Genomic DNA, 144,179 nt, shown 5'->3' on the forward strand with positions numbered 1-144,179 from the left:
ACGTTGCTTAGCTTGCTAAGCCGAGCTGGCTGTATATGCAACATGCTAATCTTGCCTGCTCATGGAGTGAACAGTAGCATATTCAACCGGTTTACTTGTGAAGATAACAGTAATATTTGCACTTGGCTTATTCTTGAATTTGTGGCTTCTTTGGCATGTATAATTGGTGCAGGGTGTGTGGTACACATAGGCCCAAGTGGACCCACACAGCACACCCTGCACCCATTATTAATAGTTACCTCTCCAGAGTCCTGCGTCGGCGCTGCAGTAGCAACAGAAATCACCGGGTAAATGGTGCGGTGGCCATTTTCTTGGAGATTTATGCATGCGCAGTAGAAGTGTCTCCGGGGCCATGGCATGGAAGCAAATGAGACACTAGTGGGTGACACCAAAATTCTGCACGGAGTAGCCCTCTCCTCTCTTAAACCTCCCCTGTGTAGCATTAGAGTACTGAAATGACAGTACACAGGGAACGTGGTCTTGCTAATAATGGAGTATGATGTCAGTCTGAAGCTTTCCTGCTGGGGAGGCAGTTGCCACGTCGACAATCATAATGTCAGCACTGCAATGCATGTGAAATGTCGACTTTCTGCAGGAAACTGAGGGTTTCTTGCACAATCTCCAAAATGTTAGAAATAGAGTGAGAGAGGCTGAACAACAAATTTCTTACCTTGTAAATGTGACGACTCCCATATAAAGCAATATCTCCAAGCTTACCTCTCCCATCCTGATGCAAGCAGAAGATGTCTGATCTGGAGGGTAGACTACACCACAACCATCTAAGATTTGTTTGGCTCTATGAGTGTGCTAAAGGTTCCTCTCCAGAAACTTTTCTAGAAACTTGGATGATATGTGATATCTATAGGGCTGCCTTTTCTCCACATTTTGCAGTTGAAAGGGCCCATCTGTCACATCTTCCTCAACCTGGGGCTTCTTCCCAAACGTTTATTGATAATCTGCATTTGAAATTCTATTTATTGAATAATTTATATTTTAATATCCTTGTCATGGAGGTAGTACCCCAAATACAGTAGGCAGACAGTATCAGTAACTATTACTGCGTTTAAAATTAACAAAACACCAAAAACTTCACGGTATGATAATATTAATCGTAGCAATTGAAAAACAAAATACATACACTTAAAACAATAAGAAATTAAACAAAAATAAAACAATAATTTAAAATCAGTAATTTAACTGTGGGTGATCCAAAAGCAATGTGTTTCGGCACTGAGGCGTCTTATAAATGTCATGAGATACCCTGCTGTTATACTGTAGCCTTTTGTGTATTCAAGTCTCTTTGCTTTTCTTTATTGTTTTTTCTCTTTTCTTGCTCCTCTTTCCCTTGACTACTAGCAAGTGTATAATGGCATCCTGGCTCCTGGGTAGACAGGTATGAGCGGATTTTATATTTTTATGGCTGTTGGGACACATTTTTGGGAGTCAGGTATTTCCTTTTAGAATGTGGGTATATAAGGTGGGTAAGGTTTGCATTTTTTTTGGGGGGGGGGTTCTTACATTGTTTGTAGACTTTTGGAATAAATCCTATTGTGTGAAGGGAGATTTCTTCTGCTCCTATAATTTCTGATATTGGCTACTTACCCAGGAACATATCTAGCCACCCACCTGTCCTAACGGTGTTGAAACTTTAAGAGCGAGGAATTAATTTCTAGAAACTGAACCCATGCTTGCTGCAGCGTCTGATCTCACTGTGGATTGTGTCTAGCTTATTTGGTAGTGACCCAGTAGCCAACAATCTTTCAATAACATGGGACGTCTGTTAAGGCCTTCCTTATGGAGACTTTAACAGAATTTCCCATATTAATACTTTGAACAGACAGAGGGAGGTGGAATTGGAGCAGAGATACTGTGATCTAGAGTTTATATACGTTCCCGCTGATTCAGGAACCATTATTGACAACACAATGGGAGTGGTCTGATTACCTCTTTGTCAAGTTTAGGTGGTGGCTGATTTTTTATTTTTTTTTAGGCATATTCTTTATTCTCAAGGTGATAACGTTGCTTGCTTTGCTAGGGAGGACATGCAATTCCTGCTACACCTGATGCTAATGGGTCAGGTCACAGTGTCCCAGATAGCTCAGATCTTTTATCTATATTACCAAGACCTATATACCCTTAGATTGTTATATACTGCTGCTGATTTGTGAACATATTTGGATTGGATAGTGTTGCCAAGACTTTCTCAGGATGCTCCCTTTACAGAGGAGGATCTTGACTTTTCTATTACAAAATTCCCAAATAATAAAGCTCCAGAGGTTTACAGGATTGCCATTGAAGTATTTCTTTTTTTTTTTTTTACTTCCTCTGCTATTGTTGTTATTTAACAGTATGAAGAACGGGACTAGCACACCCCATTCAAGGACACACTTTTATTGCTGTGTTGCTTAAACCTGTGCATATTCAAACTGCCTGATTTCTCTGTTACCTCAGATGTAAAAATACTGGCTAAATCATTAGTTATTCATTTAAACACTGTGATCCTGCATAATTAACCCTCATCAGAAGGGCTTTATGTCTCGTATGTCAAGAGCCACAAACCTTAAGCGATTGCTTACCCATATTCAGAGAGCTAGCTCTGGCACGGTCATAACAGCAGTTGGGAGGGCGGGGGTGGCCAGAGCAGAAGGTGGAACAGAGAATAAGGTTACTTGGCATATACTGTATACTTTTCTTATATAAAAATAAATGTCCTGACTCACTGACTAATCAATGCCCAGCCCAAACCCCTGGACCTAGAAGCATGAAATTAGGGAGTATATTCCTTCCGTGACCTAAGCACCCACTGAGCAGGGATTTTTTCAAAATTTTACTCCTAAGGGGTTGAAAAGGGGTACAATGTTTCCTCCCCCTGTGCACTGTCCTGCCCTAGCCAATGTGGTGCTCTAGGCAAGATTTTGGCTGGTGCCCCCTAGTTGATAATCCCACCACCAATCTTAGGGGTCTATTCATAAAGCAGTGAAAAGTCCTGTTTAGCTTAAAACAGGACTTTTAACTGCTTTCGTCAGTTCATACCATGGAGAAGAGTATTCCTTCTACAGCGACACCCCCGCTTCGTGTATGAATCGCATCACCATACTTTTGTATGGTGAGTGCAATTCATTATCCGCTGCATACAGATTCGCCACCTGATGATGGCGTAATCTGTACCGCAAGCCAAACAGAGCAGGGAAGTTGCATACTTCCCTGCTGTCTGCCCGACACCCGGCACTGGCCCTGCCCCCTTTTGCCCAGCGTCCTTTGCAGCAGGTCAGACCTGACCTGCTGCTCGAGGACACCGGCGCATGCACAGTTAGAATGCAGACATTTCACACTCCCTATATTTCTGTATTCTCACTACACCCAGGAGGCCTGATACCGCAGGAAGACATCAGACAGGTAAGTCTATATGAACATCACTCTATATCACATCAATGTGATGTAATATATAGTGAGATTCTTCAGTAGCCACTTCATGTTCTACATGAATAGACCCCTTAGTGTTTATACACAGACTCCAAAAGATATATCAAATCCAGAGGTATATAAATGATGCCAGAAAGTTTAATGTCCACGAGACTGCATGAAAAGCATTCCAATGTTTCGGACCCTCCAGGGCCCTTTGGCAAGGAGATGTGTGATATAAAAACAAACAATAGGCAGCCAGATATACAATACACACACTCTCTCCCAGACTCCTACATATATAATCAAAAGAGCCGCGCTGAACTGATGACATCACTTCAGTACACCACCGCGAACCAGAAGTCATGACATACGGAACAAACATCTAATTGCAAAAACCTCATCAGGACACAATCTAAGGCCAAGCATGTGTGGCCCATGCACATAGTCAAGAGACAAGGCAGCACAAAGGTCCACAGCAAATCTACCGTCAGAAATCAACACCAGGTTACTGCGCATGTGCACCACAGTGTGTCACGCATACCAATGGAGCCTGCGCAGGGCTTCTAAATATACACTACAAGCACTACACGGTCATTGCGCTCACAGCCAGGAATGCCCTGCGTCCATTATGAATGCAATATGTATGTGTGTATATTACACTCACACACATTTTATATATATATATATATTTATATATATATATAAATATATAGTCCATAATGGGCGGCACTATTCTGTGTTTCCACAATCTATAGAATAAAGGCATGGACGTCAGCATGATGTAGATCAACGTTTCAATTCTATTCCAGAATTTTCCTCAGGAAATAGAATTGAAACGTTGATCTATATCATGCTGGCGTCCGTGCCTTTATTCTATTGATTGTGGAAAGACCGAAGAATGCCGCCCATTATGGACTATATATTCGTATGCCATAGGGATGGCACCAGGGCGATTCATATTAGGATAGGGCGTGCCAATCACCGGGACTTTTTATATATAAAAACAGTAGAGCTGTGAAATGCCCCTAGGCAAACCAGATGCCATAGGCATTTGCTTAGAATGCCTATGCCTAGGGCCGGTTCTGTTCCTGCCTGATTGACTCATCAATGCCCAGCCCAAAGCCCTTGACATAGAAACATGAAATTCAGGTGGTATATTTTTTCCATAACCTAAGCACCCACTAAGCAGGGCTTTTTCTAAATTCGATTCCTAATGGGGTGAAAAGGGGTCAAATGTTTCCTCCCCCTGTGCAGTGTCCTGACTGATTGACTCTTCAACGTCCAGCCCAAACCCCTGGACCTAGAAACATGAAATTTGGGAAGTATATTCCTTCCATGACCTAAGCACCCACTAAGCAAGGATTTTTCAGAATTTGTCTCCTAAGGGGGCTGAAAAGGGGTAAAGTGTTCCTCTTGACCGAGGTGATTGGGTGACAAAGAAACATGGTCCAAGTGCTGCGGGACTGTAAGCTCATAGTCTGAGATAAGAGTACTATGGCACATAAGGGGGTTTTTACAGCACTGAGCAGAACCCTCAAAGACATCAGGGGCAAAAATGGAGTGATGGCGGGTGTCGCCATGCAGCTAGCTGGAGACTTCGGTTAGACTCTGCCAGTAATACCGAGGGGGACTCGAGCTGATCTGTGGCCTCTCAGGAAGAACATGAGGGTCCACTTGAGTGGTGATGTCTCCACTGGCAGTTCTCTAAACTCCTAGTCAAAATAGGGGACAGAGAGTATCCTGAGTCCAAGGGAAAGGTGAATATCCCTGCAGGCCTAGGCTCAGTAGTGAAGACTACAAAAATATACTGGTAGGTTAATTGGCTCCAAAACATAAAATTAACCCTAGTGTGTATGTGTGTGAGCATGTGATAGGGAACATTGGCCCTCATTCAGACCCACTCGCGAGCGGCTGTCCACTCGCAAGTGGGTCGATGGTCCGCACTGCGCATGCGCACGACGGAGGGAGCTCCGTCATGCGCATGCGTGAGACGCGACGAGCGAAGGACTTTCCTTCGCTCAGAGTGTCTCATCAAAGGGGGCGTGCTGTCGATGTTGACCAAGGGAACGCCTACCGTCTGAAGCCGGCCCCACTGACATCACTAGTGATGTCAGTGGGAGCCAAAATCACTCCTGGCCTTGCGGTTGAAAAACTCAACCGCAGGCTTTTGCTCGCAGTTTCGATGGTCGCGATGGTCAAGACCATCGCGACCATCATCCTGCACGCTCGTATATGCTGTGGGTGGTAACCCACAGCTATACGAGCGTCCAGGAGGATGCTCCATATTAATGGAGGTGGGCCCTGATTCAGAGCGAGCACTCTGGTCAGAGCGTCCGGCTCTGAATCAGGGCCATAGATTGTAAGCTCCACTGGGGCAGGGAATGATGTGAATAGCCAACTATTCTCTGTAAAGCGCCGCGGAATATGTGTGCGCTATATAAATAACTGGTAATAATAATAATAATAATAATAATAAATAAAGACTCTAGCAGACCTCACAGCCAGGATATACCCTGTTTTTTGCGATATCCCAAAAAAAAGTCCATGGACTGGCTGGGTGAGCATGCCATTTTGACCCTCAAGAACGACACAGCTACCCTCATTAATGACACTCTACTTCAGACATTTGATAGGGCATAAATGGAGTACAGGTCTGTGGACTCAGTAGTGCAAATGGATGACACACTCCACTACCCTGTGGAGCTCCTCAACCTCTTCAACCCTCTTCTCCTGCCTCGGGCTTGGTAACAAATTGAATGCCTCTAGCCAGGGGCAGGGTATATATAGAGGAGGACCCAGTGCATCCTGGGAGCTAAAGCTTGTAACTGGTGCCTAGATCACTCCAACCACACACCCCAAGGTAATTCCTGTGGACCCTATGGACCTTGAAGAAAAAGAGTTAACAAAGGTATGTTATACCATAACTCTTATTTTTATTGCTGCAGATTGATAGCAGCTATCATTGTAATAAGGTGAATAGCTTGCAGCAGCTTTTACTAAAATATTAATAAACGTGGGAGGAATTCAGACGCATTCAGCCATTCAGAAGTGAACGTTGGATGTCATCATCATCAGTTCACAATTTGAACCACTAGTCGAGCACCTGCAAGTTTCCGTCTCCTAAAATATAAATATAGAAAGATAACACTGTAGTTGTGAAATATATTTAGTTGACAACAGAGAAGATCGATTCCAATGTTTCTATAAACAAGAGTCGTGTAGACACGAGATAAATGTGAGACAGTCTGAGTTAAATTATTGTGGTCTATATGTATGAGACTATAAAGTTAGATATGTTATACAAGGCAACTATTTTTGGATGATGATTAGCTTTATAATATGAATTATATGGTATGTGTCTTATTATTTACATGGAAAAATAATTATGTATAACTATTTTTTTAGATTTAATAGTTTTTCTTTTTTAATAATCTTGTTGTTCGATATCCATATTGAGTATTATCGCTTTATTTATTTGATTTGCTATATTGATCGTCTACACTGATATTTAGTGAGCAAACGGCCACTTTTTATTATTATTTTTATTTATAAAGTATCACCGTACATAGGCAAATAACATACAGTACAGGAGTACATGGTTATACAGTGAACAGTAATATATTGTTACAGACAATAGACAAATTGACATAGATACATATAAACAACACTCAAAATGCTTTGTTTTGTTTATGATTGCCAGCAGGGCCGGCTCTTGGGGTGTTCGACCAGTGCGGTCGAACAGGGGCGCCACACCATAGAGGGCGCACCCCTTCCCAACATCCCGATCCTTCTGTTCCACCCATGGGCCGAAGTGGTCTGCGGGTGGTCAAATTGGGAGGTTGGGGAACCCCACTGCTGCAGCTGTGCGGCGGTGCCGAACCCCAGAGTAGCAGAATGGATGCTGTGTGCATGCACGTGGCATCCATTCAGTGCCGGGAGAGGGCTGAGGGAAGCCCAGCTAGTGATGGAGTGCTGGGCTTACCCCCAGCCTGACATTATTTGGAGGCGTGCCATGCGGGCACGCCTCAAAAAAAAAAACACACTTAGGGGGCGTGGCCTATAGTAATTAGGCCATGCCCCCATTTCCAGTCACGCATGAGTATTGGGTGCTATTAACTGAGCCGGCACAGAGTGCTCCAACCCCTGGAGCCGGTCATGATTGCCAGACAGCACCAGTCTGTGCCGGGCCGCACTAGGGGTATATTTATCAAAGTTTGATTTTACATTCGATTTTATGTTCGATTTAGCTCACCTCAAATTGAATCCAATCGAATGTAAATATCCCTCATCAAATCCCACATTTACTAAAATTTAATTTTAGAACCGTTTCTAAATCGAATTCGATTTGGTTTGATTTTGAATAGTGATTTGATGTTCGATTTTGCATGCACATGTACAAATCGAACACCAAATCCCACTCAAATCGAACTTCAAATCCCCAAAGGTATAGACCTGCTTCATGCTTTCAATTTTAGCATGAGCAGATCTGATTGACACAGATGCATGCACAGATCAGTGAGAAACATGCATGCATCTGTGTGTAAAATGCTTGTAAAGTGTTAAATTTAAAAAAAAAATTATGTGGGGCCCCGTCCCCCCCTTAAAGCACAACCAGCCGCAGACGTTTCAGAGTCAGTCCTGGTTGTGACAATACAGGGGACAAAAAACTTAGAGGTCCCTTGTATTTTGTACAACCAACACTGGGCTCAGCAAGCCTGTCCTAGTTTTCGAAATACAGGGGACAAAATGAGTAGGGGTCCCCTGTATTTGCCATAACCAGCACTGGACTCTTTCTAGTGGGGGTGTAATGCCACTGCCAGGGGAACTCTTTCACCGGGTCCCCCAGTTATAGCATTATGTCTGACCGCTAGTCAGCCCAGGCCGATGATCCCTGGGAAGGTGGGGACCCCCCCAATAAAGGGGTCCCCCTCTCCATGGCACCTCAGGCCTGGGCTGATAGCCCGGGGCTATCCCTTGCACCCCTGGGTGGTGGGTGCCGGGTTGAAAGTGTAAAGGGTGGAATGGAACTGTGTAAAATAAAGACAACACACACCGTGAAAGTTTAATACACACATACGCACTCACACATGCTCACCTACAATACCTGGACAGGTCCTATTTTCCAAGTAGGCATCCAGCATCTTCTTAAAACAAAAAAAACGAGGAGCCCTAAGGACAGTACTACCCAAATGACCGCTCAGACGCGTCATTTCTCTTAGAAATGCTGGGGCTGAGCGTTCATTGGCTGAGAGGTGAGCCTCCACCTCTCTCAATAATTGAATGTTCCCACCATTGACTTCAATGGTGAGAACCACTATATAACCTTTAGTAACCTAGTGGCTCTCACCATTGAAGTCAATGGTGGGAACTGTTCTTTGGCTGAGAGAGGCAGAGGCTCAATGAATGCTCAGCTCTGGTATTTCTAAGTGAAATGCCACATCTGAGCGGTAAGTCGGATAGTCATGTCCGTAGAGGACGGGACTAAGTTCGTGAGTCGGGCTCCTGTTTTTTTTGCTTTAAGAAGATGCTGGATGCCTACTTGGAGAAGAGGACCTGTCCAGGTATTGTAAGTGAGTATGTGTGAGTGTGTATGTGTGTAATAAACTTATACATTCACGGTGTGTGTATTGTCTTTATTTTAATTTTTCTTTACAGGGCAGGATTCAGGCCTGACCTATTCATCTTCCGACTGAATATTTTTGGGGCCGGTGATAATGTTATGATGCTACAGTGTGATCTTCCGCCTATAACACCAACATGTTGTTCCCTTAGTGACTTAATATACACACCCGTACTTAGGCTGGTGCCAGGACTTACTCTCGGCACAGTGTGGGCTTATCTTACTAACACCTGAAGGTTGGAGATGGTACGCAGTTGGGACGTACCTGAGCTGGCAATCTTGATCTACGTAGAGGCTGAATATGAATACCCAGCGATGTACTTGGCGAGGACTGATACGCCAGCAGGTGGACAACAGGTAAGACAGTTCCCAGTTGCCAGCAGAGATGGTAATTCCGCAGATATGATTGCACACCGGGTGTGAGTGGGCCATAGATAGTGATGGAGATATGCTGCTGTAGGACTGCACTAGATGGTAAGAGTCGCAGGTATGAATGGGAACCGCTGACTTGTATGCAACTGGGCCGCAGGAAGGAGCAGCAACTGGCTACAGATAGTGCAGCTGAACTGTAGACTGATGTGGATGATTGATAACGCAGCTAGGCCGCAGGCTGGTAACATGGCTGGACCGCAGGCTGGTAACACGATCACAGCAGACTGGGAGATACTCGACCAGCAACACAGATGAACTAGCACAGGTAAATGGCTCTGACGAGACAAGAGACCGGGAGCAGGATGGAACCAAACAGACTGGACTCTAGGAACAGACTATCACTGGCAGGGAATGCTAGGGCTGACTGCAATTTAACAGCAAGAGGAGCCAATGCAAGCCAGCTTCCTTGATTGGACATTAATTTGCAGCTGAGCTGCACACACATTGAGGACTTGATTACAGACTGGCTGCAGCTGAATGCTTCCACAATATTGACAGCTTCCCTGCTGCCTAGTAACAGCCAGGACTGGAAATTGCTAAGGCTGTCAGAAATCTCTGCAGCGGATGGGAACAGCAGGTCTATTCATTTGAGGATTTTCAGTCTGATTTGGTGTTCGATTTCAAATCGAATATTAGTAAATAAGGGATTTGTGTGTTGGTCTACATAAAAGGTCCGATGTTTTTCCAATGTTCGATTTTGAGTGAAATTGAGTTTTATGTTCGATTTGACATTTGATTTTGCCTTTAGTAAATCTCCAAATGCAAAATCTAATGAAAATCGAATGTCAAATCACACTAAAATCAAAATCGAACATTAGTAAATATACCCCTAAATATTCGTCGGACATGTACTATGGTAAATTTCTCTAGATACTTTATGCTGTATGATCATATTGGTTTGCATGTTAACGTTTTAATGTTTTATACAGTATTCTAATTAATTATGTATTTTGGAGTCTATTTCAATATTTAATTTTGTTTGATTGTTTATGAGATCTTTTTACAGTATATTAATGGGAATTTGAAGCCCATGACAGTATCATCTAGTTCAGTGGTTCCCAACTCCAGCCCCCAAGAACCTCCTACAGGTCATGTTCTAAGGATATCTGTCTCTGGAAACCGGTGCAATAATTATTGACAAAATCGAGTACAGTAACTCACCTGTGCTTGCTTAAAGATATCCACAAAACATGACCTGTTGGGGGTACTTGAGCACTGGAGTTTGGAACCACTGGTCTTCAATTTTTATTTATAGTATTGATTGATAAAATATTGCTGGTTTCTACCAATATGGCTTTCTCTTCAATCACAAATTATTAATATGTTTTATTCATTTTTTTCTAAGTTTGCGAATTAAAAAATGAACAGCTTCTGCTAATATTATAATTGATTAAACCCCCTTATATATTGGTGTCTGCAGGATGGAAATACACTCACTTAAAGTGTTCAATCTAGCTTCTTGATCGTGCAGGGAGCTGATCAAGAATGGGGGCACAACTGTGCATACCAAAAAGCTGGCACTCTCTGGGGAGGGCGTGGCTTCATGAAACTCCTTGCCATCATTCCAGGGGGTGATGCTGTGCACATTCACACGGCATCTATTCAACCTCTGCTTACTGCGCCCCCCACTACCTCCAGGGGAACATTGTGGCCCACTGGGGGGGGGGAGCAACTGGGAGAGGCGCACCAGCAAAGCGGGAGGCAGGGTGCCGCAGGCCCATCGTCAGCAGGGCGCCTCCATGAGGGCAAAGTGTGATTTCAGCCTTTTCAAATCGAACAGATTGTTGAAGCAGCCTAGCTAACTTATTAAAAGCATATTAGGCCATTTGTGAGGCATAAGGGTTTATTATTTATTCTGATGATCTACACTTGTTCTCCTTATGAAAACCGTTGATTCAATAAATGTTAAGCTGGGTACACACTAGATGATATTTTAGCGATTTGTCCAATATCAGCTGGCCGGTACACATTAGACGATCTGGTGCCCGACTGACCGCATGATATGTCAGCTTGTCGGTGGGGAGGGGTCGTCCATTGGATCACTGGGTACACACATCAGTTAGTGTGTACCCAGCTTTAGATTTAACATAATTTAATTGATCCTTTGTGAGTCTCAATGTGATAGTGTAAATTTTAATGTAATATTTACCTGCAATGAATATTTATTTGGTGTACTTCGTTTTAGAATATTGGAATACTATTGCGTTCAATGGTCATTTTAGGAACATGTTTAAAGTTAAAATGCCCACGTAGTTAGATGCTGCAAGTAGCATTTTAACAATGTCGGGATTTGGCGCCAGGTTCTTCGTGTCTACACAGTCACTTTAGACATGCCATACCAAACCTATACACTTGTACTACCTCATATATAAGTTCTGGGATAAAGTGAGTACAGGTGAGAATATAGCGCTGAATGGGAAAGGGGGCTGCTAGAGATGAAGAATGGATGCTCATACTGTCATTACAGTAACTTATTTATGTAAATTGTTGTGCTTCACAGACTGAACTATATACTAGTATAGTATTTTTTTGATGCTGGACACAGGGCCTGATTCAGAGCCGGACGCTATTTGCGCTCGCTCGTTCAGAAAAAGGGGCCAGCTATTTAAATTGAGCGCTCGCTCTTTGCGGTCTGTTAACGCCTCTATGTCTGAGCGAGCGAACGAAACATGCGCTCGCTATTTTGTAAAGGCGCCCACTGGCCGCTCGCATCCTACGTCATCACCGCTATTTATTAGATTAATCGAGTACATCGAAAGGCGTCTGAACTGCTCGCAGTGCTTGTGGTTGGATTTTCCTACCGCAATCATGTGAACAGTTCAGGCTAAGAAACAACCAAGTGACGTGGTCGATGACGCTGCTTTGTTAAATATGCACACCCTTAAAACGCCCATTTTGACTGTTTGGCACGCCTGCGTTCGGATCACCACTCCCCGTTTTCAAGCACCTTCCCCTGTTACCACCCACAAACGCCTCATCCTGTCACTCAAATTAGCAGGCACTCGCTATTTAGCGAGCACTCGATTTCCGACCGCAATGACTGGTTGGCGCATGCACATTACTACCCATACGCATGCGCAGATGTGCGAACATCGCTCGGAGCGAACGAGCAGCCGCTTATGAGCGGCTCTGAATCAGGCCCACAGTCAGTTGAAGGTACTGTACTGCCTTCAGTTTTTTTTTTATTATATATGTTATATATATGTTTGTGTTATATATATATTATTGCCACCTCCAGACAGCTGCTTTAATATTTGGAGGAATAATACATAGTTATAAATCTTTTATTTTTCAATTAAGCACCACAAAGGGTATCTTAACTCACTGCCTGTGTAGCTTCCCCTTAAGTCCTTTAAGGGAAAATTATTAATCCCTGTTTCTTTCCTTTCAACTGTGTAGGATGTAGGAAGTAGAATAAAATGATGCAAGGGCTTTTTTATTAATGATGAAAAGTAAATAACTCTCATTGGCACACAGGTCTTGTAGTCATGAACGTCAGGTTATATTGGCACTTAACCGACACCTACATTTCATGATTAACTATATTGAGTGTGTACAACTGTACATATTTATTTAAATGCCAATGCTGTTGTGCCAGTAGATTCTGCCAATTATATTGCAGTTCTTACAGGTAGCCAGAGTAACTTGCACAGAAAGTTAGGCAACTAGACAACACTAAAGATTACATTGCCTCTCTATATACATTACTCTTATATGAGAAAAGGCATGAATGTAGGCAGCCTGAGCATGCTTGGTGTTTTGCATGTGTGGGCAGGGGTGGTGTATTAATTTGGGAACTGAGGGGGTGAGTCTTTGCTGTGACTGGGTCTGGCTTTTCACTGTGGGAATTCCTCTGCTACAGTAGCTCCATCCCCTATTTATTCAGCTTTTCTAAGGAACCTGTGACATCAGATGTGGGAACAAAGACAATTTACAGGTAGAGACTGGATTACGTTATGTTTAAAAAACAATACAGAGTAGATAGAGGCTATAAAATAGATGAGTAGATCATTGAGTCTTGCCGCTTAGTCAGTATTAGACAGGTATGCACCACCATTAGAATACAGTACTGCTTTTCTTATAATTAGTAGGTTGCGTATGCAAAGTACTGAATTTGACATGTATTTCTGGAGCTTGGAAATCAAGATCAAATTAGAATATAGCATGTGCTAAGAGACAGGGTGGCCATGTAATATTTATTATGTCAACTAGGTAATAAAATGTACAATATCATCACATCATCAACTAGGCAATGAAATGTACTATATATATATATATATTTGCATGCTGCAATATTGTTTGGTCAGTCGTGCCACCCCCAAAGCGTTGGCAGTGTGGTGAGCATCACAGGCTTAGCGAAGACTCTTATATTGATATTGAAACCATTAATTTATTATTTAACTAATTAATAAAAGCCTATGTTAAGCAGCAGAGTGTGTGTGTGTGTGTGTGTGTGTGTGTGTGTGTGTGTGTGTGTGTGTGTGTGTGTGTGTGTGTGTGTGTGTGTGTGTGTGTGTGTGTGCCGACTGAATGATTGGAAACCTCTGATTTAAGATCTCATGTCCAACGTCATCAATTTTGTGCTCTGAAATTATTTCCTTTTCTTCAAAGAAGAAGCTAATAGATACATTATTATACTGTGTGTAACTCACAAGATGAAACATGTACAAAATCTGTGGGTTTGCAGTTATTACTGACACAATTCCCAGCACTGTACAGTGAAGAAATAAAGCAAAGTACAAAAATATAGGTGCCCAACAAGCAAAAATTCAGTTTTTCAAATTAACCTCCCTTTTGAGGTCTGTGAAAACTTCATTGCAAATGTTGTACCTAAATTTTACATCTTTCTCCTAAAATACTGCTTGGTTTTATGTTAATTGTTGTGCAATAATTAACCATGATGATGAGGACTGTCTTTTACAGGTGTCACATTTGACATGTTTGAATATTTTTATCACATTGATTAAAATGAACCTAGAAATGCGCTTTCTTGCAGAAGTGCAACCGAGAATATGCCATGTGGCTTTATTAGAAGAATAGGGACAAGACTGAATATGTTATGTCTGAGGTGGCTCAGAATTCAAGTCCTTTTGCGGGAAGGAAAAGGCGCACCCTCCCTCAAAGTAGAGGACAAAGTTGTAATGTGCTTTGTACTCCCCTTTATCTAATTTATGTAATCCTGTCCCACAAAATTGTATCTCGTTTCTTCAGCGGAAAGCAGTCCACACTTACTGTAGGAATGACCTTTATCCAGCTAACTCCTCCGTCAACCGATGTAAACCCAAAGACACTGGCATCTTGGTCTGCACATTCATGTGTTTTATGCAAAATCAGGCTCACCTGTGTAAATGTAGGGATGTAACATCACAAATTAATATTTGCACTGCGGTCTTACACTTTTGTAAATCACCTATTGTGAGATAAATGATTAGTACATATTACTTATGTTTGTGGTACAGCAGAGGTAATCAAGAGGGATTTCTGGGTTGAATCTCATTTGCAGAGAAGTTTTAAATGGTTCTTAAGTCCCTGCTGAGTGGGAATATATATATGCATTTGAGGTGTTTTAAACTAGTAACATCTTTGTAAAAAAAGATAAAAAGAGTAAATGATTATTTATGTAACCATGAATAAACTACCAAGTTAATTTTTTGCATTGCCTGGTGAATGTTTCCTGATTACATCGTGTGTATTATCCATTTTATTACATTACAACATTATTTCTACATCAATATAAAGAAGAATAATTGCCAAAGAGCAGAAGGATTTGAAACAATAGCATATTCAAACCATAGTTTACTTTAATGACTATTCACAACAGAAAAATAACTTACAATATAATAACATACAATCTCCACATAGTTACAATAACAATAATGTGTTTGTGTTGTTATTCATAATTTACAATGTATCAAACTCTCCTCAAGTGAGGAGACTACAGGGACCCATTTAACGACAATCGCATGTGCAATATGATCTGGGTGCGTTGATCTGCGTGATTAGCGCCATTGATCGCATTGCAAGATGCGATCTTAGCTCCGACATTTTGTCAAATAGCCCCGCAGGGACAGGAGCCCTTCCCTGCGAGGTGCTCAGGGTGACGAGACCGTCTCTTCAGTCCTGTGCCGGGCTCCTGCGCATGCATGGTCTACAGACCTCTGGAACCCTCTCACGGTTAGTTTTACGATATTTAGCCCAGAGGCTATAGCAGCAGCAGCACAACACCATCTTTAGGTGGTGTTAGCTGCCGGGGCCAAGCTCCGGAATGCTTTACTTTGCATTCCAGAGCTTGGTAAACCTGACAGCATTGCATCCCCTATTAAAATCTATGGGGGCTGCAGCTGGTGTCGGAAATAGAGGGACAGCAGCAGATATTGGAGATATCTGCTGCGGTCCTTCCATAATACATTGCAGGGATTAGGGATGTGCAGGCTCGGATTTACTCGGTTCTTATCGCCACTTTACCGCAAGTTCAGATTTATTATATTGGCTATCCAAAACACATGACAGGCGATAGCCAATAAAATGCTGTTCTGAGATCCGAGTAAATCCGAGTAAATCCGAGCCTGCACATCCCTAGCAGGGATACTAAATGTTTGCGGATATCCCCGAAAACTGATGTTTTTCAGGGAATATGCAGTAAATAGTTAAAGACAAATGGGCCCCTAAATGTTATTGTGGGACTGCTGTTGCTGGGTCACTCATTTATACATGTAGTACCATGTCATCCGTTGTGTTAATGTGAAATACGTCTGTAAACAGTAAAAGAGAGCATTGCTTTAGAATAGGGGTTCAGTGAATTAACTAACAAAGAAAAAATCATCTATGAGTCTTTTGAAACTTAAATACTCATTTTAATTTTAGTCCAATTAATTATGACAAACTGTTAAATTTTGCAGTCTGTGTACTAATTGATCCTGTCCATGGGATTTTGGATGAATTAATTGCTATTTCATCTTTAAGTGCAACACTGATAGTGTCTGCATATGAACCCTAGCATTGTAAAATAGAGCACCGCACATAAATATTGCGAGGCATACTGTATACAGCTGTATACAATCTTAACCCAGAATTCGCAAAAATATTTTTGTTGGTCTACATTTACAGCTGTTTTATCTGGGAACTTGTCTTTGGCACTACAATATATATATATATAGAATATGTAGGCAAAAGCAAAATTATATTATTTTATGTCCAGGGCCGGATTAACGCTTGTGGAGGGCCCAAGGCAACTAAATTGTAAGGGCCCCTTTCAAGCCACATGGAGCCTACCAACTCCCAGCCACACCGAACCTACCATCCCCCCTCTCCACCACGCCACACGGAGTCTACCACCTCTCCCCCAACCTGATTACTCACCTCATGATTCTGGATGCCGGCAGAGCGGCTCCCGAGTCCCTCATCAGTGTCATGGATGTGATGTGTCACGTAACACTGATGAGGGGACTCAGGAGCCGCTCTGTGCTGCATGCCTTAGAACTCAGAGCATTTGCAGCTGAGCTCCCACCTAGACACCTATTCTCGACAGGGTCACACTGACCTGTGTGATTTGATATTGTTCATTGCGTCCAATATCGTCCAGTGTGTACGTGGTCAACGACCAATGATGAGCGCTCACGCAGGTCGTTGAAGATGTCGTTCATCGCCTGAACATGCAGGCCACCCTGACGATATCATCAGGTTGTGCTTGTTCAGGGATAAGGGAGGGTGCCGTCACTGAACGATATCATTAATGATATCGTTCAGTGTGTGTACTCTTTATCATTAACGACATTGAGCCCGGCACTGCAGGGCAAACACTAGACGATATCGGTCATTGAGCATATCGTCTAGTGTGTATGAGCCTTTAGTGTCCAGAGACCCTTTGGCTTCTGGACAGGTAACTAAGTCCATCAGTGATACAGTTTATGCAGACCTTGGTGCTCTATAATTCTCATCATGTATAGTAAAGTTGGTTAAATAAATTATATTTTCTTTGTCCTTTAAATACCCCATCTCAATTACTGCACTAGTTTATATAAGAATGTTAAGAACTGGATTTATTTTTCAGAATAATTAGCATTGTACAGTGCTGTTGAAAAATCGGGACATTTCCTAGGCTGAAATTTTTCAGGAACAATTTGATGAAAAACTCTGGACTGTCTCTTGAAATTAGGGGTAACTCTACTGACAGAGTCCTTTTCCTTTGAAGTCCTAGGGTGTGTACCATTCAAAGATTTGTCACAGGTTTTTCACTACACCGATATTACAAGTTAATCCTATTTGGATGCATACTTTAAAAGCTATCCACCCTAGGCATTCCCTTCCTGGGCAGGTCTCACCACAAATCCCCCCCCCCCTTCCACCCTCCTTCCCCTTCTGGGACCCTCACCTCACACTTTGTTACTTGATAGACCCCACAAAGTTGAATCTTTCACATGCAGAGCAAAGCTGCATTATATTACTTATGCTGTTCAGCATTTGTTGAAAGAATCCAGACATTAGCCAAATGCTGTGTGTTAATACATTTTAACAGGTTATGACTAGTAATATCCACTTTCTGTAAAGGAACAGTTGTCTGTGAGTAGAGCTGTCAGATGTGATACTGTATAGAGGGTATAGAGTATGTGTGCCTATTCCAGTGGAACTAAATTTCTAAAACTGTTATCGGTACTCATGCCTCAGAAAAACTGCTATTAAATGTGTACTGATGTTTATACTTTGGGAGATCATGTCATCATCCAGCCATTAATAATGATGACTGATATTGTACAGATGATATACAGTATATAATACAACTGTTTATCCCCTTCACCTGTGAAATGGTTGTCTCATACATGGAGTTCTAAAATAAATGCTTACTGTGGGCTAATATACACCATAAATATTCTTGTTTTTATTTGTTTGACCAGCAAACTCATTTTACAACTTTTCCATATCAGTTCAACAAGAAAAAAATCAGCATTTTAAAGTAAAAGTGTGATAATTATCAAATGGCTTTCATATTTGAATAGATCACAGCCACAGAGTAGGCACGTTGTGACTTTCTGATCTTAACTACAGGTTCCAGCATGCTCTGCCAGCCTCTTGTTCAACAACAGCTGGAAAGGCCGCATGCTTTCCGGTAAGACAAATTTATCTATCCCATTACATATACAAAAACATTCTCTGCAATATACTGGAAGTATTTCTGGTATGTGGCGGAGACAATGTGTCATTCAGTCGTCAGCTAAATGTAGTAATGTGTATGATAGATAGTTCTGTGGGATTTCTATCAGGTGTGAACCTGAGGGTTACATGTAATGAGCTAGAAGTATCCATATAAAGTCTTTCTGTCACATATAATAATTGTTTATTAAGGTGTACGTACCAGGTGATAAATGACTGTCTGTGATGCTAAAAATTTGACCCAATCATGGCCTTTTCAATATTGTACTGTCGGCATTAAACTTTTTATGCAGGTACTTGCAGGCTACAGCAGAGTCCAATACCTAAATTAATTTCAGAAACATGTATAATGCCAATTCAGATAAACAGTGTTTCCCACAGCTCTCACAAAGGTTTGGGTGAAGTTATGGATAATGACAACAGTTCTCAACATTTTTGTTTTATTCAGTTTAATATGTATTAAATTATTATTATTTTTGGTTTTGGTATGCAGCAAGTCCCATTTTGGCATTTCCATTTGTATTCATTGTTTCTTGCAGTCCAGGCCTAGCCAAGATGTTTTAGATCCATGTCTTGCGTATGTTTGTCTACAGCCTTGGTCTTATGCATGATTCTTTCTTTTTGTCCTATTAGTGTCGTGGAAGCTATTTTTCCTACTTACACACGCTCACCCATTCTGTGATGCGGCACTCTTCACACACCACATAACAACACCAGTGGAATTTGCAGTTGCACCTCTCGGTGCGTGTCTGTCTGAGAATGTTATGACCACGGCCGCAGCACAGACTCTCACAGTTGTCCATTCCTGGGCTAGTTTTGTTACATATCCTGCCTTGTGTTCCTGCTGAGTCCAAATTCAGCTCCTGTTCACAGAAGTCAGGAGATTTCTCAAAATATACCAAGTCAGTGATACCGGTTCGCCTCCGGTAAGGAGCCTGCGTCTGCTCCAACTGCCCCAGCTGTCCATTATTTCTGTTGTGAGGCCTGATCAAAGTGGCCACTGAGAATCTCTCCTTCAGGAGGGAACCAATCATACGAAACTCCGGAGTTACCTGCCAACAGGTCTTGAGCTGGCAACTTCCAGATGTACCATGGCATTTACATTTTCTTTTCATGTTGTCCATCACAATCTGAGGAGAATATAAAGAAAAATAAGTGTTACATTACTTTTGTATTACTTTCTGTCTAACCAGTGTTTTGACCAGCTGTTAGCCTCTTATGCTTGTTGCTTATTATGTTTGACATTGCATGTTTGAGGCTGGTTACAATAGACATAGACAAGATGTGGCTCTCCAGGCTTTGGCTGGAATCCTGTAATGGGACTTGAAGTTCTACAGCAAAGCTTGCAACAGAGTGTGCAGCAAGATGTAAAGCATGATAAAGCAATTGTACATTAGTTCCAGCTATTACCGTGCTGCACCACCAGGTTTTGTGTCCTATTGTAATTAGGTGGTTTGTAATCACATGTCAATCCTACAATATTGCTGAGTATTTTAAAGGAATGCTAAATCGAAAAGCAGATTTCTTTATATGAAAGAACTATAAGTAATGCTGACGAATCATATATATTTATATATTTCAAAATTTCTTATGAACTATGAACTAAAGGTTTTTGTTATAGAGTCATGTAGGAGGCATTTTATCTGAGCACATCATACTTCCTGTCTGTAAGCCTACTAAACAAAATACAAGTAACCCTTCAGTAATGAAGACATTGGGCTTAATGCTGAGGTGCAGTAAATTGGGGGTTCTTTGTGCAAAATAAGAGAGCATGGGGAAAAATGTATATCCTCTCTGGTTTACTACTAATCATTATCAGTGTGCACTTGCATACACCCTATACTGGGTACAAAAGCTATTCCTCCAATCAAAACAAGAAAAAAGTGACTTACAATACATAACATTTCAGGACATGGACAAGGGCCCTCATTCAGAGCCGTACGCTCTGAGCAGAGCGCACGCTCTGAATGAGGGCCGGGCTCCATTTTCATGGAGCGTCCTCCTGGACGCTCGTATAGCTGTGGGTCACCACCCACAGGCTATACGAGCGTGCATTTTGATGGCCGCGATGGTCGTGACCATCGCGACCATCGAAATTGCGAGCCGGAGCCTGCGGTTGAGGTTTTCAACCGCAAGCTCCGGAGTGATTTTGGCTCTATCAGAGCCAAAATCACTCCCACTGACATCACTAGTGATGTCAGTGGGCCGGCTTCTGACGGGAGGCGTTCCCGTGGGAACGCCCCCGTCAGGGAGGCACGCCCCCGGCACGCCCACCAAAGGGGGCGTGCTGTCAATCAACATTGACAGCACGCCCCCTTTGATCGGACACAACGAGCGAAGGAAAGTCCTTCGCTCGTCGTGTCTGGCGCATGCGCACGACGGAGCTCCCTCCGTCGTGCGCATGCTCAGTGCAGACCATCGACCCACTTGCGAGCGGACAGCCGCTCGCGAGTGGGTCTGAATCAGGCCCAAGGTTTCTAAACATTGCTGCAACAGCAGTCATAGTACCCAAATAAGCAGCACCAGCCAAACCTAAAGGTTTGGTGCCATTGTTGGCAGTGGCGATAGATTATGGTATAAGTGAGGGAAGGAAAAGCACATGAGCGAAGAGACAGAGCCGTAACTAGACTTTTTGGTGCCCTGTGCTAGAAATAGCATTGATACCTCCCCATTTTTCAAATAGGGACATAATGCACCCTAAAAAGGGGAATGGCCTCATGGGGAAGGGCCAGGGAAGAGATAGGGGAGGCTAAGAGATGCCGGGGATGAAATAAGTGATTGAGAATGATAATAAACAGCGCCCCTTGTCCTGCGGTGCCTTGTGCCATGGCACTGCTCGCAGTACCCTAGTTATGGCCCTGCGAAGAGAGCCTTGTTCGTGAAAGCTCGCAATCTAAAAAGTATGTACATTGTGTAAGCCACTGAATGCCTTTTCACCTTGGATTGCTTTTTATTATACATTATGAAAAGGGATACTGTTGTCATCATCATAAATCTATATGTACATTTCACCATACTGGTAAAAAATGTAAGATGTCTGAAATCGTTTGTAGACTTGTTATTTATCTGTGTGAAACCCATTGTCTCCATCACTGAATAATGTATTCTATTACAATAGGCTTAAAAACAGGGAGCATGATGTGCATGTTGATCCTTCCATGATACACTTCTATATGTTTATTAAGCAAAAAAGAACTCTTAAGTGAGGATTAAATATTGTATTTTATTTATGCTACAGGTTACTAGGATTCAAGCTTACCAGTTCTTAGCTTCATTTTGTGAACTAGCTCCCTGGAGTGTAGGGTAATATGTTTTTTTCCTACAACTGTCAATATAAGACCTGGCGAATAAAGGGAAGGCTTAAAGATTTATGGAAACAAGCCTGGAGCAAATTGGTATAAGAGCCAAAGCTCCTCTGACAAGTTGTTTTCTGACAAGATGTACGTGCCCCGCAGGTGACGGTACAGGTCACAGGTAGGTCAAATAGGAGAAGGGTTAGGGGTCAGAGTTGAGTTATGCAATGTCGGTAGCTTTCAGGCTGGATTTAACAGTAAGATACCAAAAGTTGTATTTATTGGTATACATTTTTTATCACAATTTAATAATAAGTACCTTTAGATAATGTTTGCTGTTGTCCTGCTGTGTGTCTGTTATTACCCACACTGCTCAATTTAGTAGATATAAATCAAAAGTTTTTATGTAGAGAAAACAATGTAATGTAGGTTATAAGATAACAGTGGAATAATGTAAGAAATCAGTAGTGGTTTTACACAGGTGGATATGGCAAAGTGACTCTGACAAAGTGTGGGAGTATGCTGCTACAGAGAACAGAAAGGAGTCAAAGCCTTGTAAAATATATTCAGCTCTGGATGGTATGCAATCGGGTTCGGACACTGTAGATTGTATATAACAGTGAGGCCCAGTCAGGCCAAATATAAACCTGGAAGAGCCTATAAATGGCTTTGGGTCACTTTAAATTACTTTAGAGCCCTGATCTGTCTATCTGGCATATTTAAAAATAACAGTACTTTGGCTTCCAGATACAAGTTAGTATAAATGTCACCATGGCTAAAAACTTTATTTTCAACAATTCTTTAACTAAAATCTAACATTTTACATTAAGACAAATGTAATTAAATTCATTAACTAAGTTATGTCTCTTCTTTACAAGTTAAAAAGTTACTTTGAATATTCTGTAAGATTTTATGACATACCTTAACAATAGAATAATACCCTTTTCCACTAGTTTGCCGGGTCGCACCCGGGATGATGTTCACACGCCCATCCTGGGAGTGACCTGGCTGAGACCCCTGTCAGACAGGCCGCCCGACCCAGCACTGATGCCGGGTCGATGACTCCATCGGCGTCACATGATGAGCCGGCGCTTGGAGATGGTCTCATCTCCAAGCGCCGGCTCTTCCTATGCAGTGAACAGGACCCGGGTTGCATAGACCCGGGTTACCCGTTCACACTGCTTCACGAGCCAGGTTGAACTCGCATCCAACCCTGCTCGTGACCAGGGTTGAAATGCCGGGTCAGCTTATTTCAACCCTGCCCTTTCACACACCAAAATATCCCAGGATGCTGCGCGCTCACGTGCACAAACCCGGGTTATATCTGGCAGTGGAAAAGGGGTATTATAGACTCTTGCTCCTAAGTGCCCCTAGTGTTTAAATGTTCATGGAATGGTAGAATATCTGCTTGGCCTTAGACCAGAGGTTTCCAAACTATCGGCCTGATTCATTACAGATTGCAATAGCGATTACGCACGCAGTCTCACTGTGATAGTATGCTAGTCCATTGCGATCATTATGCCATCACAGCAACCCCACTTTACCTTACATCTGTAATGTTTAGCAAGACTGCGAAACCATCGGTACCATCGCAGCCACACACACTAGCACAAGCTCTGATCTCACTCAAGAATTACTAACTTCATCACACACTATGAGTACTCATGCTGCGTACGGCATTGCAGTGTTATGCCCATGCAACGGCGTTCAAATGTCCTGGTACACCTGCCTTTTGTCAACCCCCCCCTCTCATCACCACCCCTGACGGTACTTCCTGTCAATCACTCTCACAAGGGTTATCTATAAAGATTCCATGTTGTTGGTTCAAATAGTTTCAAAATGTTATTTTGTATTATGCTGTTTTTAAATATTTTTTTCACATTGGAGATACAAGTGCCAAAGGGCAGGCAGGCAGGCTGGCACATGTAGTATGGAAAAGCAATATTATTACATGCACCCACCAGCTAGGGGTGCACCCACCAGCTAGGGGTGCAGCATGGAAGAGCCCAGGGCTGGTGTATACTCGGGAGGGTGACCCCATTTTTTCCAGGGATAGCCAGCCCTGAGCTGACTAGTTTTAATTCTTTGGCAGGAGGATCCAACTCTGTGTGTCCTCCTGCTGTGGAATTACATCCTTGTGCTGGTTCATGGAAAATAGGGGGAACCCCACGTCGCAATTTCCATGACCAGACTAAAATATTCAACACTGGTTATGGATTTAGGGGAGGACCCCACGCCATTTTTTTCTTAATTGTTTGCTTTTAACATTTTTTGACACCTAAGAAGCATGCACAGATCATAGTGCATCAGGCAGGGGCATTGTTTAGGTGCATTTAAAGTCCGTTTTGAAGTTTGATTTTGAGTCTACTTTCAAAACGACTGTTAGTAAATGGGCGCTTTGTATAGGCGTCTATTTAAAAGTAACAATATTTGGGTCGATGGTCTATTGTAGTCTAAAATCGTTTTTTCAGTCGGTTTTGCCTTTAGTAAATCTTCGATTTTCAAAATACAAAATCGACCCAAAAGCCAAATCTACCTTTAGTAAACTTATCCCTGATATTCAGCAAGGTAATAAATATAAAAAAAAATGGATAATGTTCCTGCATAATGTTTCACACAATTTTACAAATAGTAATCTGCATAGACTTTATTATATGCATGAATTAAATGCCAGATCACCTAAATATGTACATGCATCTTTTACCAAATTATTAACATTATGATTAACATTTACTTACATAGCGCCAGCATTTTCCATTGTGCTTTATAATTGTGAACAAATGGATTGTATTATGGCTTCTTTCAATGGTTTTTAGTAAATTCTTTAGATCACAGGTTCTCAAACTCGGTCCTCAGGACCCCACATAGTGCATGTATTCCAGGTCTCCTCACAGAATCACTAGTGAAATAATTAGCTCTATCTGTGAATCTTTTTAAATATGTCAGTGAGTAATGAATACACATGTGCACCTGCAATGTGACCTGAAAAACAAGAACTATTTTTGTTTACTTGCCAATGCACAATATATAGCTTTGCTATTGGCATATGGTACAATGTCATCAAGAAAGCAGCACTGTACCATACTGGTTGGGTATGAAATACAGGCAGCGGAATCCCGATGGATGAAGATCCCGACAGGGGTGGTAAGTATGCCTACCCCTCTCCCCTCTAACCCTAACCATCCCTTAGTGGTGCCCTAACCTCCCCCCCCCTAGTGCCTAACCCTAACCTCCCCCCCGGTAGTACCTAACCCTGACCCCCCCCTTCCCGCACCCTAGACCTAACCCTCCCGAGGGGGTGCCTAACCCTAACCCCCCTCCCCCCCAGGTGGTGCCTAACCCTAACCCTCCCTCTCCATAGCCTAACCCTCCTCGGGGGGATACCTAACCCTAATCTACCCTTGGGGCATCCTAAATCTTCCCCCCCCATGAGCTAAGACCTAACAGGTCCCGCTTACCTTCGTTCTGGATTCCAGTTGTCGGGGTTGTGGCTTCGGGATGAAGATAGATGTCGGGATTGCAAAGCCTATCTTTAGTCCCCCATTTACTAATGAGTTTTATCACCAAGACGAGTGATAAATTTAACTGTGTATGATAAATGGTGCTCCAGCCAATCAGCTCCAAACCATAATTTTTCTAACAGTTGACAGTTGGGAGCTGATTGGCTGGAGAACCATTTATCATACACAGTGACATTTATCACTTGTTTTGGTGATAAAACTTGTTAGTAAATGAGGCCCTACGTATGTAACTCAAGACAGAATCAGGTTTAAAACGAAAATAACAGTTTGTATGGTGAATAAATCTACTTGGCATATCCAGACCTTCTCCTTTTTCGTGTGGGAAATTTGATGCACCTCCCCAAATAACATACCCAAACAAAATGTTCTTATTTGTGCAAACAAATCCAGGATGTCTCTATTGTCCGAAACAATTCATACTGTATATAAACAGAGAAATGTGTACACCAACCATGACATTGTAGAATTGTTCATATAAAGCTACAAAAACAAAATATGTGCTTCCAAAGCTACTGTCTCAGAGCTGACTCTTTGCACACACAAACACCCACTTCCTCTGGATACACCCTGAACACAATGGCAAAGCATTGTTCACCATGATTCCACAACAATGGACACACTTTTCATGTGATTTATACTGTTTACAAGATCAAAGGAACTTTATATGTTTTCAAACTGTTGTTTGACATGATTAGACATTGTCATTTTGTTATCATGGGAACTAATTTAGGCAGTTAAGGGCTTATGCTGAGTTGGGAGCAAAGCAAAAAAGAGTAACTTTGCAACTTGGTACAGTATAACTATGCTGCACTATAGTTGGGGCAGATGTAAAATGAGGGATTATATCGACCATCGATGATTCATAATCATCGTTGGTTTATAGCTGATGTTGAATACTTTTACCATCGATGGGGAGAACCAGATGGTTTTCCTCCATCGATGGTACAGCATAACCTAATGGCATTTATTTATTTTTTTAACAAGTTGCCGGGATAGAATATCTCCACCCCCAACATCCGCGAAGCCCCGCCAGCAGGTTCTGATTGGCCCACGGGCTAGTCAGTCAAAGTACAGGGATGACCATCGGTTGGTGAAACCATCGATGGTCATCTGTTGCATAGTTGGTAGCCATCGATGGTCACTTGTTTTATTGCCATCGATGGTAATCATGCCGATGGCCATACCTAATTAAAATGTGCAGAGTTTTAGATTTCGGAGGGGTGTGTCCAAACTCAGATCTAAATTGCAGTGTAAAAACAAAGCTGTCTAGTATTTGTGGACTACATGTAAAAGCAGCCAGTATTTACCCTGTATGCAAAATAAATAACTATAGTTGTATCCCTTGGATAGCAAAATGGTTTGTTAAAGGTACAAAGTTTACTTGCTTTTGTGCTTTGTTCCCGCCTCAGAATCAGCCCCTTAATATTAAGCCAAACTTATGTTATTTTCACGTTTTTATTTTTGAAGAGAAGAAATACGATTTGCAAAACTGAGAGATGACTGTTGCAGTCTCCTCGCTCCTGTCGGCTCTGAGTATAATGAGAGGTTAGTAGTTTATGATCCAATCATACACGCTGCAATGCTTTCTTAAAGTATAACCACAGAGTCACTGTGCATGCTCGTGGCTTGCCAAATTGGATGACACCCTATGCTGACTGCACATACAGTCTGATAATTATCTTCCAGTCTAATTCATGGGCATGCCCAGTAATGACCCTGCACAATTAAATGCATGACGCAGTGACGTCCCTCCCCATGGTGAGTGCGGGGATGGTTGAAGCGTGCCTGTAAAATGGGGCGTGGCATTGCAGGCAGGGAGCATGGCCTCACGGGTAGGGGTGTGGCCTTGCAGCCCGGACCCTCATTTTAGTCACTCCAAGGGTTTCGGAGATGCTGACTGTCCCCGGGGACCAGTCTGTGTCGAGTGCCGTTGTGGGGAGTTAGGAGTAAATTATACTATAAGTAGGGGGAGGAGAAGCACATGAGGGACGAGGACCCTGCTTGTGAGAGCTTGCATTCTAAAGGGGAGGGGCAGACAGACAGGGGCGACACAGATGGAGTAGGACTAAAGTATTCACTACTGTATCAGGATGGCATGACATTCCCATAATAGCTGCATTTTTATCAGGATGTATTTAGATGCTAAAATGTAACACACAATAATTAAAGCGCTACTACTTTATTTTGTACATCTCTCATGTAAATAACACATAATTAAAATCTATTTTCTGTCATAGAGATAGATGAATGAAGCACATAATTTTGACATAACATCAGGTCATCATATACACACACATTCCGCAGCACATATCCTAACCCACTGCTCCATGCTCCTTCCTCACTATCTACTCCATCTGTGTCGCCCCTGTCTGTCTACCCCTCCCTTTAGAATGTAAGCTCCCACGAGCAGGGCCCTTGTCCCTCATGTGCTTCTCCTCCCCCTACTTATAGTATAATTTACTCCTAACTCCACACAATGGCACCTAACACCTGGTTGCTCATGTCCTGCTGCTTGTGTTATGCAGCTATGTTTATAAATCATGTCCTTGTCCTGTATTGTTTTGTATTACTATTAACTTACTATTACTATTAACTTACTATTACTATTAGGCGCTGCGAAACCTTTGTGGTGCCACATAAATAAAGGATAATAATAATAATAATAATAATAATAATAATAATAATAATACTGGAGATGAGCTTTAAACATTGCTATTCCGCGTCGGATCCAAGATGGGTTTTCCCGCGTGACTTGGATGTCAAAACGAGGAAAAACATCATCCTCACGCTGTCGGATTCTTATCTGTGGCTGCTGCTGTTTTTTTGTCTTGTCCATCAGGCTAGGGCCTTAAAGGGGTGCTGTGTTGTCCGGGGGGAGGTGCTCTGTCAATTAGGGTTGCTCCTCCCCAGTGTAAAAAAAAAAGTACTTTGGTGTTCGGTGACACTGCTGCAGTTTATCATCCACGTATTTGTGACTCTGCAGGTGGTCTCTGTCCACCCTCGGCAGGGTTGCTTTGTTAAGTGTAAATAAAAATAGTCACCTAAGCACACAAGAATACAGATAAACAATTGAGGTAAACAAAGTCTTGTGTAGTTATTATTACCAATGTACTTAAACGTCCAAAATGTTGGAAAATGTTGCTTTGTTGTCCATAAAGAAGGGGTGCTCTCTGTGTTCATCAAGGGGCCGCTGCCACGTTCAGGGGTGCTCTTGCCCAGTGTTAAAAAAAAATATTGTTTGGTGACACTGCCAGTCAGACCACAGTGTAAGTTTGTTGATATGGAGGACGATCAAATGAGAGGAGAGCAGGAACCACATACCAGTCTTGCAGCTGCTGCCAGCAGTCATGATGATGATGCAAGGCCGTCAACGTCATCTACGAAGGCCGATGCACAAGGACTTAATTCAGGGAATTTAAAATCAAACCAGCAATGTTTTACAGTGTTAAAGAAAAATAAATTAAAAGCTAAGGCCCTCATTCAGAGCCGTACGCTCTGAGCAGAGCGCACGCTCTGCATGAGGGCCGGGCTCCATTTTCATGGAGCGTCCTCCTGGACGCTCGTATAGCTGTGGGTCACCACCCACAGGCTATACGAGCGTGCATTTTGATGGCCGCGATGGTCGTGACCATCGCGACCATCGAAATTGCGAGCCGGAGCCTGCGGTTGAGGTTTTCAACCGCAAGCTCCGGAGTGATTTTGGCTCTATCAGAGCCAAAATCACTCCCACTGACATCACTAGTGATGTCAGTGGGCCGGCTTCTGACGGGAGGCGTTCCCGTGGGAACGCCCCCGTCAGGGAGGCACGCCCCCGGCACGCCCACCAAAGGGGGCGTGCTGTCAATCAACATTGACAGCACGCCCCCTTTGATCGGACACAACGAGCGAAGGAAAGTCCTTCGCTCGTCGTGTCTGGCGCATGCGCACGACGGAGCTCCCTCCGTCGTGCGCATGCTCAGTGCAGACCATCGACCCACTTGCGAGCGGACAGCCGCTCGCGAGTGGGTCTGAATCAGGCCCTAAGTTAGCTGCAGAGAAGCAAAAATGGCAATATGCCATTTACTACATGAACTGGCAAGGAAAGGTTAAGGCCTTTATTTATGACTGGTGGCTTTGCATCTTATGATGATGTAAGCCCTTCTTCCTGTAGAAGTGTCAAAGAAATAAAAATCGCTAAGGCACATGAACCAACTGTGTGCTCAAAAAAGTCACAGATCCCTGAGGAGAGTCCAAGTGTGTCCGTGGTTGCCATGTGTGAGCCTGACCTTTCTAATACTGTACTTGAAGAGGATCCCCCTTCCACCATTTGTTTGCCATCTGCAAATGTGGGGATGAGCAGCACAAGTCAACATGCTGACGCAGACATCGAGGATGCTTCTGTGGAATTGCACCAGGAGGATGAAGAGGATATTTCTGTAGTTGGCGCTAACAAGGAGGATGAGGATGTTGATGATAATGAGGATGTTGATGCCGAGGATGTTGTTTGTGTAAATCAGTCAACAGTTGTTGCCCATGGTAGGAAATAGGCAAAGCCCATTGCTGTCATGCCGGGGCAAAAGACAAAATAATCCACTTCTCGTGTGTAATTATTTCCACAAAAATCCAGACAACAGTTGTCAAGCCATCTGTAACATTTGCCAAGCAAGATAGAGTAGAGGTAAGGACCTTAACCATCTTGGAACCTCCTCCCTGTTACGTCACTTGCAGCGCATTCATCAAATTGAAAAGTGTTTACATAATTCAGAAACTTTGGCTAAAAACGTAACAATCAATCCAGCGTCACCTAGCTGCTGCCTTCTCTCTGTTAGATCCATGCGCCTGCAATCTCCACCACCAACACCTGCATCATCAACATCGTAAATCGTGATCGATAGTAGTCCTGCTGCATCTAATTTCATAAGTATGACTGACTCCTCTCCTATCTGTGATTCCTCAGAAGGATCCTTGAGTGCTACGACTGTTGCTACTGCTGCTGGGGGTGGATTTTCATCCCAGAAAAGTACCAACAAGACTGCTACTAGTAGTAATTTAAAAAAAACAATTGCCTATTAAACAATGCTTTGATAGAGGAAGTAAGTATAACAACTGTCACCCAGTTGCACAGCGGATCACTGACGCCAAGACGGCTGTGCTAGTATTAGATGGTGAAACAATAGAAAATCAGGATGATAGTGTGGAGGAAGTGCAAAAGGAGGTTGAGGGGAAAGTTTGAGTCCTATCTGATGCTAATGAGGCTGTTGATGATGAGGATGTTGTTTGCGTAAATCAGCCACCAGTGGCACTAGTTCTTGCTTGTGATTAAAAGAAAGCCACGTCTTGGGTTTGGAATTATTTTAATCTAAATTCTGACAACAGTTGTGAAGGCATCTGTTCCATTTGTAAAGCCAAAGTTAACAGAGGAAGGGATGTTAACCATCTAGGCACCTCCTTCCTGGTTACCTCATTTGCAGCGAGTTCATGCAATTTATTTAACAAAATTATAATAATTTGTAAATTAATAACAAGCAGTCCAGTATTAGCTATCAGCTGCAACCTCCTCCTTAATAATTGATGGTAGTCCTTCCAAAAAATGTTATGTGAGGGCCCAAACAAACCAAGGGCTTCAGCCACAAATGTGTCAGCCCTTGTCGCTAAAGTGCTTGGTTTGTTAAACTGTGCATGTCCTTTTTAATACCCCATATAAGAGTGTGTGGGCCCAAGGACAATTCCATCTTGCACCTCTTTTCTTTACATTTTGCACAATTTGGGGCATTGCCGACTGACTTTATTATAGTTTATTAGACTGCCATCCTGTCTGCCACTGCTGTGTGGCAATGTTTCATAGATGTCCTATATTTTTTTAAACTGCCTTGTATTTGTGCCGCTGCTCTGCCACTTACTTTAGCCAGCCAGCTCGCTGCAGCCTTTGGCCTATATTGGTGAAAAATAGTGAAATCAATATTGTGAGCTGTGAGGTGGTTAAAAATGCCTGGAAATGCATGAAAATGATTGTTATTATGGTTAATATTACTGTAGGAACAAAAACAGGCCCAAATTATGTGGTTTTAGCTATTTATATTATTTTTTTGGAAAAAAAATACTGATCCAAAACCACAAGGGTGGTTTTGTAAAACCAAATCCAGATCCAAAACCTTGAAGGAGATACAGATCCAAAGCCAAAACACGGGGGTTGGCGCTAGAGATGTGCACCGACCCTTGTGTTTTGGTTTTGGATCTGGATCCCCCCTGGTTTTGGATCTGGACTGGTTTTGCCAAAACCTCACCTCCGTGTTTTGTTTCCGTGTTTTGGTTTTGGATCTGGATTAGGATTTTTTTCTTAAAAAAATCATAAAAACAGCTAAAAATCACAAAATTTGGGCCTGTTTTTCTTCCTACAGTATAATTAATCTCAATAACATTTATTTCCAGTAATTTCCAATTAATTTGACCACCTCACAATATTATTTGCTTCATCTAGTTAAGTCCAAAAGGTTGCATCCAGCTAGATGGCTGACTAAGCTAAGTGACACAGTGGGCGGCACTAACATGTGGCAGTTCAGCTTCTAATTTCCAACAAGGATACAGTGTGTTATACAGTGTGGGGTTGGATACACCAATAGTGCACTTACTGTGACAGCAGTGTCGGCAGAGCAGGGTTGCTGACGGTGTCCTCAGTACATTGAATGGCAGTGCTGCGGTGCTGGCAGTGTGCTCAGTGGAGGGTACCGGTGATGTCGGCAGTGCGGGGGTGCCAGCGGCGTCTTTAGTGCAGGTTTGCTGGCTGTGTCGGCAGTGCGGGGGTGCCAGCTGTGTCTTTAGTGCAGGTTTGCTGGCTGTGTCGGCAGTGCGGGGGCTGCTGGCGGTGTCCTCAGTACATGGAATGGCAGTGCTGGTAGTGTTCTCAGTGAAGGGTACCGAAGGTGTCGGCAGAGCGGGGGTGCCAGCGGTATCCTCAGTGCATGTGTGCTGACTGTGTCGATAGTGCAGGGGTGTTCTCAATGCAGGGTGCCGGCATTGTCAGCAGAGCGGGGGGTGCCAGCGGTGTCCTCAGTGCAGGTTTGCTGACTGTGTCAGCAGTGCAGGGGTGTCTCAATGCAGGGTGCCGGCGGTGTTGGCAGAGCTGGGGTGCCAGCTGTGTCCTCAGTGCATGTGTGCTGACAGTGTCGGCAGTGCAGGGGTGCTGGTGGGTCCTCAGTGTGGGAGTCGCTGACGGCGTCCTCAGTACGTGGGGCAGCAGTGCCGGCAGTGTCAGCAGCGGTGGTGTCGGCTGTGTCAGGCGGCGGGGGATGGCGGACGCCATCTTCTTCTTTAGTGTTCATTTTCAATGGGCTTAACGCTGATTGGCTGAGAGTCGTGACAGAAGCTCAATACAAAACCTCGCGACTCATAAGCGGGGTCGCAAGGTTTTGCCTTGGGTGAGGGATCCGAGGCAGGCAGGCAGATCCGAGCATCGCCCTGGATCGCCCTGGATCCCCGAAAATCGGGTGGGTTCGGATCTCTGAGATATACGACTGCACCGCTCCAAATAATACATTGATGAAAGCAATCATCATCATAATCAGCAAATGATTGCACCAGCCAATCCTTGATGCACCTGAAGTCAGACATATTTCTGCATATGCTCACATCTAAATAGTGGCAATTTATCTTACAGTACATGCAAAAACTTAAATGGCACCCAAGTACACCCGCTCAGTTGCAAGTGGATATACCACTGAGATCCATATGACTCTGAAACATTCATAATTACTCTGAGCTATGTAGTCAGACCTGCTGCATGTGTAGTCTGCTAGAAAATTGCAAGATCCATATGAAGAGGAAACTGTTTGCAACTCTGTATGTTTAGCTCTGTTAGCTTTATTATTATAATTTACATATTAATGTGAGTTCAAATCTTAAGTTTCCCTTTATGGCAATTTCAAATGTCAAAAAGGATGCAGTCTGCACATATTAAATGTGTATAAAGTATTTGCAAATGAGGGCATAGGGAGTGACTTAAGACACTAGAGCAGGGTTTTATAAACTTGGTCCTAAAGATTCTTCCAAGTTTTAAGGCTATCCATGCTTGAGCAGAAATGTTAAATCAAACTAATATACTAATTATGTGTGATATGCTTAAGCTTGGAAAGGGCCTGATTAAGAGTTCCTGCCTCTCTAGGGTAATACACTTATAGTGCCCCTACCCCTTAATGTTTAAGTTTGTATTCAATAACCTGTAATCTTCAGTAGTTGTTATTTATTGTTTCAATCACTGCAACTACCCAATCAAAGACAATCTGGGAGTCAGGGAATGCAGTACAATACTGAATGCATCCTAACAACTTCCATACAATACAGAAAGTATTCCAGTAAGCACCATGCAATACAGGGCTCTAACTAGTTACCACCATAAAATAGAGTGGATTCCAGTGATGGCCATACAATACAAAGAGCATCCTAGTGACCAACATATACTAAATAGAGCATCCTAGCAACCTACCAGTTACTGTCATACAATACAGAGTGCATCCCAGTGACCACCATATAATACAAAGATAGCATCCTAGGGACCACCATACAATATAGAGAGCATTCTAATCTATACACGTTAATTAACCACCTATTTACTGCCTTCTGACTCATCAAAAGAACCCCTTCACATTTCCCCATTAAGTTCATTATCCTCACTCTCATAATCAAAACCATAATCCTAACTCGCCCCCTTATTTTAACATTACCTTCCCTTAATAATACGGCTCGTCTTTACAGCTCCTCTCACCTGTTGCTGATCATCTTCCTGTCTGTGCTGCTTCCACACAGTGGTAAGCAAGGGGCTCAGAAAACAAAGTGTGTTTGAGCTGCTGCCAGAAAGGAGGTATTAGTGGTGCACATCAAATGGTGGAGCTGTTCACTGTCTTTGTACTGCTGCCCAAACAGCTGCCTCCTCACTGAAAAAAAACACATCAGCACCTTCCTGGTAAAAATCCTATAAGGCCTGTAGCCAATCTGCCCCTGGTGGCTCTCCCCAAGTCCCGATGTCATAGGCTGCAGCCTGATCAGCCTTTTGGTTGATAAGGCACTGGGCATGGATAGCCTTAAAACCTGGACTATAAGGCTGCTTTTAGGACTGAGTTTAGGAAACACCGAACTAGAGTATATGTGTTAGTAAGTAACCATATTCTACTGGTTAGGGCTAACACATGTATTCTTGTGTGTTAAGGTTACTCTCTAGAATGTGCTTACAGACTAATTCCCTCCCCTGACAATCAGGGGCTGACCTACCGGCAGTGCAGCATTGCAGCAGGGCCCACAGCAATGAAAGGGACCGCAGCCGGTAACTCATTATAGTACACCGGCAGGCCAGTCACTGCAGGCTATAACAAAGGAGAAGGTACCTGTAGTACTGACATTTCAAATCTTCAGAAAGTGTCAGTGCGTCCAGTCACTCCTGCATCTGCCTGCTCCTGCATGTGCTCTGCTAGGTGGTAAGTAGTTGGTCCCTCCTCCAGGACTAGCCACCCGTGTGCTGCAGCCGTACTGTCCCAAGTACTCCCTCCCTACTGCAGGACCAGGCCAGCCATCTCAATCCCCTTTAACTCTATTCTGCTACCTCCCAATCAGATGACCACTCCTGCACTCTCTACCCTGCTGTGCTCTATTCTGCTCCCTCATGTCCAGAGGACCAGGCCTGTCCCTTCTTTCCACTCTACCCTGCCACTCCCCAATAAAGGGGTCCCCCCACTCCTGACACACCAGGCTTGGTCTGAAGCCCGTCCTCTTCCCCGCACCCCTGGGCTGTGGGTACGGGGTTAATAGTATTTTACATAGCAATAAACTATTGCTTTTTGCCGTAGAACTACAGGTGCCAGTATGCCTGCTCTTTGGCACTTGTGGAACTACAAGAGCCAGCAGGCGGTTGGCACCCGTACTCCCTGCTGTAAAAAAAATTGTTAGAAAACCACAACACACACCGTATGAAAGTATAACTTTATTACATCAGCCAATGGGATGTAGGGGATTTACCCACTTTGCCAGGAGCCGAGAGACTCCCCTCCAAATTCAGGAGTCTCCCGCAACTTCCGGGTGAGTGGGCAAGTATGCCTAAGAAACTAATTGTATTGGTTTTCTGCTACTTCTCAACTATCACTGTTGAGCATCCTGTTCTATTTTTGCCTTCACGTAGAGCCATATTAAAAATGGGGGGGACTTAACTACAGCCCTAGGCCTTCACATAATAATAGGCCCATCATTATGACAGTATGATGACGACCAGTGCCCTGCTGGCTATACATTTGGCCATAAATCAAATTATTAGAACTGTATATTTATTTTCCTCAGTGTAGGAGATATACACAACCACATGGCACTGGCCACACGGCAGAGCATATTTCCCTTCTTGCTAGGGACCTGGAAGTGACGTGAGTGAGGGCAGAAGTGCAGTTCCTGCCCATGAAGGCCAGCTAAACAAGTATGTTGTCCGCACTTAGACAAGAAAGTTGTCCCCTCGCGGGCTCGCTGCGCTCGCCACATGATTATATTCCCCCTCTATGCCCACTTAGATGGTAGGGAATGACACTGGACACTGGCTGATGACGTCATGGTCCTCTCCGTGAAGGGGATTTAGACACTACCCTGGCCACACCCCACAGCATTGGTCACAGCTTGTCTGCTTCTCACAATAGGCCATTGATCATTTTCAGCCACAAGCCTGTGTGGCCTTTAATCTGGCACTGCCTTCAGGATATAAATGTCATCTTTTGCAGCAGTGGCATTTCTACATGCAGGAAATGTGTGTGTATTAGCTGAGCTCCTTAGCGCTAAAGGGGTATCACTGTGAACAAGGCTTAGCACCATGCATGCAGCTTTGATAACCAGAGAAAAACAGGAGGCCAGTCCTGGCATAGTAAATGTGTATGGTGGAGGCAGTGGCGTCACAAGGGGGTGCGGGTCGCACCCGGGTGTCACCCGCCGAGGGGTGAGACCAAGGTGCAGACTCCCCCTCAGTGAAAAGAGCTGGCTGCTGCACTGTATAATTAAATGCAGCACTCGGCTCCTGACAACTGTGAGGGAGCCGGCCGGCACTGCACACAGGGCAGTCCGCACCTCCGGCACCCCCCTGCCCCTCAGTAACAACGGGTGTGGACTACCACGGAGGTTCGGCCACTAGACCATGCCCCCTTGTCACAAGGCCACGTCCCTTCCTGTGAGGTCGCGTCCATGGCCACGCCCCATTTTTGGCGCCGCACGGCACATATCATCCCTCCCCACACCGGGTAACACCGCGGGAAGGGACTTCATTGGGTGGAGGGAAAATTGGGTGCTTATTTCTTTTTACTGGAATTACAGTTTTCATAAATGTACTGCTGAGAGCATCTCTGTTGCAAAGATACCTGTGGTTGAATTGTTAGAAATGTTTTGCGTTATGAGTTAGTTCCCTGAAGCTCGGGGCCATTCAGTGATTTAGTTGTGATTTATAACAGTAGCTTGTTTGGGTGATTTTGATAATTATAGATGATCATTAACATCAAACACTGCACAAGAGAGCAGCGGAGGATCTACAAAACTTCTGACACAGAAAAGATCAGAGGCTTCCAGGCTAACGCTCCCCACCCAATGTCAGAGCAGTACCGCTAGAAAGATGAGAGGGGAAGTAATCCAGACGGTAGCACCAGCTGAGGTTTTAGAATGGTCAGGATCAGATAAGATGCCAAGATCACGTATTTAAAGACAAAACATACTGAAAATGTACAAACGCAGGTGTAGCCAACATCATCTCATGAAGGTGTTTCTACTTATTACCAGCCCTGTCCCATCTTTATCAAGTGTGTTAAAAAGAGCTGGGGGATGCAGGTAAAGGCTTATTATGAAATACTGTAGGTTGCCCAAAGGCTGCCTTTTGCCTATCACTGTACTGTAGTTTAGGATACTACACCTCAATTGTATTATTCATTATATAAAAATAAGACACTATACATGCCCAACATGACTGGACCACTGGACATTATCATGCAGTTTTATTACACTCTATGTAGACATAGAATACTACCATGACCTGACTCCAAGATATGCTCATAATGCAATTGCATTGGTTAATGCAGACATAAGCCATTACTGTACACTCCTCAATGTGGTCTGACCAAATGCCATGATCATAATACAATTATATTACATTCTAAACAGACAAAGGGTGCAATTCAATTCTGAGCTGATTACGGTAGAGCAACAGCCCTTATTTTTCTGAGCACTACTATAGGGATCATAAGCATAATGAGCATTGCGGCAATCTCATTGTGCCTCTATTATGAGAGTTCTGATGGCACGTTGCTAAGTTAGTCATCCCTATAGGTCACTACACATTGTCAATGTGGGCTGGCCAGAGTTGTCCTGTGAAGATGAGATATATAGCCAAACAAAAGTCTCCAAGTCCTGTGATAAGTTGTCCGGTATGGCCATTGGATTGATGATGAGAAATTGAGCTTTATTTGGAGAGAGGGACTCATGGCCCAGGGCAGGCCCTAGACATAGACATTAAAGGCAAATGCATAGGGGTAACTGGAATGCCTAGGGGCATCCCAAGCCTAGGGCCAGATGTAATTCTTTTTTCTCATTCAGCTGCTCGGGTGCTGCAATCCGAGGCAGCCAGGCAGAGAGATTAGGCGGCAGTAGCAGCAGGGCAGGCGGCACTCACACAGGCAGAAAGTGTTTTTAGTTTCACTTTCACTTTCTGCCTGTGAGGCTGACGTGAGCTACTGCAGAGTGCAGAAGAGAAGCCAGACCACACCCGCGGAGCTGCTGACAGGCAACACAGGATAAATGTAAGAGCTGGAATACATTTGGGAAGTGGGGGCTGATGGCACTACTATGGGAGGGGGAGACAATTACATGGGGAGTAGGGGCTCAGGGAGCTGATGATACTGCTATGGGGGATGGGGAGATATATACATATGGGGAGTGGGGGCTGAAGGCACTGCTGTGGGAGGGTGAGACAATTACATGGGGAGTAGGGGCTCAGGGAGCTGCTTATACTGCTATGGGGGAGGTGGAGGCAGATACATATGGAGAGTGGGGGCTGATGGCACTGCTATGGGAGGGTGAGACAAAGACATGGGAAGTAGGGACTCAGGGAGCTGATGATACTGCTATGGGGGAGGGGGAGGCAGATACATATGGGGAGTGAGGGCTGATGGCACTGCTATGGGAGGGTGAGACAAAGACATGGGAAGTAGGGACTCAGGGAGCTGATGATACTGGTATGGGGGGGAGAAGGAGGTAGATATATGTGGGGGCTAATGACCTGTTATGGGGGGGGGGAGTCAGAGACAAGGGTGTGTGGGAGCTCAGGACTGAGGACACTGCTATTGGGGAGAGGGCAGAAGGCAGAAACACATGGGGAGTGGGGGCTCAGGGTGTTTATGACACACACTGCTTTGGGGGAAAGGGGGAGAGATATTGGGAGTGGGGCCCAGGGGGATAGGACACTGCTCAGGTGGACTCTATCATCCACGTTGATAATAATGTGTGCACTAGTGATGATGATGTCACCAGGATAGAAGCGGGTAGGAAGTAACAACAAGGTGCAACCATCGGCTACCATTCTACTGAGATGTGCTACAACAGCCTACATGGGCGCCCTGTAAACTTATATGTAGCAGGTGGGGTGTGGGGGTATACCTGTTCTGTGAGTGATGGGTGCTGACTCTGCTGTGCTGGCTGAGGGGTGCTGTGGTGTGTTGCTGGGTGAGGGTAATATGTGTTGTGAGGGGTGCTGTGGTGTATTGCTGGGTGAGGGGTGCTGTGCTGGGAGAGGTGTTGGGGAGGGGTGATGGGTGCTGTGCTGAGTGAGGGGTACTGTGCTGGGAGAGTGGTGTTGGGTGCTGTGCTGTGATCTGTGCTGGGTGAGGGGTGCTATGCTGAGAGGGGTGTTGGGTGAGTGGTGGTGGGTGTTGTGACCCGTGCTGTGTGAGGGGTTCTTGGCAATGGGTGCTCTACTGGGTGAGGGGTGATGGGTGCTGTACTATAATCTGTGCTGTGAGGGGTGTTGTGCTGGGAGATGGGTGCTGTGAGGGCTGCTGGGATTGGTGTACCGTACTGGCAATGGGCGCTGTGCTTTGAGGGGTGCTGTGCTATAATCTGTGCTGTGAGGGGTGTTGTGCTGGGAGACGGGTGCTGTGAGGGGTGCTGGGATTGGGGTACTGTACTGGATGATGGGTGCTGTGCTGTGAGGGGTGCTGTGCTGGGTTAGGGATGCTGCACTGTAATCTGTGCTGTGGGGGGTACTGTGCTGGGTGATGGGTGATGTGACGGGTGCTGTGCAGTGAGGGTGGAATTTGTCCTATAGAATGCCTTCTGCGGTGGGGGTATAAGAAACCTTCCCCTAAAACCTGTCCCTTTTTTCTTTAGTTACAACAGTGTGCTAAGAGGGGTACTGTGAGGGGAAAACCTGGGATTTTCTGCTGGGGGCACTAGAGAAAATCTTGCCTAGGGCACCAAATTGGTTAGGGCCTGCTCTGACAGGGCCCACCAAAATTTGGCCACAAATTTAATTCCACGGTAAAACACAATATCGACTGGGCACCCATGGAGGCAGAAGATTTCTCTGGTGAACAACTGTGCCAACACTCTAGCAGAAGGGAGACCTTAGAGCAGAACAAAATGGGCCAATTTGGAGAACCGATCTATGACAACCCAGATGGTGCTCAACTTATTGGAGGCAGATCAGTTATGAAATCCATTGATTCTTGAGTCCAGGAGGTACTTGGAATTGCCTAAGGAGAAGCTGTCCTGAATGAGATTGTCTGTAAGCTTTATGCTGAGTACACTTGGAGCAGACCACCACAAACTGCTTCACATCCTGCGGGAAAGTGACCCACCTGTAGTCTTGAAATATTAATTCCTGATCCTTACAGACCCAAGCATGTCCAGCAAAACAGGAGCAGTGAGACAATTGAAGCAATTTTTTGCGTAGTTTTACAGATATGAAGGTTTTCCTTTGAGAAGGGGTGGAGACTTAAGTGACAGCTGCAACATACTGTGGATCGAGGTTGAAAGGTCACTCCAAACTAAATTTATCACAAGGCATCAGCCTTGCAGTTCCTGGAACCCGGGTTGAAAAACACATAAAGAGTAGTGACCACCGGACCTGGGGCCTGATTCAGAGCCGCTCGCTGCTGCTTGCGAGCGCTCGCTCTGAATCAGGGCGTTGTTTTTTTTCATCAGGTCGCTCGCTAAGCTGTGGGTGACTGACCACCCACAGCTTTTGATAACGGCCTGGAGCCCATCGCGATTATCGTGAACATTGGGCTTGCGAGGAGACCCTGTGCTAGGGTCTCAGCTCTCGCAAACCCGAGTGGACTCCCTGCTCTAATAGAGCAGGAAGTCCACTACTGACATCACTAGTGGTGTGAGTAGGGCCGCCCACAAACGCCAGGCATTCCTAAGCGAATGCCTGTGTTTGTGCAGCCACCCCCCCTCCCCACCTACAAAATGGGGTGAGCTGTCAATCAATATCGATAGCCGCCCCATCTTGTAGCGAGACCCATAGCGACGGAGCAGCTATCGCTGGACGGGTCTCGCGCATGCCGGAGGCCTGCATGCGCAGTGGGGGACCATCGACCCATTTGCGAGTGCTGTGTGCTCACGAGCAGGTCTGAATCAGGCCCCTGATATGAATTCATGCATTGGGCTGATTGAGATAAAGCAGATTTTTGTGGTTCATGTGGATAGCATCCGAAAAGCGTGCCCCTTCCAACAAATATCTCCATGCCAACTTCATAGTGAGCAGTTCTTTATTGCCTATATAATACACCTCTATACAAACTTTCCTGGTTTACAGAACAGATTAATTTGTCTGAGCTGCATAAGGACTTCTTTGACATGCTGACGATGAATCTGAATGTCTTTGGAAAAAATGACAATGTCACCTAGATATACTGCTACATTGACATAGAGCAGGTCCCCGGAATATCTCTTTAACAAAGTTTTGGAATACAGCAGGGGCATAGCACAAACAGAACGGCATCTCCAAACACTCCTAACGCCCGTACTGGGTATTAAAAGCTGTCTTCCAATGATCCCACTGACTGACCAATTTTTGATGAAATTATAAGCCTTTCTGAAATCTAACTTTGTGAAAATGGTGGCTCATTTTACTCAAATAGTTCCAAGATCAGAGGTAGGGGAGGTATCTATTCTTGACCGTGATGTCATTTAGGCCCTGATAGTCAGTACATGACCGTAGTCCTCCATCTTTTTTCTTAACAAAGAAAAATGCTGCCCCAGCTGGCGAAGTGGAAGGGCGAATTAAGCCTCTCTCCAGATACTTCTTGATGTATTCTGACATGAATTACGTATTTGGAAGGGATAGAGGATAAACCCTTCCACCGGGAGGAGTTTTCCCTGGAATTAGGTCCACAGGAAAATTCCAGCCTCTATAAGGAGGGAGAGTCTCTGTGTCCTAAATTTTTAACACATCCAGGAACTCCCTGTAAAATGGAGGAAAGTTTCAGAAGCTGCGGTGGTGCAGTGAGGTAGAACACATTTGAGAAACATCCCAATGCAAGTTGATATTTAAGTAAAACTTGAGGGGGTAGGCCAATCAACATGCGGGTTTTGCTGCTGTAACCAGGGTAACCTGATGAGGAGTGGGTTGGAGGCCTTGGGTATAATGAGGGAAGAAAAAGCCTTGTAGTGGAGTACGCCCACCGTCAGTCTCATAGGAAGAGTCTGTTGAGTGATGGTACCATTAGGAATATGACTCCTCTCAACTGCTGTGATGTAGATTGGGATGGAGGTTGAAGTTAGCGGAATGGCCGATCTCTTAGCCAATGGTGCTGTCAAGAAGTACTCTGCTGCTCCAGAGTCAAGAAGGACTGGTAAATATTTTGGCCCCATAGGGTGATTCTGAGTGTCATAAATGACACAGTCAGGTTTGTGAGGGGAATGGGTAGAGACTTCCAAACTGACCTCTCCACCATCAACTAGGAGAGTGCGTTTCCCGACCTTTTGGGACAAGACCCAAGCATATGACCTGGATCGGTACAATAGAAAGATTCTCTCAGAATCGTCTCTCACATTCTACTGTGGTGAGATGGGAACTGCCTATTTCCATAGGTTCTTCTGACATAGGAGACGGAGGTTGAAATGTGGAGTCAGGCGAATCTTAGAGCGCTATCGGTTTGTTGAGACTGGTTGGTAATTCCTGAGGAGCTAATTTGTCTTTAGCAACATGTGCCTCTTTATTCCACTGAAGTTTAGATGAGAGGGTTCGGAATTGCACTACATATTGTCACACAATATGTAAACCTTGACGCAGTGGCTAAAATGTTGGATGCAGCTGAGATGGTTCTTTCAGGCATATCAAAGAACCTACGGAAAGTGGCCAAGCAACTATCATTTTCTTATTGGATGGGATCAGAGTTTCCCCACAGCTGAGATGCCCATGCCAGGGCTTGCCCAGAAAGAAACAAGATGATATAGGCAATCTTAGTTCTTGCTGTAGGGAAGTTTCCAGGATGCAGTTCGAAGTGGATACTACACTGGTTCAGAAATCCTCGGTATGTTTTGGTATTTCTATCATATTTAGTTGAAGTACTTAGATGAATCCTGGGTTGAAGGTGGAGAACTAGACCTCACTTGATAGAGTATTGGAATGTGGCTTGTCTGTTCAGACACAGAATAGAGTCTATACGAGTAGACAGGCCTTGAATGATTTGCATGAATTTGACTAGCTTCTTAGCTTCTTATTTCTTGGTTAGCTTCTTATTTCTTTAGGTGTCTAGCCAGCTATTGGACTGAGTCAGTCTTTGGGGCCTGTTCCCCTGCTGAATCCATTTGGCTAGAACAAATTATCACGTCACTGGGGTTTTGATGATTTGGATTAGGACCCCTAGGGCTAGCTACAAGTGCAGGAGCGTAAACTAAGCTAGATGGCCAGATAATGCTTTGCCTCATGCAGACCATTGCTATAGGTAGAGACCTAAGACAACTGAATACAGGAATCATGCAGGTATCAGAATAACCTGAGATAACAATAGGGAAAATCTGTAATAGATACACTGGAATTAGATGCCGGTAGCACGACTGAATTCGGCTATAGGATTGCTGGACTTAGACGCTGTAGCACAGCGGAGGCAGGCTGCTGGTGGTGTTAGAACTGAGTTCTGTGCACAAATGGACACAGGCTGCTGGTAATGCTGGAACTCAGTACTTTGCACAATTGGAGTAGTGCAGAATAGTGTTTAGCAATGTTGGGGACTGGTAACAGGAACAAGTACAGAGTGCTGTTAGCAATACAGAAGACTGGTACCTGGAACAATTGCATAATATAATTTTTAATACTGGAGACTGGTAACTGGAACAGATGCAGGATGCAAACGGAACCAGGAGCCAGGGTACTAATCTCTAGGAAGAGAAGTTGTTCTGGCAGTGAGTAGTCAGCAGTTCCTGGTTAAATAGGTTGCCTTTAAAACTGATAAATCATGTGACCGTAGTTGCTGGAGGCTGGTTTGCCAGAGCAGATCATGTGATACTGTCCAAAATGCAGAACAGCAGGAACTGCATGTCTACAGATAAGTGATTCCAGGTCTCAGGGATGCCACAGGCGGCCAGTGGGGACACAGACAGCCGTGAAATGACAGCGCCAGACCTGGTAACAGGGACTAGGACCCTGATGTGCCACAAATATACATAGACTTTAACACTAATACAAATGGCCTAGACCAGAGTTTCTCAAACACGGCCCTCAAGGCACCCCAACAGTTCAGGTTTTAGAGATATCCATGGTTGAGCACAAGTGGTTAAATCAAATTGACTGAGGTACTGATTAAGTCACCTATGCTCAACCATGGATATCTCTAAAACCTGAAATGTTGGGGAGCCTTGAGGTTTGGGAACATCTGGCCTAGACAGTAACTAAACATAACTATGATCTTTCCTCCAAATTCAGTGGAAAGATAAACAAAATTGAGATTATTATTTAGATACAGTACTTTCAGCTACTGCAGCATGACAGCACTGGCTTCACTGCCCTACAGGGCCATCATGTTCCTTGCAGTTGCCTCCCATTTTTCTGCTATATACTCGAAAAAGTGCTTAATGTACCAAACATAATCAGCAGAAGAAAGAGTTCTCTCAATTAAAAGTCCAGTATTTTATACAATTCATTAAAACCTTCAGAGAATTTTAGAATTTGTGTTAATGTGACCTTCTTGCTATTTCTACTGGCTGGTCTCACTATTTGTATCCCTTGATATAGTTTAACACTAACTCCAAGGTTCCTTTTCACTGTTGTTTATATTACATGACATTTATTCTACTTTCTGATTTTGGATTTGTGTGTTCCGTGTGCACTTTTTCATATTAATGAATGAAATTTGACATTCCACACTTTAGTCTGTACCTATAAATTCCTATGTATTTGTTTTACCTCTTCTTGGGTATCAACCCTGTTACAAATGTTTGTATTAACTGCAAATAGACATATTTACACTTGTAGGCCACAAGTTTGATTGACAACAAACTCAATAAACAAACAGGTTGCCAGCCGATCATCATTGACTACAATTTTCTGTTCCTGTCATTTAGCCAAATCTTTTCTGAATTAGATTTTTGTGGCATACAGTACCATATGAAATACCTTGTGAAAATCCAAATAAGCTATATGAACTGACCTTCCATAATTTATCATTTTAGTTTTCGAATCAAAGAAACCTACAAGATCTGTTTAACATGCGAGATTTGTTTAACATTATCTACCTTCAGAAGATCCATGTTGCCTTGGATCTTGTCATCTGTTTGACTAAATAGTCAGCAGTTTGTATGTTTTTTTTTTGTTTTGTTTTAAAGCGATTCTATTAGTTTCCCTATGATTGGTGTGATGGTCCCAGGCCTATATTCTTCCCTACTTTCTTTTTTTGTGCAGTGGAAATACATTTGTCATTCTTCAATCACCAGGATTAACACTGTCAGCAGAGATTGACTAAAATATTTAAATAATGGCACTGCAAGTTACACTTCTTCTGTAGTAAATATATGTGTGTCAACAGTTCAGTAAGGTATAAGTTTCCCCACTAGTTTAGGTGAACCTTTCAATTTTTAGCAGTAAATACAAGGTATGTTTTGTGTTTAGAGGAGCCTTGACGCTGGCCCGGCACTTAATCATATATTTGCAAATGTATGCAACCAATAGCTCTGAATTTCTATTATCATGTAGGATTCAAGTATTTTTGCTAATATTGCTGCAGTGTGCTGGAGGAAATCTTATTTTTTCTGTGGTTCAGTATAAACCCCGCCCTTTACAAGCACCTGAGCAATATCATTACGCTGATGTGAGCGACCACCATACTTTCTATTTGATGTTTTGTGTTTAGTAAGTTTGTTTTAGACTACCTGTAGTTGCTTCTGTATTCTCCTCTGATTGTGTATGTCTTTCTGGGTTGTTTACGGAAACTCGACAGTCAGAATCCTGATGGGCAGAATGCCAGCAACGGTATCCCGACAGTGAAAATGCTGGCGAATTACGGTAAGTATTATCACCCTAACTTTCCCCCTCTGCAGTCTAACCCTCACCCACCCCTCACACCAGGTGCATCTAAAGAGTGTAGGGTGTGCAGTCTCCATCCCGGCCCCCTCCTCTCATCCCAGCAGCACAGTAGGCTCTGAGCACTAGTAGACTCTAGCGTTGTGCCAGAGTCTACTGAGCATGCGCAGGTCTCCAGGTAACTGGCGTGGCAGCCATTTTCCTGGCGATCTTCCTACTGCGCATGCACAAAATGCTGGAAAACTGACCGCCGCACCATTTTTCCAGTGATTTGTGCAGTGCTGCTGCTGCCGACAAGGCACACTGGAGAGGCAAGTATTGAAAAAATGGGTGCAGAGTGTGCAGTGTGGGCCATGTCCACTGCACACCCTGCATCCATTATAAATATTCCACTGCCTCCCGCAGCATAACCCTCCCTTCCTGCAGCAGAATGCTAACACGCATATTTACTGTTATAAGTTGTCGCCACTCTTACTAACCCGTCGGGATCCTGCCACATCTGCTCACTATACCATATGTGTAGCATTCCTAGTTCTTTTACATAATATAATGAGTTATAAGTCATGTTTGTGTTCCTATTTTTTAAGTAATTTGTATTTTATATATATATATATATACACCTATTCTTTTGGTGGTAGTGGAAGGGGTATCTTGGTACACTTGATAGCATACACTAATGCATGGTATTTGTATACATCTTCCCGTGAGGTCATTGAGAATGTTAATGCCACTGTAAGACCATTCAAAAGTGTATAGGGATAATGCAAGGGGGGCATGCAAAAGACTGTGTTGTTTTTTTACTGTGTTTGGCAGTCATGGGAATATTGTTTAACTGACTGTAATATGTGAGGAATCACTTTCCACTGTACTGTTCATAACAACAGTTATTGATCAAGGCACTTTGGTGAGCAATCACAGTAATATGATTTGACAGCAGCACTGAACAACTGCTGACCTTGTAGAAATCGCACATTCATGCACACCTAGAACAATGCACATGACAACACATGTGCAGTCATATTACAGCCATAGAGATGAGCTGTCCATGAGGGTTTGGTAAATACAGTATGTTCAATGTCGACATTCATCATGTTGACGTGAGAATATCGATATGGTCATACAGTCAGCAATGAACATGTCGACATTGACCATGTCCACACAGATGTTATGTCAACATTGTTAGCATGTCCACATCGTAGTTGTCTTCTGATTCTGACCCTTGGCCTAACAACAACCGCAACTCTAAGCCTAGTGTTAACCCTAAGTATCCTGGGAATGTCAATATTATGATGCAGGTATTAAAGATGTTGACCTTTTTAACATGTCGACAAAAACACATTGTGAATGTCAACAAGCCGAATGCCAACATTGTGACTGCATATATCAATGAAAGGAGCATAAGGAACAGGACATTTACAATGGGAGGTTTTCTGTCTTGTTAATACAAATTGGCATGGGCCAGGGTGCTATTTCTGAAGAATTTGTATATTGTACACGTTCTCATGGGCTTCTCTGGGTACTTGTTGCCACCCATTTCCCAAAAACAAACTGGCAGAGTAATTCTCTCTAAAACTTGGTTCTGGAATTGTGTTAGGAAAGTTATTTTGTAGCTTCCTGGGGCAGGGTCTGACATGCCTGAGTTGTATTCTCTGACAATGCTGTGGAATATTTGGTGTCATATAAATAATAATATTACATAATATTATGTTAAGCCTAATGTTGTGCTGGAGAGAATGTAAAATGTTTTGCTGAATAAAAACATGCTGCTTTACACTGAATTTTCTATGCACCTTTATTATGGCAATATGTATCCAATGGGACAGTGATAATCTCGGATCCCAGGAATGTAATTGTTGTTCATAAAAGAATATTTTGCATCTTTTATAATCTGGAGACCTACTTGATGGCACATATGTCAAGGTAATGTTTTATGACACGCCAGCCTGATATCCTTAAGAACTCCTACTACTGAAGACTTCCTGAATTAGAGCAAAGGTTATTACAGAGAGGTTTGTCTTGTAGCCCTCACTTCTCTGACTGGTGAAGGACGCATAATGAAAAGTAATGAGAAGGGGCCTGATTCAGTACGGATTGCAACTGAGATCGCAATAGCGATTACGCACGCAGTCTCGCTGCGAAGATATGCTAATGTCTGCGATCGCTATGCCATATGCAGCCTAACATAAGGACACCCCCGTTATTTTACACACATCCGTAATAAATGACTGCAAAACCATCGGTAACAACGAGTATAATCGCAGCCTCACACACACTTGCACAAGGTCTGACCTTACTCAGGAATTGCTAACCTCATCGCACGCAGTGCAAGCCCAAGCTGTGTATGGCATCACAGTGGCTAATTTATGCATGCCTCTGTATGGCATTCAAACACACTGGCACGCCTGCGTTTCGCCGTCCACCCCCCCATCACCACCCCCAAACGGTACTTCCTGTTAATCACTCTGCGTAGTCACTGCAATCGCAATCCCGATCACAGTGGAGTGTTCCCACACTGCGATGCGATCGCTGCTGAATCAGGCCCAAGGTCTGTAAATATTGAGTGGCCAATGAAGTACTGATTAAGTATTGACTGTGCATTGCCATGGACTATGGCCCTCATTCAGAGCCGCTCGTAAGCGGCAGTACGCTCGTTCCGAGCGATATTTGCACATCTGCGCATGCGTACGGTTTTTAGTACACATGCGCGAACCAGTCAGTGCGGCCGAAAATCGTTTGTTCGCTATATAGCGAGTGCCTGCTAATTTGAGTGACAGAATGAGGCGTATGTGGGTGGTAACAGGGAAAGGTGCTTGAAAAGGGGGAGTGGAGATCAGAACGCAGGCGTGCTTAAAGGTCAAAGCGGGCGTTTTATGGGTGTGCATAATTAATACAGCAGCGTCATTCACCACGTCACTGGGTTATTTTATAGTCAGAACTGCTCGCAATATTGTGGTTGAAAAAACCAACCACAAGAATAGCGAGCAGTTCATACGCTGTTCGATGTACTCGATTAATCTAATAAATAGCGGACATGACGTATGATGCGAGCGGCCAGGGGGCGTTTTTATCAAATAAACGAGCGTATGTTTTGCTCGCTCGTTCAGACATGGAGGCGGCAACAGACCACAAAGAGCGAACGGTTCATTTGAATAGCCACCCCCTTTTTATGAACGAGCGAGCGCTAATTGCGAGCGGCTCTGAATGAGGGCCTATATATCCTTGTTATTTCCTGTTACATAATCATAGGTTCACTTGACAGCGAGTGTGAAGGCTGCAAAAAAGATAAGACAATCACTTACCTGCCTGCCCACCCTGTTGTTGTGCAGTCTCATGCGAGCATGTATGTCCCTGTAAAGTTCCCGGGAATCCAACAACTCTTTGGAGAACCGCTCCCCGTAATCCACATCTGGACTACAGCCTCCCCACTCCCAGGAGTCCTGTGGCCCTGGTGCCTCAGCAGGCATGTGCTCCATGACACCGTGCACCATGCCCTTCCCACGGTTCATAGCTTCCATCTGTAGTCTATGCAATTTAGCTCTGAAGGCCTCCTCATCTCCTCTTCTCTTGTCATCACAGCCACATGACTTTAGCTTGCCCATGGAACAAGCGTTGGACACTGCATGCACCACCCCAGCTGCAGCAATAGCATAGGCATATGCGCTCTCCCGGAAACCTGCATTGTAGAGAGAGAATGATCAGTGGCAAAACTCACATCTGTTTAATCTGGTTATTATCAAGATAATAACTACTGGAGTGCATGCATTCAGGTGTCACCATGAAGACTCCAGTGATTTTACTGTATTTACATAAGTGGGAAAGCATGATGTCCTGGGGACCCTGATACATTGTTGTTCTACATTCCTTAATAAAGTATGCTTCCATAAAGTCATTTTGTGGACACAACATGTGTGTGCTCCATTCATTTTGCCGTGGCATGGCAAAAACCAGTATGATTTGTTTGGGTATGTACTTCTCAGTATGAGAGGTACTAAGAGACTATTGGTTCCCTTATTGCTTATTTGCATTACTGCATAACACCACCATATTAGACAGCGCATTCCAGAGAATATTGAACCATTTACTCAGTCCTGCCCCTTTGGAGCGTATACATATTCCATGCCAAACAAACACATATGTGTACATTTCATCAGAAGTTAGATAACCTACCACTATGTTTTTGAGGTGTGATAGGAAACCAGAGCACCTGGACGAAATCCGTGCAAACTGTGGGAGAACATAAAAACTGTACACAGATGGGATATGTGAGGCAACAATGCTTACCACTTTGCTATCCCTTTTATTCTGAATCATCCCTGATTAGTCATCCAACAACTAGTCTGGTGCATAAATATTGGGACATTGACAGAATTTTCATATTTTGGCCTCTATTCACCACCACAATGGCTTTGAAATGAAACAAACAAGATGTGCTTTAACTGCAGACTTTCAGATTTAATTTGAGGGCACTTACATCCAAATCAGGTGAACGGTGTAGGAATTACAACGGCTTCTATATGTGCCTCCCACTTTTTAAGGGGCCAAAAATAATGGGACAAACTAAACAATCCTAAATCTAACCTTCACTTTTTAATACTTTGCTGCAAATCCTTTGCAGGCAATTACAGCCTGAAGTCTGGAACGCATAGACATCACCAGATGCTGGGTTTCATCCCTGGTGATGCTCTGCCAGGCCTCATGTCCATCTGCACTGTGAAGCGCTGTCCAATGAGTTCTGAAGCATTTGACTGAATAAGAGCATATAATATTGCCCGAAACACTTCAGAATTCATTCTGCTGCTTTTGTCAGCAGTCACATCATCAATAAATACAAGGCAACCAGTTCCACTGGCAGCCATACATTCCCACGCCATGACACTACCACCACCATGCTTCACTGATGAGGTGGTATGTTTTGGATCATGAGCAGTTCCTTTCCTTTTCCATACTCTTCTCTTCCCATCACTCTGGTACAAGTTGATCTTTGTCTCATCTGTCCATAGGATGTTGTTCCAGAACTGTAATGGTTTTTTTAGATGTTGTTTGGCAAACTCTAATCTGGTCTTCCTGTTTTTGTGGCTCACCAATGGTTTACATCTTGTGGTGAACCCTCTATATTCACTCTTGTGAAGTCTTCTCTTGATTGTTGACTTTGACACATATACACCCACCTCCTGGAGAGTGTTCTTGATTTGGCCAACTGTTGTGAAGGGGTTTTTCTTCACCAGGGAATTAATTCTTCTGTCATCCACCACAGTTGTTTTCGGTGGTCTTCTGGGTCTTTTTGTGTTGCTGAACTCTCCGGTGCATTCTTTCTTTTTAAGAATGTTCCAAACAGTTGATTTGGCCACACCTAATGTTTTTGCTATCTCTCGGATGGGTTTGTTTTGATTTTTCAGCCTAATGATGGCTTGCTTCACTGATAGTGACAGCTCTTTGGATCTCATATTGAGAGTCGACAGCAACTGATTCCAAATGCAAATGTCACACCTAGAATCAACTCCAGACCTTTTACCTGCTTAATTGATAATGAAATATCAATTAAGGGAATAGCCCACACCTGTCCATGAATTACTTTTGGCCCCTTAAAAAGTGGGAGGCACATATAGAAACCGTTGTAATTCCTACACTGTTCACTTGATTTGGATGTAATTACCCTCAAATTAAATCTGAAAGTCTGCAGTTCAAGCACATCTTGTTTATTTCATTTCAAAGCCATTGTGGTGGTAAATAGAGGCCAAAATATGAAAATTCTGTCAATGTCCCAATATTTATGCACCTGACTGTATGTATGTGCAACTGACAAATACTATGGAAAACAGGCATGATTTGTGCACATTCTATATTACCTTGTGTTTAGATAATCAGCTTGGATGCCAAGTTTTATTTTGAATACAGTGGGCAAAATTTACTAAGCAGCGGTTTGACGGCGGTTTCTATTCTATTCTAAACCCCGGGGGATTGGTGGTGGTTTCTATTCTATTCTAAACCCCGGGGGATTGGTGGTGGTTTCTATTCTATTCTAAACCCCGGGGTTTGGTTTTGTGGCAGTTTCTAAATGACAGTCCTGTTCTAAAATTTGTTTTGATGGCAGTTTTGCAGCGGTTTTGGCCTTAGTAAATCTGCAGATAGCAAAACTGCCGCCAAACCACAGTCTAAAGACATTTTAGAATAGAATAGAGCAGGGCTATCATTTAGAAACCACTGCAAAACCGTCACCAAACCCCCGGGGTTTAGAACAGAATAGAACCCACCACCAAACCGCCGCTTAGTAAATTTTGCCCAGAGAATCTTGCAAGGGAATGGAGAGGCTATGCTTGCATTTTTGAGCCCATTAACATCTAAAGGACATATGCCATTGAGCATGGTTTTGCTTTAATCTTGTGTGCTGGTGGAGGCAGACCTGAATGATATCAGCTGTGTTTACAGGGTACTTTCCAAGAGCTGTCAATATCAGTTCAGGACAGCCTATCTCTCTCTCATCTTCCAGTATTCTGTCCTCACCCAAACTTTGTTACCCTTACATGTACATACTAGCAGTCAACTAAAACATATATTGGTGACTGAACTTGTGCATGACCTAGGCAGCATGGTCAGTTGAAAGATGCAAATTTGGTTCCTAGTATTAAAAATTATGTAATTTTAAAAAAGAGCCTAATTTCCTCCTCCCTGATCACCTCCACCCAATCACCTTCATGATTTTTCCCATGCTGTTCCCAACCTTTGGAATGTCATTGCACATTCAATCACACTTTCACCTAGTCTCCTAGTCTTACCAGCACTCTTCTTTTCACTCAAGCTTGCTACCCTTCCTCCTAACTCTCCAGTCTCTGGTCATCGCCGCTCTGCTTCCCTTTCTCTTGTGTCCACCCATATTCTCTCTAGAATGTAAGCTCTCATGAGCAGGACACTATCTCCTCCATTTAATTATGTAATTGGTGGGTTTGTATTCTTTACTCATGTTAATTTGTCAATTACTAAACTAGTCTATAACTGTCTAATGTACTTTCAATTTTTCTTGTATTGTATTTCCTATGTTCAGCACTTCAGTACCTTGTGGCGCTGTATAAACAGGCCCAGCTACAGGGGACACTTGTACCGGGCCCCGAGATTCCGAGGGACCCCATTCCCTCAGGAATCTAGGGAGCCCAGTTCATGTGTCCCCCTTGCCTCTGCTGTAAGCACTGCAGGGCACAGGTAGAGTGATCGTGGCTGGTCCACCCAGCCCAGCACGCATGACATCATGCCACTGGATCAGAGAGGAGCTTAGCTGGACTAGGGGGAGACACCTTTTGAGCGGTGGGGGGCTATAGATGAAGGGAGGAACAGGGAGGGGGTGATGGAGCTAAAGACATAGTACTGGGGATACATATGGGCTGGGTTGAGGCTGCAAGACGGGCTGGAGAATGAAGATGATAGACACAGGCTGAGAGATACAGGGTGGGCAGTGAAGCTGAGAGACACGGGCTGGAGAATGAAGATGAGAAACATGGGCTAGGGATTTAAGCTGAGAAACGGGCTGGGGAATGAAGATGAGAAACATGGGCTGGAGAAGTAAGCTGAGACACAGGGTGGGGAATGAAGATGAGACACAGGGTGGGTAATGGGGCAGAGAGACATGAGCTGGGGAATGAAGCTGAAAGACACGGGCTGATGAATGAAGCTGGAAGAAACAGAGAGTGGAGAATGAAGATGATAGACAGGGTGAGTAATGAAACTGAGAAACACAGGGTGGGGAATGAGGCCGAAAGACACAGGCCGGGGTATGAAGCTGAGAGACAAAGAGGCTGGGGAATGAAGAAGAGAGACAGGATGAGTAATGAAACTGGGAGATACAGGGCGGGAAATGAGGCTGAGAGACACAGTAGAGCAGATGAAGCTAAGAGACACAGCGTTGGGGGATAAAGCTGAGAGACAGGTGGAGGGATAATGATGCTGAGATACACAGTGGAGCAAATGAAGCTGAGAAACACAGGAAGGATGAAGCCAGGAGACAGGGGGGTGATAATGATGCTGAGAGTCACAGGGGAGTTCAGTGGAAGGTTGGAGATGGAGAGACACAATGGGATGAGGGTCTTGACAGGGATGGTGCTAGAGAGATACAGACGAGGAAGGGGCTGGAGAGATGAGGGCTGAGGCTGGTGCAACACAGACGAGGATAAGGCTGAAAGACACAGTTGGGGATGAGGCTGGAGAGACACGGGCGATGAGCCAATGGCTGACCTGCATGTACCTACTGGGAGGGGATAGGGGGCCCCTAAACATGAGTGTGCTGGGCCCCAAGATTTCTGTTTCTGGCCCTGTATATGAATACACAATAAAAACTAATAATAAAAAAGTCTGGTGTTGTTTGCATTTTCACTCCTTGTGACCTGTGTGCTAGATATTCACAGAAAAGTGTCAATGTAAACTATGGGTCTGATTCTGAGTCACATGGTACGGTCCATTTGTGAACATGTCAACCAAATTTTTTGCAAACTCTATGCACTGTAGCAAACATATGCATATTTGCCTAACTCCTGGCACATCTGAGTCAGAAGCATTTTGGATGATTCTCTCCATACAGATGTGTCCTCATACACCTAGCCTCAATACGCCATGCGGCACAAGTGAGCTGCCAGATCCCGTGCTCCTCGGCTTGTGCCGAGTATCTTCACGAGACTGCACTGAACAATTTGATATGCGACAATTGTATATCTGTGTGCGAATGAATCTGTATACGAAGCACAACAGAACCTGGCTGTGTGTGACTGTTTACATGTGGGGAATATAGAGTGTAAGCTCCACTGGGGCAGGCACTGATGTGAATGGCCAAATATTCTCTGTAAAGCGCTGAGGAATATGTGTGCGCTATATAAATACCTACTAATAAATGAATAAAATGGGGAAATCTGATAAATAGCATATAGCTTATGGCAGCTGTAAAATTACTGTACATATTAGCAGCTGTTACACATACAATATGCTTAAATGTGTATGTGTATTATATAAGATGCTGAGATCTGCAGATTTTATCAGGCATTTTTCAAGTTTCAACATATCTGCTACCATGTTTCTTATAATTTTCAGGAATAAATGTTTATGGCAGATAACACTAATGTTTTACAGTTTCTTTTGAGGTTACTACTATAATATCTTAGTGGCAATAGCCACTATTGGTCCTTTCCCTTCTCATTTTACCGTTTGATGGTAGGCATAGCAGAATTTGTTGTTTTTTCGGGTTATGGCAGCTCTTTAGAATACATTCTTTACATTAATCCTCTTTATCGACTCTCTGTTTACCAAGCTTCCTTTGCAAAGTGATTGGAGAGTGAGCCAAGGCCTTTCTCATATTCCTTCCTTATGCTTCCCCAGCTTGCTGGCCCAAACATGTCTCCCCTATCCATCACATACACCACCTCCCCCTCCTAACTCCACCTAAACTGAGGGTGAACCTTCCTCAGCTGAAAACCATCCACGTATCCCAACTTGTTTCAATTCATTTAAACACCTTCTGTCTCCAGGAAAAAAATAACCCTGTGTGTGATGAGTGTAATGTAAAGAAAATAGCTTCTCCCAAATGAATTGCAAAGAAAATTGAGCATATTATGGAATTCAGCACATCCCATGTCTGGCGATGGCCAGAGCAGATAAATGCTCTTAAATCCTTGAGGCCTTAAATCAATTGATTTAAATAGAGACACCTTAACTTGAGGTACTTATAGAGTAAATGTAGTAAAGTGTTCTTTAGAATTCAATGTATTTTTTGAAGAAAACTGAAGTATTCCCATGTCTTGCACACTGGCATTTACATTATGCAGGAACGTGCTGAACAGTATATACTGTACTAGACATCATTTGTGCAGAGCATTGGGCCCATTGTATGCTCGATTTGTGTAAGTACATCTACATTTCTGCTGAAGTGAATGGGTTTACAAAGCTGTTTGTGCCACTTTCCACTAGTGGAGGGGAGGACTAGGCGGAGTGAAGGTGTTCCTAGGAATGTACGCAGTAGGCACAATGGCGTGCCCCATTTTTTGACTGTGCAGATAGATGATTTTTTAATTAACACTTATTAATAATGTGCCAGCATACACTGCAGCACATTGTAGCTGAAATCATTAAATTAAGATGAAATGGGGGGAAAGTGTGCATTTGTAGGGACATTCCTTGCTGTGTGGAGGGGCGTATAGTATTTTTCCATTACACAAACGCATTGAGTTTTGCGTTGCATATTGGGAATACTTCATAAATGAACTCCATTGCGAATAGCTATATTTTTCTAGAGGATTTTTCATTACAGTTATATTTTCCAGCTGACAGTGGAACGTTGGTCACTTATACTGCCATTTATTTTTACAAGTTCAAGAAACCTTTGTGAAGATGTACAGTTTGGAACCGTTGACTTGTGTGAAATGAAGAAGCAGCCATTATGGGATAGTAACAGAACATGTCCTTACATCTCAGGAATACCCCAGCTAAACTCACAGGAATATGTTATACACGTAATATGAAGGAATTACTTTCTTCTGTGTATATAAATATCCGAGCCACAAATAATTCATCAGCAAGCCACACGCACGGCTGAGCTGATGGCATAGAAGTGGGAAAAAGAAATGAAATATTGAGGAGGCCTTGTCACTTCTCATTAGGACTGATGACCCCATGAGCACATTTTGTACCAGGCTAACAGACAGAGGTGCAGGGAAATTACTCTCCCTGGAGAGACACACAGCCATTAGCAAAGAAACACAAATATCTGTCTCTTGCTAAGTGTGAGTAGACTGTTAAAGCTAAACGGTGTCCCAGTTCACACCTCTGTGCCTTTCCTCTGCCAATCTCCGCCACTCACATAGATTTATTAGCAAGGCATATGCCCCAATTTAGTCTTCAATAGCCCTAGTTAATTTCAATAAAATGCTATTTTTATCAACAATTAACAATCATAAATTTAATGATAACATAAAATATCTGAATTGGTTTTTCGACGCGTTGTCAGAATAGTGTAGCTTGCCTAAAATCTATGAATGTCTGAAACTGTATTGGAAGAAATAAGATGTTTCATCCATTGGAAAATCCATCAGTTGATGATTCATTAACAGTGGTGGTGAATATAATCTATAGTCCACAGCTGATGCTAACTCATGGGGCCAAATGTAATAGCCATGATTTGCAGAAACCGGCATGATTCTGGCAAGATAGCCATCAGATTTAAAGCGCCAATTTCTTTAAAGGCAATATTAACCTGCAGGCTATTAGATTTGGCCCAAGGTGTCTTTCCCTAAGACTTTCATGCCAACATCATCATATTAACTTATGTTGCTTGTGAACTTCAGCCTGGAGACCAATCTTAATCACTGTAACTTCTGCCATTCACCACTCTCTTAGGGCCACTTAAGCGTCTTCCTTAGTAATTATACAAAACTATTTGGGCATCCGGGCTTAGTTATCAATGTTAAAAATAAGCCTTGGTATGATTGAAGGTTGATTTTTCAGCTCCAAAGGCACATCTGCACAGCAACACCTACTTTCAATATACTTTATATGCCCCATACAGTATCTATGTCTATGACAGAGCAACAATACTTTTATGAAGCACCAGAATATTTTAATGAGATTATAATAAAGAGACATTCAAATAAATCACAGAAGGCAGCTGGCAATACATAAACCAGTAACATAGGGCTCAAAGTAAAGTTCATGTGTTTGCTAGGAACAAATAAAAATGTACAAACTAAATTAAAAGGAGCTATTATTTAAATGTGTAGACATATAGTGGTGCTTTGTTGTTTATAGACATAAAGGGGTATGTAAGCAAGTGTTTGGTAAGAACAATATGGAGAGATTATGCTATATATATTTGACACTTTATTTATGTAGTAAGTGCAGAATGGAATTATGTCATACTTGCCTTCTCTCCTGGGACGGCCAGGAGCCTCCCGGATATCAGGTGCCGCTCCCAGTCCCCCGCAAGAGTAGACAAGTCTCCCAAAATGGACGCCATCCTCGCACCTACAAATGTGTCCTCATACATCTAGCCTCCTTGTGCGCAAAACAGCCCTTCTAGCCGCGCCATGCCGTGGTGTGACTCAGTAGTGCTGAGCGTCTTTTCGTGCAACTTTTTATCTTAAAATGCATCTTATTTGCATAGTGATGCGAATAGTTAGCACAAGTAGTATCTGCTGATTAAAATGATATGCAGCATGCCTGTATTCTGTGAGCGACTGCTGGTGTATCTAGATGTAAAACGTAGCGTTACAGTGTCAGCGGCTGTAACACTAACGCAGCATTTCATATACAGATACACCCACACTCACACACAGAACATAGGCATGCTGCATATCATTTTAATCAGCAGAAGCTGCCCGTGCTACATATTGACATCACTGTGCGAATAAGACACATCTGAAAGTAAAAAGTCACACGAAAATACGCTCGGCGCTACCGACTCACGTGTTATGTGTAGCGCACGGAGGATATATGCATGTGGACACATCTGTACTTAGCGAGTGAAAGTGGGCGGTCCAGGGGCCAATGATGTGATTCACGCTGAATCGTAGCCCCGCCCCCTGCTTTACAATGCCGGTAATATCAACATTGTAAAGTGGGGGGGCAGGGCCACGATCGCACTGCCCACGTAAGCCGCCCCCTGCTGCACCAACATGTCGGTAAGTCTGAATTATGTGCAACCTCAGTGCACCTTCATATCTCCAAGCATTATGTAAATATCATGATCTCCTCCCTTTTCAGCAGGTTAGAAGAGATGTATTTCTCTCTCTGAGCCAGCAAATGCAATTAGTGAATTGGTAGTATGGTGGCATAATGGTTAGACTTACTGCTTTGCAGCAGTGGGGTATTGGAAGCTTATATGTTATGTTATCTGTTTTTTCATGATTTCCTTCTATCACCATGTCATTTCCACACACACTGATGGAAGCTGCACATATCATACTTTCACAGCTGCAGCTGTAAATAGGATTTAACTTTTCCATATGTCTCCAACAATCTTGCTTGGTTTAGCCTAATTTATGCCTCAAATTAATGGGCGTGCACTGTAATGATACCTTGTTGTAGCAATGATCTTCAAATCTGTGTGCACCATTGTGCCAGAGCCATAGTTAGTAAAGTTTGCTCTTGCTGCACCCAATTACTCCCTTCAGGCACTGCAAGCTGCTGCTCCTTCATAAGAGCCATCATACTGCTCTACAAACCAGTGTGCAGAAATGTAGGCCCACCAGCGCATATTAAGAATTGTGATTTCACCAAAGAGATGATCCACACTTGTTTTGCTCTTTTGTCATTACTAAAACACTATCACTACTTTTATCATTGTCATTACTTCAGCATTTAGAGGTAATGCTAATAAAAATATATATTAAAGTAACTACATTTCTTAATAATATACTTTTGTTGCAGCCATTTCCGTCTAATCTCCTGCACTATTGGTGTGTTGACCTAATCCTCTCAAGTAGGAATTTTAGACTTATCATGTAAAAGAAATGTAGCATTTTTCTGATAAACACAAAACTATGCTAAATACGGTATTAGCAGAGGGTCAACGGCCAAGTTTAATCGTGGGGAGGATACTACCTATTCAAATTTGCCCTTATCTGTTAAAGGATAACTATGTTTTTCTATTTAGTGAAGCGTGCAGCAAATAGATCAGGGTAAGAACACCCCTTCAAAGACTGCAAGAACAGATCTGCTGTCATGCTGGGAATGGGAGGCTGTAAGGCATTTACATAACTGATGGGTGTGCTATTGTGTGCTGTGTGTGTAAGAATGTATGTCAGATGGCAGTATGAATGGTATCCAGTCATGTGTTCTTCCATGTGACCAGTGAAGTTCAAGTTTTAGCCATTAATTTCCCCTGATTTCCAGGTACAGTCCCAGTATTTTTAACATGTCCAGTGTGATGTACTGTTGAGATACCTCTAACTCTATGAATTACATTGCGTTAATTTCCACACTCCCCATACATTAGTACATTAGTATGGGGATATGGAAATTATGCTATTCATCAAATTCCAAAAATTATGTATTTTCGGAATTTGATGGAGTTACCATACGCCACTATGAGGTGGTGAATAGCAGGTAACACTTACCTGCTTTCAGCTGGACAGGTCCCCCGGCATCTCCCTCCGTCGCTTTGGTCCCTCCTCTGGCTCCGGTGGCTGCTCTGACACTGTTTTCTCTAGGCAGAACACAGTAAAGTAGAAAAAAAAATACCTTTTTTTTTCTAAACTGTACTGTGTTCTGCCGGGAGAACACGTGTCAGAGCAGACATTGGAGGCAGCTGCAGCGTGCAGGTAAGTGCGGGACAGGGGGGAGGTGAGTGGAGGGGGGATGGGGAGGTTGGGGGACACACACAAAATTACCGCAGCTGTAGGCAGTGCTGCGCATGCGCTGGTTTTATGGATGTAACATGTCCAGCACTGATTACAGCTGCGGTAAGGTAGAGCAGGCAGGGAAAACTATCTATTTCCCGAAAAGCTGTCATCGCAAAAATGACAGCTTTTCGAAATAGATAGTTATGGAGAGGAGGAATGATGAATTCCTCCGGTAATTAGGTAGAACTCCATGCGAGTTCTAAACTTAATTACCTCCATAGAAATGTAAGTTATGACGAATAAGCCCCTCAGAGACTACGTCATTGTATACTGCATGTACATTTCAGGTGTAGCTCTTTTGTGGCTGTAAACAATAAACTATGCTATATTTGTTAGCATGTGCCAATGTTGATAGTGCCAACACCAACAAAATCACACTCTTTATATATGCAGCATGCTGTTCCTGTTAATAATTCAGACCCCTTCTATGTATAATTTGCATAATTTAAAATACAGGCAAATATAAAGAATGTTAACAAGTGTGATTTTGTTGGTGTTGGCACTATCAACATTGGCACATGCTAACAAATATAGCATAGTTTATTGTTTACAGCCACAAGAGAGGTACGCCTGAAATGTACATGCAGTATACAATGAAGTAGTCTCTGAGGGGCTTATTCATCATAACTTACATTTCTATGGAGGTAATTAGGTTTAGAACTCGCATGGAGTTCTACCCAATTACCGGAGGAATTCATCATTCCTCCTCTCCATAACTATCTATTTCGAAAAGCTGTCATTTTTGCAATGACAGCTTTATGGGAAATAGATAGTTTTCCCTGCCTGCTCTACCTTACCGCAGTTTATTGTTTACAGCCACAAGAGAGGTACACCTGAAATGTACATGCAGAACACAATGACATAGCCTCTGAGAGTGGCCTCATATGTATGCACCCCAACAGTTTGAGCATGCCAGACGGTTCTGATATCCGTAAGGTGTTGAGGGACAAATGACCCTGTGTCAGTTTGTACTACAGATGCTATCTGTGCAGAGTCTGAAGTGGTCACCACTGCGAATAGAAACATTGCAGATTAGCAGAAGTGAATTTTCCCAAACTGTACGGGTCCCTGGTATACAGTATATGGCACCCACAGTGTCCTGACAGTTGAGGGGAGCAGCAATGTCAGTAAAATTAGTTTGGAAGTTGTTTTGGTCTCAAAAGGGATTGTATCTAAGAATAGATATGTTATATTTATAAAAAAAATGCATTTCTACTTCTGTACTAAAATAGCCATTTGGAGAGTCTATTATTCCATGGTGTTATTACATATTACATACACACCTCTGTTAAATACTGCACTCTCATATGGAATCTTGTTCTTGGTTTCCAGGCTGGAACAATTCCAGCGGTGATTTTGAAATTGGTGCTGGCACTCATGGATTGCAATTTGAATTCCCTGAATGGCCGATGCCGCCACATCCGGATGCCGCATGCAGACGTCCATCTGACGGCGGGTCAAGCCTGGTAATGTTAAGCATACCGTATTGGCATTCAGTACTGGCTCAGGTGGTATCTTCAGCCCTAGAATTTCATTTGTTAATGACCTGAAATATGCAGAAAAAGAAGGGAAAGAGCTGTTAGGAAAAGTCACTTTGCCCAGAATGTTGGTTTATATAGCAGCATATAATTACTAATGCTCAATCTTGACATGACTGACAGGCCGCTCTAGTAAACATACACATCTCACCTGACAGTATTACCTGTACTAAATACAAGCACCTGGTGCTGAGAATTGAGGCATTGTGTACAAGTCACTATTGATGACTCTGAACAAATGAGAAGATATATGGACCTGAATGAGGTAATATCGAGCTAGCTGTCGCTCTATTTCATCGTCCAGAATGTTACCCGTAAGACGATCAGTTACCAGGAATGTTTAGTAAATGTTGTATTATTCCTGCTTTTCTACCTGTCCCTGCCTGACGTTTTACAGACATCTCTGGCTTTTATCTACAAAAGCCTCTAGGTGCATTGCTCTCAAGTGCTGTCTTTGCACCATTAAAATAATTATGTCTCTCTCATAGTCATTATTCCTGGCTTGAAGGATGTTCAATGCGTTATAGAGCATAGCAGTGCAGGTGTCAGGAATTACAACAGGGACATGCCCCCCGGACACACACACTGTCTTACATTGGGCAGAGCAGTGATTTCAAACACTTTGCAGGTTGTACATTACAGAAGCGTATTTAAAGGACCATCTGAAAACAATTTGATCCAAAATAAAATCAATCTTCTTAAAGTCTCAGAATATATGTAATGTCTGTTTTTTTTTCTTACCAGTATGAAATTCCAAAGCTCATTATGGTAATATACTGTACGTATATACAGCTGCACAGGACTGTACCTCTGCATTTACAGGACCCAGTTTATTATTATATGATCTTTGGATATTTTATTACCTGATATTATTCCTGTTTTTTTGTAATAGTTATTCACAATAGTTAGCCACATTTTCTGTAATTATCTGTACCTCTTATAATAATAATAATAATAATAATAATAATAATAATAATAATAATAATTGCTTTATTGACTTTGCATATTTAAAATGAAGGAAATAATGACTAATTAGCGATACACCATCGATTTTGATGATTGCTGTTGATGATGTATTGCCTGGAATCCACTTTGACTGCATGCTATGTGCCAAACAGCAATTTAAAAGCGAACTAAAATAAAGAAATGTATTTAATTTTTATTTCATTATTGATGCAGATAGCATTCCGTAGGTGAAATACTAAATGAGACTGCAATGTATTTAAAAACAGCATATCTGAGAACCTGCCATACTATAGAGGAACAGTGCTTTACCTGAAATACTTTCCATCCTTGCATCCATCTGCAGCTTAAAAAAGAAGCACTTGCCTAACTCCCAGTTTACAGTGGTTCTTGGGGCATATCTGTATCCCCAGCCCAGCTAACTGTGCTATAGTCATGCCCCCAAGATCAAAGCGAAGCCATACCCCAGTAGTTGCAATGAAAATCTAACCAAAAATAGCAAGTGATCCCTCCACGTCCTGTGTTCCCTGATCAAAGCAAAGTCTCTGATACATTTCCTGTCCACAATTTATCCCTGACATATTTTATTTACGCTTTGTCTTCCTCTTGCCCCTCAGAATAGACCACAAGTTCAAATTTCCAAAATCAATTTCCATTCTGGTCACCAGCACGTGGAGGAGGAGAATTGTGGTCTGCACTGTGTATGATGAAAGGAGGTGGGTGGCTTGCGGTTCATGTGCTTGCCTTTGAAGTGGGCAACGTGTTTCGGTCTAACACGTTCTTGTATGACCAGCTACAAAACGAGTTTAGATTGCTTGACCCTCGTTTAACCCCTTTTAAGCCAGAGTTGTGTGCTACATTAAATAACGAAGCAACTTTCTCCTTTATGGGTGCAGGGAGGGCTGCTCGGGAAATTGTTTGTTTAGATTGCACTGGGTCACTAAGAATCATTTTGATGTATGTTAATTTTGTAGAGCTGCAGGCTGAGGCTTGTTTCTTGCTGCAGAGCTTAGAGTCACCATAGTTAGTAAAGGATTGTGGGTCTGATTCAGAGACGGATGGTAATTCAATCCCAACTGCATTCTCTCAAGGATCGCAGTTGCTATAATATGCTAATGCCTTCCAAAGCACAGTGAGCATAGGAACGCCCAATGCTGCCTTCTCATATCCATACTACGACATGTAACAGCGTAAACATCGCTACCATCGATGCACATCGGGCAACCATGTTGCATATGCGGTAAGTCTGACCAGCCGCAAACACTGCAGCTCTCCTGACATGCAGAGAAGTCTTATGCTGCACATGAGATCGCAATGATTAATTTATGCACACCCACAAAATGGTGTTTAAATGGTCAGACACGCCTTTGTTCTTCTAGCCCCGCCTCCTCCGCTACCACCCTCAATTGCTAATTACCTGTCACTCACTTTGCGAATGGTTCCTGTGTACGAACGTAATCGTAATGTAATCGCTTCATGTGCACAGTGCGTCTTTCATGCATGCGCATATCTGCAAAATATCAGCTTTGCGTAAATCTCTGAATCAGGTCCTATGTGAATAGTGATGCTATATGCAAAGTCCTCACCATTATATTGTGTGACAATTTTATTGCCAAAAGTGACAGTAACTGTATCTCATCCATTTCTTTCAATGACACTCCTCAACATCAAATTGCTTGTGTAAGTGTGTGTTTAATATGTGTAGATGTAGCCCACCCTTAGACTTTCTATCCTGGTGGGATTATGGAATCACGCGATAGTTAGCGCCTCCACCCAAGCTACAATTCTATTGAGGAATAACTAAGGCTTGCTTGGGGAATCCCTAATTAACACTTTGCTATCATTAGTGAAATATTAAGCATGCATCGCTTATATTCAATTTAAATACAATACACAATCACTAGAATAATACCCCTTTTACACTAAAACCCGGGTTTTTGAAGGGTTAACCCGGGCAGCTCCCTGGTGTAAAAGGGGAGAGAGTTGGATTGCCGGGTCGAGTGACCCGGCAATCCAACCCAGGTAACTAGCAGGGTTTAACACGGGCGTAGCCCGTGAAACCCTGCCGCGAGAACAGCGCACTCCAGGTCACGATGACCTGGAGTGCGCTGCTAGCCGGCTGATTGGTCCGGCTTCAGTTGGCGCTTGGAGATGACGTCATCTCCAAGCGACCACTTTCACTCTATGCAGACCCGACTGCGGTGTGAGCGGCGCTGACTCGGGAATATCCCGAGTCGGCGCCGGCAAAATTCCGTGTCTGATCCGGATAGGAACTTTGTTACAACTCCGGGTCAGACCCGGAATTTGGGTGGAAAAGGGGTATTACTAACACATGTTACACAAAAGGTTTTTTTTTTTAATTTTCTGGAACTCTTTCACAAGATCTGAGTAAAGGATTACCACAAAGGTAAGTTTAGTAATAAACTTAATATAACTTTGCTTTATGACAACAGTATAATCAGCAAGTTTTATTTGTTGTAAACTTCAGTGTTTAATCCACAAACTACTTAATAGATTAACAATTTATTTCCTTAATAACCAAGAAGGTCTATATCTGGATATCTTCCAAATCACAACTGGAACCCTGTGTTAAATATACTATGCTAGTATTTCTGTAACTTCCGGATAGTTACTTTTACCTTATTTAAACTACTGGGACTTATATTAGCCCATTAACTTAATGTGTGAATGATGTCCCAATTTAGTATTCAACACCCAACCTTCACTCCCCCTTTTCTGGTGATCTTCACCAGTGTTAAAACACTAATAGGGGTATTCAATATGGGAGCGAAAAGTCCGTGCTGGACTTTTCGCTCCATATCGGAGATTTTTCAGGGATAAAGTATCGGGCGCGCGCCCGCTTTATCCCCGTATTCAATATAAAATGTACGAAAACGGGACCTGGCGAAGTGGGATTTGCGATAAACTACGAAATTTCCCTGGAAAAAATTGTAGGACCCCCTAAAGTTGTAAAAACATGGGGGATCACTATGGGTACCCCCATTTTAGCCTGCAAATGAAAGTCGGGGATTTAAATAGCCGCAGCAGGTGTTTTTTTCCCGACATTGAAGAAGTGTTGCAGAAGAGCACTTAGGTTATTTTTTTCATTTTTTTAAGTGGTCCCATCAAATTTGGGGTACATGAAAATGGGTACTAGCATATTTTTATTTTATCCCTAAAGTAAGTTTTTAAAAATTCTGCAACTATGCACCTGCCGCTAATAGCCTATTCTAGAATAAACCTGCCGCATACTTGCAGAATAGCCCTGAACTTATTTCCCTATTTTTAAACACTTTTTTTCCCATTTTTTTTTTCACCCCAATTTTAAATAAATTTTTTGGGGTGTCCCTATTTTTTTTTTTGACAGTTATTTTTAAAATGTCATTCCCAGGGGTGCAGGCTATTTTTTTTAAGCCTGCACCCCTAAACCCCAATTCTGCACTTTTTTTCGCCACCTATTCAGTGGTGAAAAGTTATCCCCGTTTTTTTTCAAAGACTTTTCGAACCTGCTATAAGTCTTTGAAATTGAATACAGTGTAAAACTAAAACCTGCGATAATGACATCATAGGTGCGATATTAACGCAAAAATTGAGTTTTCGCTCCATATTGAATTCCCCTATAAGGCCTGTCTCACACGTATTACTGGGAACAGTATCCTTCACCTTTCCTCTATGAGCATAACTTATAACAGACAACAGTCACATAACATTATAACAATTGTAATGGGGTATGTTTACGTCGGTGCACATACTTTAGATGGTTCCTGACGTCCACTGCAGATATTACATTAAAGAATGATCCTGTTCTATGATGCCAATGGTACACTGCTGTCTTCTACAGTTTTAAATAGCTGCTCTTGTTATACTGCTTCTTTGTAAATATATATGCATATATATGAAACTTAATATTGTTAATAATTTTATATCACTTTCTGAATTGATACTTCCAGGGCTAGTGGTTCTCCTCAGATGCAGATGACACATATGTTCATAGTTTGGATGTTGTATACAGATTATACAGCAGAAGTAAGTGGCTAGCTTACTGTCAGAACTTAGTAGGTATGGATAATGCAGGCTGGGTTTATTGTGTGGTGATTACTTCAGCCAATACTTTATAAATAAATCTTATCTGGATTTCTGCCAAATAGTCAGGATTTTGGAGTAGCTGTTATTTGACCTCTTATGAAATGGAGTTTTACTGGTGCTTATACAGTGTATGGAACAGTCATTGTCTATGGTGATATCTCTCTATTTTCTGGCAGAACTTTGGTCACTGTAATGGTGCTATCGGGCTACCTCTCTATAGTGCTGTGTCCCTGTCAGCACTGGTAGGCTGGTATTAGGCTACCTCTCTATAGTGCTGTGTCCCGGTCAGCTTTGGTAGGCTTGTATTGGGCTACCTCTCTATAGTGCTGTGTCCCTGTCAGCGCAGGTAGGCTTGTATTGGGCTACCTCTCTATAGTGCTGTGTCCCTGTCAGTGCTGGTAGGCTGGTATTGGGCTACCTCTCGATAGTGCTGTGTCCCTGTCAGCACTGGTAGGTTGGTATTAGGCTACCTCTCTATAGTGCTGTGTCCCTGTCAGCCCTGGTAGGCTGGTATTGGGCTACCACTCTATAGTGCTGTGTCCCTGTCAGCACTGGTAGGCTGGTATTAGGCTACCTCTCTATAGTGCTGTGTCCCTGTCAGCACTGGTAGGCTTGTATTGGGCTACCTCTCTATAGTGCTGTGTCCCTGTCAGCGCTGGTAGGCTGGTATTGGGCTACCTCTCTACTATAGTGCTGTGTCCCTGTCAGCGCTGGTAAGCTGGTATTGGGCTACCTCTCTATAGTGCTGTGTCCCTGGCAGCACTGGTAGGCTGGTATTGGGCTACCTCTCTATAGTGCTGTGTCCCTGTCAGCACTGGTAGGCTGGTATTGGGCTACCTCTCTATAGTGCTGTGTCCCTGTCAGCGCTGGTAGGCTGGTATTGGGCTACCTCTCTATAGTGCTGTGTCCCTGTCAGCGCTGGTAAGCTGGTATTGGGCTACCTCTCTATAGTGCTGTGTCCCTGTCAGCACTGGTAGGCTGGTATTAGGCTACCTCTCTATAGTGCTGTGTCCCTGTCAGCACTGGTAGGCTTGTATTGGGCTACCTCTCTATAGTGCTGTGTCCCTGTCAGCACTGGTAGGCTGGTATTGGGCTACCTCTCTACTATAGTGCTGTGCCCTGTCAGCGCTGGTAAGCTGGTATTGGGCTACCTCTCTATAGTGCTGTGTCCCTGGCAGCACTGGTAGGCTGGTATTGGGCTACCTCTCTATAGTGCTGTGTCCCTGTCAGCGCTGGTAGGCTGGTATTGGGCTACCTCTCTATAGTGCTGTGTCCCTGTCAGCGCTGGTAAGCTGGTATTGGGCTACCTCTCTATAGTGCTGTGTCCCTGTCAGCACTGGTAGGCTGGTATTAGGCTACCTCTCTATAGTGCTATGTCCCTGTCAGCGCTGGTAGGCTGGTATTGGGCTACCTCTCTATAGTGCTGTGTCCCTGTCAGCGCTGGTAGGCTGGTATTAGGCTACCTCTCTATAGTGCTGTGTCCCTGTCAGCGCTGGTAGGCTGGTATTGGGCTACCTCTCTATAGTCATACTTGCCTACTTTTGAAAATTAGTTTCAGGGAGATTATAGTCGGTTGTAATATGTGCCTTCGCGGGAGGTGTGCCATGCTCCGCCCAAAGGGCGTGTCTAGCTTTACCTATCTGCATATCCATTTGGTAGTGGATAGATCCCCTTCAGTAGATGTACCCTGTCGTCATCACTCACTGTCCAACATCATTAGTTACTATCCATGTGCACATGGAGGGAAAATATAAACCTGTGACGAGTGAAGCGTGGCGAGCGAACAAATTTCTACTTTTGGTGTCCTTTATGTGCATGGAACCGCACTTCCGCCCCCACTCTACGTCACCTCCAGGTACATCTACTGAAAGGGATCTATACACTACCATATCTATTTCTACTCAGGGGTGAGACGCCAGCAATAAAGGGAGATCAGGGTTGTATACTGCAAAATGCATGTGCTGGGGATTGCGGGCAAGAGTAACGGCTGTCCAGTTGCTGTGTGTTGGCTGGTGTTTCCATGCTGTTGCAGCAGTGCAGGATGTGTCATATATCATTAAACAGTTCCCTCTCCTCTATATAATACCACAATAGTGTGTGCTGGGAGCTGTGCTATTCCCCCTCATATATCATTGTACAGTCCCCTCCCCCTATATAATAATACCACATAATGTGTGCTGGGAGCTGTGCTATTCCCCATCATATATCACTGTACAGTCCCCTCTCCTATATAATAATACCATATAATATGTGCTGGGAGCTGTGTTATTCCCCCTCATAGATCACTGTACAGTCCCCTCTCCTATATAATAATACCACATAATGTGTGCTGGGAGCTGTATTATTCCCCTTCATAGATCACTGTACAGTCCCCTCCCCCTATATAATAATAATAACAACACATAATATAAGTGTTTATTGGAGCTGTGTCCCCTCCCCAAGCCAGTGTGCAGTCTCCAGTTACTTACCTGGTACAGAAGACTCTGCTGCTGCTGCTCCGTTCACGTGGCACTGGCTGCCGCGGAGGAGGAAGCGGGTCCCGCCGCATTGATTGTGGAGAAGAGGTAAGGGCACTGTGGCTGTAAAGGTAGCGCTGCCACTGCACAACACTGCCGCGAACACAGAGATCGGGCTGGGTTAGGCGGCCGGCCACCGCTACTCACTCCCAAATCCGCGGTGGTTGGCTTATAGTGAGCATGACTTCCACACACGCGTGTCATGCAATCTCAGATCCCCCGCGCCTGTCACATCCGGACTGAGTCGCGCATGCGCAGTCCGGATTTCTGACGGGGCAGAGGGGAAAGCGGGGGATTCCCTTTATATTGCGGGGTAGCGGGAGCTCCCACCTAAAAGCGGGAGGCTCCCGCAGAAAGCGGGAGGGTAGGCAAGTATGTCTATAGTGCTGTGTCCCTGTCAGCGCTGGTAAGCTGGTATTAGGCTACCTCTCTATAGTGCTGTGTCCCTGTCAGGACTGGTAGGCTGGTATTAGGCTACCTCTCTATAGTGCTGTGTCCCTGTCAGCACTGGTAGGCTTGTATTGGGCTACCTCTCTATAGTGCTGTGTCCCTGTCAGCGCTGGTAAGCTGGTATTGGGCTACCTCTCTATAGTGCTGTGTCCCTGTCAGCGCTGGTAAGCTGGTATTGGGCTACCTCTCTATAGTGCTGTGTCCCTGTCAGCACTGGTAGGCTGGTATTGGGCTACCTCTCTATAGTGCTGTGTCCCTGTCAGCGCTGGTAGGCTGGTATTGGGCTACCTCTCTATAGTGCTGTGTCCCTGTCAGCGCTGGTAAGCTGGTATTGGGCTACCTCTCTATAGTGCTGTGTCCCTGTCAGCGCTGGTAAGCTGGTATTGGGCTACCTCTCTATAGTGCTGTGTCCCTGTCAGCGCTGGTAAGCTGGTGTCCTGTCTCACTTAAGGTGGCTGGAGTTATGTGGGGTTCATCCTACTGTTTCGAATACTATTCCAAGCCTGGATTTCAATAATATTTAATATAAAAGCCTCTGTTAATAAGCTTGTGGGCTGTCCAGTGATATGTAGTACAGATGCCTTGCTGAGGTAAAATTTGATGTGGATCAGGGCAGTAATAATATAAGTGTGACTGGTAGCAGGTTTTTTAGCAGTGTCTCCCTCAAATGTGGCTGCAGGCCTCACACCATACTTGCCAACTCTCCCTGATTGTCAGGGAGACTCCCTGAAATAGTAGCAATCTCCCTGTCTCCCTGAAGAGCCTAGTAATATCCCTCATTGCACTATACCCCCATTATGAAGCTGTTATATACAAAAACAGAGATATATATACGTTCAAATGGGATCATTAGTATAATTTCCCTGCATTGGATAAGGCACAATTATCCCTATGGCCACATGCATTTTCTAAAATATATCAGTGTTTTCATAAAAAAATAGATCTTACTAACTGCTTTGGGACTCGTTTACATTTGGATGTAAGTCATTATTATGACACGCCTCTCATATGTAGCAGGACACGCCCACTTTACCACCGTGGTCATAGGTGTAGTTTTCACAATCTCCCTGAAAAGCTTTTTCAAAAGTAGGCAAGTGTGGCTCACACTGCAGGTGCGTCCTCTATGTTCCACTATTACAGTACCTCAGACTTCTGCTCACACTCTGGCAGCCATTTGAGCATGTTCCTGGTATTCTCCTCCTGGATGGTACCAGCCCTCTCCCTCACATATATCTGTGACATCTGCGGGTGTCACCAGTGCTTGAGCCTGTCCCCTCACTCAGGCTATTACCTCAGGAACTGCTCTCCATTTCCCCTCATCATATGTAGGGGAGCCGGCCGGTCTCTCCCTCTCCAGTCAATTACCTTACACCAACTATCCTCCTGCTTGCCCTACAGCTGTATATAGTGTCTTCTCAGTTGCCATGGCAACCTCCCTTCAAAGCTGGATTAAGCTTGTGGGGGCCGCGGGGCAACTATGTTGTGGGGCCCCCATATACCACATTTCTACAGGCTCACACAGCAACTACTATGCCCCTTAAGCTGGCTACACATATAACAATGTGTACCCATCCCATCTATCGTGCGGTGGGACCCGGCGGGGGGGCCAGCTCGGCAAGTACATTCGAGGGTGCGGGCCAAGCTGCATTCGGCGGCATGGTCCCTGCACACGATGTTGCTACAATGTGCAGTATCTGGTACACACTGGCCGATGTGGGAGATATGTCGTCTGATCCGCCGGATCGCACGGAATATTGTCTAGTGTGTACCCGGCTTTACCTTGCCTCCGTACTCTCCACTGATCGGCAAGGTCCGAGCGTACTACATCATGTCCGCGACACTGCTGGCAACCAACTGCAGGCAGCATAGCGGTCATGATCTAATACATTGCCAAAGGCAAAGGCAGGATTTTGAGTGGGGAATATATAGATAGATATATAGATAGATAAGATATATATAGATATATGTATAGAGATTTAGATAGATAGATAAAGCTATAGGTAGATATATATATATAGAGAGAGAGGGGGAAGAGCAAGTGCAAATGCAGCATTTTTAAGGGGTGTTTTCATATTTCATATATATATATAGGGCTGCAACTGGTTGGGGCTGGAGGTGCGCGTTCACCGGGTGCCGGATCAGGGGCCCACAGCCCCTGCATCCGACATCGCCGCTGCACCCGGCGCCACAGGGAGGCTCCATTTGCCGGACGCCCACTGGGATTTTATTACCAGCGGGCGCCCAGCTCCTTCCCTGCAGCGCAGCGGTAGCCGGAGGCTGGAGTTCTCTCCTGAACTCCATCTTCCGGCTCCCCCCATGGGCCCACTTTGTAAACAAGGACAATTCCGTCTTGCACTACCTTTCATTTCTGCCACTGCTGTGTGGCAATGTTTCATAGATGTGTCTGTGTCGCTGCGCCGCTGCTCTGACGCTTGGCAACCAGTCAGCGCACTTCAACCTTTGGCCAATAATGGTGAAAACAATATTATAAGCTGTGACGTGGTCTAAATTGACTGTAAATGACTGGAAATTAATGTTATTGAGGTTACTAATACTCTAGTGAAAAAAAAACAATTTATGTGAATTTAGCTTTTTTGTCAATTTTTGTAAAAAAATCCAAATCCAAAAGCAGTCACCGCAGTTTGGCAAATCCAAATCCAAAGCCGGGCGACGAATTAGAAGAACCAAATCCAAATCCGGCAAAAATGGTCGATGCACATCCCTAGTTACAACTGTACTATCCTTCAGTTGATCCCATCACTATAAATATCCTCAGAACTATTGCCTCCTGCTGAATATATTCTTCAAGGGATTCATAACACTTTGCTATAGCATAAAGTGATATACTCAAGGCCGGTGCAAGGTGCCTGGGTGCCCTAGGCAACTTATTACCCACCGCCTCTGCTCCATCTAATTCATACTATGCCACATATTAGTGACACTAATTTATAATAAGCCACACAGCAAAGACCCAAAATCATACTGTGCCTCATCATAACACTGCCCCCAATTCATAATATGTTATGTTCCACAATTCAATATATGCCACACAGCTTTATCCTCATAATATGCCACACATTTGTGCCCGATACGTATGCCACAGAGCTTTGAACCATAGTTATTGTATGCCACATAGATAAGATTTATGCCAAACATTGCCCCTAGTACATATGCCACACATTTCAGTACCCATTTCCCCCCACATACACACACTCACCCTGCCAGTACTCTGTAACACACACACACACACATACACTAACCCTGTCAGCACTAAATAACACCACCCCCATACACACTAAACCAACCTGCCTGGGACTGAAAGAGACATCCTTTTTTTTGTGTAGACTCAGCTGCGCCATCCAGTGGCCGGCGCCCCTAGGCATCGGCCTAAAGCTGTCTAATGGTTGCACCAGCTCTGGATATACTTTATATACAATTAATGAACATGAAGTCTTGCTTATCATCATTGTATGCATCACTGAACTATAAATCTACAAATGTTACATAACTCAAGGATAACAAAAACAATAAACTTCAAGTAGAAAAATTAGCATTTTGCATTTGTGTTCTAATGGCTATTATTAGCGAACTGAACAGTACCTGATCAACCATTGCAGCCTAGGGTGCTGGATCATGGGGGAGGAAGATCAGCTACTATGCTACAACCACTCGACCCAGTTGCATGCACCTTTAGAGTTGCAGACGTCTTAAACAACTGGGACTACTTAGTTAAGCTGAGAGCATGTAGAAGTAGACAGACACCTGTTGGAAGTTTACTAGTTAAGACAAATTCTGCATTTGATTTAAAATTAGGGAACGGGGGAGGATAACTGAGCCTGTAGGCCAGGAGTGGGGAACCTTTTTACTGCCAAGGGCCATTTTGATATATATAACATTATTCGCGGGCCCAGTGCAGGCCATGCCCTCTCCGTGAGATATCACACCGGGCGGGGCCACAATCGCCCGTGATTACAGCAATGCCCGAAGCATACTGAGGATGCTCCGGGGTGCTGTAAGGGCAGCAGTGTGACCATCTGAAGCGTCCTCAGGAATCTCCAGGCGGCACTGCTGCATAGATTCTGGCTGCAGGGCGCCATTCTAGGCACCCTGCTAGCCAGATGAGGCTAGCAGAAAAAAAGCTCAGAGCCAGACCAAATGATTCCGGGGGCCTTATATGGCCCCCGGGCCTGAGGTTCCCCATCCCTGCTGTAAGCTGATGAAAGCATGGAGGTGACTGTGGGACTACTCAGAGCCATAACTAAACGTTTTGGTGCTCTGTGCCAAGAGGAGCATTTGCTGCCCCCCCCGCCGAACCTAATTTTCAAATAGGGACATATGACATACACCCGAAACAGGGGCATAACCTAATTGGGAAGGGCGTGTGAAATCTGATTTGTCCCATACAGTGATGAAGGGGTACCGATCCCTTTGTACCATTGTTATCCAGGTATCACTGCCAAATACAGAGTGAATCCAATGGCTGCAGTGTTGATACACAATAATTATGCAGTATACAGTAGCTCACCAGCTCTAGATGTAGGCGAGCGCTGAAAATTTGCAGCAGAAATAGCTCCATGTGTAAGGTGTCTGACTGCCATTTGAGAGTGTGAGAGGTGATAGGTTTGAGTCCTGGTTATGGCATCATACTGAAAATAGCTTGTGACTGTTGGTGGTTGGGGAGGTGGCCAGATGGAGGGGGAGTTGGCCAGGGAGGAGATCAGGGTCAATAGGAGATGTCGGGGATAAAAAAATAGGAAGCTAGAACATACTTACCGAATCTGTATAAATCCTTTCTGGGTGCAGCCCTGAAAGCTGCTGTTGCTGCAGGGCGGTTCGGGGAGTGAGGCCAGACTGTTGAATTAATTAGGCCCCACCCCTTTCCCAGAAAAATCCGCAATTTGCTGGTCCTTCCCATTAAATTCCATCCTGCGAACTTTACTAGAAAGTGGGCAGGAGATATTGATATGGTTGGAAACTTTAGCTAAGAGGTCATTGGCAAACAAAGCTTATTTGTGCTTCAATCTTCCAATTGAAAAACTGGGATGGTTCTTATCGTCCTAGCACGGGCCTCGACAGACAGGATGAAAATGAAGTGCACAACCTTGCCTCGTTCCACTAGAGATGGTGAAGGGATCAGAAAGAATCCCATTCACCCTCACCTGAGTCAAGGGGATATCATGCTATGTTAAAATATGGGCACGACATAAATCACCCAGGTCCAAGTGCTCCAGTTCCCCCCTAATAAGAACCAACCCAAGTGGTTGAATGCCTTTTCGGAATCTGTAAAAGGATGGCAAAAGGTTGTAGTTCCTTTTCTCCTTTTTTCCCACTAATATCATGTCCTTGAAGCAAATATTAAATTTAATAACAGGTCATGTAATAACAGATCATAATTAATAACTAATTCTAAACCATTTAATAACCTATTTGCAAGACTTTACCCAGGAAATATACCTTTAAATCATTTGAATAATTCATTCAAGAAAATAGTGCACACAGGTATGAAATGAAGTAAAGGGAAGTGTATTTCAATAACAAGAGATTATTCAATAATATTCACATATATTAATCATCTTGTATTTTACAATCCAACAAAATCCGGGATTTATTGATAAATTGGGGAATACAATCTATCTGAAGAAAACACTTAGAAGAAATATACAGTATATAGAGAGAGAGAAAGAAAGAGAGGTGATAGAATCTAGGCCCTGATTCAGAGCCGGACGCTCTGACAGAGCGCTCGCTCTGAATCAGGGCAGTCCCTGCTCCTTTTTGGAGCGTCCTCCTGGCCGTTCGCATAACTGTGGGTGACCACCCACAGCTATAGCGAGCTGCCAAAATGATGGTCGTGATGGTCAAGACCATCGTGACCATCGGGCTTGCGACGAGACCCTGCGATAGGGTCTCGCTGCCGCAAGCCCTGGAGTGCTTTTGGCTCTATCAGAGCCAAAAGCCCTCCCACTGACATCACTATTGATGTCAGTGGGGCCGGATCCAGACGGTAGGCGTTCCCATGGGAACGCCTCCGTCTGGGCAGCCACGCCCCCGGCACGCCCATCAAAGGGGGCGTGCTGTCAATCACCATCGACAGCACGCCCCCTTTGGTGCGAGACCCTTAACAACGGCTTGACCGTCGTTATTCGGGTCTCACGCATGCGCACGACGGAGGCACCTCCGTCGTGCGCATGCGCACTTGGGCACCATCGACCCGCTTGCGAGCGCTCGGCGCTCACTCGCGAGTCTGAATCAGGCCCCTAGTGTGTGGGTGCCATGGGGTATGTGAGAGATAGAAGTTTGCATGGTACACAGATTACATATTATTATTATTATTACATTTTATTTATAGGGCGCCACAAGTGATCCGCAGCGCCGTACATACAGTAAAGGGTACTCAGAACATTACATGGGCAGCACAGACGGTGTAATGGTTAGTGTTACTGCCTCACAACAATAAGGTCATGGGTTCAAGTCCCACCATGGCCCTAACTGTGTGGAGTTTGTATATTCTCCCTGTGCTTGCGTGGGTTTCCTCCGGGTACTCCGGTTTCCTCCCACATGCCAAAAATATACTGGTAGGTTAATTGGCTCCCCACAAAAAAAAAATTACCATAGTGTGTATGTGTATGTGCATGTCATTGCGAATATAGATTGTAAGCTCCACTGGGGCAGGGACAGATGTGAATGGTAAGATATTCTCTGTAAAGCGCTGCAGAATATGTGTGCGCTATATAAATAACTGGTTATAATAATAATAATTACATTACAATACATAACCAAAATATAAACACACAAGTAACAATTAGTAACACAATTCTCCATACACAGTACAGCTCTGAAGGTGAAGGCTGTCATAGAACTGCTAGAGAAGAAGGCTGTGAGACAGTGGGGAGGAGGACCCTGCTCCTAGGAGCTTACAATCTACTTATATTACATAAGTAATATACATATATATCAAGTGGAATAAACACCATATAAGGGATGATACATATCTATTGTGTTGTGTTCCTCTGGCCTTCATCTTGTCCTGCCTGCAATACTCAACATACCTCCCTCTTCCTTACTGCAACTCATAGTTATACCCCTAATCTTATCTACCTGAGCCCTTCTCATGGTACAGATGTGTCCTCTTGCATCATTGACATTCACGCTGCAAACGTGCGCACGCATCGCACCCTGCTGCGTGTGACACAGTACGCCATGCCGGAGCAAATCGGGTGCGAACACAGCGTGCGTAACTGTTCATTGGCACGCGACTCGCACCATATGCGGTGCGATTTGCAGCACAAGCGGCAAATATGCAAGTGGACATATCTCTATGCTTGAAAGTGACATAACCTACGTGTATATTCTTTGTTCTATACATTAAGTTATGCATACATCACTCCCTTCAGTGGAATACCCTTATTCCATTCTATTAAGAATTTGGTTGTTACATAACCAAATTAACATTCAATCTATTGTAACCTAGAATCCTAATTTAGATCAAGACTTCAGGATAATAGCCTTTACTTCTTTGTATTTTAGATAAAGAGATGAGGGGTGAACCCAGGCCCGCCAAGAGCCGCGGCGGGCCCGGGTAACAGGGGGCGTGGCCTAATAGCGGGAGGCGTGGCCACGCCCCAGTCCCGAAAAAAGAATAAGAAGTTTTGCACCGCCGCTAGGCGACGCTGTGCGCTGGGGAGGGGGGGCGCTCTGAGCCCCCTCAGCTTGGCTCAAAGCCAGGGGGGGCACGATCAGGGTGATCGATCCCCCCCACAGGTATAGGAGACTGCTGTGGCTGCTGCTCAGCAGCCACGAGCAGTCTCCCACTGCAGCATGCTGGGCCGCTGTGAGGGAGGGGGGGGGGCAGTGCCAGACCCGGGCCCCCGCCGGGCCGGTCAGAAAGCCCGGGCCTGGGTAATCTGTACCCACCACCCCCTCTCGGCGCCCCTGGGTGAACCGCGCTTTATAGGTGCGGTGAGGGGTGTGGGGTGAACTATAATGTATGGGGTGGAAGGGGGATGGGCTGGGTAGGCAGGTGCGGCACCATATAGTAGGGGTACCGAGTCCTATTAAAGTAAATCTAAATAATGATTATTAGTATATGTGCTCCTAAATGGTGTGGATGTGGGAATGGAATGGTGGGGATGGTAGAAGGGGGTGTGTGAAAAAAAGAATTGGCGGGGAATGTCGTGGTGATAGATAAAGCCGTGTACGTACTGTATGTCTGTGGGTGTCGGGTTATGCTGTGTATAGAGCGGGAAATGCCACGGTGTGGGTTGGGTGGGTGACTGAAGAGATGTGTTGTCTCAATAGGTGTGATGGAAATGATAGTCAGACACCAAAAATGCAGGACCAATCCTTTTACTGAGGAAACACAGTGTTTCTCTAGAACGGTGGAGATGCTGTGGGGATCTGTCTTATAAATTATTTTTCGGTCCAGTAATGGTTACTGACCCCTGTTTGCAAATATGTTGCGTTGTTAACTCGGTGGGTGGACCCTTTCAGGGGTCTCGGTTCCGTGCAGTTCTAGACCTCACATTACTCCTGCTGGACCTATTGTCTACAGTCTTGGGGACTGAGTGTAACTGTTATATGTGCTGGGACACCCTCAGTAAGTGGCATCCCGTTCTGGTAACATTAGTTTGAGCTTACCCACTGGTAGGAACGCTGGTGTCCTGCCGTGCCCTCACTCTCCTTTATGGCCCACTGTGTGATCTTATGCTTGCATCCTCCGGGTTACGGTGGTGCGTGCCCCATGGTCTCGTGGTGGGGTCTGTGTGGGCTGGTGTGCCTGAGGCAGTGATGATGGAGACCGCACTTGTAACAACAGTGCCATCGCTGCTCGCGGTGCAGCACCAAGTGGTGATGTGAGGGTAGGTTGCAGTGGAGACCCCGCGAGCCCGTGGGGTGAGGATGCTGCCGGTGGTATAGAGTAGTGCAGCGCACTAAGGGTCTCATTTACTAAAGAGTTTTATCACCAAAACGAGTGATAAATGTCACTGTGTATAATAATGGTGCTCCAGCCAATCAGCTCCCAACTGTCTACTGTTAGAAAAATGACAGTTGGGAGCTGATTGGCTGGAGCACCAGTTATCATACACAGTGAAATTTGTCACTTGTTTTGGTGATAAAGCTCGTTAGTAAATGGGGGCCTAAAAGTCTCCCTCCAGAACCTGCAGTTCTGGAGGGAGTGTAATGGAGGAATTGAATGTCCAGTATGTGTAGCTCCTATTTATTTTGACACTGACACATTTCAGCCTGCCGACCTTTATCAAGGAGTTACTGCTGTGAAGACAGATCTCTACTTATTGGGAACTTCCGGGTCATGTGGTGAGTGGGTGACCAATCATAGTGGTCCTCTGCGATGTCTGCCTTAATGGTGTAAAGGTGTGTATCTATCAATGACTAAGGAGAGCAGTGACTGGGCCGGCTGTGAGCGGCCAATCAGAAGTGAGTGAGTGGCCTGAGGTGTACAGGAATTCATGAATGGGTGAGTGAGAGTAAGTAAATAAACTGAGTCAGAGGGTGAATGCAGTACTCTCTGAATGGCTGCAGGCTGGACGGACCAAGTGCGGGTAGTGGTGTGTGTAACATAGCAATGGGTGCATGTATTGCTACTGTGTTAGGTATGAGTGGAATGTAATAGTGCTGGTCAAACTTAATTGGTCCGGGGGGTGGCATGGTGCTTGCCACCCGGACCAGGGTGAGTGTAGGGATGGTGGGTAAAGTTTGTGGTGTGGTGGGTTGCGGCAGGGAATGGGGTGAGGGGTAATTGTGGCGGAGTGGAGTAAATTGAGGAGTGGGACATGTGAACTGTGGGGGGTAAGAGGATCTCTTTGGGGAATGCGATAGGGGAGAAACTAGGGGGCGAAGGAAGAAAGAAGGGACATGTAGGAATTAGGCAACGGAGGAAGAGGGGAGGGTGCGGGATAATCTGGAGTAAGTGTGCGTCTGGTGTGTGAAGTCGTGATGCTTTATTTTAAATTGGCATGCTGGTTCCTAAATGGAAGGTCACGTATAAAAATAGGGGACCACCGTGGGAGGTGATGACTGATATGGGGACATTAAGGTTAGTAGGGTGCGTGCTTATGTTGAGATGTTATGTTGTTGCTAGGTGTTTTGCATTTCAGTATGATCCTAATGGGCTCCCTAGGAGGAGAGATGATGTATGTAGAATAGGTCACAGCTGTATTGAATACAGTTGATCATGTGGTGTTAATCGTGGAAGGGGCAAAGGTGGGGTAATCGAAGATGAGGAGATTGATCTATACAATAATCTGAGTGTTTTATTTGGAGATGATGGGTTTTTATTTAATTATCTATGGTTAGACCATGTGGTGTGAATGTTTGTAATGTGAACATCCAATTAAGGTCTTCCTGGAGCTACACATACTGCACATTCAGTTTCTCCATTACACTTCTTGCAGTTAATAAGGTATCAATAAAGTCAATCAATAAAGTAGTATAAGAAGAAAAAAATAATACAAAAAATATGAATAAAAATAAATGTAAAAATAAAAGCACCAAAAAATATTAGCCTAGTGTATTTGGCAAAATGAATTATGATCATCCCCAGACCCCAAAGCCAGAACACAAGTGTCAGCGTCATCCCTAAAAGTCACATCAAGACAACTGGCGGCAGAGATACCAGTTCATTGTTTCAAACTTTCAGCTATTTTTTTTTTTACATTTTGGACTGTAGTGACAGATCCAAGTGTTCTTTATAAACCCTCCATATTTTATAAAATTGCACAATACCCGTTTCAATGAGAGGTAAAGTGGCTTGCCTGTCAAAGTACAATAGTTGCCATAATAAAGTTTTAACAGTCTTCAGAAGAGGAGGGGTAGCTACAGTCCAATTACACAGAATTATTTTTTTGGGTGCAGTAACAATGGAGGTTAACAATGAAATGACCACCCAACTGTTCTGACTCAAACGGGTTCATTAAGTACACACATAAAATAGTGAGAGGGTCTTTGACCAGATGAAGATTAAACAGAGCATTGACAAATCCATCCACCTTATCCCAGAAATGTATAATTTTAGGACATTCTCTTAGATTATGGTAAAAGGTGGTATCTAGGCGTTTACATTTAGGGCAATACCCTGATTCAGTCACCATCATATGTCTTCTGACTCTGAGATATAAATGTCTTATGTATTGTCTTAACAGGAACCTCTTGTAACATAGAGGAGCGTAGAAGTCTCAAAAAAATATGCTGAATATTTTGCCATATACAAAATATAACAGGATTACTATTAGCATACAGGCTTGTTATAATATAAGCAATGGAAAGTGCAGGAATTGCACAAGAATCTGGACAGAATTATTGTTTGAAGTATCCAGAAACAATTTGTATCACTTACCAGTACAGGGATGATTTCACAATGAAGCTCAACAAGGCACATCTTTTACTAGGGGATGGTTAATCCGCAAACATATATGTAAGGAGGATTTGGAGTATAGTTACAAGCCAGAAAAAATTTGATTGGTTCCTATTATTTGCGCAAATGTGTCTTGCACAGGTAGGTGTGTGCCAATATTAAGGGGTCTATTTACTAAGCACTGTTAGGAGACAGAGTGAAAAGTGATAAGGTGCCAGCCAATCAGCTCCCAACTGTCATCTCACAGGCTGTGTTTGAAAATTGACAGTTGGGAGCTGATTGGCTGGCACCTTATCACTTTCTTATCACTTTTCACTCTGTCTCCTAACACTGCTTAGTAAATAGACCACTGAGTGTAAAAACCTTGCACAACAATTGTCATCATATGAATGGTCATGCTGACCATAAATAGAAATGTCACTTCAAAGCACATTCTACTTTCACTTTAGGACCACCCCTTTGTTAATTGCAGCTTTTACTTCTTAACTAATGCCCGTTGTAGGCTCATTTATCTCTTAATTATGTCTCTAGTACAAGGGGACAACTCTGTGTACATTTGAATATTTAATTGTACAGTGTGTGTGCACATATAAATGCGCTTTCTCATACCAAGCTCTATGGGCCTGATTCAGAAGTACTCGCAGTTGCATTCGTAACTGCCATTTCGGGCGCAGTGGATTTGTTAAAAAATGCTAATGACTCTGATGCCATCTTGTGTACATCCGCCATAGACGTAGAAAAGCTGGAACATCGGTCGCACATCAGTTAACCATCAAACATCTGAGATCCCATATGCAGCAGTTATGTGAAAATATGCAAATGCCGCAGCAGCTGGGATTTGTATTGAGATGCCCACTAGCGGCGTCTCAAGTCTGCCGTTTGTATAAACAGATGCAACATCAGTCACATATCGGCAGGGGCGGATTTTCCACAAGGCAACATAAGCAGCCGCCTAGGGTCCGGCAGGTCCCAAGGGGCCCGTGGCTGGGCCAGGCAAAACTAGACATCATGTAGTTGGAATCACTGTTCCTGTGTCCAGTGTAAACTGTTCCCAGAAGATCACTGCACTCCCAGAGTTTCTGCACTCTGCACTGTAGTCTCTGCAGTGCAAGATTGAGTAAGGTGGAGGGGAGGGTGTGGCTTCACAGTTCCAGCCAGCTCCATGCGGCCCACTGGGGGGGCTGTGCACCCGCTGGATGCCGGAATAATGGTGCTGTGTGCGGGGACCCAGTCCAGAAGCCCCATCATCTGGACAGTCAGAGGACAGAGATTAGTGCGAGGAGGCTGTAGTGTACACGGAGAGGTGAGCTGTGCTGGGTCCGTGGTTTTGCTGCAGTTCACCACCAACCTGCTATAGTCCTGGAGCCACAGGGGGGGTGGTTGATGCTTCAACACCCATCTGCTATAGTCTGGGAGGGGGGGAGGACGGGTTGTATGTCTTCTTGTGCTGTTTGAATGCATAGTAAATGAATATCTGTGTCAGTAAGTGGTGTTAGTAAGTGTGCGTGTCAGTAAGTGGTGTTACTAAGTAAATGGTGTCTGTGTGAGTAAGTGTGCTGTGTGAATGCATAATAATGAATGTCTGTGTCAGTAAGTGGTGTTAGTAAGTGTGCATGTCAGTAATTGGTGTTAGTAAGTGTGAGTTTCAGTAAGTGGTGTTAGTAAGTAAATGGTGCGGTGTGAGTAAGTGTGATGTGTCAGTAAGTGTTTGTGTCAGTAAGTGGAGTGTGTGTCCATAAGGTCTGTGTCAGTAAGGGGTGTCTGTCAGTATGTGGTATCTGTGTCTATAACTGTTTGTGTCAGTAAGTGTTTGTGTCAGTAAGGGGTGACTGTGTCAATGACAGTTGTCTGTGTAGGTAAGTGTGCCTGTGTCACTAGGTGGTGTTTGTGTCAGTAATCAGTATCTTTGTCAGTAAGCAATGTCTGTCAGTAAGTGTGTTTGTGTCAGTAAGAGGTTTTGTGTAGGTAAGTGTGTCTGTGTCAGTAACCTCTGTCTGTCAGTGTGTTTGTGTCAGTTAGAGGTGTCTGTGTAGGTAAGCGTGTCTGTTAGTAAGTGATGTCTGTGTCGTGTCAGTGTTTGTGTCAGTAATGTGTGTTAGTAACAATGTCAGTAAGTGTGTCTGTATCAGTGTCAGTAAGGGGTCTGTGTCAGAAAGTGGTATCTGTTAGTAAGGGGTGTCCCTGTCAGTAAGAGTGTCTGTGTGTGCGTGCAGCTACTGTATGGCGGTAGTGTTTGTGTGAGGCTATGGGGCAGTGTATATGTGTGCGGCTATGAGGGTAGTGTGTGTGTGCGGCTATGAGGGCAGTGTGTGTGTGCGGCTATGAGGGCAGTGTGTGGCTATGGGGGCAGTGTGTGTGTGAGGCTATGAGGGCAGTCTGTATGTGAGGCTGTGGGGGCAGTCTGTGTGTGAGGCTATGGGACAGTGTGTGTGTGCGGCTATGAGGGCAGTGTGTGTGTGAGGCTATGGGGGCACTGTGTGTGTGCGGCTATGAGGGCAGTGTGTGTGTGAGGCTATGAGGGCAGTGTGTGTGTGAGGCTATGGGGCAGTGCCTGTGTGAGGCTATGGGGGCAGTGTGTGTGTGAGGCTATGGGGCAGTGTGTGTGAGGCTATGGGGGCAGTGTGTGCGTGAGGCTGTGGGGGTAGTGTGTGTGAGGCTATGGTGGCAGTGTGTGTGTGAGGCTATGGGGGCAGTGTGTGTGTGAGGCTATGGGGGTAGTGTGTGGGTATGCGGCTATGGGGACACTGTGTGCGGCTATGGGGACAGTGTGTGTGTGAGGCTATGGGGGCAGTGTGTGTGTGAGGCTATGGGGCAGTGTGTGCGTGAGGCTATGAGGGCAGTGTGTGTGAGGCTATGGGGGCAGTGTGTGTGTGAGGCTATGGGGCAGTGTGTGTATGAGGCTATGGGGGCAGTGTGTGTATGCGGCTATGGGGACAGTGTGTGCGACTATGGGGGCAGTGTGTGTGGTTATACTGTAGGTGAAGTGTGTGTGTCAGGCTATGGGGACAGTGTGTGCGGCTATGGGGCAGTGTGTGTGGTTATACTGTAGGTGCAGTGTGTGTGTGTGAGGCTATGATGGCAGTGTGTGTCTGAGGCTATGGGGGCAGTGTGTGTATGCGGCTATGGGGGCATTCTGTATGTGAGGCTGTGGGGGCAGTGTGTATGTGAGGCTGTGGGGGCAGTGTGTGTATGCGGCTATGGGGGCATTATGTATGTGAGGCTATGGGGGCCACATGTGTGTGTGTCTAAAATAGCATTCAGCTGAGGGAGTGGGACCCCAAACTGATATCTTGCTTAGGGCCCCATGAGGTCTAAATCCAGCTCTGCATATCGGTCACAGCATCTATGTTCTCAGCAACCCCATGGTCGCTCAGATTGTCTATTGGAATTAAGCCTCCGGAGCCTGTGTGAGGCTATGGGGGCAGTGTGTGTGTGAGGCTATGGGGGCAGTGTGTGTGTGAGGCTGTGGGGGTAGTGTGTGTGTGAGGCTATGGGGGCTGTGTGTGTGTGAGGCTATGGGGGCAGTGTGTGTGTGAGGTTTTGGGGGAGTGTGTGTGTGAGGCTATGGGGGCAGTGTGTGAGGCTATGGGGCAGTGTGTATGTGAGGCTATGAGGGAGTGTGTGTGAGGCTATGGGGGCAGTGTGTGTGTGAAGCTATGGGGGCATTGTGTGTGTATGTGGCTATGGGGACAGTGTGTGCGGCTATGGGGCAGTGTGTGTGTGGTTATACTGTAGGTGCAGTGTGTGTGTGTGTGTGAAGCTATGATGGCAGTGTGTGTCTGAGGCTTTGGGGGCAGTGTGTGTATGCGGTTATGGGGGCATTCTCTATGTGAGGCTGTGGGGGCAGTGTGTATGTGAGGCTGTGGGGGCAGTGTGTGTATGCGGCTATGGGGGCATTATGTATGTGAGGCTATGGGGGCCATGTGTGTGTGTCTAAAATGGAATTCAGTTGAGAGAGTGGGACCCCAAACTGATATCTTGCTTAGGGCCCCATGAGGTCTAAATCCAGGTCTGCATATCGGTCACAGCATCTCTGTTCTGAGCAACCCCATGGTTGCTCAGAATGTCTGTCAGAATTAAGCCTCCGGAGCCTTAACCACTGTGTATGAATTTGCAGGCACAGACGCCCTCAAAATGGTTGTGACACTCCTGCATTTGAGTCACTACCTCGTTACCTGACACAAACGCTCCCTGACTGTTAAACACTCTGCATTGGCTCTCTGTAATGAAACTGGCACATGCGCAGTGCGACTCATATGCCTGGGCTGTACAAAAATAATCACTCAACACCACAAACATCGGTATTGCATCCAACTCTGAATCAGGCTCTCTCTCTCTCTTCAGATAAATGTTTCTGGTTTATAATGGTCTGAAATGTTTGAAGATCTTTTCTCTATGAAACACAACACTGATTTTTGGCAGATGTACGGTATACAGAGAGAGAGAAAGAGATAACAGTTGCCATATTAAAAGTAACTGCCCTATATATAAGTTTTGTATATTTATACTCATTGCCAGTTTATATGAATTTTAAACTTTTTTCAGAAGTTTTTTTGAGAAAGTATAATTTCCTCTTTGTAGAACATAAGGTGCATACACACGAGACGATTAAAATGATCGATATGAATGATAACAATATCGATCATATCGTTATCGTTCATATCGTGTATTTTTTGGTACCTTCCAGCCCACCAACAACCTGCGATGCGCGGTCACACATGGACGATAACGATATCGTTCATCGCCCATGCATGCAGGCCAACCTGGTCGATATTGACCAGGTTACTATAAGCCATCGTTGGTGAGTTGGTGGTGTGTTGGATAATCGATAACGATCATCCAGCACACTCGGGAGATCGTTCAGCGATATCGTTATCGCTGACAGTCATCCTGTGTGTATGCACCAATATATTTGCCAATACAGAGCATATTTGCATGATTTGCAAATTGTTCAGTTGTCTAAATATCTTTTCCTACCAAAGCTGATGTTTTACTGTTGTAGACTCAGAACTGGAGGATTTAACATTACATGTTCTGATCTAAGTAGACAAACTGTAATTATGTTATGTTTATATTAGACAGGTAACACCTGCTCAGTTATTGTAGGTATTACTGTCAGACTAGAACTGTAGTATTTTCTCAGTTTCAAATATCCCATTTTACTGGCTGCCTCTATTAGAACAATACATATGTACAGTCTCACTACACTGCATGAATTTTCTAGCAGTAGCAAGTGTCAGGACGCAGTCAGGATACCGGCGGGCGCTATCCGACAGCACACTAAAGATAGGCGTCGAAATCCCGACGCTTATCATTAGCCCCACTACAAAATACCGACACTCTGCATACCGAACGAATGTAAGCCCGGCAGTGGCAGGCTGGGCCAGAGGGCAGGGTGCCATGTGCCTCCCTGGCCGCTCTATTGCTGAGCGTCGTGGGCCACCTCCTCAGGAAGCAAAGAGGCTCTGGTAGCCGTAGTAAGAGGGAAACAATAGACCCCACGGTGACTTGCGGGCTGCAGTTCAGATTCCATGCGGACAGCTAGTCTGCTGGAAACGTCCCTCCAAATATGGCCACTGCCTAGGAGGAGACAGATGCTAGAGGTCCTACTTGACCTCTAGCGTCTGTATGTAAATCTCAGTATCTGTTCTTATTATGTATGTGATTATCTGTGTCAGGTGTTATTCTGACTTTGATTCTCAGTACATTTTCTTATTCAGTATGAAATTCATACTATATGTTATTATTCTGTATGTAATTCTCAGTATCTGCTCTTATTCTGTATGTAATTCTCAGCACCTGTCCTTATTCTGTATGTCATTCTCAGCATCTGCTCTTATTCTGTGTGTAACTCTCAGCATCTGCCCTTATTCTATATGTCATTCTCAGCATCTGCACTTATCTGTATGTCATTCTCAGCGTCTGCCCTTATTCTGTATGTCATTCTCAGCATCTGCACTTATTCTGTTTGTAATTCTCAGCATTTGCTCTTATTCTATATGTCATTTTCAGCATCTGCCCTTATTCTGTATGTCATTCTCAGCATCTGTTCTTATTCTTTATGTAATTCTCAGCATCTGCTCTTATTCTGTATGTCATTCTCAGAACCTGTCCTTATTCTATATGTAATTCTCAGCATCTGCTCTTATTCTGTATGTAATTCTCAGCATCTGTCCTTATTCTGTATGTCATTCTCAGCATCTGCTCTTATTCTGTATGTAATTCTCAGCATCTGCTCTTATTCTGTATGTCATTCTCAGTGTCTGCACTTATCTGTATGTCATTCTCAGAACCTGTCCTTATTTATATGTAATTCTCAGCATCTGCGCTTATTCTGTATGTCATTCTCAGAACCTGTCCTTATTCTATATGTAATTCTCAGCATCTGCTCTTATTCTGTATGTAATTCTCAGCATCTGTCCTTATTCTGTATGTCATTCTCAGCATCTGCGCTTATTCTGTATGTAATTCTCAGCATCTATCCTTACTCTATATGTCATTCTCAGCATCTGCACTTATTCTGTATGTCATTCTCAGCATCTGCTCTTATTCTGTATGTCATTCTCAGCATCTGCACTTATCTGTATCTCATTCTCAGCATCTGCCCTTATTCTATATGTCATTCTCAGCATCTGCTCTTATTCTTTATGTAATTCTCAGCATTTGCTCTTATTCTATGTCATTCTCAGCATCTGCTCTTATTCTGTATGTAATTCACAGGATCTGCCCTTATTATGTATGTCATTCTCAGCATCTGCTCTTATTCTTTATGTAATTCTCAGCACCTGCTCTTATTCTGTATGTAATTCTCAGCACCTGCTCTTATTCTGTATGTAACTCTCAGCATCTGTCCTTATTCTATATGTCATTCTCAGCGTCTGCTCTTATTCCTTTCCCTAAGTGTCTCTAATTGTGTTATAGTATTTTCCACTGTTCAGTATCTGCTCTACACATTTTCTGCTGAAGCCCACAATAGAGCATGAAATGGGGTTATTTACTAACAACATGCATATGTACCAAAATCCATTTGCTTTTCTTGCATACAATCTGTAAGACGTAGGGCCTAATTCAGAAATGTGTATTTAAATTTAATATTTACAGTACGTACATCTCTGCTGTTTGCAGATCTGCGCATGCACAGGAACTGCACTGCACACTTACAGACCTGTTTCTGCGATATCGCTCGCAGCACCCAAAAAGCCGCAGCATTATTGACATGCTGCTGGTGTTTGGGGGCGGAGACAGACAGCATTCCGAAAAATGGGAGTGTGTCAACTATGTTTTTTGGGCATGCCGACGCAGCTTCACTGGCCTTGGCAGCGTGATTTCACCAGAAATCCTGAGTAACTAGAGGGTTACTCATATGTTCTATGTTCATGTAGTTGATACGATTCTGAGTCTTCAGATGCAGCATTAGATCAGAGAAGCCAACAGTGGGCATCTTTTTACACAAGACACCTCCTGCGGCTATTGCATATTTTAGCCCAGTCGCTACCCTGCGGCTGGGTGAATAATGTCTAATGTCTTGGTAATTGATAACTATAGATCACCACACATTTGTAGTATTTTTAGTAAGTAGTTACTAAATGATGCTAATTTGTGCTGAGATCATAGTTATGAAGCAGATATTTGTTTTCATTAGTCTAACCTACACTCAGTTACTCTTAGATAATAATTGATTGTTATGGGTGACATCCATCATATTATTAGTAACCCTTCATCTCTGTGAAAAGTTTAAGGAAAATACCAGTCTGCTCAATTACAATAATGAACATTAAAGATAATTTTCAAGGATCGTGCTTACTGAATACAGTAATGGCTAGCATGTGGAATTTTTGTTTTTTATACCCAGGTATCATAAAGATGAAACATGATTCACTCAATATCTAAAGTAATAGGGAAAAGCAATTTAATTGCATTATTTTGTATCCCAATACAAAGTTAGAAGAAGTAATTATGTATATGCGGCAGATAGATCTGCTCTTTCTTGAAATCTGTGACTAATGTTATTATTCTTCATTTGATAGATCAGTATTTCTTTCAGATGGTTAAGTAGTTGTATCACAACAATCATTTAGAGGTGACTGAAGAAACTAGTTATTTCTAGCAGTTTCTGGTTATATATTACAGGATGACAGGTTTACAACCTCCAGTAATTAACTGGTACCCTGTGTGACCAGATCTTCCACATTATCCAGGACATTTCTGTTTAATATTATAGGCTCTACTAGACTGAGGGCAAATATAGCAACCAGGGTGAGCCTGCTGTGAACAGTTTGGTATGTAAAGAGCAGGAAATCTGCTGTGAAATAAAAACATCACTGTTAAAAGTATTTAACACAACTTCTTCATTGCTCTCAGGCGAAAGGTTACTGCTGGCAAAGACACCAGATAGGCGTTTAATTCCTCCGCACTTAAAGTATCTAATGTGACATTCCTGCACTTTTTTAATGGAATTATATTTACTCCAAAGTGACTGATGCCTACATAATGTCTCCCACCCAGATAGATGCCTAATTAAGATTATGGAGTCACTCAGTACATTTTATCATCTATTAAATCCAAAGTATAAACTCCACTGTCCTAAGTTATATCTCTGAAAACATTATACCCTGTGCACAGTAATATACAGAGAATGGAGAGCTGAATTCTATACATTCTTTGAAATAGAGGCACGTACACAATTAGTGGTTTGGATTCAACAAGGTATCAGTAAGTCTTTGAAGTTGGGACTTCTGAGAATGCTTAGATCAGCACAAGCAAATGAACATGAAAATTATACGACCAATCGATGACAAAACACAATAAAGTGTTGTCATACAAGAATGTCATCAAATATTATTTTTCTGTGGCCTTATGTCAGAGCATATAGCAATACAGTATACAGTAGGTGCCCTACCTGTACTTTTATATACATAGAGACTGTACATGAAGTGTTACCTCTGCATGGAGAGCAGGAGTCCTGTCAGGATAGTGAGGATTCCAGGAAGGTACCACAGTGCCATGTTGCTTTTCAGTCAGTCTGGGATGCTCCCTGACCCTTTACCCCTCTCTTCCCTGCTGTCTAATTTCATTGATGTATAGCTGAATGTAAGCAGGGGTCATCTTTCTCCACTGGAGCTGGAGAAAGTTTTCCTGATGGCGGAACCACACGACAATCCTCTGGTCAATGCTCTTTACACTTCCAAGAGATTAGTGACAGTTGCGAACTGATCAGTGGTGTTTGTCTTCATTCCTCCACACTGCTTTAATTCTTCAAAGGATTTTCCTTAATGTAACCCTAAGGACTGCTATATGCTCCTATATATTTTCTGTCAGCCTGGGCGACTCTGACTTCAAGGTCCAGCTAGGAGAATACCTGCCCTATCTACCTCTTGCAACTGTTCTTCCCTCTTAGCCTCAGAATGTAGATACTCCTTTCAGTATCCCTTTGCCCTCTGTACTGCACTGTTCTTCTTCTTCTTTCTGAACACTGTTTTCTCTGGTTCTAGAGGTTCTTGTAATCCTCACATGGTCCTCTAAATTGTTTTGTCCAGTTTGCTGCAAGTTGCTGTCAATAAGTTGATGATTAGGTCAGTGTTTGGATATTGTCGGTGTATTGCAGAGAAGCTGTCACAACTCTGTCCTCTCCTGTTATGAGCCTGTATGATCCACCCTCATTACACTTCCCCTGCGACTCTCCACCTCTTTAAATTACCCTCTCTACACTGACTGTCACACACCCCCATCCTCCCTCCTTTGCCATCATCTGATGAGAGGATCAAGTACCCAGGTTATCACACATGTTAACCTGATGCTGCTCTAGCTGAATCATTATATAAATAGATTTGCTGTGGTTAGATAGTATGGTATATTATAGTATATACTATGGTTAGTACAGGGATGCAGAGGAAAGAGAGTCACATGTAACATATTTTTATGTCTGTAGACTCAAGATCTTACAAATATGTTATAGGATATTGATAAATGTGTCATTTGTGAAGATTACGTATCATAATTTTGTTTAAACTTAATAGTATTATATAATTCTATTGTCGGAAATCTCAGATACATTCTATTTCTCAGCTCACTGTGACACATTAATGACAATATTATACCACTAACACTAACTCCAGCTATTTCACAGGGAGCTGCATCAGTGGGTTCAATTTTACATGGTAAATACATAGTAACATTACATATTACAGGTACTTTCATTTACTTCCTGCGCGAACATTATTTGTATTCACTAGATTGTAAGCTCTCCTGAGCAGGGCCTTAATTCTCCTGTCGGCTGGGCTGTTTCCTACTTCATGCAGCCTTTATGTCTTTGTGTTATGTTATGCCTGGCGCTCCAGAATTTGTAGTGCCCTGGAAATCAACTATGGCTGATAATAATGGTAGATAATATTTTGTATTAGGGTTTATTAATACATTTTATCCACATTTGCTTAATCATATAAGTTATTCTTATTAAATGTACAAAAATAATAGGAGTGGATTGGAACATTTTATGCCACTAGACACTTGGTAGTGAGAGGGTTAAGAAAAATGACAGTCTTGTTGGATATGAAAAGGAGGATAACGTCTTAGAATAGGCCCTGCACATTTGTCATGGACAATTTACTAAGAATTCACTGCTAGACCTGTATGGATGCAGGACCTGCACTCTGGGGATTCCTGTTAACTCTTTCATTGCCAAATTGCTCGTAAAATGTTTCAGTTGCATTACATAATCCACAAGCCCATGAAAAGGACAAATCACTCAACATGATTGGGGTTGTGGCATTAGTGAAGGTGTGTAGCTTCTGGGTCCAGAGCAATTACAGATATCCAGAGACTTGCAGAGATCTGCAAACTATTCCTGCCTAGAACTGTAAGCAGAGCAGGAACCAACACATAGCATAAGTTATTATTATGTAGCCTTTTGGCTCTAATTCATACTCAGGCTCTCCCCTGATTTTACAGTTCTGGCAACTACATTCCATTGCATGATGGGACTTGTAGTCTCTCACTTTAACAGCACTGAACTTTTTCCGTCTTTGTAGATATATGTACTTTTGTGGAATTTATTTACATACACCGATATTAATCAAAGTAGCAAGGCATAACGTCATAATGTTTACATGATGGCAGTGGTTAGTCATCTGGTTGCATTTATATATGGCAGCAACAAGTTGCATATTATCTTAACAAACTTTAATGGGAATTACCTTTGAACATCTACAATAACTGCAATTAAAAGTTTCAGGATGATAAAATACTTTGTTATGTTTAATATATTTACATAGAAAGAGGGCTTTTCAGCACATATACAGTACAAAGACATCAAGTAGCAGTAGTAGCTTCAAATAGGCTCAATATCTACTGTATACATTTGGCAACTGTCTTGGTTTAGATATTAAGAAAAAGTCCTTATAATCACACATTCACATCACACTTTCAGGTAAGCTACACATTACTGCGTCCCGCTAACATTTTGCATTAGAAGATGTCATATCACAATCTTACTAGGCCCAAACAATAATAAATATAATCCATATTTCTCTCAGTATCCTCTTAGTAGCTGTGATGCTCATTATCTACTGTTTTGGACTGACTACAGCAGTGCTGTATAAAGCAAGACTGATGCTTTCCATTCCACACACACAATTGCAACTCCTAGTCTTCATATAGTTCTGGAACATAAGATGCATGGCGTACAAGAACTTGTAAATCATAATGTTAATAATATGTTTAAAATCAAGCCATCATCTCCACTCATCAGATGCTGCGCAACAGTTATGAGACTGCCGCCTTTCAATGAGCTAGGATATAGTGACATCAGTTATAAGCTGCATTCTCATTAGCTTAGAACTGCCACCATATGATCCTTTCCATACAATAAGAAATTCTCTGCTGCCCATATTCTCAATTCATGTATTATTGTAGTTACCTGTGTTAAATTAATTAAATGATAAGAAGGGTATTACTTTTAAATATCAATTAATTGATTCATCACTGGTAACTGCAAATAGGAAAATAAGTGGAAAATTTAGGTTTAGTGTACTTGGTAGCAGGGCCGCCATCAGGTGGGACTAACGGGATTGAAGTCCCATTTCAGAATAGAGAGGGGGGCCTGTCTGCAATCCTGCCCGCCGCCCGGGCTGGCTGGGGATACAGAAGTGGTGCTGGCTGGCTTGGGACACAGAAGGGAGGATGGCTGACTGGGGACACAGAAGGGGACTGGCTGGGGAGACACAGAAGAGGGGCTGGCTGGAGACACAGAAGGGGGGCTGGCTGAGGACACAGAAGGGGTCTAGCTAGAACTGAAGACACAATGAATGGCTGGAGTTGCAGAAACACGGGGGGGGGGAGGGTGGCTGCCTACTTTGTCAGTTCCGGGCCCCACAATGTCTAAGAGCACCCCTGCTTGGAGGTAACTATATCAAACCTTCTAAAGAGTAGACAAGTTACCCATATCATCCAATCAGCTTCTTGGAAATATTTATTAAGTACATTCTATGAAATGATAGGTAGAAGCTGATTGGTTGCTATGGAACTTTTACATTTGTCCACATCTGTTGGAGAGTCTTGTTTTCTCAGTACACATAATAGATCACTTTAATATGAGACACAAATCTAATTTATATGGAACAGTCCAATTTCTACAGACCTTAAAAACACACAGCCTATCACTGTCCTCAGCAGAAAGGAAGTATGGTCCCAGGTCAGAGGTGTGGCCTGGGTAAATTGGCATAATGATGGAAAATTCACATCTATATTTACCATGTAATAAAACATACACAAATGTATGCATGTATTCCAGCCTGTGTGGTTGTCATTGTGTATTACTATTTGATTTCAGACCAGTGATGTGGCAGAATATGTTGGGAAAGGTTACACATTCTGTGGATTGTTACATTCAGTAGGTCACATACCTATTGTCTGAGGCCTGAAGCTGTTGTATACCTCTAAGGAATCTGCTGTCTCTCATTAAAACATAATGTTGAAAGTCCAATTTTCACTGTGGTGCTCTGATGTACCAGACACACGAGACACTTGCTGACATAGAGATGCTCATAAATTATGCTTCTTATGGCAAATATGCTTTTATGTGCGTCACCAACATGATAGGAATTTTTGTAACTGGCCACTGTCCGAAGAAGTTTTTTCTTTAATGAAGACTGTGTCATTGTAAAAGGCTGTGATTTTATCACTGTAAATGTGTTGTATGATGAAAGAGCATTACATTAGTGCAAAAAGTATAATTACATTTCTCACATACCTGCCACTGGTCAGTGTTATGCTGTTCTGAGAAAACACCACTAATTGTTGTATTTTTGCTGTCAAAAACTTTGCTACAATACAGCGAGTGAGGTGTAGGAAGATAATGTTATCATTGTTTGTGTCTAATGGATATTTGTAATTAGTCGCTAGAGATAAATAGTGTATGCGGGTTATTGATGGTCCAGTTTCCCTGCAGGAAATTTGTTTAAAGAGTGGTTATAGAGGAACTATACATTTTATTCATAAATGTTTCAAAATAATCCCTTCTTGTATCTGTATACTGTAACTGCGCTTTTTTTAAACAAAATTTTTGCAAGAAGAAATATAACTCCTGTCCCATTCTACAACCAGACTTGCAAAGCTGCATTAGCAGGAAAGCATTAAGAGAAGTGAATATTGTAAATGATAAATATGTGCACGTAAGTAATCACAACTTTACAAACGTTTTGTTGATTTTTGTAGCACCTTTTTACTTTGTTTTATAAACGTTTTCTGATCAAGTTAGAAAAAGGAGGTTACCCTCAAATATTTCTGGTGGAACCCAATAATACTTAGCTACTGGGATCACTGCGGCGCCGCCTTCCCCTGATCAGCCATGCGGTCAGACGCCAGGTGCAGCAGCAGGTGACGCGCTGAGTTTTCTTCCCAGATGAAGACTTCTCCCCAGTGAAGACTTCCATGCAATTCTTTATTGCAGAGTTCCCGCGGCTGCAGTCATGGGCACAGCCATGTTGTCTTTCTCACCTGACCAGACTTTCCTCCAATGGTAGCCTTGCAGTCTCTCAGCTGAATCTCTCATCCAATGACCAGCTACCTAAGGGTATAAAGCAGGACTCCAGGAAAAGGAAGTTGCCTGAACAACTTCTCTACTTCTAGTTGCTGCTTCACTGAAGTGCTTTTCCAGGCTCCATGCTTTTTCTATCTCCAGTGCTCTTTCTCTAGACACTGCTGTATATCTCCAGTGTGCTTCTCATCAGTCTCAGCTGATATTCTCTAGTGTGTTTCTCATCAGTCTCAGCTGATATTCTCCAGTGATACTTACATCGATATTCTCCAGTGATATCCTACATCGGTCACTACCGATAATCTCCACTGATATCCAACATCGGTCAGGACCGATAATCTCCAGTGATAACCAACATTGGTCTCAACCGATATTCTCCACTGATAACCAACATCGGTCCTGTGATATTTCACTTTGGCCCTTACTGCTATTCTCCAGTGAAACCCTACATCACTTGCTACCGCATCTTACATTGGTTCCCATCAATTACCTCATGTGATACTGTGATATTGGGTTTCATTGTAGCCACTCAGTTACCATCTGCTGTGCTAGTTTCCAGGTACCTGACCAGGGGACCGCAAACTGCTCACTGGGCGCTGCGATGACCATATACCAATTGGAGGGGTCACTAGTGAAAAACACCCGCAAGTTAGACCCCGCGTCTGTGGTCATGTCTCGCCAACATCGGGAAGTAGCCGAGGAGGAAGATCTACATTCTTCCTCCTTATTTGCCGCTCCCTCCTTACCCGTTAGCCCCGGCTCTCAGTACTCTGACTGAAGATCTCAAGGGCCAGGTCGTGACAGTTACGTTCTGAGTTAGATGGATAATTGGACTAAAGGGACTTATCATCCCACATATTGAAGTTAGTTTGACAGTTCACTTAATCGTTTTATTTATCTGTCGGTGCTGAGATATTTACAGAGGACCTGACTCTGTTAAGTGTATATATATAATACATATATATGTATATATATATATATATATATATATATATTTATAATTTAAAAAAAAAAAAATACCTTAGTGCAGCTAAACATAGAAAAACAGCGCGCATTAATACATTCTCAGCATGGACCTCTCCTTATGGACTGCTCCTCTCCTGCTTTCCCGTAGTTCATCCTCCCCATAATGATGCACCAACTGTCGAACTTCCCCAAGCCCCCCTCATGAAGTCCTCTCTTCTGCCTTACCATGCTCCTCTCAGTTTCCTCCCTTCTAGTAGTATACATGACCCAAAGACTCCTCTTAGCTTACATCCTTGTTGTTCAATTTGTACAATGTAATTTGTAATCTGATGCTACAAATAGAATATGTTCATATTGTCCCGCTTTGATACACCTCATCCATGCTGTGCCCCTATACCTTGAGCTACACCAAAATTAATTAAAAAAATTTCACTTGGTGTGAGTCAACCTGCATGCTGCTCTATCCTCACTCCAGGGTGCTGGTGTATCCTCACTCCAGGGTGCTGGTGTATCCTCACTCCAGGGTGCTGGTGTATCCTCCTCCAGGGTGCTGCTGTATCCTCCTCCAGGGTGCTGCTGTATCCTCACTCCAGGGTGCTGGTGTATCCTCCTCCGGGGTGCTCCTGTATCCTCACTCCAGGGTGCTGGTGTATCCTCACTCCAGGCTGCTGCTGTATCCTCCTCCAGGGTGCTGCTGTATCCTCCTCCAGGGTGCTGCTGTATCCTCACTCCAGGGTGCTGGTGTATCCTCCTCCGGGGTGCTCCTGTATCCTCACTCCAGGGTGCTGGTGTATCCTCACTCCAGGGTGCTGGTGTATCCTCCTCCAGGGTGCTGCTGTATCCTCACTCCAGGGTGCTGCTGTAGCCTCCTCCAGGGTGCTGCTGTATCCTCCTCCAGGGTGCTGGTGTATCCTCCTCCAGGGTACTGGTGTATCCTCCTCCAGGGTGCTGGTGTATCCTCCTCCAGGGTGCTGCTGTATCCTCCTCCAGGGTGCTGGTGTATCCTCCTCCAGGGTGCTGCTGTATCCTCACTCCAGGGTGCTGCTGTATCCTCACTCCAGGCTGCTGCTGTATCCTCCTCCAGGGTGCTGCTGTATCCTCCTCCAGGGTGCTGCTGTATCCTCACTCCAGGGTGCTGGTGTATCCTCCTCCGGGGTGCTCCTGTATCCTCACTCCAGGGTGCTGGTGTATCCTCACTCCAGGGTGCTGGTGTATCATCACTCCAGGGTGCTGGTGTATCCTCCTCCAGGGTGCTGCTGTATCCTCACTCCAGGGTGCTGCTGTAGCCTCCTCCAGGGTGCTGCTGTATCCTCCTCCAGGGTGCTGGTGTATCCTCCTCCAGGGTACTGGTGTATCCTCCTCCAGGGTGCTGGTGTATCCTCCTCCAGGGTGCTGCTGTATCCTCCTCCAGGGTGCTGGTGTATCCTCCTCCAGGGTGCTGCTGTATCCTCACTCCAGGGTGCTGCAGTATCCTCACTCCAGGCTGCTGCTGTATCCTCCTCCAGGGTGCTGCTGTATCCTCCTCCAGGGTGCTGGTGTATCCTCCTCCAGGGTGCTGCTGTATCCTCACTCCAGGGTGCTGGTGTATCCTCCTCCAGGGTGCTGCTGTATCCTCACTCAAGGGTGCTGGTGTATCCTCCTCCAGGGTGCTGCTGTATCCTCCTCCAGGGTGCTGCTGTATCCTCACTCCAGGGTGCCGCTGTATCCTCCTCCAGGGTGCTGGTGTATCCTCCTCCAGGTTGCTGCTGCCTATGCTGTGACGTGGGAAGGATGTGGGACAATTTTAAAGCCAAATTACCACCTTTGTATAGAACACTCACTGTTTTTCTATGGACTCATAAGACTAGAGTGAGCTTAGGTTTTAAAACTCTTGGGTTTATGTAATAGCCTGGTTCATTGGTGATGCCTTTTAAAATTGATTGCCGCTTTAGAAATATTTGCAGACTCGCCGGAATCGCGTTGATGCCTGCACTTCTCAGGCTATTACATAAGCCACTCTGTCTTAAAAACATATTAGTTCAAAACGCAGGCTCTGTTTAGCCATGTTCTGACTGCTCACCAGTTTTAAACTGCGGCATGGCTGCTATTTTATTTACATACTTTTTATTTAGAACAACAGCAGGTACATAGAATAAATAGCATGATGTACGCTACAAAACCCATGCCCGTAAAAAACTATTAAATAGACATGATAATATAACCTAGGCAGAAATAACATGCCAATAGATACTAGTGAAGTAATGAAGTGTACAAATTACTTATTTGGGTGTACCCTCCTACCGTTATCATTTTACTTTATATCATAAGGCAATAAACGTTGAGAAAAAGTAGAAAAGGAAAGGTAAGACACAACCAGCTGCAGATCTACACTGCTATTTTAAAATGGTGGACAGAATTTGGTTGAATGCTCTCAGAACAGATAATTAGATCATTATCATGAGCCATGTCTGCTAGTGACAGATGGGAAGGTGCTAGAAACCACTTCATTCATGTCATGGCACCTTGATAATGTGAGTTCTATAGACTGGTCCCTGGTATGTAGAGAAAACCCTGGGACATTGCACAGCCTCCAAAGCATACTACTAGATCAGTGCAGGAGACACCTGCAATGGCAATATAATGTAAATAGCTTTGGAGACATAGCAAACAAAATAGTCTTCCAGGTTAACCATATGTATAGTAGTTAATATAGTGCTAGCTGTCTCTCTCTCTCTTAGGCCCCCATTTATTAATGATCGCTATTGCAATGCGATCTGCCATCACATTACCACCCATGATCACATTGCAATGTGCAATCATAGCGCCCGGATGTATCCTCCGGTACATGCAAGGAGCCTGTCCCTGCGATGTGCCTGAAAAGCTGTTGGGGCTGCTGCGCATACACAATCACGCTGACTGCACATGCACAGGCGCCATTGCCGGGGAGGGTTCCTTAGGATGCTCCAGACACACCGCTGTTCCTACAAGCTCCAGGAACATCCTCAGGATGCTCCAGGCATTGCTGTAATTATCAGTGTTTGAAGTTCCACCCCATCCATGTGACATCATATGGAGGGGTGTGGTCTGCACCGGGTGCCACGTGCCTTCGTTGCAGCTCGGTTAGGTCTAGAACGAGGTGCCTTACAGGACCTCTGATGTCACAACCACGTGACCCGCGACCAAAGGGGAAGTGGTAAGATTTAGAACGGGTGTCCAAAAGTGTCCCCCCACTGGCTCGCTTCACTGGCTGTCTGGTCTTGCCGTAGCGTTCACGTGGTTGTGACGTCAGCGGTCCTTTCTTCAACTTGGATCTACAGTAGTAACAACCATTATGGCTTTGTGTACACAATACCGTATAAGCATCAAGCCCGTGTGATCCCGAATCAAAATGGGAAGATACCAATCTATAAAACATAAAAAAGGGGGCACTCATATTATTGTCTATGTTCTTATTCATGTTGTGTTGCAATCTTTATTTCCAGGATCATTTCCACAAAAAAGAAGGAAGGACAGATACAGTTGTAAGTAACTGAAGCAGTAAGTGTTTCTGGACACAAAGCCTTATTTACAAGTAGGTTCTACTGATAGACCATTTCATTGGACACCAATTATCAATTAAAACAAATTATAGAGCCAAAGAGAAAACAGACAACAGAATCCTTATAGAAGCATGTTACACAATACAAAACCAACCATGTCTGTTTCATGTTGGTATTTTAAGTTTTAGTGCATCAGTAGGAGAGTTCTTATTAGCAAGTAACCCCCTGGTGGTATGAGTGAAAACTACATCCTGTGCCTGATGCACTAAAGCCATTCTCATCAATTATGTATCAAGGAGCTTATTTATCATAATCTGAAGTATAATTTCCAATGTAAATAAAGCAAAATTAGTCACTTTACTATGCAGCAAAGGTGAAACATGTCAACTAATGGTTTAATTGTATAGTTGGATGTAAGTTCAATTGCAGGTGTCACAGATCTGCTTTTACTGTGCACAGTAAAAGAAAGGTGGATTGGGGGCCTACAGGTACAAGGTATGTAAAGTAGGGGCACAAATGAATGAACAGTAATTAACTTTATTGACCTCTAGGGAGTAAATTTACTAAGATTTGAGTTTAGTCGAGATTGCAATCTCGGGTGAGTTTAGGCATGGTTTTCATCTTGCAAATTTACTAAAGACAAACTCGGGTGAGTTTGGGAGATATTTCTAATTTTTCACCGAAAACTCGGGGGAGATTGCAAACTCGATTAAACTCCCCATCGGCCAAACTCTGAAGTACTTTTCATGAAAAAGATACAACTCGGGAATTTACTAAGAATCGATATTACAGTCTCGGGTGTAATTGTAGCAAACTCGCAGCTAATTAGAAGTTTCAAATAGACCACCTCCTGAGCTGCGAGTTTGCCATAAACATACTGTACACAGATCAGTGTGAGTTGTGTATATTTCTGCTTGGTAACCTTTTCTAAAGTGTTAATTTAAAAAAAAATAATTAACAGCGTAGGGTCCCCCCCCAAAAGCATCATCAGCCCTAGGATGCTCCTGGTTTCTAAAAATACGGGGAAAAAAATTAATAGGGTCCCCCCGATTTTAGGAACCAGCACCTGGCTGCTGAGCCTGTCCTTGTTTTAAAAATAAAGGGAGAAAAATTGCGTAGGGTTCCCCCTATATTTAAAACCAGCACCAGGCTCAAATCCGGCTGGGGTGTAATGCCACAGCCAGGAGACCCTATTACCAGGTCACCCCAGCCAAAGCATTCACACCCCAAGCTGGGCAGCCCAAGCCGGTGATCTCAGGGGAGGTGGGGACTCCCCCAATAAAGGGGTCCCCCCTCTCCTGACACCCCAGGCTTAGTCTGAAGCCCGCTGCTCTTCCACACACCCCTGGGCTGTGTGTACAGGAGTAATAGTACTGTAAATAGTAACAAACTATTGTTTTTTACCGTGGAACTACAGGTGCCAGCATGCCTGCCCTTTGGCACTTGTGGAATTACAAGTGTCAGCAGGCGGCCGAAACCCATACCCCTGCTGTAAAAAAAATTGTTAAAAAACCACAACACACACACCGTAGAAAGTATAACTAAATTACATACGCATACTTACCTTCTGCCAACTGTTCAGTCCCCTTCTCTAGTAGAATCCAATGGGAGAACCTGAAAAGAAGATGTTATACTCACCTCTATCCTTGTGCTGGTTTCCATAGAATCCCCGGACTTGGCAAAACAAAAGAGCGAGTGACCCGATCCATATAGGACAAGTATTGGTATGTGCGTTGTCACACATACCAATACTTCGCGAATTACAGGAGATGGGCCTCTTCGGGAATCCCACGGCCCGGCAGCCAATCAGAGGCCGCTTGGCATATAGTGGCCGCTCATTGGCTGGTTACACGTGGGTCACACCTAATGTCCCAGTGGTACTTGGCATCAGCATGCATAAACTGTCAATGACTGCCATGGCTTCCTGAGACTTGTAGTTCCACCTGCTCCAGAGATGCCAAGAAGAGCCCCAGTGGGGGATCACACCTGTTTATTTATTTTATTTTTTGAAGGTCCTTATTCCTCTAGGTGGGCAAAGTTTCTCAAACTCCGCCATAAGAGTCCAGGTTTTAAGGCTATCCATGCTTGAGTCAAGATGGTTAAATCGAATTGACTGAGGCGCTTACTAATTAAGCGCCTGTGATCAAGGATATCCTTAAAACCTGGACTGTAATGGCGAAGTTTGGGAACATCTGCACTAGGATAGTGTTTCTCAACCCGATTCTCATAGAATCCTAACAGTGCATGTTTTCCAGATCATCTAGCGGCAGTACAGGATACCATGAAAAAACGCACTGTTATGGTTCCATGAGGACTGAGGCCCTGATTCAGAGCCGGACGCTTTTTCAGAGCGCTTGCTCTGAATCAGGGGCCTATTTTTTTTTTTGAGCCGGCCTCCTGGCCGCTCGCTAAGCTGTGGGTGACCACCCACAGCTTTTGCAAGCGGCCAGGTGATGGTCACGATGGTCGCGACCATCACGACCATTGGGCTTGTGACGAGACCCTTGTGGTAGGGTCTCGTTCATCGCAAGCCCCAGTGGACTTCCTGCTCTAATAGAGCAGGAAGTCCACCTACTGACATCACTAGTGATGTCAGCAGGGCTGCCCACAAACGGAAGGCGTTCCCTCGTTTGACCAGCCACCCCCGTTGCCCGCCTCCAAAATGGGGCGAGCTGCATGCGCACACCGGAGGCGGCACATGCACAGGGGGTAAACATCGACCCGCTTGCGAGCGGGTCTGAATCAGCCCCAGTGTTTGAGAAATACTGCTCTAGGGAATTCAGCCTTGTGCTGAACAGTCTGGAGCTGGTATCTCGTAATACAGAGGTTCCCAAACTCCGCCATTATAGTCCAGGTTTTAAGGATATCCATGCTTGAGCACAGGTAACTTAATTATCACCTCAGTCAATTTGATTTAACCATCTGGACTCGAGCATGGATTTCCTTAACCTGGACTGTACTGGCGGAGTTTGGGAACTTCTGTCGTAATGACGGGGTCATCATGCTGCAGGTCTTCCTATTTTAGTTTGATCAGTCCAGCCTGACATATCCCAGTGCTAATTGCTGTTTCTGCAGGTGGACCCATGCTTGTTTTTTTCTGCCAAGGGCCATTTTGATATACAGTGCATCCGGAAAATATTCATAACGCGTCACTTTTCCACATTTTGTTATGTTACAGCCTCATTCCAGAATGGAATACATACATTTTTGTCCTCAAAATTCTAAACACAATACCCCATAATGACAACGTGTAATAAGTTTTTTTGCAATTTTTGCAAATTTCATTTAAAAAAAACACTAAGAAATCACATGTACATAAGTATTCTCGGCCTTTGCCATGAAGCTCAAAATTGAGTTCAGGTGCATCCTGTTTCCACTGATCATCCTTGAGATGTTCCTACATATTAATTGGAGTCCACCTGTGGTAAATTCAGTTGATTGGACATGATTTTGAAAGGCATACACCTGTCCCTATAAGGTCCCACACTTGACAGTGCATGTCAGAGCACAAACAAAGCATGAAGTTCAAGGAATTATCTGTAGACCTCCGAGACATGATTGTGTCAAGGCACAAATCTGGGGAAGGGTACAGAAAAATTATCTGCTGCTTTGAAGGTCCCAATGAGCACAGTGGCCTCCATCATCCGTAAATGAAAGAAGTTCAGAACCATCAGGACTCTTCCAAGATGTGGCCGGCCGTCTAAACTAAGCGATCGGGGGAGAAAGGTCCTAGTCAGGGAGGTGACCAAGAACCCGATAGTCATTCTGTCAGAGCTACAGCATTCCTCTGTGGAGAGAGGAAAACCTTCCAGAAGGACAACCATCTAACGATACTGGATCAGAACCTCTATACACTCCTTCCTATACTTTCTAATATCCTGCCTATACCTTCTAAGGATGACGCTAATTTGCGTACGCAGTCATACAGTAAATAAAGACTTAAGACCTGGAATCTGTGGTTCCAAAGCACAAGTATTATTCAGGTAAAAGTACAGTCAGTTACACGCTATTGATCCAGACACAATTCGGCGCAAAAGAATTATACAGACCCAAGTACAGTATACATACGCAGCACTTCCGGACCAGATGTTAGGCATCAGCAAGAAACCCCTTGTCTATCAACATTCAGCACAAAGACTAACAACCCAGCGTTTGAGCACACATATTTATACCCCCCAGGAATAGACAAAACAATAGAGACGTTTGTTGCTGATGTCATTGGTTCCCAAGGGGGATACATCTGTTACAAAGCATTTAACAGGCTGAATAAAATAGACACAACCCAGTCTCCAACAACTGAGGGTCCCTAGATTCCCGCCACATCCAACATCCTAACAGTTGTTCATATTATATACATTTTGTTGCTTGAAGTCTCTGCGGTCCATAAGTCGAAAATGCATGATGCGATCTCCACACCGATAATACCGGAATTCTGTTGAAAGAGTACGCATCAGTACAAGACCAAACATGGCTTACTTAGCATGTATAAAACCTTAGTTACCAAACAATCTTTATTTCATAGCATTTATACTTAATGAACAAACGTAAATCTTATACCTTAAAGCTTACGGAACCTTGTATGTGAATATGGGGTTTGATATAAAGACGCTAGTTAACTGGGGACAGATGCATGTGCATTTAGCTACTAAACAGCGTTTTCATATAGAATCTTATGCATTCACTAATGTGCGACTAGTTAACAGCGCAATTGTGCGTATTAATGTGTATATGAGAAACGGTGAAAGATGCAATCACATGATGCTATTAGTAATATCGCCATATGTACTTAAATGTGAGTTTATCTAAAATGGCGCTTGGGCGGCCATTCGCAAAATGGCGTCTTGCGATCTCATTTCCAAGATGGCGTCTTGCGGCCAGTCGCAAGATGGCGTTGCTGCGATTCAATTTTAAATTGATCTTGTCTCAGCCAATTATCCAGCTTCGACAGTCGACCCTTTGATAGCAAACAACATGCTATCACAATCTACTCTTTGAATTTAATTTAGGCTTACATTTACATATTATTTAGTGTTATTATGGGATGGCACAAGGTGGTTCTTAGTCCATCAATAATGTGTCTCTGAGTGGGGACATAAAACTACTATTATACGCACACCACGGATCTTGGAAGATCATGTGAAAGGTGTGGGGATACACCAGTCCTATAAAGGCAGTCTTGAAGGGGAATTGAGACTTTACATTATCTGATGTGTTTTTTTTTTAAATAACATTTCAATAATACATTCCATGCATGTCGAAATATAATACATTAAATGATGGTATTTCCTAGTTCAGGGTTGTAATGCAGTTCTATATTTACCTCGGTATTCATATTGTCATTATTGACCACCATCATAGTTTCGTTCTTGTGTTTTACTCTATTTTTACATTTTCCACACTTCAACACAATAGGAACACACCGGACGCATATGCCAATTATTATGATGACAATTAGTATAAGGATCAAGAATTTGCCTATGCTAGCGATCACTTCTTGGACCCATTCCCCTAGACCTGAGAACCATTTTACTGGGTTCAGCCATGAAACCCATCCCTCTATCTTTTCCCCTACTTCAGCCACTGAAGCGTTATGGTTCTTACGAAACTCCCATTTTAGCTGCAGAATTTCATTCATCTTCCGGTCTATCACTTCCTTAGGGTCGCTGGTATCATTGGTGACATAGGTGCAACATTTTACTCCAAACTGGATGGCTAACATTACGCAATACCCTCCAGTAACAGCAGTTAAATAATTCAACACTAGCCAGTGTTGCACCAGTTCTTTCTTGTACGCTTGCAATTCTCTCCCTGTATACCTGAATGTGTCATCGTACATCTCGGTGATATTGTCTATCAATTTAGCAAGTTCCTGAATGTATTTAAAATTTAATGTACCCCGAGCAATCCTGGTGGGATCCAATGCGACTAAAACTTGAAAGCCAGTTGTCTGACTGATTAACTGAGTGGCTTTATGTACATCACCAGGTATCATATTTCTTTTGCCTCTGTGTTCATATTGCGTGTGAAAATATGGTGATGGTGTGTTCTTATGTATACCAAGCATTTCAACATGTGTGAGGGTCATAACTTCTGGGACTACTCTTCCCAGGTAACACAAACCTTCGGAACTCGGGGAGAGCCACTTATACGCTTTTCTTCCACATATAAAATATACATTATCAGAGAGAACATAAGGGATGGTATGCATCATTATCATTAAGCACATTTCTCTTGCAAACAATCCTATTTCTGGGTCTTCCATCTGGTTCATGAAAGTCTCTTGCTGTATTATTTTAGCACAATAACCATCTGGCACCTTACCAATAATTTCTTTGGTGGAACTCAATGTATACCGATACCTAAAATGTTTCCCACCAGATTTAATTGAGCGTAGCAGATCATGGTTTATGGACTCATTATCAGCTCTTTGTGAGAAGGCCAGCATCTGATTATTCCCCGTCCCTTCCCAACTCCTGGGTTTATTGGGGTTGGTTATGTTTAAACACAAAAGTGATCTATCTACTTGGAATTGATAGAGTTTGAAATGAGGTGGTTTGGATGAGAGGAACTTTCCATCCAATGTTTACCCTTTCTGTAATTCTAAAATTTCCATGATATTCAGCGGAAATGGCACCAACCCTACATTATGCTGTCCCTGTGGCACATGTGAACACACCAAGCAATCAGTTTGATTTAACACTTTGCCTACCATGCTATGATAATCCTCTAAAGGATATCCACCCCAGTACGGGTTATATTTAGGTTGGCACCGTTGGATACAGTTCTCATCAACTAGGAACCCACATAGCTCACAAATACAGGAATCTTCAGATGATAAACCTCCACACCGTCCCCGAGTATCCGGAATGACAGCTCTCTTAACAATAACAGTACTAAGATTGGTAAGACACTCCCCTGTTTGGCATTGCACTCCTACTGACTCCACTCCATCAGCACTGCCATCAGCTCCCATTTCCTCTATTGGTCTCCCATCACAGAAACTGGATATTCCTGAACCGACCAAGATGGTGAACACCCTAAAAGAGAATATGAAAATGAACACAGCAGGCCCGTCCATTGTCACAACAAAACCTGCAAGTTTCTTTTAGTTCAGGTATCTCACTACAACTTTTTCAATCCTCCCGGAACAAGCTCGCGAGCGACAGGTCCACACTATCAACCTTGTCTCCGACTTGTTTCTCCACCGGTTGATTGACCTTTTTGCAGTGAGTGGAATGGACCCAGGTATCTCTCTCAGCCACCTTCAAAGATGTAGTACTTGTCAGCAGCACCTGGTACGGGCCTTCCCACCGATCAGTCAAACAACCTGAACGCAAGAAATTTCTGATCATAACATATTCTCCTGGTTCAACATCATGACAGTTAGTTTCAGGCATATCATTAGACAACAATTTCAGTTTCTGCTGCTGTTGCTTTAACTGCTTACTCATTGATATAAGATACTATACAGTTACCTCGTTGTTACCCTTCAGGTCTTCCTGTGGACTTATAATCAAATGAGGTTGTCTACCGAACAGTATTTCAAATGGGGACAGATTTAGAGGGGGTCTAGGAGTGGTCCTTATGCTATGTAGGACCAAAGGCAACGCTTCTGGCCATCCTAGTCCAGTCTCTGCCATGATTTTACTTAACTTATTTTTAATAGTCCCGTTCATCCTCTCTACCTTGGCACTGGCTTGCGGTCGGTAGGGGGTATGAAGTCGGCTATTAATACCCATCAGCTTACACATATTTTGAAAAACATCACCTGTGAAATGAGTACCCCTGTCACTCTCAAAGATTTTAGGGATACCGTACCTGCATACAAATTCCTCTACTATTTTCTTGGCAGTAAACGCAACAGTATTAGTGGCCGCTGGGTAGGCCTCAACCCAGTTAGAAAATACATCCGTGCACACTAATACATACTTAAGGTTCCTGCAAGGTGGTAATTGGATTAAATCAATTTGTATCACCTGGAAAGGTCCATCAGTCGGTGGAATGTGGGATGGTTCGGTAGGGATCGCTTTCCCTATGTTCTTCCTCAAGCAGGTCAGACAGGACATTGCTATCTTTTCTGCTTGTGAAGAAAAACCTGGTGCGCATCAGTATGCTCTCACCAACTTGCACATACTTGTTTGCCCTAATGAGTCAGACCGTGTGCTGCCTCAGCCATGCTGGGGTAATATGCCTTGGGGGCTACTGGCTTACCTTGTCCGTCCCTCCAGAGTCCGAAGGACTCTTGCCCACATCCCTTGGACTTCCAAATGGATCTTTCCTGAATTGAACACAAATTTAGCATCTCAATTAATTTCAGCATATCAATTGTTTGGAAAGACCTAATTTTTTCAGTTGGAGAAAACATTTTTAACCCTGCTGCCCATTTTGCAGCTTCATCGGCTCTGTTGTTGCCCAGTGACACCAGATCATCCTCACATGTATGGGCTTTACATTTAATTACTGCCACCGCTTTGGGCAGTTGGATTGCTTCTAAAAGATGTTTTATGTGTCGGGAATGTGCAACTGGTGTGCCTGCTGCTGTCATAAAATTTATCAGACGCCATAGAGCCCCGAAATCGTGCACCACCCCAAACGCATACCTTGAGTCAGTGTAAATGTTAGCAGATTTGCCTGCTGCCAGTTCACACGCTCTGGTTAGTGCTACTAACTCTGCCACCTAGGCTGAGTGAGGAGGGCCAAGAGGCTTAGCTTCTATGATGTCTGTGTCATCTAAAACAGCATAACCTGTACATAATTCACCTGTGTCTATTTGTCCATGACAACTCCCATCCATATAAAAAGTCACATCCACATTCTCTAAAGGTGTGTCATGTATGTCAGGTCTAGCAGTAAAGGTCTGATTCAGATATGTCATACACTCGTGCTTATTATGTCCGCTGAACTCACCTCCCGCCAGCAACTCCTCTCCTTCCAGCCTTTGTACATCATGTTGTACATATGGTAAATACATTGCTGGATTCAGCGTGCTACAATGTTTAACAGTAATGTTTGTGGGTGCGATTAGTGCTAGTTCCCATTTGGTAAACCTAGCCGAAGAGACGTGTCTGGTTTGAGCTGAGTTCAACAGAGCAGATACAGCATGGGGAGTGTAGACAATCATATCATGACCCAATACCACGTCCTCACTTTTACTCACCAATAGAGCGGTAGCTGCTACACTTCTCAAACAGGTGGGGAGTGATCTTGCCACAGTGTCCAATTGGGCACTGTAGTATGCTACGGGCCTACTGGCATCACCATGTTTTTGTGTAAGGACACCTGCAGCACAAGCATCGGCTTCCGTACAACACAAATCAAAAGGTTTTTCATAATCAGGTATTCCCAATGCAGGAGCTTTTGTCATACTATCCTTAAGATTAAGGAAAGCCTGCTCTGATTCCTCTGACACGATCGGGCTTTGAGGAAGAGACTAAGTCCTGTAAAGGAAAGGCCAAAATAGAAAAACCTGGGATCCACATTCTACAGTATCCACACATTCCCAAGAAGGTACGAATTTGCTGTTGATTCTGCGGCAGTGTCATGTTTTGTATGGCCTGGATTCTATCTGTTGTAAGATGTCGTAAACCCTGAGTTAGCAGTGTCCCAAATATTTTACTCTGGATTGGCACGGCTGTAGTTTGTCCTTAGCCACTTTGTGTCCTGTATGCGAGAGATGAAGTAACAAAAGTTTAGTATCATTTAAACATGACATAAATGAGTCAGAACATAGCAATAAATCGTCCACATATTGAATTAGAAAAGATCCATTGGCAGGTTGAAAAGATTGTAAACAGTCGTGCAATGCCTAGGAGAAGATACTGGGGCTGTCTGTGAAACCTTGGGGTAACCGTGTCCATGTGTATTGTAATCCTCTGTATGTAAATGTGAATAGATACTGACAGTCAGGGTGGAGAGGCACAGAGAAGAAAGCAGAACTGAGGTCAATGATAGTGAAATGGGTTGCATTTGGTGGGATCTGCATCAGAATGACAGCTGGATTTGGCACTACAGGGAATTGGCTCTCTACCACCTTATTAACACCTCTAAGGTCTTGTACCAGCCTATAACCCCTCCCACCACTCTTTTTCACTGGAAAATTGGACTGTTGGCTATACTAGCTGTACGAACTAAAATTCCCTGTTTCAATAATCGCTCAATTATTGGAAAAACCGCTAATTCTACCTCCTGTTTTAGTGGGTACTGGGGAATTTTTGTGGCTTGCCTACCGCCTTTTAAATTTACCATTATAGGGCTTACGTTTGCCATTAATCCAGTGTCCTGTCCATCCTTAGTCCAAAGGGAATCTGGAATTTGGGACAACATTTCATCTACCTGGGATGTATTTTCATTTAAACTTGTAGAGTGATACATTATCCTTTGGGGAGTGTTCAATATATCCTGTACCTCGTGTGCAACTCTCTCTGGGATATCTAATAATACACCATCAGGGGTGCAGTATATAACACATCCCATCTTACATAACAAGTCTCTACCCAGCAGGTTAGTAGGAGCCGCAGCAGCCAGAAGGAAAGAATGCCTGGTATGCAACGGCCCAATAGTAACCTCTGTGGACTTTGTTAAAGGATAATGTTCCACTTTACCTGTTACACTCATTGTTGGTACTGTCTCATTGGTCACCTGTAAACTAACGGGAGATTTTATCACTGACCTGGTCGCCCCTGTGTCTACAAGAAAAGGATATTCAGTACCAGCTACATCAACCATCATGACCGGTTCTTCCCTAGTACTTCCCGTTAACCTGACTATTTGTAGACTACAGGTATGACCTGACCCCTAGCGTTGGCTACCATTCTCCAATAAAGCATTTACGGCCACAATTGGAGCTGGTGCCTGCTTGATATGTGCTGGTCTCTGTGCATATCCCTTATGGGGATATCCAGGTCTTCCCTGACTTGGGGTTCCTACTCTTTTTACTGTACAGTTTCTACTTAAGTGTCCTGTTTGTTTACAGTTAAAACATGTTCGTGGATCGGGTGAAGACGTGTTGTTGTGAGGTTTGAGCAGAGGGTAAAGGTGGTGGATATTGGTAAGGATAGGGAGGGTAAGGGTATTGTGGGGGAAATGAAGTTTGTGAGTAGTATGGGACCAGTGGTTGTATCGGGTTAGTGGGATAGAGCTGTGATTGTTGTTGCGTAGGGTTAGTGAGGGCATATACTTGTTCAGATGTAAGTGTGTGTGCAGGTGTAAGTGTGTCTGCTGGCTGTGATGTTACCGTCATTCCCTCCAGAGCTTGGATACTGACAGCCATTAGTTTTTCGCTCTGGGCTTCTCTCTTCTTTGAGATGTTTTTATCTTGTTCGATGGCGGTTTCTATGAGGGTATCTATTGTAAGTCCCCGTCAGCCAGGCTGTGAGGTCTGAACCCGGGTTTTTAAACTCTCTTTCAGACCGTCCATGAGTACCGTGACTATCAATCCCCTGTGGTGAGTGCTATCTTTAATATTTTCTATCCCAGTGTACTGGGTGATAGCCTGCAGTGCCCGGTCGCAATAATCTTCTGCGGATTCACTCTCCTTTTGCTTAATGGTGAAAATTTTGTTCCAGTTAACTACTACTGGAAACTATATACCCAATTGAGTTACAATGTGGGAAATGTTACCTTGGTTTACTTTGTCTGTTAAGGGAACGTCACCATCCAATACACAATCCGTGATAAATTTTGTCACGTCGGTATTACGTGGTAGACAGGCCCTTAACACCACACGCAAATCTTTATTAGTGGGCTCATGTGAACTTCCCAAATTTCTCAAAAATCTTTGACATTTGGCTAGTTCCTTTTTGGGATCGGGGAAATCATTTATGATGGAATTTAGTTCTGCTCTTGTCCAAAAACAATGCATTACTACTTCCCTCATGGGCACTACACCGTTCGCATCTGCATTTCCATTTGGAACGCTTATTGTCCGAATGGGATGCAGACCGGTAGCGCTGTTACCTTTGACCTGGTTACCTGGCTGGGGGTTTAATCTGCTGCTGCTACGTATGGTATGAACAACTTCCTTTACAGGTGCAGAGGGTGTTAACACTTCCCTTGCTGTTACCGATGGAGATGGCGGCACCACTCGTGATTGTGGTGATGCAGCAACTATCATTTGCGCAGCATAGGAAATGGCAGACATTACAATAGGCTCATCATCCACATCATAAACATTGTCTTTATGGTTGCTTAAGAGAGGGTACAAATTGCTTGTTACATTTTTATGATTATTTTTGGTAACTGTACTTGCACCTCCATCCACATAAGGTGGGGGAGGTGAGCGTGAACTGCTGGCAATATTCTCCACAATGCTACCTTGCTGCACATGCGTGCCATTTTGCGTCTCGCCCGTATTGCAATTTAGCGTCGCGGATGTATTCTCTGGCAATGTGTTCGCGACGCTAGTTTGTGTCACTTGCACATTTTTAAGCCACGCATCCCCTTCATGCTGCCACAGTTTTAAACATTCATAATATTTAACCTTTTTCTCTCGGGAACGCATCAGACTGATGTGATCCCGGACATTATCTTATACATTTTTATCAAAACTACCAATTCTTGGAAAAGGTCTAACACTCTTCATCGTCATTTTAAACCATACATCACAATACCTTATCACATAAGTACCGTACTTAGTATGCATAATACGATGAGCCGATCCGATCGGCACCTCCATTAGCAGCACATCATTGTCTAACATCTCTACTGTTTGCGCGGCTCCCATTCTGAGACAAAAATCCTACGCTTTTCAATAAAGATTTAAACTGGTGAAAGACAATCAAGATACTTTCACTTACCTGTGGATGATTTAAGTCGGCGGCGCCCACACACCCGGATAAGATTTGAAAAAGGCAACTTCCACACCCGGATAAGATTTAGTAAGGCAACTTCCACACCTATGGAAGTTTGTATGTCGGCTACTTCCAAGCACCACTCTACAACAAAGACAACATGTACACCTGCTACTGTGTATAGAACGGTAAAGCTACTTACCGAGTGGCTAGACTAACCCTTGCACCTAGCCCTTAAGGATCATATGATACCCTTAACTTTGTTCAACAAATACTCACTGTTACACATTTTTTTCCTGCGCAGAAAAATACACATTAACCCAGATATTGATAACAATTGAAAAATGTAAACGGCTTTATTTAAACACGTGGCAGCACAACCGGAAGTACGTATACGCTATTGTGCGACCAGTCGCATACACATTAATGCGACAACCACACAACCGTATGACAACCTTTAGCTGAATACACAAAAGTGCGTATTTGCTGTGCGCAAACCTGCGACTCAGCCACGTACTTAATACTGCGGCACCCCTTTAAACGTTAGGTTCTATCAACAGAGGAAAACAAACTTTTTCCTCTCTTGTCCCTGGATTCTAGTCAGCTTCCTTGGCTCACACGGAAACGGATAGCGATCTTTCAGCACAAAGCGGTTGCAGGTAAACCCTGCATGGGGCCACTCCACTCTTTGCTGAGATATCGATAGCCATATGTACCGTGTGAGTACATAAGTGACTTCACTACGAGCCCCCAACTAACGATACTGGATCAGAACCTCTATACACTCCTTCCTATACTTTCTAATATCCTACCTATACCTTCTAAGGATGACGCTAATTTGCGTATGCAGTCATACAGTAAATAAAGACTTAAGACCTGGAATCTGTGGTTCCAAAGAACAAGTATTATTCAGGTAAAAGTACAGTCAGTTACACGCTATTGATCCAGACACAATTTGGCGCAAAGGAATTATACAGACCCAAGTACAGTATACATACACAGCGCTTCCGGACCAGATGTTAGGCATCAGCAAGAAACCCCTCGTCTATCAGCATTCAGCACGAAGACTAACAACCCAGCGTTTGAGCACACATATTTATACCCCCCAGGAATAGACAACACAATAGAGACGTTTGTTGCTGATGTCATTGGTTCCCAAGGCGGATACATCTGTTACAGAACATTTAACAGGCTGATTCAAATAGACACAACCCAGCCTCCAACAACTGAGGGTCCCTAGAGTCCCACCACATGCAACATCCTAACAGTTGTTAATATTATATACATTTTGTTGCTTGAAGTCTCTGCGGTCCATAAGTCGAGAATGCATGATGCGATCTCCACACCGATAATACCAGAATTCTGGTGAAAGAGTACGAATCAGTACAAGACCAAACACGGGTTACTTGGCATGTATAAAACCTTAGTTACCAAACAATCTTTATTTCATAGCATTTATACTTAATGAACAAACGTAAATCTTATACCTTAAAGCTTATGGAACCTTGTATGTGAATATGTAATGTGTGAGTATACGGGGTTTGATATAAAGACGCTAGTTAACTGGGGACAGATGCGAGCACATTTAGCTACTAAACAGCGTTTTCATATAGGATCTTATGCATTCGCTAATATGCGACTAGTTAACAGCGCAATTGTGCGTATTAATGTGTATATGAGAAACGGTGAAAGATGCAATCACATGATGCTATTAGTAATATCGCCATATGTACTTAAATGTGAGTTTATCTAAAATGGCGCTTGGGCGGCCATTCGCAAAATGGCGTCTTGCGATCTCATTTCCAAGATGGCGACTTGCGGCCAGTCGCAAGATGGCGTCACCGCGATTCAATTTTAAACTGATCTTGTCTCAGCCAATTATCCAGCTTCGACACATCTCTGCAGCAATCCAGCAATCAGGCCTGTATGGTAGAGTGGCCAGACGGAAGCCATTACTTAGTAAAAAGCACATGGCAGCCCGCCTGGAGTTTGCCAAAATGCACCTGAAGGACTCTCAGACCATGATGAGACAAAGATTGAACTCTTTGGCGTGAATGCCAGGCATCATATTTGGAAGAAACCAGGCACCGCTCATCACCAGGCCAATACCATCTCCTACAGTGAAGCATGGTGGTGGCAGCATCATGCTGTGGGGATGTTTTTCAGCGGCAGGAACTGGGAGACTAAGCAGGATAGAGGGGAAGGTGAATGCAGCAATGTACAGAGACTTCCTGGATGATAACCTGCTCCAGAGCACTCTCGACCTCAGACTGGGGCGACAGTTCATCTTTCAGCAGGACAACGACCCTAAGCACACAGCCAAGATATCAAAGGAGTGGCTTCAGGACAACTGCGTGAATGTCCTTGAGTGGCCCAGCCAGAGCCCAGACTTGAATCCAATTGAACATCTCTGGAGAGGTCTGAAAATGGCTGTGCACCGACGCTTCCCATCCAACCTGATGGAGCTTGAGTGGTGAGGAAAAGAGGAATGGGCGAAACCTCCCAAAGATAGGTGTGCCAAGCTTTTGGCATCATATTCAAAAAGACTTGAGGCTGTAATTACTGGCAAAGGTGCATCAACATAGTATTGAGTAAAGGTTGTGAATGCTTATGTACATGTGCTTTCTTATTTTATTTAATTTTTTTTATTAAATTTGCAAAAATCGCAAAAAAACTTTTTATATGTTGTAATTATGGGGTATTGTGTGTAGAATTTTGAGGACAAATATGAATTTATTCCATTTTGGAATAAGGCTGTAACATAACAAAATGTGGAAAAAGTGATGTGTTTTGAATACTTTCCGGATGCACTGTATATAACATTTTTCAAGGGCCCGCCGGTGCAGGCCATGCCCCCGCCATGTGACGAGCTGTACGGGCAGCGGTGTGACCGTCTGAAGTGTCCTAAGGATGCTCCAGGCAGCACTGCTGCATAGATTCTGGCTGCAGAGTGACATTCTAGGCACCCTGCTAGTCAGATGAGGCTAGCAGCAAAAAGCTCTGAGGGCCAGACCAAATGATTCCGCGGGCCATATACGGCCCCGGGGCCTAAGGTTCCCCATCCCTGCTTTAGTAGTAACCATTCAAGGCTATAGAACTGGCACAGGTTACTCATTTGGTGGTTGTGGGGCTTTATTTTATTTCATTATATTTTAATATAATCAAGATACACAAGTAAAGTTGCAATTTTGTATTAATACAAAAGTAAAGCTGCAATTTTATATTGTTTTACACAGGGGCATTTTCAGAGAGGAGGGGGCCCGTGTGCAGTCTCCGACACGGGCCCCCTCCTCTCTGTCTGGCGGCCGGCAGCGCACTGAGCTGTGAGCGGCCAGCACCACTAGAGTGCGCCTAGCCTCTATAGAGTATGCGCAGGTCACCGGGAAAATGGCCGTGGTGGCCATTTTACCTGTACTGCGTATGCGCAAACGACGAGAAAATGGCCTAAATCTAGGCATTGTATGAGTCTTCCAATACATTTTGATAAGCCAGTTATTGTAAATAACTCCTTTGTATAACTACAAATCTCATACTCTGTTCTTAACCTCGAAGACCTATAGAGGGGTATTTTAAATTCAGAAAACTGCATTATATTCATATTCAGTGACCGTGACTTGATGCTACGTAGATGTATCAAGCTGAAATTATATTTAATTACAAAATACGTTTAAATTTGAACAGTAATGATCTTATAGTGCATCTGCAATTTCTTTTCCTGTGTATATCACTTTAAAATCTCAGCATGATAGCACCTTTCATTGCTATTAGGGTGTGCAGTCTAGAGCCCCTTCCTATATTCTAGATGTATCAAGCAAGCAGCAAAGTTACTTGGCAGTACTGCACACTGTAATTCTGCGTCTGTTGTAACATTCTGTTTATTATCATAAGGATTGATATATAGTATGAAGGACATACTACTACAGTAAGTTTCAGGAACTCATTGACTCATCAGACATGCCAGTCAATTTATTTGTGGATAAAGGCCCTCATTCAGAGCCGCTCGTTAGCGGCAGTACGCTCGTTCCGAGCGATGTTTGCACATCTGCGCATGCGTACGCTTTTTAGTACGCATGCGCGAACCAGTCAGTGCGGCCGAAAATCCTTTGTACGCTATATAGCGAGTGCCTGCTATTTTGAGTGACAGAATGAGGCGTATGTGGGTGGTAACAGGGGAAGGTGCTTGAAAATGGGGAGTGGAGATCCGAACGCAGGCGTGCTTAAAGGTCAAAACGGGCGTTTTATGGGTGTGTATATTTAAAACAGCAGCGTCATTGACCACGTCACTGGGTTATTTTATAGCCAGAACTGCACGCAAATTTGTGGTAGCAAACACCAACCACAAGAATAGCGAGCAGTTCATACGCTGGTCGATGTACTCGATTAATCTAATAAATAGCGGACATGACGTAGGATGCGTGCGGCCAGGGGGCGTTTTTAACAAATAAACGAGCGTATGTTTTGCTCGTTCGTTCAGACTTAGAGGTGTGAACACACTGCAATGTGCGTACGGATCATTTAAATAGCCACCCCTTGTTTTTAAACGAACGACCGCAAATAGCGTCCGGCTCTGAATGAGGGCCTAAGCTGTTAACCTCCACCCATTTAATGGAGTACACCTCCCACTCTATCGCCATCCATTTTATCTATACATTATCACGATTTGCTCACTCCTCTGCATATCTTGGGAGATTGTATCTGACACACAACCTGCCTTTGTACTAGGAGATGATACATCCTTTATATTGTACATGCAGTAGTGGTCGCAGAGTGCTATGATAGAGAAGGTGACCCAGATGGGTGCCGGACTGTAGATAGACAGTAATTAGTTAGACAATGTCTAGATCGACCCCAGTTGTTAGACAGTCAATAGATCGACAAGTACAAAAGGTCGACAGGTACAAAAGGTCAACACACTAAAGGTCGACATGTAAGAAGGTCGACAGGTACAAAGGGTCGACAGGGTCAAAAGGTCGACATGAAAATGGTTTTTAGGTTTAGGGTTAGGCACTTAAGATGAGCCAGTGTCCAACGTCATTCCCTACCATCCAACGTCATTCCCTACCATCCAACGTCATTCCCTACCATCCAAATGGGCATGGAGGGGGAATAAATCCATGTGGCGAGTGAAGCGAGCCACCGTGCCCGCAGCGTGACGAGCGCAGCGAGCCCACAAGGGGCCGAATGGTATTTACACAAAAAACATTTTAAAAAATGTGTCGATCATTTTCGTGTTGACCTTTTCCATGTCGACCTTTTGACCCTGTCAACCATTTGTACCTGTCAACCTTCTTACATGTCGACCTTTAGTGTGTCAACCTTTTGTACCTGTCGACTTTTTGTACCTGTCAATTTATTGACTGTCTAACAACTGGGGTAGATCTAGACATTGTCTAACTAATTTTTGTCTATCTCTTATACCACACCCACCCAGATGAGCTTCCATTGCAGCAGGAAACTAGAAGGAAGTAGGATAAAGTGTTCAGGATTCAGTGGCTCAGCATCAGAGAGGGTGATAGCAGACAGAGTAAGTGCACTGATGAGTGAGTGAAAGGGACTGGCAGTTCTTGTAATTACATAATGTTTGCTATGCCATTTCAGGCCTCTGTTGCTTCTCCTCCTTAAAGCTCTATTCTGGCATCTGTGGCTGTACAGATGCTGAAATCTGGCAACAATTTTTCTGTCCGGGAGCAGCGTGAAGCAGTCACGATGTTTGAAGTTATATAATAGCATGTTTATGATTGGTCATTGGGTGAGAGTCTCAGCAGAAACTGATGGGTACTTATTATCCCTGGGTAAATGGGACAGATGCTAAACTAACCCCAAATATTCCTTTATTATTAGCTTTCTTTCCTCACAAATCCTTGGTCAGTTATGTTTCCCTGACGTCTTCCATCCTATAAACAATTAACTCTTCAGATAATTACAGTAAATCTTAACCTTAATAAGATTAGTATTACGTTGTTTGTTAGACCTGTGGACCTCTAGTTATGCTGCTGGCTTAATAACAAGAGAAGGAGTACTGTACTATGCAGCTTGTTATACATTAAGAATGGCATATTATGAATATTATTAGACCATTACCTATACATACAGAGAAAGAAGAGATACTAAGGATAAGAGTAGACATGCAGATGTGTTCTCATACACTGTGGCTTCATTCTCGCCAAACAGCCCATCTCAGCCCACCAGGTCCCGACCACTCTGCTGCGTTGAGCATCGCATTCGCTCAAAATGTGCATCTTATTCACACAAATAAATCAACTAGAAGTGACAAAACTACTTTGCTAGACTGCACTGATCAACTTGATGTGCGACATTTGTACAATTGTGTGCGAATCTGTCTATCTGTATATGAAGAGCTATGATGCCGCAGCTTTTCTCATACCAAGTCCTGCAGTGCTTCATCTGTGACTTCTACGTGTTTAAAACTGATTCCTCTGCAGTTAAAGTCGCAGCTCAATGTCTGCAGTACGCCACGGCTGCGCCTTCCCCTTGTGTAGTAGCGTGCACCGGAATGTGCAAACCCTGAGATGCCCATTTTCAATGCCCATGCACTCGCAGCTCCGCCAGTGGTCCTAAACACTCCATCATAGTGTTCACAATCGACATTTGCACCAGCCTATGGTGTCTCCTCCTGAACTCCGTCTAAACATGGCCTCTGGGTAGATATAAATATTCATGAGTATTAATGCAAGTGAGAAATATTTGACTTCATAGCTTGATCCTTATCTTCAGTGAGATTCGCATATAGACACCCTGATGTTTAAAATATTCCAAACTGAATTGGCTCTATAGAAACAAATAATGCCTAACACCTTTGGCCAGAAAGCACATTGAACAACAGATGGTAATGAAATATCAGGTCTAGGTAGGCTGTCCATATTCCAGACTTGCTGTTTATCCTTCAGAAGTTTTCTGGACAAATTCACCAAATATCTTAATAAACGTCCTAACTCAGCTGTTTACAGCACTTGCCATCTATGATCTGCCTCCCAAAGCTGGGTAAGAAGCAGCACTGTATATGTGCATATCTGGCAGGGGAAAACGCAGGATTTTTATGGGGGGTTTCTTTATATATATATATATAAACTCACTGTGATCTGATGCAACGGAGTGCAGCGGACTGTAATGCGCATGATGAGGTCTCCGTTCCAGTGATGGGAGGCTTGGCCACTGTGCATGCGCAACAACCTTAAACCACTCATTTGGTTTGCCCTTAGGGGGGTCGTGGCTCTGTTGTCCGGTGATGGATTACTGCTTCATGACACCCGTGGCATTTTAAACTAGGTCTCTATTATGTGAGTTGATGGGCTGCAGGGTGCATGCTCCGTGGTGTGCGCTCCAGTAATGGGACGCATCGCCACTCGGCATGCGCGGCAGCAGTGACTCACGTGACTGTGCTGACGCTTGCGTCTGAACTCGGTGATCCAGATATGGGTAACTGGGTAGTGACATTGCGGGCGCACAGGTAACGTGTCCTGAGTTGGAGAAAGAGGTATGCGTGCTGTGGGCAGGGAATAGCAGACATGGAGCCCGGTGTGGTGTATGGTAATCTTGTCTAATGTGAGTACATTTCTCTTTTATAAAGTGGTACTGATAATAGTCCGGGTCTTCAATTTAACCATTTGGACTAGAGGAGGGGTATTAATAGCTGGGACCTGGCTAGAGGCATTGGATGAGGGTTGTGTGCAAAGTGTAGCTGTTATTGACTTTGTTGATTCTTTAATATATTTTATGATAAACTGAAGATGGCTCTTTGTTACATGCAACCTGGATTTGCCTGTTTAAGCACAGATGAAAAATAAACTAAAATTGATGTTTTTTCAATGAAATCTGGTGAGTGCCCTTGTGACTACGCAGTACAAATGTGTGTTACATTTCTATGTGTTGATAATTGAACTTAGTCCAAAAAGGGAGCACCCCAGTGAGTGAGATATGATGAAGGCATGAGTGCAGAATCATACTAACTTTAATATAATTATATATATGTATACACATACATACATATATGATATACACACATATATACTTTCACACACATGTCACACATACCTTACACACACAAACATATGTCACATACATTACAAAAACTTACCTTGCAGCAGATCTAATAGGGACAGGATCTAGCAGGCTGGCACCATGTTCTGAAGCCCCGCCCCTCATGGCAAATTGCCACGATTCGCGGGTCAATTGGGAGGGGACGGGACCAAATGATTCGAATCTAATTAAATTCATATTGGCTCAGCCTCCTCCATATTGACCCGTGAATCATGGCAAAATTGCCACGGGGGGCGAGGCTTAAGAACACATTGCCTGCATTCCAGTCTGTCAGGGGGGGTTTCTGGGTACTCAGAAACCCCCCTGCATGCGCTACTGTCTAGGGCTGTGATGTCGCTCATAGTGCACCAAACGCCACAGCATGATTGACGTGCTACTGACATTTGGGGGCAGCGACAGGCAGCGTAATTGAAAATGTGGGCGTCAGCCCCATCTTCTGGGCATGCTGGAGCCAGTGGCTGCGCCCTTGGATGCAGCTTCACTGGCTACAGCAGTGTGAATTTCCCGGCCATCCTGAGTAACCTGAAAGTTACTCAGATGACTGATGTTCACGCAGATGATGCGATGCTGCAAACTCTGATGCAGCAGTGGATCAGAGAAGCTGGCAGGAGGCGTCTATTTACAGAAGATGCCTCCAGCGGCATTAACATGCTGTGAGATCTGCGCCCATATCTGAAGCAGGCCCTAAGATCTTTAAAAATGTACATTATTGTGATTACAATTCCTAATGCATCTGTCTGTAACCAGGTCACAATTGCAGTTTATATACAGGACATACTTGAAAATGAGAGATGAAAGTCAGTGTAATTTTTCCAGGTACATTTCTTATGAATAAATAAAATGTAACATTTTTGGTAACGTTGATAAACTTTATCAATGTTTTTCTGATAAAACTTTGCATTTATGGTGCATGCTAACTTCTTTTTTGCCAGGGCTAAATTATGCAGGTGCTCAAAGCCTCCTTTGTGTTATTAGTGTACAGGTTAATGGGCCTGCAAATATTCCACTGAGAAATTAGCTGTTACATACTCTGGGCCTGATTCTGAGTTGCACACATGTCCGAAAGGGACCACATGGATTGCAAACGAAATGCTAATGGGATTATGGCCCTCATTCAGAGCCGTACGCTCTGAGCAGAGCGCACGCTCTGAATGAGGGCCGGGCTCCATTTTCATGGAGCGTCTTCCTGGACGCTCGTATAGCTGTGGGTCACCACCCACAGGCTATACGAGCGTGCATTGTGATGGTCGCGATGGTCGAGACCATCGCGACCATCGAATTTGCGAGCCGGAGCCTGCGGTTGAGGTTTTCAACCGCAAGCTCCGGAGTGATTTTGGCTCTATCAGAGCCAAAATCACTCCCACTGACATCACTAGTGATGTCAGTGGGCCGGCTTCTGACGGGAGGCGTTCCCTTAGGAACGCCCCCGTCAGGGAGGCACGCCCCCGGCACGCCCACCAAAGGGGGCGTGCTGTCAATCAACATTGACAGCACGCCCCCTTTGATCGGACACAACGAGCGAAGGACTTTCCTTCGCTCGTCGCGTCTGGCGCATGCGCACAACGGAGCTCCCTCCGTCGTGCGCATGCTCAGTCCATAACATCGACCCACTTGCGAGCGGACAGCCGCTCGCGAGTGGGTCTGAATCAGGCCCTATATGCACATTCTAATACATTTTGCACCATACCACTTTTTCTGAAAGTGAGAGCATTATTAACATTGGCACTTACACCTACCCCATGCTAGGTGCAATAAATCCGGCTGAAGTACAGTAGGCGTCCCCTCTGTATACGCATGAATATGGTGTAACTCTGGCTACACACCCATGAGACGGCTCTCTTACATGCATACACCCAGTTGACCTCCAGTAACACCCATTTCACAAATGTAGAGAAACAGCCGAGATGTGTCCGACTCAGACCCATTCGAAGATACGGATAGATGTGCACGTTCACTGTGGAGCATGTGGGGTCTGCAAAAAATCACTAGATGTGGCCACATTCGTTCTTGTGTTCAGCTCCGAATCAGGCCCTCTGTTTTGCTGCATATTGGAATAAGCCTCAGCACTAAGTTTCTGTCACTCAAATAGTTATATACTCTGCCTATGTCTTCATGGTCATAATGTCAACATTTATCATGTAGACACTGATGAAATGTCTACATGTTAGAATGTCAACATATTATTTTTGATAACCCAGCAGTGGTTTACCTGCTCCTGGCGGCTGCAGGGGCTCCAGCACAGCCCATCACTTATGGGACAGACATCTGATCCTCCAGCGTTCCGGTAAAGTATTCCCTAACCCTCCCTCTAGTGCAGGGGTGACCAACCAGTCAGAAGCAAAGAGCCCAAAATATCTGTGGTCAAGTTGAAGAGCCGATTGCAAGCGCCACGTCCCATTTTTGTGCGCACACCTTTGATGTGACATTCGCAGGAGCATGACCTTGTGTCACCCCCGTTTTTAGTCACGCTGGCGGCGAGCCCAGTACATTCAAAATACACAATGTACATAGAGTTCCCAATATAATTTTTTCACTGAAGTGAAAGAAAAAGCCAGAACAATGTAGAAAACATTGAAATAGCCACGTTCACATAAAATACACAGAAACAAGCCAGATCCACATAAAATACATATTGAAATCCAGAACTACATAAAATATATTGAGAAAGCCAGTGCCCATTATGCTGTGCCCCCTGTAGTTGTGTTCCATATACAGTGCCCCCCGGTAGTTGTGTCCATTAAGCAATGCCCCCAGTAGTTGTGGCCCTTATGCAATGCCCTCAGTAGTTGTGCCCATTCTGCAATGCCCCTGTAGTTATGCCCTTTTAGCAATGCCCCCTGTAGTTGTGACCCTTATGCAATGCCCCAGTAGTTGTGCCCCTTCTGCAATGCCCCCTGTAGTTGTGCCCATTAAGCAATGCCCCCAGTAGTTGTACCCCTTCTGCAATGCCCCCTGTAGTTGTGCCCATTAAGCAATGCCACTAGTAGCTGTACCCATTAAGCAATGCCCCTGTAGCTGTGTCCATTATGCAATGTCCCCCAGTAGTTATGCTACTTCTGCAATGCCCCCTGTAGCTGTGCCCATTAAGCAATGCCCCCAGTAGTTGTGCCCCTTCTGCAATGCTCCCTGTAGTCATGCCCCCTAAGGTAGTGTCCCCAGTACTAGCTTCCCCTTCCTGCCCACAACCCTTTGAAGAAACTTACCTGTCTTTCTGCTGGCACCGCTCCATGTGGTCAGGGCTCCCGTGACCCGCCATCGCTGCTGCTGCTGCTTCCGCTGCCTTCTGGAGCTAACTGGATCCAGCAGGCGCTCGGGCTCCTCACATCACACTGTATTACTGGGAATGTTGGCCTCTGAAGCGATCAGAGGCTTCTTTAATCTCTGATCGCTTCAGAGACCAGGATTCTCAGTACTAGTGGGGATCTGCCAAGCTGTGAGTCGCATCGGAAGCTCAAAAGAGCCGCATGCAGCTCGAGAGCCATGGGTTGGCCACCCCGGCTCTAGTGCCTAACCCCAGCCCTCCCATTGCCTAACCCTAACCTCCCCTTCGTGCCTAACCCTCCCACCCACAGCTTATGCCTAATGTCGACATTCTGACAATGTCCTCATTTAACATGTCATCATTCTGAGAATGTTGACACATTGCTTGTCTGTTGACATTGTGGTGCTGACATTATGAATCTCGACATTGTAAATGTCAAGCTAATGACTACATCCCCTGACTACGCCTCTCAGCGATAATCTGTCAATACATAGCATTTTACAATTCCTCTTATGGTCAGGAAAATATAGGATGTAAGCACTTAAATAAAGGTTGTATACATAAATAAAGGAAGAATGATGTAGCTGGCTTAGATATATAGGCAAACTTGGTATGATATATGTAAAAACATACTTCCTAGCATTGATGGACACTTCTATCGCTACATAAATGTTATTTATTTGTAAAGTATTTTACCAGGAAGAAATGTATTTAGAGTCACCTCTGTTTTTTGAGTATGTCCTGGATATATATATAGTAATATACAGGTGTGGCCAAAAAACAAATAAAAGACACTACAGATTATAATTACAAGTTTTTAGTAGAATGACTGAGATGTTGAAAATATCTCACGTCTGAGGTAGGATATTCAAAAATGGGGAGCTCAGAGGAAGAAGTAAGAAGGCAGAGTCCAGATTCCATGTTGAATTTAGGAACTTACAATCAACTTAAAAGGCTTATAGAGATACAGTAGATCTTAGGTGATAAGTGCTATTAGCTGTAGGGAATAAAAGTCTGCTCAGGTAATTTGGTAACTTGTCCAGAAAGTATCTGAATGACAAAAAGGCAAAGTCTAGACTCTAGGGACAGCCAGTCTAGATCAGATAGCATGTCACATAATGGTAGATTAAGTTGTAAAGAGTATCATTATTGCAAAGGTGATTTGAGGGGCTTGATCGTATGCTACATCCCAGTGTCTGTAATTGTCATTGGCATTCAGTTTTATGATGAACATTATGACATTTAAGGGTATATTTATCAAAGTTCGTTTTTACTTTGGATTTGATGTTCGATTTAGCTCACCTCAAACCGAATCATATCAAAAGTACAAATCCCTCTTTAAATCCCTTATTTACTAAAATTCGATTTTAGAAGCATTTTCTAAATTGAACTCGATTTGGTTTGGTTTTGAACAGTGATTTGCTGTTCGATTTAGCATGTTCAACAGCAAATCCCACTTCAAAACGAACTGAATATAACTGGTTCATGCTTTCATTTTCAGCATGAGCAGTTTGTTTTCACACAGATACATGCAGACATCAGTGAGATGCATGCATGTATCTTACTGTAACAAGCTTAGAAAGAGTTAAATTAATAAAAAAAAATTATGTGGGGTCCTCCCCTGAAACAGGACCAGCCCTGGACTTTTCATAGAATTAATACAAAAAGACTGTGCAGTAAGCTGTGGCGCTCCAAAATTTTACAAGTGTGTAGTTTCAAATAATAACATTTATTTAATAAAATCAGTGAATAATCCACAAGTTAAATAGCTCCCGGGAGTACATATAAATAAATAGCAATATGCATGCCAATTAATAATACATAAACATAAAAACAAATAACTCCTTCACATAGTACAGAGGGGAAGCAATCGGGGAGCCGACTGCCTAAATACCGGCAGTATACTAGATGTAGACGCCCGCATTTCCCCAACGCCGGGAGACCGGTGCCCGGCATCACAATCGTAGTGATGCCGAGCACCGCGAGCGCACAGCCGTGGGGGGGAGGGTTAGGTTTAGGGCTCCCGGGGGGGGACTTAGGGTTAGGCACCCCCCCGGGAGGGTTAGGGTCAGGCTAGGGGGAGGGAGGGTTAGGGTTAGGCACCCCCAGTTGGAACTTAGGGTTAGGCACCCCCCCGGGGGACTTAGGTTTAGGCAACGGGGAAGGGGGTGGTTAGGGTTAGGCACTTAGAGGGGGGATTAGGGTTAGGCACTTGGGGGGGAAGTTAGGGTAAGGCAACCCTAAGGAGGGTTAGGGGGGTTAGGTTAGGTTAGTGTATACTTACCTCTCCACGATCGGGATTTCCAGCGCTGTCGGGCTTCCGCTGCTTCGCATTCTGCTCCTGTCGGGCTGCCGCTGACGGGAATCGAACCGCCGGCCATGCGGCCGGCGGTATATCATACCCATTCCATACAGAGAGTTACACTGTTAGAAATAAATGTAATGATACTTTGTAAAAAAGCTCAAAGTGAACAAAGTAGCAGTCTCACTAATACCAGTCCAGGAGCACATAGATAAAAAGTCAGCCTTTTCTTAATCTTTCATAGATGCTGAACACACTTCAAAATACATAATATTTCATATGCTAATAAACTCAGCAAAGTCTCTAAACTCTTGTCCGTTTGGGTTAGATGTTGAGGTATTACTTTCACAAACGTGAGAAAAATATTAGATATCCATTGTCCTCACTTATACTCATTGTCCTTGCGTACCAAGCTTACGTTGTAATAGCCAGCGGAAGCAGGAGCCCTGACAAGTTAGTAGCGCTGCCGTGTGGCCTCACTGGGAAGGCAGATGATTGTACCCAGTGGTTAAGCAGGGAGCCGCAGCACTCCAGCGGTCTTCTGTATACTCGGAAGTCTGGCTTACAGCGTCATAGCTGGCGGCAAGTGGAAGCTCCAACAGGTACTCATGTTGTTATACAGCTTCACTAAGAGGCCGGCTGATTGTGGCTGTCAAGCAGGCACAAAGCCACAACACTCCAGCAATCATATGATGTTGAAATGAGTTACAGTGAGCTAGGCCAGACAGGCCATCCAAAGGAACACCGGTCCGCGTTGTTAAAGTACCCAACATAAAACTTGATCCAAACACGGTGGAAGTAGATAGAGCACAATGCAATAGGAGGAGCACCTGTGACCTTCAACGCGTTTCTCCGTGTACCACGGCTTTTTCAAGAAGCAGGTGCATCCAGATAGAGAGCTTATGGTCTCTACTTATTCGCTCCTCTTTATTGGAGAAAGGTGTTAGGAATCTGTGTGATTGCTATTCCACACTTGCAGCAATCTTGCAATTTGCAATCGATTGTGTATAAAAATCTTTCCCTTTTTCATTCGATTGCAGATTGCAGAATTGCCACAATTGATTGAAAAAGGGAAAGATTTTTATACACAATCGATTGCAAATTGCACGATTGCTGCACTTAATCTCTGATGTATGGGGGCCTTTAGAGACAGCTACACAGTATTTAATATATGAAGAGAGATTCAATAATGGTAGCCTCACAAGGAATCATAAAACGCAATCAGTCACAGCAATAATATAATGAAATCATTAACTATAATCGTATACATGGTTAGAATATGATAGTACTAATAATAATACAACATAATAAATATATAAATATATAAATAACCAAATAATAAAACAATAATAATTATAGTAATGAAAAATAGTAAGAATAAAAATAAACAAATAAATATTTATTTATTTCAACCTCAAGGGTCTAGATCGCATTTTCCCCATGTACACTAGATAAATTAGGAGGAGACAGAAGGCTTGTTCTAGGAGGTCAAATCTATAAACAAAATATATATATATATATATATATATATATATATATATATATACAGTCAGGTGCATAAATATTGGGACATTGACAGAATTTTCATATTTTGGCCTCTATCCACCACCACAATGGCTTTGCAATGAAACAAACAAGATGTGCTTTAACTGCAGACTTTCAGATTTCATTTGAGGGTAATTACTGTACATCCAAATCAGGTGAATGGTGTAGGAATTACAACGGTTTCTATATATGCCTCCCACTTTTTAAGGGGCCAAAAGTAATGGGACAAACTAAACAATCCTAAATCTAACTTTCACTTTTTAATACTTTGTTGCAAATCCTTTGCAGGCAATTACAGCCTGAAGTCTGGAATGCATAGACATCACCAGACTCTGGGTTTCATCCCTGGTGATGCTCTGCCAGGCCTCTACTGCAAATGTCTTCAGTTCCTGCTTGTTCTTGGGGAATTTTCCCTTCAGTTTTGTCTTCATCGAGTGGAATGCATGCTCAATCATATTCAGGTCAGGGGATTGACTTGGCCATTGCATAACATTCCATTTTTTAGCCTTAAAAAACTCTTTGGTTGCTTTTGCAGTATGCTTCGGTCATTTTCCATCTGCACTGTGAAGCGCCGTCCAATGAGTTCTGAAGCATTTGACTGAATATGAGCATATAATATTGCCCGAAACACTTCAGAATTCATTCTGCTGCTTTTGTCAGCAGTCACATCATCAATAAATACAAGGGAACCAGTTCCATTGGCAGCCATACATGCCCACGCCATGACACTACCACCACCATGCTTCACTGATGAGGTGCTATGTTTTTGATCATGAGCAGTTCCTTTCCCTCTCCATACTCTTCTCTTCCCATCACTCTGGTACAAGTTGATCTTTGTCTCATCTGTCCATAGGATGTTGTTCCAGAACTGTAATGGCTTTTTTAGATGTTGTTTGGCAAACTCTAATCTGGTCTTCCTGTTTTTGTGGCTCACCAATGGTTTACATCTTGTGGTGAACCCTCTATATTCACTCTTGTGAAGTCTTCTCTTGATTATTGACTTTGACACATATACACCTACCTCCTGGAGAGTGTTCTTGATTTGGCCAACTGTTGTGAAGGGGTTTTTCTTCACCAGGGAAATAATTCTTCTGTCATCCACCACAGTTGTTTTCCATGGTCTTCCGTGTCTTTTGGTGTTGCTGAGCTCTCCGTTGCATTCTTTCTTTTTAAGAATGTTCCAAACAGTTGATTTGACCACACTTAATGTTTTTGCTATCTCTCTGATGGGTTTGTTTTGATTTTTCAGCCTAATGATGGCTTGCTTCACTGATAGTGACAGCTCTTTGGATCTCATATTGAGAGTCGACAGCAACTGATTCCAAATGCAAATGCCACACCTAGAATCAACTCCAGACCTTTTACCTGCTTAATTGATAATGAAATAACGAGGGAATAGCCCACACCTGTCCATGAAATAGCTTTTGAGTTGATAGTCCCATTAATTTTGGCCCCTTAAAAAGTGGGAGGCACATATAGAAACCATTGTAATTCCTACACCGTTCACCTGATTTGGATGTAATTACCCTCAAATTAAATCTGAAAGTCTGCAGTTAAAGCACATCTTGTTTGTTTCATTTCAAAGCCATAGTGGTGGTGAACAGAGGCCAAAATATGAAAATTCTGTCAATGTCCCAATATTTATGCACCTGACTGTATATATATAATGTGTATGTGCGCTCTCAATGGAGAGAAACGTATAAAAGAGAAATGGATATACACACATGTAAGCACACATGTATTGTATACACATACACACGCATATATACACAAATGTCTGTGCATATACACATATGCACACACCCACACAAGTGTACACATAAATGTGCACACATCCATCATCAGATAAATTCCAGATCAATGTTTCCATTAAGACCTTGAGGTTTAAGGGTATGCAGCTTAAATATCCAAGCAGCCTCTTGTCTACACAGAGCATTAAACAGGTCCCGACCTCTACAGATAATGGGGCCTATTCATCAACACTAAAATAACGTTTTTAAGGACATTTTCCTTAAATAACGTTATTTTGGTATTCATGAACAGACTAACACAGGAGATATCACAGATATCTCCTTGCTAAGTTCCCCTGCGTTAATTTCCACACTCCCCATACATTAGTATGGGGATGTGGAAATTATGGTATTCATCAAATTCCGAAAATTATCAATTTTCGGAATTTGATGCAGTTACTATTCGCCACTGTGTGGTGGCGAATAGCAGAATCCACTTACCTGTAACAGCGTGTGCAGGTCCCCCGACGAGTCCCTCCGGCGCACTGCTCCGTCCTCAGGCTCCGGAGGCTGGTCTGTCATGTGTGCTCCCCAGCAGAGCACAAGAAAGTTTAGAAAAAGAAAAAAAAAATGTTTTTTTTTTTTCTAATCTGTCATGTGGTCTGCTGGGAAACCACATGACAGACCAGCAAGACGGAGCCGGAGGCTGCTGCGCCGACAGGTAAGTTGGGGGGGGGGAAAGGTGAGCAGAGGGGGGAGGGGGGTGTACGAAACTTAACGAATCTGTAGGCAGTGCTGCGCATGCGCTGGTTTTACAGATGTAACAGCGCATGCGCAGCACTGTTTCCAGATGCAATAAGGTAGTGTAGGCAGGGAAAAGTATCTATTTCCCGAAAAGCTGTCATCGCAAAAATGACAGCTTTTCGGAATAGATACTTATGGAGAGGTGGAATGATGAATTCCACCTATAATTAGCTAGAACTCCATGAGAGTTCTAAAGCTAATTATCTCCATTGAATTTTTACGTTTAATGAATAGGCCCCATTGTCAATCTGTTCAACTGCATTCACTTTCAGATCTTTGGGGTTCCTATTGTGACACTCAGAAAAGTGTTGAGATACACTGTGGTTTAGAACCCCTTTTAATATATTTCTCCTGTGTTCCAGGAACCTAACTTTTAGGGATCGTGTAATCCTCCCGTTATAATAAAGCTTACAGGGACAATATAAGAGATATATAACATAACAAGAATTGCAGTTCATGTAGGAAGTGATAGTGAATTCTTTAGTGGATTCAGACACATATATGACTTTTATCTTATTTACTACGTGGGTGCATGTGATGTATCTTGTTTTATTGCATCGATAGAACCCGCATACCAATTGTTTGGTTAATGTTTCTTGTATACAAGATCTATTTAAAGATGAGTTTTTAAAGAAACTAGGGGCAAGAATATTTTTTTAAGTTTTTTGCTCTTTTGAAAATAACACAAGGGTTTGGTTCTAAGTTATTTCTTAATATTGGATCTGTAAAGCGCAAACCTTAATTCTTTTTCACAATAGCACTAATCTTAGAGGCTGCAACATAGCCAGTCCTGGTTGTCTAAGTGCAGGGAAAATTTGCATAGGGTTCCCCCTGTACTTAGCACAACCAGCACTGGGCTCTGATCCTGTCCTGGTATTACAGGGGAAAAAATGCGTAGGGTTCCCCTGTAATCTCCATAACCAGCACCGGATCCTTTCTAGCGGGGGGCTTATGTCACAGCCAGGGGAGCCCTTTCACCGGGCCCCCCAGCCGCAGCATCAGCCCTGACGCTAATCAGCCCAGGCCAGGGATCCCTGGGGAGTTGGGGACCCCCCAGTAAAGGAATCCCCCTCTCCAGGGCACCCCTGGCCTAGGCTCATAGCCCGGGGCTTTCACCGCCACCGCTTTGTGGTGGGTGGCGGGTTGATAGTGTAGGTGTTGTGTAATAAAAGAAGAGTAAAAACATCGTTTTTACAATAGAACTGCAGGTCTCAGCAAGCTTCCCCCACATGCTGGTACTTGCGGGGAAGGGCTTTGCCTCGCGACACCCCCCCTTCCTGTTTCATCACTCTGGGGGAATGCCCCCAGAGACTCTTCCCACACTGCTGACTCCTCCTCCATGACTGTGAGCCAGGTGCTGCACACTAGCATCACAATGCAGGACCCGGCTCCTGGTCCCTGAGGATGAGCTGGCATTTTGGTGTCACTCCGTCGGAGGGTGACACCCGGTGCGGTCCTCATCCCCTAGTGATACCATTGCTTACAGGATGATATCATCCACACACACATATAAATTATTCTTATTTTTTACTGTTTGTTGGGGAAATTAAAGCTTGTTCTTTTGATTTCTGACACCTTCATGCGATATCTCAAGAGTGTGTATGCACTACGCACCTTTGATCGTGTGTTGTCAGAATAAAACTGGTCAAAATTAAAAATCTGGTTTTATGTGCAGCTTTATTTTTTATCAGATTCGATGGTACAATATCGGACAAAAGGTGAAGTCAATCGTTCTGGCATAATGTGTGTGCATAATGTCATGTAGCTTGCTACCTACTTTCTTTAACATCAAAGCATGAAATACAGCCATGTGTTTGTAAATAGTTGCCCTTTTATCATTGTTCACATGTGTATATGGCATTGAGATTGTGGCATTGTGCAATATATGTAAAAATGGTTTGTTTGTTGTTCCCTCAATAAAATATAATTTGTTGTCAAGCATGGTATGTGCAAATACATTGTAGCAGGCTCAATATAAATGTATACATCCTGTACACTTATTCAGAAGCTGCATGTATTATATAAAGTGCAAAATACATGCACAAATCCATAGGGAGTGTTCCCATGATACATTACACCTGGGATGCAGTCGGCATTTCTGCGTGCGGGATGCCGACAGTCTGAATACCGGCTCTGAAATCCTGACAGGTCGGGATCCCGGCACCAGTATCCCGACCTTACCCAAAGGTAAGTATCGGGTGTTAGGGGGAGGTTAGGGTTAGGTAGCAGGGTTAGGCAGTAGGGGGAGGGTTAGGGTTAGGCACCGGGTAGGGAGTGTTAGGACTAGGGTGCGGGGAGGGGGAGGTTAGGTTTAGGCACTAGGGGGAGGTTAGGTTTTGGCACTGGGGAGGGGGTGTTAGGTTTAGGGTGCGGGGAGGCTAGGGTTAGGCATCGGGGAGGGTGGGTTGCAGTTAGGGAATGGGTTAGAAAAATACTTACCATTACTTCCTATGGGTGTCAGGATTCTGGCTGTCGGGATGCCGCTGTCAGTATTCTGACCATCGGAATCCTGACAGCTGGGATTTCTTTATAGCCTGTAGCTGTACCACATTTCATACATATTGTTTAGGCATTTAATAGATGCTTTTATCGTATACTTTCACAAAAAAAAATCCCACAATTTTTATTTATGTTTTATTTTGAAGGTTATGTAGACATTACATCTATTTCAGCAACAGAAATATTTTTTATTTTTTACCTGGACAAAATGTCAAAATGTAGACATTGAGAATGTTGACAGTCCATTCTAAGGTTAGGCAGCAGTCAGGGTTGGGGCTAAAATCAGCTATAAATGCTATGTCAATATGCCAACTATTTACATTCCCTGAGGTTTGCTTAGCAGTATGATGTGATATCATTTGGGGTATCCGTAGTAACGCTCTGCTGGATTCTAATGTTAACGGGAGCAGATAAGCACGTGTTAGTCCACTCTCGCAGAATTGAACGTAGTATTAGACAGGATTTGATACCATATTTCATACCATATTTGATGGAATATCCAGCGCACTACCCATATCAAATAACACGTCAGACAAGCTTTAGAAGTACACCACAAGACAATTAGAACCAAGCAACATAGAATAGAAGGGATGGTATAATTGTCAGGATGCATCTTTTCCTGATATGTTAAATTAGTGCCAATACAGACACACAATATGAAACATATACACCTGCTCTGTGTACAAACAGTTGCACAAGGATAAGCAGGACACATATCTCCGTCTACATATCCCGATTCCCACTTGTCAATTCCATCGAACCTGTATTCTCATAAGATAGATACTTTACACATAAAACCTGAAGGCACCATTAAAATATTTTATTCCACCTACAATATTCTCATTAGTTAATGCCAGCATAATACACACTCTCATCTTTGACAAAGGCCACGATTTGCCAAAACATGTTGGTTAGGAACTTTTCCAGGTCACACTGTGCGACTACCAGAGTGACGCTCAGTGCCCACCTACAGCGCCACCCCGTACTTAGCAGCGAGGTTAACTCAGGCCCGGCCCACGGCAGTAGGAAGAAACTGACTTTCCCAGACACCCACCACCAGGGCCGCCAGACTTCCATCACGACAGGTTAACCCTCAACAATGCACGTGTTAGTCTCAGCGCGGGACGCCTCGACTGTAGACTTTTTGTCACTTGACTTTTTACAACAATACGTTACCTACTCTGTGCAGGGGTGACGTAGGAATTCTGTCCATACGGAAAGGGACCTCTTCACGCAGGCTCCCTGACTACCCCATAGAGAGCACAGCCAGCTAGAGATGGCTAGTGAGTAAGTGTCTCAACACACTGACTCGAATCATTCAGATGAGTGAATGATTCGAGTCACTCAGTGTTTGGTGAGTCGAGACACCCACCTCCCCTAGCCTCTCTGTCAGTGGGAGCTAGTGAATGCTGAAAGCTCCGCCCCCTGCAGCCCAGAACTACAGCTCAGGGTTCTCACTGACTCTCCTGAGTCGGTGAACTCCCCGAGTCCTGGCTGTAGCTGTGCGACTCAGTGAGCACTGACTCAGGTGAGTTAGTGCACTGCCCTGAGCCCTGGCAGTAGCTGCACGATTCAGAGTGAGTCGCTGACAGCTCCACCCCCTACACTGCTGATCTGACACAGTGCACAGAAGTATGATCAGGTCGGATCAGCAGTGTAGGGGGCGGAGCTGCCAGCGACTCACTCTGAATCGTGCAGCTACTGCCAGGGCTCAGGGTAGTGCACTAACTCACCTGAGTCAGTGCAGAGGCTTGAGCTGGGCTGCGGGGAGCGGTGCTGTCAGCGACTCACTGAGTCGCACAGCTACAGCCAGGACTCGGGGAGTTCACTGACTCAGGAGAGTCAGTGAGAACCCTGAGCTGTAGTTCTGGGCTGCAGGGGGCGGAGCTTTCAGCGACTCTGCTGGCTACAGCGCAGCTCTATCTAAAGAGCTGTATCTCGAGACACTGACTCGAGACACTTCACTGAGTTGAGCCATGAGGCTCAACTCAGTGCAGTGAATCGATCTGCCCATCCCTACAGCCTGCCCTCTGAGGCCGTATAAGTAGTATTACAGCTGACGTAAGTGCAAGTTAATATATGGAATGTAGCCCCCTCAAAGGGCTCACTGACCACCACTGATCACTCACCACCGACCCGGTTTTACTGGATCGAATGGGGAGAGGTTGTTCCCGCACCACAGGTGCGAAAAGGGAGACGTAGTTCCACGGGCATTACAGATAGAGGCACCCTGAAGGATCCGACTAACTTCCCTGACAACCATCCACCCCACTAGCTACCAACTGTCACTGACATCCATATTTATTTTCATATATTCTCATACTGAGATTTATTTCATTTATATATTTTAACCGGAGCATTGTGTCTCCATTGATTATTGTTGTACTATATTATTAATAGTTAAACGTGCTATATTTTTACTAAAGTGTGACTGTTATATACTATATATCAAAAATGTATACGCTTAGGGGTAAATTTACTAAAGTGAGAGTTTTTAGAAGTGAGTTTTAAAAGTGATGTTGCCCATAGCAACCAATCATATTCTACTTAACATTTAGCTAGCACCATCTAGAAGATAATAGCTAGAATCTGATTGGTAGCTTTGGGCAACATCACTTTTAAAACTAACTTCAAAAAACTCTCACTTTAGTAAATGTACCCCTTATTTTTTACACTTGCATAAGTACATCTCCTCCACGTGATACTCAGTACATCCAACACATAGATGTAGCGCTGAGCACAAATCATATCTAACAGTATGATGTGGTTTATAGTGTCAAAACCATTTACCTTTTATTTTTCTCGAAGGTATTTTGCTGTAACTCCTGAAATTGGAGCCTCATCATTTTTCTGTATATGAGCAGAAGAGCTACCCACAGAATATACTGCAGTATTGGTGACTGAGGGCCTGATTCAGCAAGGAACGCTGTTGCTTATATGCACGCAATTGGTCGATTAATTCACACTACGCATGCGTATGCATCACAGTGCGCGAGCTAGGCGTTGCATTAGAATTGCGTGCGCATTGACTACACAGACCCATGGCAGAGTGATTGACAGGAAGTGACGTTTGTGGGTAGTGCCGGGGATGGGGGGGGGGGAGGTGGTCGGGCGAACGTAGGCATGCCAGTGCTTTTCAATGCCGTTGCAGGGGCGTGCATAAATTATCCACTGCGATACCAGATGCAGTCTGAGGCATCATAGTGTGCGCAGAAGTAAGAAATTCCTGAGTAAGGTCTGATCTTCTCTAACTGTCCGATGTTACTCGATGTTAATGATTATTTCTCTATGTTGGTCAAGTATACAGATGTGAGTAAGGGGAAGTGGGCGTCCTTATGTTAGGCTGCGATCGCAATGGGAATGCAAATATTTAAATATCAACGCTGATATTAGCAGCGCAGTTGCATGCGTATAAGCAGAATAGCGATCCATACAGAATCAGGCCCCGAGTCTGTTTCACAGTCTCAGCAGCAAACAAAAAGACTTGTTCTTTATCTGCGCTCCTTGCTCTACACTATAGAAGCACATACAAGAAACGGCTTGCAATGCATTGCAATGTTGATGTGATGTGGGATCTTGTGTCCAGATGACAAACATAGAATGCTGTTGTTATTATTATCAATAGCTGTGGGGTGCACAATCTGCCGCCACATTTCTAGATTCGTGTTCTCCTGCACGCCAATGTTTGCAAACAATTACCCTGTGTCTTTAATGTGGCCAAATGACACAAATACCCACATAGCTTGTCAGAAGCCTGTCTAATCCTTCTATGGACTCTCCATTTTGTGTTTTGATAATTTGGTTGTTTAGTTCCAGTGTGCAGGGTGTGCAGCTGTGTTAGTGGGAAGATATGTTTGAAGCAGATGCACTGACCACAATTATAGGGACATCCACACTTGCAGACTTCAGCATATCTGTGATCTACATGTCTTTAACCAGAAATAGCTTTCAAGAATTGGGGAGAATCTTACAGAACCACAATACAGTATTGAGTCTGTCTCGCCCAGTGGTTCTGTAAATGGTCAGCATGTTAAAGTGGTGCTGTCACCGACATGCAGTGCAGGCACCTATTTTGTGTACTGGACAGATATTCAGTTTATCAAATAGGAATATGGGTCTCATTCAGACCCGGTCGCCAGCGCTGAACGCTCGCAACCGGGTCGATCCTAAGGCCCTGCGCACGCGCAGCGTCCGCGCTGTGCAAGCCCCGGAGGGAGAGAGAATTTCTCTCGCTCCGGAGCTCACTACAAAAGGGCCGGCTGTCGATGTAGATCGACAGCTCGGCCCGTTTTGTAGGCGGGACGGGGGGTGGCTACACAATCGGAGGTGTTCCTTACGGAACGCCTACAGTTTTGTGGGGAGCTTCCTGCTCGATCAGAGACCCAACCTTAGGTTCTCGTCGCAAGCCCCAATGGTCGCGATGGTCTTGACCATCACGACTATCACCCTGGTCGGTCGCTAAAGCTGTGGGTGGTAACCCACAGCTTAGCTAGCGACCAGGAGGCCGCACTTAAAATTACAAGCGGCCGCCCTCATTCAGAGCAAGCGGTCGCTTCTTGCGACCGCCTCTGAATGAGGGCCTTAGTCCCCTCATAATTCAACTGACTTATTACAGATTTTCTGTAACTGAGAATTGTCATTTTAGGGAAATGGATCCTTTTTTGCAGGCTATTTAAATTATATTTAAGTGAAACAATTGAACGTCTATAAAGTGTTATTCATTCTTTAAATCTTTTCCCGTTAATATTGTGAACTGAGATGCAAGTACCCGTCTAAAGGCGCACATCCACTAGGCGATATTAATGAGCGATTGAACGATATCGTTATTGTTCAATTGCTCATTAATCGTGCACTATAATGTCGGAAACGATCAGCTATACGCGCTCCCGCTGGTCTTTTCCGATATCAATCATCGCCTGAACATGCTGGTCAATCTGCCGATAACGACAGGTTGACCATGTTCAGGGATGAGGGAGGGTGCCTACACTGAACGACATATCGTTCAGTGTAGGCACTGCATGGGAAGAGGAAAAACTGTACGATTATAATGTTGTAATCGTACTGTCGTTCCACTATCTGCTAGTGGATGAGCCCCTTAAGATTATTTCATAAATCTTGTGTTAAAAATAAGATGTCTTATGCTGGGCATACACTATACAATTATCTGTCAGATATCTGTCAATCTGGCTGTTTGGAATGAAAACCTGGTAATATATGGGAGCAAATGACAGTTGATCATATGGTTTTAAACAGTGGAAAATGGACAAAAAACAATTGTTCAAATTCGTGTGTTTTAATAAATTTGTCTGATCAATCATTTTTGTCTGTTTCCAGTATTTGTGAGCAAATGGTCGATTGTCATTTGCTCCCATAAATTGCCCGATTTTAATTTTAACCAGCCATATTGGACAGATATCTGACAGATAATTGTATAGTGTATGCCCAGCATTAATGTTACTTTTATTTAATCAAATTTGAATTAATATATAAATGCAACTTTTATGCGCACGTGACTTCATAACTTTACAACGATGGGTCACCACTAACCCCTAGTTACCGCTTTGTAAGTATATAGTTGGATGCTATTTTGAGGGTATGCAGACAGGAAGCCTATGGTCGAAATGCCAACCACCGGCTTCCCAACTGTGCAATCCCGACAAGGGACTAATGATAGGCATCGAAATCCCAACGCCTATCATTATCCCTATGCCGGGAGCCCGACATCCAGCATACCGATCGAATGTAAGCCGGGTGGCGGGCGTGGACAGTTGTGGGGGGAAGGGTTAGGTTAGGGGCTCCCGGGGGGGACTTAGGGTTATGCACAGGGCCGGCGCTTCCACTAGGCAAGCTTAGGCAGCTTCCTAGGGGTGCCTGCAACTAGAGGGTGCCCGGCCCTCCGATCACCCCCCCACCCCCCATTTGCCGGCTGGCCGCTGAGATTGTGTTACCAGCGGGCACCCGGCTCCCTCTCTATACCCCCCCACCCCACCCCTGGAGGCACCCGGCTCCTGACCAAACCCCCCCCCTTGGCGGCTGCGGAGGATGGAGCTCACCCCTGAGCTCCGTCTTCCGGGTCCCGCAGTGCACTATGGGAGTTCAGAGGAGCGGGGACGGACAGCAGCAGACTCTGGAGCGGGATGTAAGGTAAGTGTTGTTTTTTTTTATATGTGTATGTGTGTGCGGGGCTTAAGCACTGGGGGCATTACAGTGGCCGCAGTACTGGGGGCACTACAGGGGCTGCACTACTGGGGGCGCTATAGGGGGCATTACAGGGCCGCACAACTGGAGGCACTACAGGGGGCATTACAGGGGCCGCACTACTTTGGGCACTACTGGGGGCACTACAGGGGCCACACTACTGGGGGCACCAGGGGCGGATTGGGGTGGAAAACCAGCCCGTGAAATTTCTGAAAGCAGCCCTAATGAAGGTGGTTATGTTGAGAGGGCGGGGTCTGTAGAGGAGGGCAGAATACTCCCTCCTCTTAGGGCCTGGAGGGGCTTTTGCAAGCCACTGAGGGGAGCAGGGTCGGCAACATAAATCTTGGTCAATGATACACTTTTTTGGGGGCACCCCATCCCTAAGCACTAGGTACAGGCCAGTCAGTATGACAGTCTTACCTATATGGTGGTTTCTCTGCAACGGGGAACCTCTGAGGAATTTGAGCCTCACTGCGCAGCACCTTCAGCCAGTATTCACTATTCATGTAGGAGATCACATTGACTGGAAGATGTCTGTTTACGAAGAAACATAACCAATGTCATCATCATAACCAAATAAATAGATACAGAATGTTTTGTGCAGGGCAAAATGTGAATTTCCCTGATCAAACAATTTATGTGTCTCTCCAGACCTCCCTGTGTTACTCCAGACCCACTACATCTCTCCATCCCCAGATCCCCCTGTGGCTTTCCAGGACCCCTGTGTTTCTCCAGTCCTCAGCATCAGTCCCCACTCCCCAGCCAACAGCCCCAGTTCTCAGAATTAAGCCTCAGCCCTCAGCATAAGTCCCTAGCCACCAGTCCCAGTCCTAAGCATCAGTCCCCTCTCCCCAGCCACCAGTCCCAGTCCACAGCATGAGTCCCAAGCCACCAGCCCCAGTCTTCAGCCACCAGTCCCAGTCCTGAGCATCAGTCCCCAGCCACCAGCATAAGTCCCCACTCCCCAGCCTCCAGCATAAGTCCCCAGCCACAAGTCCCAGTCCTGAGCATCAGTCCCTACCCAGCCACCAGCATAAGTCCCCAGCCACCAGTCCCAGTCCTGAGCATCAGTCCCCACATCCCAGCCCTCAGAATAAGTCCCCAGCCACCAGTCCCAGCCCACAGCATAAGTCCCCACTCTCCAGCCACCAGCCCCAGTCCCCAGCATCAGTCCCCACTCTCCAGCCAACAGCCCCAGTTCTCAGAATCAAGCCCCAGCCCTCAGCATATGTCCCCAGCCACCAGTCCCAGCCCACAGCATGAGTCCCAAGCCACCAGCCTCAGTCCTCAGCCACCAGTCCCAGCCCTGAGCGTCAGTCCCCACTACCCAGCAACCAGCCCCAGTTCCCCAGGAGCAAGCCCCAGCCACCAGTCCCAGCCCACATCATAAATCCCAAGCCACCAGCCCTCAGCCCCTGTCCGCGTCCGTCCGTCCACTTACCTGCTGCTGCTGCTGCTCCTCTGTTTGGCTGCCCGCTGCTTCTCTGTGGCGTGGCCGGCGTTCCCATCATGCAGGGCAGGCTGCTTGTTGCTGAGTTTGTCCTGGCGGCAGGGCCGGGACGCGGAGGGGCTGGAGGCGGAGCCGTCGTCAATGGTGACTGACAGGCACCACAAAGGATTGTGGGGGAGCTGCTGTGGCTGGAGCCGTCATGCGCAGCAGCTCACTATCGCACTATCGCTAATTTCGTTAGTACTGTAGTGCTGCCCAATCGGAGCTCAGCTCCGACCGCGGCAGCGGCCATGGGAAAGTGGAGGGTGGCCGCCGGCCACTGTAGTGACCGGCCCAGCGGGAACATATCATTTCTCTTTTTATTGTTTTAGTTGAACAGAGGACTTATATGTCAGGTCAGGGGGCAACAATAAGCATTACCAGCAAAATATAGCACCACGGGAGGAAGTTGTAGACAGTCAATTAAAAATTCGATTTGGGTGTGTCTGAAAAATAGTAGTGGTAGTAGTCATTCAGTAAACTATATGTTTAAGTTGAAGGTAGTAAAACCAAGCTGGGGACCCTAAGTTAAATTTATTACAGAGCTCAGTGAAAAGATAAAATAGAGGATGGGGAGAATAAATATTCTGAAGACACAATATCTAAGCACATCCAATAGGAAATATGGAGGTGAGGTAATGATGTATCCAGAGCCTTATGGGATACAGGGTCTCATTCAGACCCGCTCGCAAGTGCTGATGCGCTCGCAAGCGGGTCGATGTAGAGGCCCTGCTCTCTCGCTCCGGGGCTTACTATAAAAGGGGCGGCTGTCGATGGTGATCGACAGCTGGCACCATTTTGTGGGCGGGGGGGTGGATGCTCCAGGCATTGCTGTAATCAGGGCCGTACTAGGGTGTTGCGGTCGGTGCTTCCGCACAGAGTGCAACATTGCTGAGGGCGGAAAACCAACCGCCCACCATCTCATATATAATAGTATTCATCCAGCGCCGGGTGGCCGCTGCTGCATGTCTGCGGCGCCCAGCACAGAGCACAGAGATGCGGGACAGTTGGGAGAAATGATGACGTCTCTCCAACAGCGGTGCGCCCAGGCAGCGACAGCCCTTCACTCACTCCGAAGCTTAGCATGGCGGCTGTGACTGCTCCTTTGTTTGGTGACAGCTGAGTTCCCAGGCAGGGGCAGCCCTTCTTTCACTCCGGACCTCCGTCTGGCATCTGTGACTGTCCCAGCTCCTTCGTGTGCCTCCATACCGCCTCTCCTCCTCTCTATGTGGTGGCGCCTCCTCCTCCTCCCTGTGCCTGGTAAGTGACAAGTGTGACTGAAGGCACATACATTGAAGTGAAGGTGCTGGGGATGCAAACATTAGGTAGCAGGAATAGGGGACACAGAGAAGGAGGTGACGGTGCAGGGGTCACAGACATTAGAGTGCAGGAACTTGGGACACAAACATGGAGGTGAGGGTAATGGGGACAGACATTAGTTTGCAGGAACTGGGGACACAGACATTAGGGTGCTGGGGACACAGACATGAGGGATAGACATGAGAGTGCTGAAAACATGAGGGTGCTGGAGACATAGATAAGAGGGAACACAGACATATATATTAGGGGTGTGCACCGGCCACTTTTCGTGTTTTGTGTTTTGGTTTTGGATCTGGATCTTTCTTCGTGTTTTGGATCTGGATTGGTTTTGCTAAAACCACCCTTCAGTGTTTTGGGTTCTGGGTTTTGTGTTTTAGATCTGTATTGTTTTTTAAAAAAGCATAAAAACAGCTAAAATCACAGAATTTGTGGGTTTTTCTGCTCCTGTGCTATTATTAACCTCAAAAACCTTAATTTCCACTCATTTCCAGTCTATTCCGAACACCTCACACCTCACAATAGTGTTTTTATGTCCAAAAATGTTGCACCGAGGTAGTGGATGACTATGCTAAGCGACACGAGTGGGCGGCACAAACACGTGGCCCATCTAGGAGTGACACTACAGTGGCAGACAGGATGGCAGTTTGAAAAACTAGGCCGCAAACAGTACATAATGCAAAGAAAAAAAAGAGGTGCAAGATGGAATTGTCCTTGTGCCCTCCCACCCAGCCTTATGTTGTATAAACAGGACATGCACACTTTAACAAACAAATCATTTCAGTGCCATGGTCTGCCACATGACTGTGGCTGAAATGATTGGTTCGTTTGGGCCCCCACAAAACAAGCTGGCAATTAATCTGTCCCTGCACAAACTGGCTCTACGGAGGCAAGATGTCGTCCTCATCCTCCTCATTCACCAATTCCTCACCCTCTTCAGTGTTGTGTACATCCTCATCCTCACAGAGTATTAATTCGTTCCCACTGGAATCCACCACCACAGGTCCCTCTGTACGTTCTGGAGGCTGGTCTCCCTGGAAGAGTTGATAATTAATTTTTATGAACATCATCTTCTCCACATTTTGTGGAAGCAACCTCCTACGCCTTTCGCTGACAAGGTTCTCGGCTGCACTAAACACTCTTTCGGAGTACACACTGGAGGGGGGGCAACTCAGGTAGAATAGAGCCAGTTTGTACAGGGACCTCCAAATTGCCTCTTTCTCCTGCCAGTACATGTACGGACTGTCTGACATGCCTACTTGGATGCTGTCACCGATGTAATCCTTTAACAGACAGACGCACGCTTGTCGCTGCTGCTTTGAGCATGCAGGTTCGGCTACAGCCCACATAATTCACAAAGTCAGAAAAAAGAAGAATTTTTTTATTGTTTGTGGAGTGCACTTTGAGGGTTACACCACCTTTTAACAGACAGACACACGCTTGTCGCTGCTGCTTTGAGGATGCAGGTGGAATCTAGACGGGATTTGGAACCAGGGACACACTACCTCCATCAATTGTCTAAATCCCACTGCACTAATGGCGGATACCGGACGCACGTCTAACACCAACATAGCAGTCAAGGCCTCAGTTATACGTTTTCCTTCAGGTTGACTGCTGTCGTACTTCATCCTCCTCGCTAAGGACTGTTGGAGGGTCAATTGTTTAGTAAAAGTAGTGGTGTTCCTACTTCCTCTCTGGGATGATGAATGACTCCCAGCAGCAGCAGCAGCACTAGGAGGAAATGGTTCTTGATCTTTCCCTATTTTATTTTTATCGGAAAAAGTTTGGTCCTCCATTTATGTTATATTGATATATACGTTCGGCTAAAGTGCACACAAACACAGAAAATATTTTTTTATTTTTGTTGGAGACTAGTGCACTTTGTGGGTTACACCACCCTTTAAGAAATGAGCCAGCCGGCCCTTTACTTATGGGACACAGGCGCACGCTTGGCGCTGCTCCTTTGTTGATGCACGTGCAGCCACAGTGCACACAATTCACAAACACAGAACATATTTTTTTATTTTGTTTGGAGTGTACTTTGGGGGTTACAGCGCCCTTTAACGGTCAAGCCAGCCGGCCCCTTACTTATGACACAGGCGCACGCTTGGCACTACTTTGTTGATGCACGTGCGGCTACTGCGCACACAATTCACAAACACAGAAAAAATATTTTTTTTTTTAGCACTTGGGGGGAGCACCCCTGATGGACAGAGCACCCCCTGGACAACACTACAGCACCCCTTTAGGACTAGGACACTGCACAGGACTTTGGAGTGGACACAGCCCCTATGGACAACTGACTGCACAACACAGTCCAGCCAGCCCTTATGGACTTTGAAGTAGTGGACACAGCCCCTATGGACAACAGCAGCACAGCGCAGCACAGGACAGCACAACACTACACTACACAGGCCAGCCAGCCCTAACTCCCACCCTCCCTCTTCACTGTCCACAGCCGAGTGAGAAAAT

General features: G+C 44.2%; 1 protein-coding gene across 1 annotated transcript; it reads right to left on the reverse strand.

Moving 5' to 3' along the window:
* Window positions 1-17,827: 17,827 nt before the first annotated feature.
* Window positions 17,828-90,829, reverse strand: WNT10A (Wnt family member 10A). The gene is made up of 4 exons (XM_088472352.1): window positions 90,140-90,829; window positions 61,562-61,824; window positions 49,212-49,585; window positions 17,828-19,734 (listed from the first exon to the last, which is right to left on the reverse strand). Exons 1-4 carry the CDS (start codon window positions 90,202-90,204, stop codon window positions 19,258-19,260), a joined length of 1,179 nt encoding a protein of 392 aa, XP_088328478.1. The 5' UTR covers window positions 90,205-90,829; the 3' UTR covers window positions 17,828-19,257.
* Between the last annotated feature and the right edge of the window lie 53,350 nt (window positions 90,830-144,179).

The sequence above is a fragment of the Taudactylus pleione genome, unplaced genomic scaffold (genome assembly GCF_031769625.1).
Source record: "Taudactylus pleione unplaced genomic scaffold, aTauple2 ptg000122l, whole genome shotgun sequence".
In the NCBI taxonomy this organism is placed as follows: domain Eukaryota; kingdom Metazoa; phylum Chordata; class Amphibia; order Anura; family Myobatrachidae; genus Taudactylus; species Taudactylus pleione.

Bases quoted from the DNA above. Each gene is read 5' to 3' on its own strand.
- WNT10A (XM_088472352.1), bottom strand. From the start codon at position 90,204: ATGGCACTGTGGTACCTTCCTGGAATCCTCACTATCCTGACAGGACTC. The intron at 61,825-90,139 runs GTAACACTTCAT...TGCATATTTCAG, and splicing joins CTCCTGCTCTCCATGCAGAG to GTCATTAACAAATGAAATTC. The intron at 19,735-49,211 runs GTAAGTGATTGT...TATTCTCCTCAG, and splicing joins ACAACAGGGTGGGCAGGCAG to ATTGTGATGGACAACATGAA.